Source organism: Gopherus flavomarginatus, chromosome 1, assembly GCF_025201925.1.
Source record: "Gopherus flavomarginatus isolate rGopFla2 chromosome 1, rGopFla2.mat.asm, whole genome shotgun sequence".
NCBI lineage: Eukaryota > Metazoa > Chordata > Testudines > Testudinidae > Gopherus > Gopherus flavomarginatus.
Genome location: NC_066617.1, coordinates 159,889,963 through 160,031,992, shown reverse-complemented (window position 1 = coordinate 160,031,992; position 142,030 = coordinate 159,889,963). Strand labels below are relative to the sequence as shown.

Here is a 142,030-nt window from a genome sequence, read left to right as displayed (position 1 = left end):
CTAGAAGATTCTAGTCAATCAAGAGGCTCAACTTTTAATTAGTTTGCCCTTTTCCCCCCAACAGGTGGCATTAGAATGTAGTAAAGTAAGTGATCAAGACTTTTAAGTAGGCTTGCTAACAGATGGCAATCAAAAAGGTACGTTGGGCCTACATCAGGGCATTCTTTCTGGAATATTTGATCGTGGTCAGATAATAAGTCAGTTGACTGGTCAGTTGATCAGCTTTCTAGCCTGAACCAGCATTAGGAGAGAAATGTTTGCACTGATGTAATGATATTGGTATACTAGTATAAATTACTCTAATGCATTGTTTTCTTACTCCTGTGTTTTTTGTGGGAAATTTTTACCTTTTGGGCTGAAATTCTTGGAAGATTTTTTGTTTGTTTGTTTTTTAATTAAGTTTGAGCAAAATCCCATCCAGTGTTTTGGATTTGGGAGAGGGTAAAAACAAACCATTTTTATGTGAGTGTGTAAAACTCAAAACAGCTGAACTTTGAATCTTCAAACTTGCCCTAAACACTGGACTCCAGTGTCATTCCCGTGCGTGCTGTCTCTGGCCCAATGACTGTTCCACTATGAATGAATACTTAAATAGTCATTGGACTAGACAGAAAGAAAATGGGAATGCGTCTGAAGTCCAGTGGTTAGGGCACGAAGGTGGGAGACTCTGGCTTCAGTGTTCCTGCTCCACTCATTCTTTCATTATTTATCCAGAGTACAGCAGCTCAACAGGAGAGATTGAGGGAGCCTCAGATCAGACTATCTCAGATCCCAGTGGTTAGAGCCCTCTCTTAGGATTTGAAGATGAGTCTTCCCCATCTCTTCTCCCCTGCTGACAGAGAGGGGAGAATTGTACTTGGGTCTTCCATATCCTAGGCAAGTGCTGTAGTGATGGACTAAAAGTTATAAGGTGGTTGCTGCTGCTGCCTCTGCCTCCTCCCGGATTGCGCCCCCATGTAATTTAGTTGGCCAAATGCGTGTCTTCCCCTGATTTGTGAATCACTCTGGGGTTTAGATGGGAGACAGGTGTCTGGAGACCTTGAGGGAGGCAGCAGTGTGCATGCCCAGAGGCAGGCAGGAACGTTCAGCAGCAGTTTTGTGGATCAGAGTATAGCCATAATTAGGATGTGGGCACCCAACCCACAGACTTAAGCACCTAAGTACCTTGTGGTCCAAAGTTCCATGCCCAGAAATCAGGACAGTCTGAAAACTAAGATCGCTCTGGCAGTATTAAATCAGCCAGCATTACTGTTGTGTATTTATGGCCTAAACTCAGTTTAGGCATCTAAATGCACACTAAGGGTATGTCTATTCTACTTGCTGGATCGGCGGGTAGTGATTGATCTATTGGGGATCGATGACATGATAAATCGATCCACGAATGCGCTCCCTGTTGACTCCGGAACTCCACCAGGGTGAGAGTCGGAAGCGGAGTCGACGAGGGAGCAGCGGCCGTCGATCCTGCACCGCGAGGACGCGAAGTAAATCGATCTAAGGTATGTTGACTTCAGCTGCGCTATTCTCGTAGCTGAAATTGTGTATCTTAAATCGATTCTCCCCCCCCCCCCACCCGCAGTGTAGACCAGGCCAAAGGGACTGAAATAAATGTAGCCTGGTATTCAAAGGAGCAGATACTATGAGAAGCTGGGGGAGCTCAGCTCTTCTGGAAATCAAGCCACTTTTACTCAAATCCCTAAATGCAGATTAAGGTGCAAGAACCCAAATTTAAAAAGTTTGGGCAATTCCCGCCCTCTCTCTCTTTCCCTTGTTAAATGTGAACCTTAATGTTATGGAATTAGTGCAGACTATTAATATATGGGAGGGCTGAGTTAAGGTTGCAGGAACTACTTGAATGCTTGGAATCTGACTTTTTATGTCCTGATCTTGCAACCTTAATTCTGCAGTTATGGGTTTTTTTCATTGTACTTGAATATATTTCTTTACACAGGCCTGAGTCCTGCAGCCCTGTTCTGTTCAGTAACAAAGAGGCTGCAAAGCCAACTTAGCTGGCTCCAGAGAAATACCTCCAGACAGTAGCTCTGGGTCCCCCTTCCTGCACAGCCCCACACATAGGGTGGAAGGGACAGCTTGAAGGATAGCTGGAATGCTATGTACTCTGGTCACTCTGGGCTGCAGAGCAACCCATTGAGAGCTGCCTTATGTTGTAGCAGATTCAGCACCACCTATATTTTCGTGAAGTGTCTAGCACGTTTGGGGCCCTACTGTAATATCTATAAAGATTAAATAATATGCCCCATCACCCCCAGTCAAGTAGAGGTTAGTATTTTTTTTAAAGGGGATACTATTATATTTTTAATAAGTGATTAGAAAACTCTGTTCCTAGTACTCTGAAATTCTTTTACGGTTAGTAAGCTGACTGTTGTTGTTTACATGGCACTATGAACTGCTTAGTGCTTAACAGAGACAGACAAGACAGGGATCAAATTCTGCTCTCAGTTACAGCAGAAGTTTGAGCCCCTCAAACCCAACCCATCTCCACAACTTTTGGGAGCTCCTCCATGGGCCATGTGTGTGGTGAGCCTGTCTCTCCACACGTCTCTGTCTCTCTCCCAACTTTCTTCTAGCTCTTCAGAAAGCACTGGTACCGTGGCCTTCTGGGCTACTTTCATGATAAGACGTTGGGCTTCCAGAGCATGACTGGGGAACTGGTACAATTTCATGCTGACTTCCATGGTCTTGACTTGCTCAGAGAGCTCCCACAGGCTAAGGGGGGATGATGATGCCACGTTGAGCAACCTTCCCCCCAATTAGTCCCCTTGGAGAACTTACTCAACCCACAGCACTGGCTTTTCTAAACGATACTACCCACCACCAGATCTGTTGCTCCATGCTCCCCTCTTGGGCTGGGAACAGGGGAGCATATTCCTTCCCCCTCCTCCTTCAACCATTTTACAATGTGAAACTTTTTAACAGGTGCATTTTTTTTAAATAGGTGAATCTTCAGTCATTTGACTTGGCTAAATCATTCATTAGACATCTCAGTGCCTTGTGAAAGGTTTCTGACATCTTTAATGGGGCATGTGCATTCTACTAAGTCATTTCCAGCCCTGTTTGACTTTTTTGACTGAACACTTTGCAAGCGGAAGCAGAGACCTCTGGTGAGAAGTAGACAGTATGCATTATGCAACCTGGCTTGTAAAAGCCAGGCAGGCTGGCTGACTGATAAAATACATGCTACTGCTGCATAACCCGTGTGCCTGTGGGGGCAGGTTCAGAATTGTTGATTTAAAACAAAAGTGTCAATGGACCTCATGGTCTGAGAATGTCTTTAAAGGAGCATGCAGGTAAACTCAGGAGGCCAAATCAGTCCCTGGATATAACTAAACACTTCAGTGGAGTTACACTGAGAATGAGTCAGCTTGGCCTGTTGTATTTTTCTTGGGTGAGATTCCTCCCCCGCCCCCATGTGATTTTTGTAGGCTCTTGAATGCTTATTTCCAACAAGGTCAATGAGAGTTGAAGGCACTTGCAGCTGGCAGGAGGCATTCATAACTTCACAGTATAAGGTGATTAGTTATAGCATCTTACACAGTTCAATATTTGCTATCTAGATACCACAGTAAAATAAATAAATAAATAAGTAAAAAAAGCAATGTATATCTGAGCAATGGCATGTGTGACTGTATATACAGGCTTCCATACACAAATTAAATGTTCAGAACAGTTTTTAAAAATACCTGTCACAATTTCACTGTCTCCATAAGTGTGAATGGACAGTCGCTAGAAGTTGCTATTGCATTGATACTCTACAGCATGAATTCTAGCCTAATGACATGGAATAGGACTCAGGCAATTCACCTCTCATTTCATTGCACAAGAAAGCAGGGACATTCAAAGTTGCTGCAAGGTAAATTCTGATTTTTTTAGATATATTACAGGTAAATTTAACATCACACAGACACACACACTAGAATTTGAAACAGCTTTGAAAGTCTCCAGCTTTCTGATTGGAATGGAATCCCCCAAGTCCTACTGCATGTCATCAAACAGTAAAGGGGACAGATTTCCCATCTGATTAGTAATTATTCTTTAGCCTATTTTGAGCCTATTAAAAAAAATCCTAGTGATTTCTGCTATGTAATATGCGTTGTACTGATTTGAATTACCTTTTATATTAAAAATTCTAGTTGGTAAACAGGCACGGACAGGAGAAATGCTGCTTTTGTTTGTTTAAGAAAATCTTGTAAAAGCGATTAGCAGTTACAGTAAAAGCTTTTTTTATCCAGCATGTTGGGAAATGGGGGGTACCAGTAAGTGAAGAATGCTGGTTAACTAAGAGGGAAGGAGTTTGGGTGTGGGAGGGGGCTTGGGGCAGGGGATTGGGGACAGGTTTCAGGGTGCTGATCTGGGGGGTGTTGGTTCACCTCGAGTGGCTCCCCACAAGTGGCAACCTGTTCCTGCTGTTCCTTGGTGGAGGCATGGCAGTTGGCTCTGTGCGCTGCACCCACCCTGCCCTGAGCGCTGGCTCAGCATCTCCCATTGGCCGGGAACTGCAGCCAATGGGAGCTGCAGGGGAAAAGGCAAAGGCAAAGGCAGCACGCAGAGCCACCTGCTGCACCTCCGCTTAGAAGCAGCTGGGATAGGTTGTTGCTTGCAGGAAGCTGCCCAAGGTGAGCACCTCCCAGATTTGACACCCCAAAACCTGTCCCAAGCCTCAACTCACTTCTCTGAGCCTCCTCCCGCACCCAAATTCCCTCCCAGAGCCTGCGCCGCAGTCCCACGCCCCCTCCCTCACTCCGAACCCATTGTAGCCGTTCCTCTGCCTAGGAGCAGCAGGGACATGCCAGGTAGGGAGCCTGCTGGCCCCGCACCAACCGGACTATAAACCAGACTTTCTGTGAAGATTAGAAATGCTGGTTTATGGAGCTTTCCGGTTGGTACAGGGCCAGATAACACAGCTTTTACTGTATATAGTGCTGTACAAACATTAACTACCCCCCTGCAAGGCAAAAAATAATCCCTGTTTTACACATGAGGAAATTCAGGCCCAGAGAGGTGAAGTGATCTGGTCAGGGTGTCACAGCAAGTCAGTGGAAGAGCTGGAACACTGGAAATTCCTGGCTCCCAGTCCTGTATGTGGGCCACTAGGCAATGTGTCTTTTGTGTGAGAGGCTGGGTAGAATATATGGGGCTTCTCAGAGTTTGCAGTAAACCTTGAATTTTTCAGTAGTTAACTTGACCATAAAAAAATTGCCACTGCTTGAAATTAGCACACAGGATCCTAGGTCAGAATCTTTTGTCATACAAGTGGCTTTAAAAATAACTTTTTTCCCCCTCCACTCACATAACTCACAATATTTAAATCCTTAGTGCTCCTAGCTGAAATTTCCCTCCCCATTGTCATGCAGTGGGCTATCAATAAGAGGGCTGCGTGTCTGCTCTTCAATGGTGGCTGCGTTTTCAGTGATACTGTATGAATGTACAGTTGCTTGTCTTCATTCTGCAGAATTTAGCAATTCAAGAATTGTGTGTTTATACATATACAGTGGCAATAAATTGTCTCATGTGTACTCTGCTTGCTAATCCATTTTCCCTGGGATTTATTCTAACAGTCCAACCTCTGAGCTGCTTCAGAAATGCTGTTTATAAAACTGTTTTTTTTAATTTTCCCCAAAATTATTCTACCTTGAGGCCTAGGGTGGGTAATATTCAACCCTAGACTAGTGGCACATTTGAGGTCTAAGATCTCATAACTCATCAGATATAGCAGCAGTTGTTTTATACCAGTGAGATGAACAGGGGATTACTCATTCCTATTAGTGTATAAGGCTTTTGTTTCTAGCCCTGGTAGGATGTGAGATATCAGACCTTATAACTGTGTCATTATTATGTATAGAAATGCTATTTTGGGTATCAAGCTTAAAACTGTTTCCAGCTCTCGGATGACAAAGCCAAGTGGCTTTTGGGTAACATTCTTAGTTTAGTCATTCCTGCCAGCTTCATTTTAAATCTCACATGCTGGATGAGACGTGAGCATTGCCGTCCCCTTCCCTTTATGATTGAGAAACATCAGAATTGTAAGACCAAAATAGACCCATGATCCAGCTAGTCAGAACTCTTGTTCAAGAACAGACCATCTCTGCAGTTCTTTCTCCTTGTCTTACCAGAACAAACCAATGCTGTCTGTAGTCCAGTATCCTGCCTTTGACAGATACTAATGCCATATTACAAAGGAGACTGAAGAAACCCACTGTGTCGCTGGGTAATTGTGTAACCCTATACTCTTAGTGAGAAATTTCTTCCTGACTGTTGGTTGTTGATCAGTTTACACCCTGAGGCATGAAGGCTGATGGCTCCTGTAATTTTTTCCATCCTTGCTAGCATAACTACAAATGTCCTCATTCATACAATTATTTAATCCTTCATTACAATTTTACTAAGCTGTTTGCTTCAACAGCATCCTGCAGCAGTGAATGCCCTGGGATAATTGTATGCTGCTGAAGTATTTTCTCTTACTGCTTTTGAAGTTTTGCTTTGTTTTTCTATTAAGGGAAGTGTTCAGTAAGAGTGCCTGACTGCCCCCTCCCACTCACATTTTCCCCTGTACCTTAAAGATGGCCATGTCCCGTCCCCACCTCCGAAGGTCTTTTCTTCACACCCCTCCATTAAGGTGGTCTGAGGCAATGGCTGAGGGGTATAAAAATGAGGTGTGTATAGATGTGTCCGAAACTTGCAGTGAGTATGCCCCAAAAATGTAGCTAAATTGAGCCCCATGCACGTTGTTGTGGGTTGTTTTTTCAGGTGAGACTTTTACAGCCAAGCTCCTGTCTCCTGCATGGACACTGAGTGCCATGGAAGTTTTAAAGAGCAGGTGTTTGTCCCATTGTCTTTGACCAATACTTTCCACACCAGTGCCCTTCTTGCCTGCTGTTTTCCTCCGCAGAGATGGATGCATTTCAGTGGTACTGTGTACATATACAGCAAATGAGGCTTTGTCTGCCTTTCGTTATTAATTTCTGCACTTTTCCCAGTTTTGGGTCACACACTGGGATGGGTTGATGACTCCTTCCCATTTGCCAATATTGTGCTTTATGGTGAACCCCGCATTAGTCGGCTTGTTACTTCTGAATTTAAATTCTGAAGGGGAGAGGAATTCTCAGTCACCGATTTAAAAATGAATCCGATCGTACTGATAATGAGTCCCCTGACTCTGGATCTTGGAAGAGATTTGAAGCCTTAACTTTGAATTTGCTGGATCAGTGGCTCTGGAGTGAGACCTTGACTATGCTTTATAATTTTTCTGTCTCTCTGGTGGTTTAATACTCCCTTTATCTGTTGCGTCTGAGTGTTCCATGCAGCGCAGGAACATGGAAAATGTGCTGACTTCAGAGGTCTGCTCACTGGTTATGTCTCCCTGAATGGGGGAGGGGTGCAGGGTTTTGCTTGCAGGTGGCAGGTGTGTTCTTTTATTACCAATGGGTGTTGAAAAGTTCTGTTTCTTGCTGGGGGCTGTGCAAGCCAAATATTTAGTTTGCAGTCTGACAACCTGTCGGTTATTTCTGCATGAAAATGGGTTTGGAATATGTAAGTACAACCTCTGTTTTAGCTCATGTGATGCTAATACAATGCTGTTGTACAAGTACCATGTCAGTTTTAGCTACAGCAATGTGACAAAGCAAGCAGTATTATTAATGGTTAGAGCACAGGACTGGGAGTCCGGACTCTTACCTTCTGTTCCTAGCTCTACGTTATGCTGGGCATGTCTCCTGCTTCCTCTCTCAGTTTTTCCATCTGTAAAATGGGGACAAAGATTCTCTGGTTTAAGAGGGTGTGCAGAGGGTTTAAAGCAAGTCAGAAATTGGCCCTTATGTCAGGGCTTGCTGCAGAAGTTTGTTGAAGAGAGAAAAGCATTTCTTTTTTTCAAGGTGTATGTAATGTAACTTCATTGATCCTTTAGGCATGGGATTAGGTTTATTAGATGAATGGAAGTCTGGGATTAGATTGATCAGAGAATGGAGTTGATTGGGGCAGTTATAGCCAAGATTGTTAGCATTATTTGTTTGGTTTTGGGGGGAAAATGAAATAGGGGAGGAAAAAGAAGAGAGAGAAAGGAATGGAAGGATTGTATATTTTTTGCAGTAAAAGTCATACCTCAACTTTTATTTGTTATACTCCCAAAAGCCAGAGGATTTTGTCCTGCTCTCCTCTATCCCTCCTCTGGGTAGGAAGCTACCTTTGTGGCTCTGTCTGCCCTATGCAAAACAGGTTTCAGAGTAGCAGCCATGTTAGTCTGTATCCGCAAAAAGAACAGGAGTACTTGTGACACCTTAGAGACGAACACATTTATTTCAGCATAAGCTTTCATGAGCTACAGCCCACGATAGCTTATGCTCAAATAAATTTGTTCGTCTCTAAGGTGCCACAAGTACTCCTGTTCTCTATGCAAACCAGGCATTCCAAACAAACCAGTGGTTCGGATACAGTGAACTTCTCTCACCTGTACAGCTACTCGTGTCCACTTGCAGCAGCTGTCCCAAGTGTTCTGCAAGTGGTGGCTGTACCATTCAGTTGCAGCACCTGGGATGAAGTCTGTCATTCAGACTTGGCTAAACTGATGTAGTCTTAAAAGGTCTCTTGCCATGAGAACTGCAACGGCACTTGTTCAGCCAGTCCTCTGAACCTCATCCCTGTGAATTCAGTGCCCCATGTTTGGAAATTACTCAAAAGCCCCTGCTCCCGGAAGCAGGGCAAGACAATATGGGGTAGGTACTGGAAGGGTCCTAGAGTGCACAGGTCCTGGTGTGGTTATAAGATGTGCTATGCCATAGGAATGAATGAGGGGACCTGCCACATCATGTAGTTACCCCAAGCGAGGGAAGTGTCACAGGGACATCAGGACTCCCCCTGGTCTTTCTCCTCTTCCTTCCTTGGTTGTTCCCAGTCTTCTCTCTGCCCATTCCTTTTCCTTGCTCCTTACCTCCCTTCCCCCACCTTCCAGCACTAATGGATTTGGACACTGGCAGCAATTCCAGTTCTGGTGACTAGCATCCGGGTACTGGAAATGCTGATAGTGTTCTGTCAGCTGTTGCTAATAGCTCCTTTTATGGTTACTGCTGGTAGCACTCTTCTTAGTGATTCCACTGGGACAGCTTCTTGTGCTTTCCTGTGGGAGGCAGGGCGAAGGGGCATCAGGTCGGCAATGCACAATTTCATAGGCATGGCAGCACCCTGGTCGTTGTCTCTGCCTAGCCAGAAAGCAAGGGAATGCAAGTGGAGAATCACACTCACCTGTGAGTTGTGTATGTATTGCAACGTACACATGCGCCTGTAGCGCACAAGGAGATGGGATAGAGACAGGAATGTCTATTTAGGGGCTTAGAGGAAGGGTACATTTTCTGTGCATGTGATCATGGTGCAGGCAGATAACAGGTGGCCTGGGAGGGACAATGTGGTATCAAATCTAGGTACTTAGCAGTCTCAACAGAGAGGGCTGATATCTGCCATTTTTGTTCACTTCTTATGACTGAGACTATATACATGAAGCATCCCTGACATGCAGCCACCTGTAGGGTAGAAGGTGGCCGGTCAGAGCAGAGCAACAACAGAAATCAGGGGATCTTCACATTTTTTCAGAACTTCAAGTTCCGGTCTCCCTTCTCACCAGCTAGCAGAAACTGCACAATATTCAATGGATCTACCTTGGAAGGACAAAGAGTTGGTTTGACTCCTACTGGAGTTTAAACCTGTGGCTGTAGGGAGTGCATGGATTTCAGGAATGAGGACTAGACAATCCCAAAGCCATTCTTTTTAGTAATTGTTTTTTAAGCAACATTACAAGATAATTAAAAATTCTCAATATTCTTATTTGAGAGAGTACATCAGCATATTAGACAACTTTTTTATTTAGTTGTGCTTTTAAAAATGCAGTTCTACTCTGAAAAGTGACTGTGAAAATGGCATCTTGGAATGTTATATTTGTCTCTTGCTGACTCCAGATCAAATTACTCTGTTTAAAAGTAAAAGGTTTTTTTTTTTCCTAACTGCCAGCTCTGCAAACTCAAACTAGGATCTGAGAGCTAAGCTGGGTGCTTTTCAGCTTGTACCTCATCACCAGCAACAAAGCCTGTGAATAAATAACAAATACTGCCTTCAGTGCAACACATTTTGCCTTGGGTTTCAGAGCTGCAACTGAAAGAAGGTTTTGGCTGTGCATTTGGAATAATTCTGAGAAACAAATTCTGCTGGTGGTGCACAAGCCAGAATAGCCTCCAGCTCACTCTCCAGTAGTTGTGCTGGCTCTGCAGAGGTAACAAGTAAAGAGAAGAACATACTTATTTTTGTTTCAGATGAGCAGCTTGATACACATACTGGTCAGGTGCGTTGGAATAAGAGATTATGGGCAGTTAGATAGTTGCTTTTCAGAGTTGAACCATACCTTAAATGAAATCATTAAAAACCTTAAAGATACTGTTTTTCTTAAAGGAACTCTGGCTTTAAGGCCCAAAATGTAGGTTTCAGTCCAAATTCATTCCTGTTGTAGCTGCATTGACTTCCCTGGAGTTAAACCAGGGGTGAATCTGGCTGGTTTGTGTGTGTTAAAAAGGTGGGTGGTATGCAAATTTTGCTCTTATTACACCAGGGTACTTTGAGACTGACTTCACTGAAGTCAATAGAGCTATATCCATGTAAATCTTGAATAACAGAGATCAGAGTTTAGCCCTGTATGTGTGTATAGGGATTAGAAAGGCAGATTTTAAAAAACCTATTGTGAGTAGAATATGTATTTAATTTAATTGAAAGGAGTTTTTATATACACTCTTATTTAACAATGGAAACCCTCCAGCATCTGTGCTAAGGCCTAAAACCAGAAGATGAAAGTGGCCACTCTGATTTCAGTGTGCAAGCTAATAAGTAAACAGACTCCATAAAATTGCTAGACAAAAATATGATTTGTTAAATTCTTTTATGAATTATTGACTCTGCAATGGATAACACGGGGAAAGAATTTTTGTAAGTGCCCCTTTAATGCCTATAGTTAAACTACAGGCCCCTGGATATTATGCCCTCTACCATAAGCATTCCTTTAGGGAGAATTAGATTAATAGTTTTCCCAGTTTATAAATTAATCTTGTTTTGCTTAAAATACCTTTTAAAGTTGTTCGTTTAATGTTTGAGTCTTCCATCCTTCCCTCTCTGAGTTTATAAGAAGTCTCAGGAAGCTTCAAGTGAGTTCTACAGTATATATTGCCCCTTCTGTAGGATATATGCAGGTTTGCTATTGTACAGATGCTCATGACTGAAAGTGGCCAATGAGAAGTCCCCTACACGGCCAATACATCAATTGCACAGAACTCCTTTATTAGTGATTTGCCTTACCTAACCTGTCATAAGCACAAGTGCTCCACTGAGAGCTTGGTCCATGGCAAGTTTGAAGTCTAATAATCATTAGTGACTTAAGAAAACACAAAAGACAACATCATTTTCTTTTTAAGGTGACTTCAAAGGACTCTTTTTTTACAGTTGAACTTGTACCCTCTTTTCCTTCATTAGAATAGATTTTTAAAAAAGCCTGTGGTTTCTTTTCTGCTTGTATGTTACCTTAAAATATCAGAAACCTCAAGTCTAGCCTTCCTTAATTTTGCTAGAGAACTTTTAAAAGGTCTAAAGAAACTACTGCAAGTTTTCATGAATGAATTTAAAAAGGCAGAGAGGCTTCCATTCTTCACAGTGTTAATTGGTTATTACAGTTCATTTGATATTAAGCAAAAAAAAAAAAAAGTAAATAAATAACAATTTAAAAAAAGGACTTTCCCTCACAGCCCACATTGCTCAACTTTCACTCTCTTGGCTGTAGCTGTGTCACCATTTTACTAGTTCTCCAGGCACCGTAATTTCTTCCACTCTACACAAAACTTGAAATTCTACTTTATAAACATAAACAGGTTAAAAAAGCGGGGAGGTCTTTAGTCCATTTCCCCCCATTTTCAGGCCACCTTTACAGGGGCACCTGCAAAACAGTCATCTCAAAAACAGCTCAACTGATCTTCTTGAAACTTTATGTAAATGGCCTTCAGCTGGAGACTATGCATAAAACACTTTAGTACAAAATGGATGTTCTTTGAGGACGTGTTTAGGGTAGAATGGCTCTCCCATAAGCTGTGTCCATGATGGCAGTGATATGACTCGCTCAACATACTTCTTGGCATCTCTGCCAGCTATGAGTACTTAGGATTTTAAAGGAGGTGATAATTGGCTTATAATTAGAGATGGGGCCATATGCAAATTTTAAAGCCAGATCCAAATTTGCCTAGAAGTTTGGGGTGTTCGGATGCAGGGCTTTGATTCAAGCTCAGTTCTTGCTCTAACTTTTTGGAAGGTACGCTTTTTTAGAAACTTACAAACAGGTCAGTGTGCTTTTAGTCTGGGTTCCACCTTCAAGGCCATGATCCTGGAAAGTTGGCCAACGTGGAGTGACTTGCAGGACTGAGGCTCCAAATTACAGCTGTCACTTAATTTGTCTGTTAACCATCAAATCCCACTAATCCTGTAAGGCTAAGTCATAGATATATTTTAAAAACAATAATCATGGAATCGTTGACGGCTGCTCCGGAAGATCCAGCTTTGTACTGTTAATCTGAGCTGCACAGTCTCTATGGATCAATTTTTTTAAAAAAAGTAAACACATGCTCATTTTCAGTTTAAAGAAATTAATAAGTTGACATGCATTAAAGTTTGCTTTTATAAAGGATGGAGAGTGATTGTAAGACATTCACATCTCTCTCGGGTTAATACCATTGGACTTTGGTTTCCTACCTCACGATACACTTGACATGTTCAAACACATATATATCTTCTACCTTATGACCCTATCTGTTCTGGAAATCAAACCGTTTTAGTTAGAACCATGTTTTAACATGACTCTTGCTAGCAATGCAGTAATATGGTTTTCTTTTCCAGTGTAGAGTGAGATGCTGTTTTGCTAAAACTAGCTGTAGACTAGTCAATAGCTGACACTGTTTGAAGTCCATTGTACACAGAGCCTCACTATCCACCAACTTCAAAAACTGTTTTCCAACTGTAAATTGTTTTAGAAAATTATGAAGAGCAGCACATCTTCCACAATTTCTTACATTGAAGCAAAGAGAGGTTCATTTCATTCTAGCTGTTACACTAGAGCACATAATTCTTCTTTGCTTAGGCCACGTCCAGACTAGAAATTAAAATCGATTTTAGATACGCAACTTCAGCTACGTGAATAACGTAGCTGAAGTCGAATTTCTAAAATCGAGGTACTCACCAGTCTGGACGGCGCTGCATCGATGTCCGCGGCTCTCCGTGTCGATTCCGGAACTCCGTTCGGATTGATGGAGTTCCGGAATCGATGTAAGCGCGCTCGGGGATCGATACACCGCGTCCAGACTAGACGCGATATATCGATCCCCGAGCAATCGATTTTAACCCGCCGATGCCGCGGGTTAGTCTGGACGAGGGCTTAGTGACTAGAGATCATCTGTCCAGCTTCTCAGCCAGCAGAAGGTTATACTATTCATTTACACAAGGTTATACTACAGAAGGTTATACTATTCATTTACAAAATCACTTCTTAAAGGCTTAGTTCTAATATGTCTGAATGTTTACCTGTAAGCACTGTTCCATCCTATTTATTCAGGCAGACAAGGAACCTAAGATTGTTTTAAAGGGTCAGTGGCCCCAGAGTATTGGTAGGAGTCCCAGGTTTTCCAGAAGTTTCTGTGGAAATAAATGTGGATGGGTTGACCCGGTCTCAACTTTGAGGTGTATCACTGGAAGTTTTCATCTTAATTAATACCACTGTTCTCTTTCCCCTTTCTCCCCCCCTTCTCCCCTGCAGAGCTGGGAAGGCTTTGGGGTTGTTGTCTGGGTCTCAGGGCAGAGCCTGCTGGAGGCACTGGAAGTGGATCGGTTCCTTGTCATGCCCGGTGGAAGGAGGGGACCCAGTCGGCAGCAGCTAAGCCGTTCAGCTTTGCCTTCTCTCCAGACTTTGGTTGGCGGGAGCTGTGGCAACGGCACTGGTCTGAGAAACAGGTGGGACAAGACAGTATGGCCAGCAAGACACACTATGATACAGTGAGGCAGTGTTTTCTAATGGTTAGAGCAGAAGCCTGAAAACCAGGAATCCTGGGTTCTGTTCTAAGCTCTGTGAAGCAGTCTTACCCAATGGCTGAAGCAACAGATTGGCTGACCAGAACCTTGAGTTCTTTTCAGTGGCACTGGGAGGGAGTAGGTCTAGTGGTTAGAGCACAAGCTGGGACCCAGGACTCTTGCATTCTATTCTTGGCTCTCCGAAGACGTGTGGTCTGGTGGTTAGAAGGGAATTCCTAGATTGTCTCCCTGGCTGTGCCACTGACTGACCCATTTCCCTGTACATCTCCTCTCTGTTTTACATTTTAATATCTGTCCCAATGGGAGAACTGTGTCCCTGTTCACAAGCATAGCATTCCCCCTGTGTTACTGGAAAGGACAGAGTGATAGAGACTAGGAAGGCACAATTCCCATCTGTTTCCCCAGCAGCAAGATTTGGGGCCATGAATCCTAGAACTGAGCAATCTTAGCCTGTTCCGCTCTGTTCTCTGCAATGTTACTGAGGAATCACTGTAATGTGTCACAGCATAGGTGTAATTCCCCATCTGCTGTGGGGTGGGAGGAAAGCTAGAGCAGAAGTGTGTGTAAGGGGAGATGCGCTGCCACTAGGGTATGAGGTTGGGAAGTAACTTCTGTTCCTAATGTCTTAGTCCTCCTCTGTGAAATGGTTATAATAATTCTGACCTCCTGGAGAAGTTGAGGCATCTATGGAAGGGTGTCGACTGTGTTAAGATGAGTAGGGAGCATCTACGTGTCCTGTGCTAGATGTGTGAATGATGCAAACTCTGGTCAGCAAGGTTCTGCTTTCCTTAGTCCCATGCCCCTGCACCATTCAGTAATGACCTTTGAAACCTTAGGGAGGCAGCGCAGGATGCTGACCCTACAGTTAATGGCATCTGTCTGTTTCAGGAATGGTAGTGCAATCAGCCTCTCAGCTCCTCCCATAACGGCCTTGATCACCCCAGAGCCTGTACGTCACTGCCGGATCCCTGACTTGCCACTGGACGGCAGCCTTCTCTTTGAATTCCTCTTCTTCATCTACCTGCTAGTGGCCCTCTTTATTCAGTACATCAATATCTACAAGACTGTCTGGTGGTATCCCTACAATCACCCTGCCTCCTGCACCTCTCTGGTGAGTTCCCCATTGTGATGTTCCCTCTGGTGTTTTCTGGACTGGTAATCTGCTAGGTCACACCAATCCTCAACTCTGGGAGCCAGCCTTACCCTGCTCTGCTGAGAGAATCCCCACTCCCTGGCTGTTCACTCACAGCCTCTAGCATGTAAGCTGCTCCCAGCTACATGAGTGAGCACTTTTGGCCAGCTGCTGCTTGGATTGTGCAGCCGAATGACACTAGCCAATATCTTTGGTCCCAGACACAATCCTGGGAACCTCCGTCTTGCAGTGTCCAGTTATGCCTACTGGATGCTGTAAGCTTATATGAGTTCGTCAATTTAATAAAGAAATTGATATGTACCGGGCTTGTTATCCCCAGGGGAGTCTCTGACATGCTTCAAACCAAATACACTGCTTCAGGTAGAATAAACAACAACTTATTAACTACAAAAGAGAGATTTTAAGTGATTATAAGTCAAAGCACAAGAAGTTGGATTTGGTCAAATGAAATAAGAGTAAAACGCATTCTAAGCTGATTTTAACACTTTCAGTGCCCTTACAAATTTAGGTGCTTTTCATCACAGGGTGGCTGGTTGGCCTTCAGCCAGGCTCTCTGCTTTGATCAGCGCTTCAGTCGCTTGGTGAGGGAGTCTGTAGATAGAGGTGGGAAAGAGAGAGCATGGCAAATGTCTCTCCCTTTTATCATGTTGTTTCTTCCCTCTTGGGTCCCCCTCCCCTCCACCTCATTGCAGTCCCAAACTGACCAAGAGAAGGGGGGTGACTACACTCAAGAGTCCAGCAGATCCTTTGTTGCTGCCTAGGCCAGTGTACATTGTTCCAGTGAGGCTGGGCTGGGTTTGTCCCATGCATGGGCTGATGAGGTGTGAACTGCCCCTTTGCTCCTGGAGCGTTTTGCCTGGGCTTGTTTTAAGCCATGAGGACACATTTTCAGCCTTATAACTATATACATGAAATTACAACCTATAACATTACTACAACCACAATGCTCAGTGTATCATGAGCCTTCTGAAGACACTCGACATAACAAACTTTGCATTGGATACCGCACAATCGTATTATAAGGATGAACTTGGGGGTGCGGGGTGTTCCCCTGAGGTACAGAGTGTCTCACTCATCCTCAGAGAGCCCGTGTCTCCTCATTACATAGCTTCTCCTCATGGCTCCTTCAATCCAGAGATCGCTGAGCATTTGACATAAGTGAGCAAAAGAAGCCCCACAATCCACCAATCTGGTAGGGTTATAGAGGTGACCTGCAAGATCCCTTAGCGGAAATTGTAGATGAAAATGTTGATCTGATATTTACCAGTTCTAGTACTCACCTTGGTTTTGCGATGGAGCAAAGGGTCTGTTAGACTCCTGGCTTGTAGGGTGGCTATTCCTGTAGTCAAAAGCAACTGAGGCCAACAGAAACCAATTGAAGAAGATAGCTGGAATTTCCATGAGAATCACAGAGCAAATCAGCAGCAGAATTAAGAATAGATACAGGAGACGGATACACTCATATACAACAGCTGAGGATCTCCACTGAGTTTAATGCAGGCCTTAAGCATCAGCATTGCCCTATTGAGTCAGACTGGGTTGGCCCAGCAAGCTGAGCATCCTGCCTTTGGGTAGTAGCTTTTTCCTGGTGCTTCCAAGGAGGAGAAACCTCCTCAGGATGCAGTTAAGCAGTACTGCACATGGAGCGGGTGGGAATCCTCCTTTGAAGCATGAGATTCTGATTTGACTTCTCAGTATTCGTACCTATAAACATTATTGGCAATGAAATTATTTCGCTCTTTGTTTGAAATTCAGCTACAGTACAGGCCTGATCCCTCTCCTCTGTGAAAAAAGAATGTTTTGTCTTACACCTTCTCGTGAAATCTACCTCCGTTATCTCATCTCTGCCTCTATCAGAAGTCAAATGTTCTCATTCACTCCAGGAACTTCCAGGTGCCAGACAGCAAGTTCAGTGGTACCCAGGCTTAGCCCATTCGACAGCTGTATTGGCAGTTTCCAAGAAGCCCCAGAACTGTATCTAATTTGATACTACTGCAGCTGCTGTTAACTTTCATACAGAGCTAGGGCCTGTGGAGATGACAGTTCTCAAATCAAGCTGGACTATTGCCTGCTGGAACTTGTTGTCTCCACAGCCCATATTGCTGCCTAAAGAACAAGGCAGGCTGCCTTGCGGAATTCTGGGAACGGCATTTTGGGAACCCTGTTTCTGGTTGGTAATCTTACCTTTCCAAGAGAATTTGTGCGCAGTGCTCCTCAAGATGCTACTGACTATAGATCTGTCTTTGGCTCAGGGTTTCCTTTCTAAGCTGTAGTTGTTAAGGGGAGGCAGGACCTGTGTATGGTGACTGTCTTGCTTCCTCACTCCCCAGGGGACTCCAGAATGATGAATTTGCTAGCTTCTCTTCCCCCACAGCTGGCAAACTTGATGCTTGCTCATCAAGCTCTTGGTTCTCCTCTTCCAGCAAGCCGAGCAGCCCCACCCCCGCCAGGTAGGTTTCACTGGTGCCTTCTCCTGGTGAAAACCTTTTCCTTTTTCCTCCTTTAGAATTTTCACCTCATTGATTACCACCTGGCGGCATTCATCACGGTGATGCTGGCGCGGAGGCTGGTGTGGGCCCTCATCTCCGAGGTAACATTCTGCAGTTGCTTCCTCTACCACTTCTAGATACTGGTCTTAGAGAGGTCTTTAGTGAGCTGAGTAAATTCATGTGTGGGGAAGAACAGTTCAAATGTCCAACACCTCACTATGGGTGTGACGGGCTGAGCACGCTGCTTTGATGGTGCCGATGGAACTCCCCCTTTACCTCTGGGCTGTGCTCTGCTCCCTAGCTCCCACCTGCCCTGTAGCATTCAGGAGCATCCTGGTCTTTTTGTTCTCTCTTTGAGAACTGGAAGGAGATGAAATGGTCTCACTTCCTCTGTGGGAGTCGTCTGGCTGCAGGCATTTGGGAGGAGCAGCGAAGGGGATTTCAATAGTTGAGTCAGGAGGCAGTGAAGGAGAGAATAGGTTGTTCAACCAAGGCTAAATTCTGATGATGTTCTAGAGGGGAAAATAGGAGATTTCCAGACAAGGGAAATGTCAGAGATTCGAGCGAGTTCAACCTCATGGCTAACTCCAAGTTGGGTATAAAATAAAGGCTGAGAAGTTAGTGAAATAGGAAACGTGCGTAGCTGGTAGACCTGCTCTTCTTCAGCTCTGGTTGCTTTTCATAAGCCTCCCAGGAGCACAACATTCCTTGATTTCACTGAGAATTGTGTCTGTCTATTTGAGGGCAGCAGTGGTCCAAGTTTGGGCTGGGAAAGATCACTTGGGCCGCCAACAGTTTTACAAGTGAATAGACAAGTGCTGGAGGCTCTAGCCACTGGGATAGTTAAAGCTGGAACAGACAGAGCACTGGAGCACATACGGTAGGGAGCAATCCTGCCCTGCTCAGCAGGTGACTGGATTAAGTAGGACCTCAAAAGCTCTTCTCTGTCTCTGAGTTCTGTCATTTCCACTTACGATATCGTCCTCAGTAATGCCTCCCCTAGACCGTTCTTGGATTTCTATGATGATGGGCCTTGAAACCCCTTGTTGAGGCATCTCTGATATGGCCTGCTCAATTGCTGACTCTTAAGAAATTTTTCTTAATATAATCTGCCCTGACTTCTTCGGAGACCACAAATAATTCCTTTATTGCAACTTTATCTTCTCTGTGCGAGACTGCAGCCTGTAAATTTGCTGGAGTAGGGGGAGAGAGTGTTCAAGACGCAACGTCTCATCATCATGAAGCAATAAGGGGCTAACAGAATATTTGTTTCCTACTTTGCAGTTCAACTTTAGAAGGCCCTATTGTAGGAATAACCTAGCACAGGGATCATCAGCCTCCAGCAAGTGGCCCATCAAGGTAATTCACTGGCGGGCCCCGAGACATTTTGTTTACATTGACCATCCGCAGGCACGGCCCCCTGCAACTCCCAGTGGCTGTGGTTCGTCGTTCCTGGCCAATGGGAGCTGCAGGAGGCTGCAGGCTGCAGGATTGTGCTGGCCTGTCACTTGCAGTGGGTTCAGGCTGAGCTCTAAATAGTCACTAATATTTTAGATTGTCCCAAAGAATGGGATATAAGAGCTACCTTCCAACATCCCTCACCATCACTGAAGTAAGGGGATCTCTGTTCCTGGGGAAGAGGGCAGCAGTCACTTCACCTCCTTCTGGAATCCTGCTAATCTTCTTTCTTCCCCTCAAGTGCCTGCCACACAGACATACCATGGTACTAGGTAATTCTTTCTTCTGGGTTTTGAATTTGCAGGCCTCTCAGGTGGGCGCAACGTCAGTGATTCACTACAAGGCACTGATTATGGCGTGCCTGGTGCTCATGCTGTGCGGTTTGGTACTTTGGACTCTGGTCAATCTCTTCTGCACCCATTCTGTGCTCAACCTCCTCTTCTTGGGCTACCCGTGAGTATTGCTCTTACCTTGGGGAGAGGATGGGGCCATGAGCCCTGGTGGAGGTTGGAGATGGGTGGCCACAGCCGTGTTGGCAATGCTGTACGGAGAAGAGCTGCTGACCTCTGACCCATGTTGGAGGGGTGTGTGGATAGAGGAGCTCCTTGCTTCTGAGCCCCAGTTGAGTAGGAATGTGTGTGTGTGTGTGTGTGTGTGTGGAGGGGGGCGTGTCTGAAGGAGAGGGGAGCCATTAGCCCTGGACCCATGGAGAAAAGTTGTGGATGTACTGTTAGTAATAAGTGGGTTTATTAAATCTCTGAAACCTGTGGGTGGGCTCACGGGTCTCCTAGCCAAGAATTTTAGAGAGAGAACTCTGTGCCACGCAGAGGTTCTGTACCTTACAAGGAGAAGGGAGGAGACCATTGGGCTCTGAGTACCAGACAGTGCTGGCTTCCATGGACTTTCTCCCTGGAGCATATTTGTGTCTGCTCAGTGATGGCATTTGGTCTCGCGTGTGGACAGCAGCCATCTTACCCTCCTTTCCCACAGGTTTGGTGTCTACGTTCCCCTGTGCTGCTTCCATCAAGACAGCAGAGCGCAGCCCCTCCCAACCGACTGCAGCTACATGGTGCAGGATCAGATGGTGGATGACGGGACGTCGGGCATTGGCAGCCTGGTGAAACCCAAAGACTTCCTCTCCCTCCTGTGGGAGTCCCTGAAAGAACAGTTCAATAACCCTATGACCATCCCAACCCACAGTTGCCCCCTCTCCCCAGACCTCATCCGCAATGAGGTGGAGTGCCTAAAAGCGGACTTCAACCGCAGGATCAAGGAGGTTCTCTTCAACTCCCTCTTCAGTGCCTACTACGTGGCCTTCCTGCCGCTGTGCTTCGTGAAGGTAGCTGTTGTCCATCTCCGGTGCTTTCTCCCCCATTTCCCCCCGTCACCGCTGCCTCCTCAGTTTTGCACGACATCGTTGATGTGCCAGATTTCTGGTTAATCCCCTTTTCTCTGTCTCCCCTTTGGCAGCCTGGATGGTGGAGTGTGGCTGCATCTGGAATGCACTAGTACCGCTCCTGGTTGGCGGATAGGTATTGCCATACACGCAGGGCCGTCCTTAGGATTTATGGGGCCCTAGGCAGTATTATTAAACTGGTGCCCCTATGCCGGATGGCAGCCCAAGCTCACAGCCTGGTGGGGGAGGGGGAGGAGGGACTTGACAGCAAAGGATAATGAGATGCCCAGCCTGCCTCATGGTGGCGGAGAGTCACAGTTTCCCGCAGAGACTTCCATGCACTCTCCCTCATGCAGAATGGACATGAAGAAAGTACCTAATTAAAAGCACTAAAATTTGGGAATAAAAAATGTCAGTCACAGGTTTTTTGATATGCTCTGAAGTTTGTCAGAGATTTATTTGCAAAAGCTTCATAGTAAGGGTGAGTCAGCTGTCCCACTGAATACAACATTACATATAATGGAATACATGATGCAGCTCTTCTCTGTTTTACATTTTCTTCATCAGTATTTCTAAGTTGAATTTATATTTTAAATGTACTCAAATCTTAAGCCAGCATTCCAGATTACTACATATTTAACTCACTGAAACAAATCAGAGAGGTTTAGTGTGTTCATAACAATGTTCATTGCTTTTAGAAAAAGGGAACAGTAATTTACTTTGTGTGATCTCCATAACAAGAGACATGGTTATGAAATTTCATCAACTTTAAAAAAATGTTTCCAAAGATTTTAGGTATAACAAGGATTTTGTCTTACTAAGGTACTGATTTTGCTGGAGGGTTCTTTTAAAACTAGTTTGTTGGATAGTCAGAAGTAAAAAAAGGGAACTCTTTGTCCAGCTATCTGGAAGGGAAGGACTGTTGTCCCTTTAAGGGCTCTCTTCAGTGGGGAGTGGGGGGAGAGGTGGTGAAGGGATGGACAGAAAGGACAGGAAGATTTGGAAGCACTTTTTTTTAACTATAGTAATTAAAATGTGTATTTTAGATCAGGGAGGTTTTTTGAAGGATTTATTTAAAAAACTGTGTGTGAAGATCCACACATTTAAGGCTAAAGATGATTGTGCATCTAAAACTCTATACAAGCATTTTTTAGAAATGTGATTTTATAATCTTCACCAGCTCGCTCATGAAATATTTTTAAAGCAAATTTTAAACTAAGGTCCTGTAGACTGACATGTTCTGGGTAAATATTACATTAATGCACAACTGTTTTTGTCAGTAAAGTCAGAAACTGACAATATAAAAATTTATTTGGGCATAAGCTTTCGTGGACATCTGATGAAATGGGTTCTAGTCCACAAAAGCTTATGCCCAAATAATTTGTTAGTCTTTGAGGTGACACAAGGACTCGTCCTTGTTTTTGCTGATACAGACTAACAGGACTACCACTCTGAAACCTGTCAGTATATACCTTGGGGTTGGCAAATGCCTGTTAAATGGCTTTATTACCCCTTGAATGTCTCTTTAACAGTTTCAATGTTGTGCTAATAGGTCTGGCAGGCTGGAGGTTTTTTCACTTTTAACTACTAGATTCCCTCCCAAGGAAGACTCACCAGGCTAGAGCAGCCATCTGTGGGAGCCTGCAGGAAGGGTCAGAACAGGGATAGGAAAACAAGAGGCTGGACACTAAGACCCAGTGGTGCCCCAAATTTTCAGGTGCCCTACGCAGCTGCCTATGTTGCCTGTGCCTAAGGACGGCCCTGCATACACGTGATGCACCTGGTCCCCTCCCCGTTTACTAACCCCCATTCTCTTCCCCAGACTGACAGATAACTGTGGTCGTGCCACAAGTGGGCACCAGCTGCCATGTTCATCTCCCAAGTTTTGCCAAAGGTTAGGGTGTGCGTGTTCAGATCGGGGGGTTTGGTTTGGCCTGTTGTAGAACAGGGCCAGCAGGGAAGTCTGGACCTGAACCAAATGTCTGAAGTGTTGGTGCCCAGGCTGTGTGGTGGTCTCTAAATTGTGCCAGGCTCCTGTCTATTAACTAAGAAATCAGAGACTTCCACAGCCAACCCAGTTTCTGTTGTCCATTGTTGTGTGACAGGAGCTTTTTAAGATTCGCTGATCATTAATCTGCTGCAATGAAGGGAAAGGACTCCACAATCCATGGCGCGACCCTGGTCCATGTACACTCCATGGCTCAGCTACCCTTCTGGTATCAGCTGCTGGGGGAGGAGATGCACAGTACATCTCTGGCTGCATCATCCCCTACCTCTAGGCCCAGGAGAAGGAACTCTGAGGTGTCTCCGAACTCACTGGCCAGGCAGTGCATGCCTGTGAAGTCTGGAGTTGGTCTGCTGGTTGCACACAGCAGCCCCCTGTGCTCTCTGCTGTGATGTGCCAGTGGCGCTAACTTCCCATCCGGTCTCTTGCAGAGCACCCAGTACTATGACATGCGCTGGTCCTGCGAGCACCTCATCATGGTGTGGATCAACGCCTTCGTTATGCTCACCACACAGCTGCTGCCCCCCAAGTACTGCGACCGGCTGCACAGATCGGCCGCCCACCTGGGCAAGTGGCAGAAGCTAGAACATGGCTCATACAGCAACGCCCCACAGCACATGTAAGTGCAGGCTGGGAGGGGTCAGTGCGCTCTCCCCATTAAACAAGGGCATTCTAAGCATCTGTTCTTTGCCTGCTGGATTTTCAGTGAGGAAGCTTCTCTGTTCTTCCTAGTAGTAGATGGAAAGGTCCTGGCTGTTCTGCTCTGTCTGTGCTGCCAAGACCAGCACTGCCCACCCCTGAGTACTGTCAGCTTCCTTGTGGCAGTGCCCTGACAGCGCTGGCTCTTGTTCCCCATGGACTCTCTCTCATGCTCTTGGTTCTTGTGGTGGGAGCCATTTGGGCCTTGTGGTAATGGGTAAGGTTAAGATTTTGTCACGTTTTAGAAAAAGTCGCAGACAGGATGTGGGCAATACATTCATGGAAGCCCATAACCTGTCTGACTTTTATTAAAAATAATGTGTGTGGGGAGGGGAGGGCTGACAGGGAATGACTGAATTCTGGGGAGGAGGATGAGAGCCCAAGCTCTGCTGTGGGGCGGTCCAGCACCTGCTCGCTCGGGGATCCAGGGTCCCCCTGCTGCCTGCAATGGCTTGGAGCTGCAGGGTCGGTGACTGGGAGCTAGTGGGGGTCCCCTGAAGGCTGGGAGCTCTGGCCCTGCTGCCCCAGGGCTGAGGTGGAAAATGTCATGGAGGTCTCTGGAAGTCACAAAATCCATGACCTCTGTGACATCTTATCCTTATTAATGGGGCTCTGACTTATTCCTGACTTCAGCTTAGACTCCCTCTGTGACCTTGTCACCACTCCATGTCTCTGTTTCCCTGAAAGGAATAATGATACTCGCCTGCTTTTGGCAAGTGCACTGAAATTCTCTCATGAGACATGAGCTCTTGAGCTGATCTAGGTAACACACTCACCCCTCTCCTGCCCCCCGTTTCCCCAACCATCTCCACCCGCTGCCTCCTTTAGGCTAATGGCACGTCTCTTTCTTTTTCTCCTCAGCTGGTCAGAAAGTACGATCTGGCCACAGGGTGTGCTGGTGCGACACAGTCGATGCCTGTACAAGGCAGTAGGGCCTTACAATGTAGCAGTGCCTTCAGATGTCTCCCACGCCCGCTTTTATGCAAGTATCTCTTCTCCCAGAATGACACATCAGGAGTGGGAGGGGGGGTTGAGCACTGCAGCAGCACAGGTTGAGATGAGACTGAATTGAAAGACTGGCAGAAGGAATAAACTGGATTCTCTAATCCAGCAAAGCCAGGGCCTGGTCCCACCCTTTTCTTAATTTAAAGCTCTTTCCCTCAGGGCCCTCTAAAGTTTTCTAGTGTGCACTGCAGACTGGCACTAGATACAGAGCTCCACTTCTGCCATAAACAATACTTCATAGATCTGTTGCACTCTTGGTGCTAAACCTCTTACTGAAACAACTGCAGGTTAGTGACTAGCGAAGAACAAGATTTAAGGTGGTTGGATTGCTTTTAGTTGGAGTCCCCAGAAGGCCTGGCTTTCTTTCCTAATTACAGGTCCCCTTTATTTTCTTTTCTCTCGGTTCAAGTAGTTTTGTTTTAAATATATGGCCCCCTGTAGTTTTGCAGATGTTTAATTCTAGATGTGGCCTGGTGCCAGCTGCTGCTGCCCTGACAGCTGAAAATGGCAAAAGAATTGAAATTCAAAAAGTTGCTCTGGTACTTTGAGGGCCTGGCAGTTCAGCAGAGTGGGAGGGAGAGTTGGAGCCCGTATTGTCTGTTGCAGTGTGCACCTAGGTTAGCATGCACCTGTTTGAGGCCTGTGCTTAACACACGGGTGAATCTCAGTTCAGCTCCTAGGGGTGAAGTGGCTGTGTCCCAAATGGGCACTCTTATTGGCAGTCACAGCCAAAAAAGGCCAACGATTGAATGAGCCACACAGAGCGAACTCTCCTGTCAGTCAGGCTTGGAAGGGGAAGGGATTTCAGCCCTGGGTAATCTCCTGCTGGTTCTAGGCAGAGCTGCTTTCTACTCACAGCGCTCAGCGCACTTGAAAGCACTTTCAAGTCCGCAGCAGCAGCATATGCCATAGCCATTCTCCAGCATCCCTGTAGCATTGCTGCCTGGCACAGTAACGCATTACAAAGCAGGGAATCCAGATTGCCAGAGCATTTTTCTTGGCTACTGGGTAGCAGCTGATCTGGACATTACAGAGTATTTACTCCAATGCCCAAGGCCTTAAAACCGCTACAAAAATACTCTGTCAGCTTCTTTACCAGAGCAAACCACAAACATGCAGATCCTTTTTTTCCCCCCTGCAGTTCCTCTTTCACCGTCCATTACGGCTGCTCAACCTGCTTATCCTCATCGAAGGCAGCGTCGTCTGCTACCAGCTGTACTCCCTGCTGCGCTCAGAGAAGTGGAACCACACCCTCTCCATGGCCCTCATCCTCTTCTGCAACTACTATGTCTTATTTAAGCTCCTTCGGGACCGGATAGTATTGGGCAGGGCCTACTCTTACCCCCTCAACAGCTATGGACTCAAGGCACATTAACCTGCCAAATGCTCCAAGGGGTGGGGGTGGGAGGGAATGTCAGAGAAACTATTTTCGTACAGTTCTATTTTTTTCTTGCGCTGTTTATAAATATTTAAGATATTTTATATTTTGTATACTATTGTTTTGTGGGGTGGGAAGGGGGCAAGTGGCAATTAATGTCACTTTATAAACAAGGTGTTATTTTATATATATCTCTCTCTAAAATCAGTGTGTATATACCGTATATCTATATCCATACATACAGTTATGTGAAGCAACAGGCTTGTGCGTGTGGTCACTGTGTCTGCTTTGCTCACACAATTGCACTGCCACTGTGTCTCAAGCCCTCTCTTGGGGGGCAGGAGGAGTCTGTTACAAGGTAGAGAACTTGCCTCCTACCATGGAAGTGTGAACAAACTCAGTAGTGGAGACTAATCAACAAAGGGAACTAAAACCAGGGGGTTTCCAGAGGATTTCCTCTGACAGCTTAGTACCAAGAGCTTTTCGCACAGGCACATACTGCTCTGGGACATGCATGCACCTCTGATGACAGAGTGAGGGAAAGCATTTTGCTGCTCTAGCAGTTCAAGGTCTGTGCCAGGGCTTAGCACAGAAGCTAGGACTAAATCCACAAAGGAACTTAAATTCACCATTGCACTGCCTAACAGGTGCTCGGGTGCCTAAGTAGAATCCACAGCCCTGCGTCAGGTGCCCAAGAATGGGATCCATGAGAGGCAGCTCCTGCTTCACCTTGCTATCAAAAAGGGACATGAGCACCTCCCTCTCATCATGACCCTTCTCCTTTAGTTTGGTGTCTAGCTCATCACAAAAACCAGTGATAGTGGTGCCATCTTAGCCCTGGGTAAGAGCACTCAAAAGGGATGTGGGAGATCCAGGTTGAGGCTCTCTCTCTGCCAAATGGGGAGCAGGGATTTGAACTTACATCTCTCACAAGAATGCTCTGAGCCCTGAGTTCTGGCATATTATGCTGTAGGGCTCTTGCTATGCTCCCTGGGGATGCTACCCCACTTTGTACAAATAATGGAATGGTCATTAAGGCCAGAGACTGAGCGACTCCGGTGCTTAGCAGCATTGGATTTTTCTTTTTACAATTTCACTGGATAAGACTGATGTTTGTTTTTAAGCATTTTTTTCTATTTACATTTACAGAGTTGTGCAAAATGAGGGGAGTGTCAGACAATTATTTAATAAGTTGCTGTTGATTCAGAAAGTCGAAACTTTAGCTGTTCACACAAATTGTCAACAGCACCTTCAAAATAAGAGTAAATAACCTTCAATCAAACTCCAAGTTCAAGAGGTTTTTCTTATTTTGCCTATCTGTAAATTACAGTTTTCACTGGAAGTATTTTTTCCATCAGTCTGTGTGTGTTGGTGAAATCGACATTTAGCAATAAAAGTCTAATCCTCCCAAGCCTATCAGTAAGTTAGAGCACTCCTCTGGGAGACAGGAGGCCCAAGTTCAAGTCCAAGTCCCTGTTCCTGACCACCTACCATTTCAGGCCATGCAATCAAGCCAGGTGCGGTAATGTCTGGTTTGAGGATCCTCCTGGGGCTCTGGTTCCTGGCCTCAGGATGCTGTGCACATGCTCAGCCACAGATTTTTAGATGCTGGGGAATGTGGGCACCTACAAGATTAGGAGGTAGCTGAGTGAGGGTTTTGAGGATCTAAATTTTAAGTACCTAAAGTGGCAGTTAGACATCTAAATCACTTTGTGGATCTAGCCCTCAGTCAGAAATGCTGTTAACTAACATAGGGCTAGCTGGGAGACACCCAGCACATTGATTTTCTTCCAGAGGCTAAGGGGATGTGATTCCCTCCACCTAGAAGGGGTTGAGTCTTCTCTTCAGACCAGAAGAGGAGTTCCCCTGGTTTAGAGAATGGGCCAAACTCAAACCAGGTCTTGCACTCCAATGGCACTGGAGTGGACCAGAAGCCGTTTAGGGTCCTCCCCCACCCCCTGAGTTGCTGCTGGCAGTTTATAACATGGGTAGTAGAAGGTTCTCATCACTGGGGTATCAGGACATACTTTACATGAATTTGAATCAGAGCAAATACATTTCTAGTACCCCCTGGCCCTCTTCACAGCAACCTTTTGAGGTAATCGCTGCAAATAGAGACCCTCAGTCACCTACAAAGAGCAGACTTGGAGAAAGAGAGAACTTGTTTATTTCAGTGAAAATACATCATCCATAACCATCCCAGTGTCTTTAGGCAATACACAGACACTTGTAGCCCCTCCACAGAAATGTACCAAACTAGGATTAAGGTTACAGTGGAGAAAGTATTTATCTATCAGTCATAAGGCTGTTGCTCTTCAGAGGAAGATACCAGAGCCTAGTTCTCATTGCTTAGCTACGTAGTTACAGTAGAAAGGAACTGAAAAACATTAAGACCTCCAGCAGTTTCACTCTCTCTAACTGCCAGTGATGCTAGCAATCAGCAGTGGCTGCTGATGTTTCCCAGCAGGAACTGAAGGTAGATGAGACAGTAGGGTCCAGTGTGGTGCTTTTCCATTTGAAAGCCATGAAACAAGCAGTCTTAATCCTTAATGTAAGGTCAGGTCCATTTAAAAAAATGAAAACAGATTGACAGGGGTATAAAAAACCAACTTCCCTTTGCTTCCTGCAGTGAAAGCTCCACCATTTCCTAGTCAGAGAAATGGGGGTTTGGCTCTTGTCCTACTCTGGCACAGCAGCAGCTTCTGCACCAACTTTATATTTAAAACCTTCTGGAAGTGAGAGTGTAGCAGGAAGAATATACTGAATGAATCCAGGAGCTTCCCTGTTAAGTGCATCTGTGTCAGGTGTGTCACTGAAGAGGACAGGTAAGGAGCCTTGTCTTGTCTCTAGTCTCGCACCTGGAAGCCCTACCACCTACTCAGGTTTAGTGCTAGGCCTTTTCTTGCTCTGATAAAGTGACTAAGCGGAATGCACTAGGGCAGGCAGAAGCCTGAAGCAATCCCAGGGGGTAGAGGAAGGTGCCTATAAGAGCTTAAAGGCAGGAGGTTTTCCTATAGGCTGTGATCTTTAGCCAGGCCTGGCCTCTTCAGGGAAAGAAGAGCAGTGACTGGCTGTGGTAAACAGGGTTCACCCTGTGTGCTTTTTGGATGCATAAGACTGGACCAGTAAAAACCCCTTCTAGGTAGGGACAGCTGCCCGCTCCTTGGTCCACAGTTTAGTCCCCCTTTCAGTGCTTAGACAGCTCCTCCAGCAAATGTCTTAGCAGGAGGTGCTGGCTGTTAGGTCATAAGGGCTGGGTCATTATATCCCTTCTCTTATCTACTGCTGTGCTGTAGTTAGACATGCTTGTTGGTCTTCTGCAGTTCTGTGCACCCCACCCTCAGGCTCCATGAAGGGCTCCATTCATAACATTTCCCCAGTTTCACAGGGAAAACCCACACTAACAAAAAATGCCAAGTTATGCTGCCAGCCGAGGAAGGGAAGGAGAAGTCTAAAAGCAGCTTTAAAAGACTTCGTTTTTCTATGTTCCTGCAGAGTTTTGTTTAGTTTTTCTAGTTCTCATATACACTGCAAGAGAGACTGGTCCTATGACAACATTTTATATGCACCATCTACTTTGCTGCAGGAGCAGTCAGATCCTATTAAATTATCCTGAGTGGAAACACTCTCCTGTTGCAGCAGGGATACTGTCTCCCCTGCCTAAACAAAACAGAAAAAACACAACACCCAGGAAAGTGCAGTGTTTCATTCCCCTTTTCTAGAGTGTAATTAGGGCAAAAGGATTTACTTGAGGACCATGGGCTGCATTGTGCCAGGGATGTCCTCCCACCTCCCGTGGAAGGCTGGAGGAGCTGAGCACCCATAGCTGATTTTTACTAGCACAGCCCACGTATAGGCAGTTGCTCTGAGAGCATCCCTGTCTGGTCCTATTCATGTAACACCTCGAACTGAACCTAACTACAAAAATAAAGTGTGTTTCTGCACCCACCCATTAGCCCCACATCCATGCATAGACTGCTATCCTTTTACAGCCCCTGCACCTGAGGGCAGCATTGACCCTGGATGGGAATAAATATCCTAGAACAAACTACTATTCCACTATGTAAACAGTGCTGCTGCTGCCACCACCCCTTGTTGAGATCCATGTTAAAAGCAGTAACTCCTTTCCCCAATAATGCTCAGTCGGATCAGACTGGAACAATCACAGCATCTCCTTTCTGGGACTCCCGTCATGCGAGGACATCGTAATAAATGGCTGGCTTCCTGGTCGTGTCACGGAACTCCTCCAGCTTCAGGCCAACCCGGAAAAGAACGGCCTCATCCCACCACTTTGCCATGACCTGCAAGTAGAAGATAGAGGCACTGTCACCCGCAGGGCTTTAGGGCACCGCTTGGTAAGAAAGCTCTGAGCAGTGGCTTCACCAGCAGGAATAGCACAGACACAATGAATGATCTTGTAACCCTCTAAGCAACGGGGTCAGGATCATGCTGAAGCCACCCTCGAATCTAGCTAGCACCCAGCTGGATGGCACCTGTGAATCACCAGGCCCAACACTGAAAGGCTACCACCACCAGGGACATTTGGGGAGAGAAATAGGGGCATTGAAATCCAGCAAGGTGGGAGAGCTTTCTGGGGGGACAGGCTGGAACAGACAGGGACCGCTGCCCTCTCCTGGGGGATGACTGGCTTCCTGAGAAACTAGGTGGTCCCTGGAGGAAATAGGCTTGTGGTTGCCAGGCTGGCCCTCAGTGTTGCAGGTCTTCTGGAAGTAAAAATTACAGGGCCCCATCCAGCTCCCTCCCAAAGACTGTCCCTTCCCTAGCCCCAGTTTCTGTGCACCATGTCATCTTCCTAGATGCCTCATGCTTCTGGCCTCCCTTGGGATGCAGGAATTCCCACACCCCCGCACGTGAGAGGCTCTGAAGCCCCTGAGGACCTTATACATGGATGGCTCAGGAAGTGGATTTGCCAAGCAGTGAAGGGCAGGTCAGGAACTCAGTCTGTGCTTGAGGCAGATGGGACTGTGACTGGGGAACTAGGGATGATGCTCTGGCTGGTGAGTCAGGTGTGCGCTTCTGGTGCGAGGCCCCTGAAAGAGCAAGAGCCTGTGGATAGGACATAGGGTCAGGTAGGAACTCCTTGCAGCTAGTCTTGCCTGGGTGCTGTCAACTCCATACCAGGAACCAGCCCTCTCTCTGGCCTGTCCTCCATGTGCCTGCCCATCCTCAGAACGGAAGCAGCACCTTCACAATGCACAGGAGGCCACTGGCACAGGGTTCAGGGAGGCTGGACAGGAACAGGTTTAGATGGGCAAGGAGCTAAGGAGCAGTGGGGGATGGAAGCAACTTAGAGGGAGGAAACACTAACTACTGCAACACGAAGAACCACCACAGGGTAAAAGCCTGCTGTTAACGTGGGGCAGGGATTAGACTGCAGCCCTGGCTGAGAACCCCAGTGGACGCTGCCACCTCACTAGGCTAACAGCGCTGAATACCAGCTAGCCGATGCCATCTACAGCCCGGCACGTCCTCCTGCCACTGCCTTGGAATGGCTTCCCACTGGATACCAAACCCTAGCTTCCTCCTCCTCCCACAAGCACTGTGACGGGTTGTGGGTCTTTGTTTTCTTTTGGGGAGGCGGGGGGGCGGGGAGAGAAGGAGGCCTATAGTCACAGATATCTATCCAGCCAAAGCAGCGGGCTGCCATTGACTGTGATGCTGTAGCCTCCAGCAGTTTCTTGTTTTGAGCAGAATGAGTTGAAAAGATGATCTGTCTGCAGATCCCCATGCTAATGCCAAGGGACACTGGTCCAAGTGGTTTCAGGTGCCCTCCAGTGCAAGACAGTCAGCTCTTTGGGGCAGGGACCATTGTTCTGTTCAGTGTTTGTACAGCACCCTGCACAATGGGGTCCTAGTTCCTAACGGGGGCTCCGAGGTACTACACCAGTATAAATAATAGCGCAGCATAAATTCCAGTTATTCAAATTCCCTTGATCCCAAAATCCCTACTTACCCGAGTGTGCAGACTGTCTCCCAGCTAGCCCTACGTTAGTTAACAGCATTGCTGGTTCTCCCAACACCTGGTTACCTGCAAGTTTTGGACGTCCCCCAGGCCACTCAGAGGACAGGCGTGTACTGTAAATAATATGCAGAGCTGCTCCCAGCTCTGCTAAGGCAAATCCCTAGCGTGTGGAATGGGGAGGCAAACTCTGTACAGTTTCATGCCGAGACTAAAGGTTTCTGTTCGCTCACAACCATCTGTCCCTGTCTTTTCCCCCCTCGCTCCACAGCAGGTCTCTTGGGAGCATGGCCACAAATGCATCTATCAAAGGTACTTATGCAGCCCCAATCACTGCAGTATTTGAGCACCTCACATTCTGTAATATATTTATCCTCCTGACACCCCTGGGAGCTAGGGTGGTGCTATTAACACCAACACCACAGATGGGGACCTGAGGTGTCGAGAGGCTAAAGGACCTTGCCATGGTCACACAGGAAGTCTGTGGCACAGCAGGGAATTAAAGCCTGGTCTTCCAAGTCCTAGGCTAGAGCCCTAATCAATGGGCCACCCTTCCTTGTCAAGTTTTAGAAGGGCCCTCCCCCCCAATATATATCCCCGGACACCTGTCACTCCTTTCAGTGGGAAAGGTGCTAGAGCAGTTATCCACAAACTGTGGGGTGAGAGGAACGTTTGGGGGCCACGTGGTGGGGCCCAGGCCAGCCTCCATGGTGGTGGCAAAGCAGCGCCACGCAGCCCCCCTCTGCCCCCAGCCACAGCTCGACTCCACCCCCTGTTCTGCTTCCAGCCCAGCTCTGCCCTTATTCTCTCTCTGCCCCCAGGCCAGCTCCACCTCTAGCCATAGCTCCTCCCCCATCCCCGCCTTCAGCCCAACCACCTCTGCTGGGCGGACTGTGCAGTAATGGAGGGGGAGCCTGGACAGATCCATTACTGGTAATGGGGGGCACAATAGGAAAAGTTGGGCACCCCAGTGCGCTAGAGACAAAAGGGAGCAATGAAGGTGGGAACGAGAGCGAAGGGAGAGGAAGCAACAGGAATGGAAGAGGGACAGACCCCAGGAGAACAATTGAGGAGGACATGAGGGTAGTGAAGGGGATCCAGTGTTTTCCGTTGGCCCCTGGGCTCATATTCTCCTGGTGACCCGGGGATACATAGTTCTGTATTAGGTCTGTTGACAAGGAAGAGCAGAAGCTTATACACTTTTTAGCATCAAATTCCACCTCCTTCATAAGCTGGCTATGGGGACCCAGCACTAGACACCCTTCTACCTGCAGAGCAGTGTGGTCTGGGCAGTTCTCACACTAGCATTAGCAAGGGGGTAAGTGTTTACCTGAAAGCTGATGGGAAGCCCAGTGGCCGTATACCCGACTGGCACCACCAGACCCGGGATGCCTGTGAAGTTTCCAAGCTGCATGTATCTGCAAGAGAGTGGGGAAAGTCACCTGCACTCTCACTGTTGGACAGTAGTGAAGTCATTTCCACGTGGAGAGAGGCAGAAACTGGAGCAGCTGTGATCTCTCTTGCTCAATAGCCAATGCTCAGGTGGCAGAGGCTGGGACGGAACAGCTGTGAGCATCTCCAGCGTTCTCCATTCAGCCGGACCATAAACACATTTTACTGCTCAGCGCAAACAGCACTGCTCTCACCTCATGCTCTTTAGTGTTGTTAGAACATCATTGTTCCCCGTCAAGAGGTCAGAGTCCTGGATTCTTGGGGCAGTGCAAGCGGTGGCTGCATGAGAGAAACAGGCAATCAACAATCACCATCTCCTGAAGGGACAATTCAGCCCCCCTATGCCTCCTTTAAGGCACACGTTTGCTCTAACTCATCCCTGGAGTCAAGCCAAGTTCTTTTTGATTTGTGCATCATCATCATCAGGAACAACAACTTTCCAACCAGAAAAGGATTTTCTTGATGATGCACAGCAGAGAACAGATTCCCACTCCCTCCCTTGTAGACCGGTAGAGCCAGCACAGCTCAGTTAACAGGAGTGTTACAATTCCTATTTTTTAGTCAGCACAATGAGCAGTTCTCACTGTGAAACATACATGGATCAGGCCTGGGGAACATAGAGGAGCAATTTTAAAGTCACATTTCTTTAGAGCTGGGGCAGAGCAAAGGAAGGACGTTTGACTCACGGCAGTTATAAAAAGGTATAATTTTGCAAGTTCAAATGGATTAAGCATTAACCCTGGAAGCCAAGTGCATCATACATATGTGCACATTTACGCCAAGAGTCTCACTCCAAGCCACAGTAAATCCCATGCTCAGCCCACAGAGCAGAGACCTGGGGTGAGGATACAGTTCACATTGGTGAAGATCTCTCGCAGAAAGCTCATGCTCCGAGTCCTCTGCCGATTTGCCTGCAAAGAGAAAGAGATGGTATCAGCGCAAAGTGGGATGTACCAAGACGACACTAATTTACAGAACGTACAGAGTCCTCTAGCGGTGCCTATCCCCATCACTGGGGGTCACAGCCTCCTTCCCTGATAAAGAGCCAGCACCACCACAGACTCACTGATCAGACTCAGAGTAAGAGCATGAGACCAAATGATTCCTCCCCATCTGGGCCCCTCCAATCTTGCATCGGTTCACAGGCAGAGGGCAGCACTGCTGGGTAACGTCTCTCCATGGCTCTCTACCTGGGTGCAGAGAGCTTCCAAGTGGGCTGTCTCCTCCCTACAACCTCGCCAGGCTGGGAGAAGCCTTCTTTGTCTGCCTCCTCTCTCTCTTCCACAGCATGCTCCTCACCTTAATATAATCCAGAGCTGTGAACTGGGAAGCCAGAGTAAGGTTGAGCCGTGTCTCCAGATTCTGAAACACAAAGGAACTTTGGGTGAGGGCTGCACACTCCAGCTGGTTTCCACTCCCGCTTGGGGCAAAGGCTGAAAAAGCCCCAGGTCCCATACACCATGAGCCTATCCACTCATGTGTCAAGCCATCTGTGTCAGTCACTGCTACACAAGTAAGGCTGATGCTAACAATCCATGCATCTGCCCCTTACCATTTGCTGGAAGTGGGTGTTGAAGTCAGGCTGCAGGAAATCCATCATCTCACTGAGAATGCAGATGACATGCGCCACCCGCACCTCCTCCATCTCTGGCAGGGGCACGTCCATCACAGAGGCACCTAAAGCCTGCAGGTGCTCTACAGCTGAGCACGAAGCAGGAGGAGCAAAAGGAATGTGCTATTTCTTGTGTTCAGAAGGCTACAATGAGATGTCTGAGACTTAATCTCACACGAGGCAGGGGGTCCCACAACCATGTGACAACAGGCTCTTTGCTCATAGGATCACAGCGCATGGGCAACACCACACCTGGCCGCATCTAGTTATAGAAAAAAAACTGCAGGGCTTTAGTTCACTAGATCACAGCTACCCACACGACAGAGCGGACCCAGAGGTGAGGACTCACGGTCTGCTCTCAACTCTGCCACTGGCTTATTACATTGTGGGTAAGTTGCTTGCAGCTCAGTTACCCAGTCTGTAAAAAGGGCATAACAATGCTTCCTTGACTTTGCAAAATGCTTCCAGATGTGCTGACATGAACAATGCTAGACTAGTGTGGTCGCTACCAATGTTACTAGTCTGAGGCTCTCATCCAAGGAACATTCAGAATGAACAATGTGAAATGAAAGTCAAAGACAAAATCAACAAGTTGCTGCAAATTGAGGGAGCACTAAGTGGTTGCATGTCTGTTGGTTAGAGACATGGAATGAGGAGTATAGACTCAAGAACTCTGTCCCTGACCTCCGCAGACTCACTACAGAACCATGACAATTCACTCAACCCATGTGAGCCTCCATTTTGCCATCTGTAAAATGAGAATAAGGCGACTTACCCACCTACTGGCATGCACACATTCAAATATGAATCGGTGTTTGTACAATGCTATACAAGAGCTGAATATTATTAAAACATCTGATCAGCTTTCCAATCTGTAGCAGCGTAGGTGGAGTTTGTGTCTCTCGTGCATTCAGACCACATCAGTGTGCATTTTAATTAACATACTGACAATCTGCCCCCAATGTCTGACAGCGAAAGACATCATGAGGCTACACACAAGGGAGCAGGCTTCAAACTGCTGTGGGAAACAGCTCTGAACTTCCTGATTTCTGGGTAGCTAAAACTCAACCTTGATGTTGCATTTAATTAAGCAAAAACTCTCTGGCATTTTTAAGGAGTCTGTCATCTTGGCATCCAAGTGCTGAATGCCGGTTGTGAGGCAGAGGGGGGCCCTGAAGACTGCAAGGGGGAATCAGAATTAAAAATTCACAGGGAGACACTACAGTAATATTTATATATACACAGTAGTCATACACAGTAGCAGTGATGAGCTGCTAAAATCTTAACAACCGGTTCCCTATAAAAATTTCTGATTTAAGGGATGTGCCACAGTATGTATTTTTTGTACCAATAAGGTTACCATACGTCCGTATTTTCAAGAGAGCGATTTAAGATAGCGATTTAAGAACCTAAAAGCCTGACATCTCCGGGAAAATACAGATGTATGTTAGCCCTACCTAAAGTTTTTTTTAAAAAGATGGGCCAGAACTAGAAATGAGCTCCGTTTCACATGTGTGGGTCAGCGCCACTCCCTTGGGGTGTGGTAGGGTGACCAGATGTCCCAATTTTATTGGGACAGTCTCAATTTTTGGGTTTCTCTCTTATCTAGGCTCCTATTACCCCTCACCTCCTGTCCCGATTTTTCACACTTGCTGTCTGGTCACCCTAGGGTGTGCACATGTGTGGGTCCCAGCTGCTCCCCGCCCCCTCCCCCCATTGAAGGTGTGCAGGGTTACTGCCCTGAGAAGCAGGGCACCAGTGGACATGGGGCTGGCTGCAGACAGGGGCGTGGGGCAGGGCCAGCTGGAGGCAGGGAGTGTGACATGGGCTGGCTGTAACAGGGGCTGGATGCGGGCAGGTGGTGCACACAGGGGGATGGCTGCAGGCAGGGGTGCAGGTACGCACATGGGTAGAGTGGCTGGGAGCAGCACAACACAGCCGGGAACCCACCAGGCAGCAGCAGGAGCCCCAAGCAGCAGCAGCAACAGGGCCAGGAGGCAGCTACATGGCTCCTGCTGCGCAGCGCCCCCCGGTGGCCGGGAGGAGGAATTACACCTTCCCAGCTAGAGCCCATCAAAACTTCCCTCTCAGGGAAGCCAGTTAACAAGCTGTTCTAAAACCGCTTCTAAACTTAACAACCGGTTCCTGCGAACCGGCTCCAGCTCGCCCCGGTCATAGGAGTTGGGAATAGACAGGATAAATGCACTCAGAACAACAACAAAAACTCCAGAGGAGATGGGGCAGCAGCTAAACTCTGATGCGTGGATGACACAAGACACAGGCCACTGTGAGGGCTCTCCTCCAAGTACTGACAAGGTCCATCCTTGCTTAATTTACAAGATCTGACAAGCCTACCCCCCTCCCCCAGGATAGTATCCCTGCAGCACAGCTGATTTGGCTGTAGTCAAGGGAGCCCCAAATAGTGGGTTGATGGGAGCAGGATTCATACCCACATCTCCCACCCAACAAAGCACTAACACTAGGCTAGCAGACAAGGCAAACCCAGAAAGGCTTTCAGAAGACAAGTCTGCACAATTATATTGTAAATATGATGGCGCACTGGCTGGGCTATCCAACAGCAAAGGAACAAGCCTAGAAAGCCAGGTTCAAAGATGGGGGAGTGGGCAAGGCTCCCACTTGAACTAAACAAGCCCAAACCCACTTAGCTTTAAAACTCCAGCAAGATCAGGGTTATTCAGGGCACCATGGCCACTGCGGTCACGCAGCCAGCCAGTGGGAGCTAGGTTAGCCAAGGTTACAATTCCAGAACTCAAACACGAGCTACGCAGAGGAAAGCACCACTCAGGTGAGAGCCAAGAGAACCAACTACAGTTTGAGTTATGGTCAGCTGCCCCTCGATAGACTCAACACATTTCTCCAAAGTGACAAGGCTCCAGCCTGCCACAGGCTGGAGCCTCTGGAGCCTTTACTGCAGCTTTTTATGGGGCCATGGGGGAGCAGACATCAGAAACAGAGAAATGTGTACTCTACCTTTTTGGCAGACTGCCAAAATTTCTGCATCACAAGCCTGAAGGACAAGACAGAAAAATAAATTAACTAACTGAAGGCCTTTATCAATTGTCATCCCCTCTTCCCCCAGGCTTAACCCAACATCAGCCTCCCCACCATCCTGAGCACCAAATTAAAGGCTACACGCTCCTCTCCTCCTTGAAACACAGCCTTGGGCATAAAACCAACACCTCTCACACCGTGGCTATTTTTAGGGCCCCAGCTCCAAGACCACACAGCCCTGTGTTTGCTGCTCTGGAGGAGGGGGAGGAAAACAGAGCCATCGCACAGCTAACACAGCACATGAACCCTCCCTTGCAGCATCAAACCCGGTAGCCGACAGCCCCCCTCCAGCTGGCTTGGGTGGAAAGAATGCGACCCCAGCACAGTCTTCAGGAGACAGGCAGTGGACGCAGGGTAGAGCTGGCTGGAAAATGGAATGTCCATTCTGTGAGAAATCCTGATATTTCAAGACTTGTTTGCGTCCCGAATTGGGGTGAAAAGTTGAAATACTGAAGTTTTTCACAGAATGAAGAGGAGTTCTCACAAATGTCAATTCAGAAGCGTCAATGCAAATCGAAATACTTCCCTTTCCTAATGTGATATTTCCATTTCGCCACGGTATTTTAAACTAAACTGTTTGAAATTTCCTAGAAGAAAACATCACTGCTTCAGAAAAGTACAAAGTTTCATTCTAATCAATGTTTTCTTCTGGAAAATTTCAATTTCAACAGAACCATGGTTTTCCCTCAGAAAAGATTTTCATTGTGAAGTTTCTGACCAGGTTGTAGTGCTAAGGGCAGCGAGGAGAAAGACGTCTGCGATCAATCCTCAGCTGGCAGGCTAGAGGAGGGGACGGCTGCATTGAAGGAATTCCAACAGCTGACACAGTGCACCATAAAGAGAAGAGATAACAGGCACCTTAAAAAAAGTCCAGTTCACACCCAATTTTAAGCCCTTGAGGTCAGGAGTGAGGATTTCAGACAGGGATGGTTTTGGCTGCTGTAGTCCTGCAAGGGACAAAACAAAAAGATCCCATCAGGCAGGGACCTACCCACTGCGAGCTATCAAACAGGTCATTACATGGGGTAACCAAGGGGGGGGAAGTCAGGCAGGGAGAGGGGGGATAATGGAGAGAGAGGGAGCTCACTCACCATATGGGTACAGTGGATCTGGCTCAGCTAGGATGCTGTACGCAATGGCTGCATCTGTCACTGACGTACAAATGGGGCCTGTCCGAAATAAATGAAATGGTTGCAAACATGACAAGGCATGAGCAGGACACACCCACTTCCAGTGACACACACTCTCAAGCAGGGGCTTACACCTGCTGTGTGTCTTCACATGTGGGCAAGCACAGGGAAGTCAGCGCAGCACCACGAGACCCCTCTTACCAAGGCTGACGGTTGAGTAGGAGAGTGGAAGACAGCCGTGACAACTGATGAGCCCAAATGTACCTTCAAGCAAGACACAGACACAGAGATCACATGGAGTAACAAACTGTATTCAGTGGAGACAGACCAGCGCTCGGCAGACTCAGTCTTCCTAAAGATCCTTTTGGCTCAGGCCCATCTCTAGTATTAACCTAGAAGGGGATGAGGCTAAATACCCTCAACCCTCATCCTCTTGTGTGCCTGGAGTGAGATGGCATCAGTCCCACACAGCTAGTGGCTCTAGACTGGGTTCCTTCATCAAACCAATCAGGTTCAGAACACTTCAGAGGAAATTCTAAAGAATGCGAGGAGTGGGGGATGGGGGGGGGAATAAGAGCATCATCGGCTTAGGATTTGGTTCAGCTAAAGCTAGCATTGATTACAGCACAGACATGCAAGAGATGGAAGAAACCTACAGCATGAAGTTCCATCCCGCCACTCCCAGAGGACCCATGGCAGGGCTACTTTCTTACTTTCAAGTCAGGCCTGCAGTCCAATGTAAAGTTAGGGAAGAATTTACTTTAGGGGAGGCACCAGTAGCAAATGTGCTCAGGGAGAAGTAGGACTAACATTTTAGAAACCAGGCTCTAGATCCTTGGGGAGCCTTTACAGAGCAGAAGTGACTAACCCCTGCCTTTACACTAGGAACCAAGCCCTTCTGCAAACACGCACATGCTTAACTTTGAGCACATACGCAGTTTTACCGAGGTCAACAGGACTAATTATGCATGTGCTTAATTTGAACTATGTGCATAGAGGTCAGCAGGATTGAGACCAATAACACAGCCTTCCTACTAGCAAGTATCAGAGTGGTAGCCATGTTAGTCTGGATCTGTAAAAGCAGCAAAGAATCCTGTGGCACCTTATAGACTAACAGACGTATTGGAGCATGAACTTTCGTGGGTGAATCCGACGAAGTGGGTATTCACCCACGAAAGCTCATGCTCCAATACATCCGTTAGTCTATAAGGTGCCACAGACTCTTTGCTGTTCCTACTAGCAGTATTCCCGCCCCACTTCTGAGGTGGCCAGCCATAACCTACTACACATGCCCCTCTAGAAAGGAGTACAAGTTCACTTGGGTTTACTACTCCAGTGGTAACTGGAGCCCTAAACTGAGATACAGGGCTGGGGTGACTGCCTCATTCAAAACTACAGAATTCCTAGGCTGGGGAAGATTTATTTACAGGCTGTAAATCAATCCTGGGGATTTGCAGATCTCCAACAGAGGTACATGGATTTACAGCTGGATGATTCTCTGCCCCTTAGTCCTCTCCTCCCTGGCGGAATATGGGAAAGAAAGGGGAAATTCAACACTTGCTGGATGGAGACAATTTTCATGGTGTGCATTCCAAACCCTTAGCAGCAAGGTCACGTCAGAGATGCCTGTGGACCCTGAACCCAGAGCTAGTGGGGCTCATGCTGTGGCTTCCTTCCCTTATAACCCCTCACCCTCCAAAAAAACAAGTCCTCACACTGCAGCTCAGAATGACATCGACTTATCCCTGCTCCTTCAGCCAGGGCAAGCCACTGTGCCAGGGCTAAAAGACAAGAGGGGCTGGCGTACAGAATGACCCAATTGTCATCTGGAGTCAGGGACGCACTAGCTAACCAGTAAATGTCTCCATGTTTGGCCAAAAATGATTATTTTCATTTTAGTTAAAATCCATAAGATGTATGGACAGACAAACTCTAAGTTCCCTAACAACCATTTAAAGTCCCAAGTCAAATACAGCAGATCTCAGAAGTCAAATCCTTGTCACAGTTAGTTACAGCCACACGCTGAACAGGCACTATCATCCCAACCCTCAGAGGGCTGGGGAACAGTTTCATGCTCAGGAGGGTATTGGCCTTTGTGGGGGTCCCACCATCCCCCAGGAAATGCAGGATCCCCAGCCAGGTAAAGGGGCAATACCTTTCAGACCCACAACACCACAGAAAGAAGCAGGAATCCTCACAGATCCGCCTCCGTCAGTGCCAAGAGCCAATGGGCAAAGACCTACAGAGAAAAGTGTATTTGCATGGGACCATAAAGACTGTATACAGTCCTTCCCACACCATTTTCCCAGAATCTTTAACAGGAAAGAGCAGGCATATGGTACATCTGAAGCGCCCATCTCTACAAAGGGCAATACCCACTGACATCCAAATCCCCATAGAGGCCCAACCACAACCAGCTTTTACACCAGACAAAGCACTGCATGGAAAGCCTATTTACTCCAGCAGGCTTATTCCTGATCCCAGGCCCCTTGCCTTGGATTCTGTTATCTTCTGTTCTCTGCCCCGCTCCTAAAACACCCCTGGTGAATCTATCGCAGGCCTCTCTCCACCCACCCACAAAACTTCTGCCACACCCCAGAATCTTCCCCAAAGGCTCCAGCAACTTCCGAAGCGGCCTTTCCCCCTGGCTGGGTTCAGTTCATCTCACCTGCCGCCACAGCAGCAGCCGATCCACTGGAGCTGCCCCCAGTGAAATGCTGGGGGTTGTATGGGTTCCTAGCGGTGCCATGGAATCTGAAGGAGACAAAATGAGAGTGTGCAGACTTTCAAATGAGAGTGTGTTGGACTCACCTTAGGGTAGGGGAGGAAACAAAATCATGTCTCAGAAGTAACCTAACTTTCACCCCCACAAGCAGGTGCGGGCAAACTTTTTGGCCTGAGGGCCGCATCAGATTTTGTAAATTGTATGAAGGGCTGGTTAGGAGAGGGGGGCATACCCCCCACCCTCGCTTCTCACCCCCGATGGCCCGCCCCCAGGAGCCCTGCCCCATCCATCACCCCCCCGCTCCCTGTCCCCTGATCACACCCAGAACCCTCACCTCCACCCTTCCTGACTGCTCCCCTCCCCCCCCCCAGACCCTTGCCCCCATTCAGCCCCCGTTCTCCACCCTCTGACTGTCCCACCCCCTATCGACCCCCGTACCACCACTCCAAACTCTCCTGCCCGCTACCCAACACCCTCGCTCCCTGTCCCCTTATCACACTGCCTGGAGCACCAGTGGCTGCTGGTGCTACAGCCACACACCGTGCAGCAGACACCAGGTCAGGCCGGGCTCTGCAGCTGCACTGCCCCAGAAGCTTGGAGCCCCATCACCCAGAGCATTGTGCCAGCAGCAGAGAGAACTGAGACTGCAGGGGAGGGGCGGGGGGCCGGGGGCTAATCTCTCATGCCAGGAGCTCAGAGGCCAGGCAGGTGGGTCCCACAGGCTGTAGTTCACCCACCTCTGCCCCCCAGGCACACTGCACTACTCTCTAGGCATCCTGTGCCTCGATTTAGACCCCACCCCTCAGACACTCAATCCCTTCACATGGCTAAGATGCTCTCCTTGCCACCGTGCGGGTGAGATGTGAGAATATTCAACAGCTGAGTTTCATGACTGAGGGTTTTTAAAATGTACCTGAATGACCAAAAAAAAAGGGATGGGGGGGAGCGGGGTGGGTGTGACTTGTTTACCGGTTGGGGTTACAGCCAGTGGTTCCAGTCCCTAGCTCATGCATGTTTGAGACCCCGATAATGATTGCTCCAGCCTCCCGCAGCTTCCTGGTCACTGTAGCATCTTCAGTTTCTGGCTCTGTCCCAAGGTATGCTGTTCCCACTCGGCAGTGATAAGGCACCTCAGTAAGAAACAGAAAAAAGTGTGTTCAGTATACTGAACACACAAGATAAAGCAACTTCTTCTCCACAACAACAGAACAAGATTCTTGGAGGAATCAGCGCCCATCTGGCCTAGATACTCAAGGCATTGTGGTGAAATCAGACCTGGGCAAGTACAATGGCTGCTTTTAGCCTCACTGCTCAGGTGGGGTACTGCCCTCCTTGTGCTGGAGTTCTCTTTGGAGGCTACTTGGAATCAGAAAACCCAAAATCAAACAGTTAATATTCCGCTAACTGCTCTGTTCAGGTGCTAGTTAGATATCAGGCCGGGGAGAGTACTAACACGATGTAGATAGTCAGGTAACAGCGACCCAACTTTGAATAAGGCTTGAGAGATCTCTGGATGGAGAGTGCTATAAAAGTATCAATGATAATTCCAACCTGCTGGCCAGATGGCAAATGATCGCTCTTTCGTGCATCTCCACTCTCCGCATTCATGTATTAGAAGGGGCTGTAAGTTTCAAATTTGGATGCCTAAAGTTAGGCACCTAAATTGGTATTTAAGCACCCAAATACGTGGCCTCATTTTTGGACAATGGAATGAGACCAAACAGAACAGAACACAACATCTGCAGCTCCCACCGATATAGCGATAATTCAGTGATATGTATAGAAGCACCATCTAATTGCTGACGTAACTGTCAGGAGTTACTAATGGTAACTATTACTAGGACACAGGCAAAAAACTGGTGTGTGATTTACAAAAGCATTCACTGTCCTCCTGACAAACTCAGGGCTTCAGTTCACAAGAAATTTCACTATTTTTATTTTGCAAATTTGCTTTTGTTATTTTTCAGAATAAAATCAAATTTTACTCAAGTTTCTTGAATTCCAAAGACCTCTGAAAATTTCATTTCAGCATCAGGGAAACAGGGTGTTCCCCAAAAGAAATGTGAAATTGACATCCTTGTCAGTTTCACAACTGCTATGGAATGCCAGTTTTACTCAGCTGCTGCCTGGGCTGCTGTAGTGAAGCCAGGAGCCTGCAAGTTTCCAGAGCCCTGGCTCCCACTGGGGCTGGCAGACTCCCTATCAGGGCTATGACCTTGGAACATTGGCAGGTTTCCAATGGAAACATACCTGTGTTCTGGCAAAACATTTTGCTTCAGTGAACTAGCATTTTCCAACGAACTCAAGTCCGAACTCCACTCTCCCTTACATCAACGGTAAGATCCCAATTACAAGAGTCTGGCCAACACTGAGAACTTTTGGAAATCCCATCCTCCAACTCTAGGACTAAGTTTACTGACTTCCTGCTTTGTCAGAATAAGTAGTATCTCTTTTCCTCCTCCAACCCTCTCCTGGGTTTCATGGGTTAAATGCTGTTAGAAGTTACGATTTGAATATCAGATATGGAATATGCTTTTTATATGCTCATATTCCAGGGTTGGTCTTACTGTTTTAGTCTAGCTACTGTAACTGCAGATTCTACTCTTATTTCTATAAATGCCTACACTTTTCAAATATCTTATCAAGATGTTTGCCTTAACAACAACCTGCAGCAGTGAGTTACACAGGTTAATCACTTTTTTTTTTTTGGGGAGTGTAACATTTCTTTTTATGCATTTTAAACTGAGCTGCTTTTAAGTGCCTTTGAGTGTCCCTCACTGCAGGATACACAAGTGCTTATAACTTCACACAGCATGAGCTGGCCATGCAACACTCCAACCAGGAAGGGAACTCACAACTTGAATCTCTTCTTTCAAGCAGACTGGGATTCCATCCAGAAGAGAAAGGGGGCATTTATTCCTGTAACGAGTAGTGGCAGCTTCAGCCATCTGGAAAGAGAGAAAGATTTTATCTTAGCTGGACAATGGCATATGTCTAAGAAGACGGACATGAACAATATTACAAACTAAATACAACCCAGAGAGATCTCCGCATGATGCGTCCGAACCCTTTTACCAGGGGTGAGAGGAGAGAAGCTATTGATCCATTATGTTTAGGTCTGGAGGTCATGGAGCAAAAGGAGCCACAGGGTGGGAAGAATAGTATGGAAATCCCAGAGAAACACATCCTGGTTTAAGCAACATTCAGTAGGAACTGCAACTCCTGTAACATTAGTCTCCCTCAGGAGTAAGTGAAATTGAGTCATTTATGGCCCTCAGAGGAGGGAATGAGGAAGACGGGAGAAAGGTGAACTATGCACACTTCATTCCAGCAATCCTATCCCAGGATCTGAGAACATCTATGCAGGAGATCAGAACAAGAGCCTCTTAGTCACTCATATCCCCTTCTGCAGGGAAAGTGCGCCCATTCAGGTGACCACTGGCTGCTATCACTCTAGGGAGGAGGAAGCCCACTCCCAAAAAAGGCAGACATACCTTCAGTATCTGCACCCGGTCCCACTGCACGATTGCTCGGAGAGAGGGGCTGGATTTCTCACAGTCCTCCAGCGAGGAGATAATATTCTGAGCAACCTGTAAAGGTGTCAACTCCCCAGTCCTATAAAAACAGAGGAGAGTTGAGAGAGTGGGATCCTGTTACAATTCCCGCCAGAGGTGCTGACTTTGTGTTCCCAGGTGGTGCTCCACCTCCACTCTGCCCCAGGCCCCACCGTTACTCCACCCCTTCTCCCAAATTCCCCCCCCCGCCCTACTTCTTCCTACCCCATTCCGCACCCTCCAAACAGCTGATTGAAGAAGGCAGGAGGCACTGGGAGGGAGGTACAAGAGCTGATTGGCAGGGCCACTGGCAGATGCTGGGGGGGAGGGGGGAGAGCTGATCTGCAGGGCTGCCGGTGGATGCTGAGCACCCACTGGTTTTTGTTTTGGAGCACTCACAGAGTCAGTGCCTATGATTCCTGGGATGGTTCTCTGCTTCCCAGGCACAGTTCTCAAGGAAACCATCCTCTGGCAGGAAGGTGTCATGCCATCACCCTTTGAGCTGAGAACTAGACAGGAATCAATCAGGAGCTGATCAGTGACACTCTCTAGATAGCTAGTGCTACTGAGCAACATGAAATGCTTCCTTCCCCATGAAAGCTTGTCTCCACAGCACTCCTGGCCCCAGAGAGAGATAGGAGCTGGAAACCCAGTCTGATGCCCGGGAACACTAAAATCAGCCGGAGTGTTGTAGATGATAGAGCTCCGGGTAGAACTATTACACTTTCCTGGCAAAGGGTCCAAGGCTGCTGTCATAACATTTTTTCCCAGATCTGGACCTTAGCGTCCAAAATATGGGTGTTAGCATGAAAACCTCCAAGCTTAGTTACCAGCTTGGACCTGATAATGCTGCTACCAGCCAGGGATTTTTACAGTGCCTAGCTCACTGTGGTCTCCCCAAAAACTTCCCTGGGGGACCCCCAAGACTCAGATTCCTTGAGTCTCACAACAAAGGGGAATAAACCATTTCCCTTCCCCCTCCTCCCCTCCAGGTGTTCCCTCCCTGGGTTCCTGGAGAGATATACAGAAGCAAGCTCTGTTAATCTAAACGGAGGGACTCCACCCTCCCTGTTTCCAGTCCTGGAAAACACAAGTACTGAGAGGGCTAATCTCTCTTCCCCCCTCACCCAGAGGGTATGCAAAGTCAGGCTAGTAAATCTAACACAAAAGAGATTTTTCCCCTGACTTCTTCCTCCCACCAATTCCCTGGTGAGCTGCAGACTCAATTCCCTGGAGTCCCCACTAAAAAAAAAAACTCCAACAGGTCTTAAAAAGAAAGCTTTATATAAAAAGAAAGAAAAGGACATAAAAATGGTCTCTCTGTATTAAGGTGACAATATACAGGGTCATTTGCTTAAAAAAAAATGAATGAACAGCCTTATCCAAAAAAAAAATACAATTTAACACATTCTAGCAACTACACACGTAAATACAAAAGAAAACAATATAAACCTATGGCCTTACTATCTTTGTACTTACAACTTGGAAACAGAAAATTAGAAAGCCAGGAGTTAGAAAAATCACTCTAATAGCCGAGAGGGCACAGACATAAGACAAAGAACAAAGAACTCACACCCAAAACTTCCCTCCACCCAGATTTGAAAAAGTCTTATTTCCTGATTAGTCCTCTGGTCAGGTGTTTCAGGTTACCGGTGTTACCCCTTTACAGGTAAAAGAACATTAACCCTTAGCTATCTGTTTATGACAGCTGCGGAACTCACTTTGGCCAGAGAGAGGGCTGAACTCAGAGCACAACGGAGAAGTCAACTTTTTGCGAGATCTCCCACTGACGATGAGGGCTGCAAACAGCCTCACAACATGGCCTTCATAATCAAGCCCCCCAAAAATGAGCCTTCAGAAAGTCAACGTTCCCTAGGCTGCAGTAACACTTCCAGTAATTCTGGCTCCTAGGTTGATGTGTACACTTGAGAGGCACAGAGAGGTTGCATGAGCTTACAGCATGCATGAGCACAAACAGCTCCCCCACCCCCAAAACCAGGCTTGGGCTGGGCCCCACCTTTTCATTTGTTCTGGCAGTACAATTTGAATTAGCATCAGAAATGGGCCTGAGGCATACAGCTCCAAGAAGTTTGGCCTCAACAAAATCCTCCTCCAGTCTCTGGTCACTGCTTCCTAGAATTGGTTTGAGCTGTTTGTTCCAGTGACCTCTGGTCTGTTCACACCCACTGGGTGGAACAGTGTCAAACTGGAAGGGCAAGCAGCAGGGAGACTTAGTGGAGGTTCTTCAGGATCCTCAAAGGCTCTGCATTGTGGTGACCTTCCATCCACCCGCTCAACAAGTGACATAAGGAATATTCCCCTGCTTTCCTACTTCACTGAGAAGATTATGGATAAGCCCAAGAGCTAGAGACTTGGACGTAGGTCCCCCACCTTGCAGCACTTTGCGAGAGTCTGCAATTACTGGACAAGTGTAAAAACCAACTAGGAAGAGGATTTTTTCAGCAGACTAGAGTGAAGGACTAGAAGTGATGGGATGAAGTTAAGAGGAGGTACATGCAGTAGGCCAAATTTTGGGGGAGAAATTCCTAACAGATCCGTTAGATACAGAGAGCCACATCAAGCCATGGAGGGGAAAAGAGAAGACAAGATGCCCTAATATTGTAGGTCTTTCCACCAATCATTTAATCTCACCTACCGGTAGCAGTTCAGATAGTCCTGGATCCCTTTGAAACTGAACCCAGTGTTGCCAGGATGAGACCTGCAAAGAGAGAAATATAAAAGTGACAGTCAGTCGCCAAAGAACCTTCCGCGAGACTCACAATGCCAACAAGGGTGTGATGAGGTGCTGACTAGGTAAGCGTCACCTAGTACTTCAGATTCCAGTGTAACAACCAGAAAACCTGAAATTCAACTAACTGCTTTGGGCCCCTTTGGAAATCCCAGCTGAGGTCTTTAGCTGTTAAGAAATCCCTCACTATAGAACGGTACAATATTCAAAAGTGCCTATGGAGTCTGAGTCATGGAATTTAGCGTTTCAAATCATTTCGGTACATTTGAATATTTTGCCTGAAGTCTTTTTAAATACAAAACTTAAATACACTGATAGACACACATTAGAGCTACCAGCAACTGAAGTCCAGAGTTTGTGAGAAGGTTTAAGGAATAAACTTGCCACAGAGAAGATATTATTACCTGCATAGCACGAACAGCATGCTAGGCACGTTAGAGACTATACAAAACCCATGTTCCTTCCCCAAAAAGCTTGCGCTCAAAACACAAATAATAATTCAACATGCCAATAAGCCTAACAAGGATCTAATCTATAGCTTTCTGTATTTTCTGGTGTGGAATATGTTAGAACAACAAGACAGACATGTACAAATCAGTTAAAACAGGTTAATTGGTAAGAGACAAATCTGCATTTGACCTGTGTATGTTCTAAACAAACATAAAACTTTCCTAAGTACGTGGGTGATGAAGGCCTTGCCTTTAAACATGTTAGCTAGTAAGTCTGAACTATGTGCTGTTAAAAAAAAAAAAAAAAAAAAAGAAAAAGTATCAGAACCTAATGTTGACCAGTTTCAACACCTTTCAAAAACATGTTTCACTGGTCATAGTCAACACAGCTAACAAATTGGTGGGGGAAAGGCAGCAGCCCAGGGTAGAGCCTAGGATTGACTATGAGCAACTAACATGTTTTTAAAGTTCACAGAATCATAGACTATCCAGGTTGGAAGGGACCTCAGGAGGTCATCTAGTCCAACCCCCTGCTCAAAGCAGGATCAACCCCCAACTGAATCATCCCAGCCAAGGCTTTGTCAAGCCTGACCTTAAAAACCTCTAAGGAAGGAGATTCCACCACCTCCCTAGGTAACCCATTCCAGTGCTTCACCACCTAGTGAAAAGGTTTTTCCTAATATTCAACCTAAACGTCCCCCACTCCAACTTGAGACCATTACTCCTTGTTCTGTCATCTGGTACCACTGAGAACAGTCTAAATCCATCCTATTTTAAACCCCCTTTCAGGTAGTTGAAAGCATCTATCAAATCCCCCCTCATTCTTCTCGTCTGCAGACTAATCAATCCCAGTTCCCTCAGCCTCTCCTCATAAATCATGTGCTCCAGCCCCCTAATCATTTTTGTTGCCCTTCACTGGACTCTTTCCAATTTTTCCACATCCTTCTTTTAGTGTGGGGCCAAAATCTGGACACAATACTCCAGATGAGGCCTCACCAATGCCGAATAGAGGGGAATGATCACGTCCCTCAATCTGCTGGCAATGCCCCTTCTTATACAGCCCAAAATGCCGTTAGCCTTCTTGGCAACAGGGCACACTGTTGATTCATATCCAGCTTCTCGTCCACTATAACCCCTAGGTCTTTCTGCAGAACTGTTGCCTAGCCATTTGGTCCCTACTCTGTAACAGTGCATGGGATTCTTCTATCTTAAGTGCAGGATTCTGCACTTGTCCTTCTTGAACCGCATCAGATTTATTTTGGCCCAATCCTCCAATTTGTTTAGGTCCCTCTGTATCCTATCCCTACCCTCCAGAATATCTACTACTCCTCCCAGTTTAGTGTCATCTGCAAATTTGCTGAGGGTGCAATCCATTCCATCCTCCAGATCATTAATGGAGATATTGAACAAAACTGGCCCCAGGACCAACCCTTGGGGCACTCTGTTTGATAACGGCTGCCAACTAGACAAGGAGCCATTGATCACTACCCGTTGAGCCCGACAATCTAGTCAGCTTTCTATCCACCTTATAATCCATTCATCCAGCCCATACTTTGTTAACTTGCTGGCAAGAATACTGTGGGAGACTGTATTAAAAGCTTTGCTAAAGTCAAGGAATAAACACATCCAGTGCTTTCCCCTCATCCACAGAGCCAGTTATCTCATCATAGAGGGCAATTAGGTTAGTCAGGCATGACTTGCCCCTGGTGAATCCATGCTGACTGTTCCTGATCACTTTCCTCTCCACTAAGTGCTTCGGAATTGATTCCTTGAGGACCCTCTCCATGATTTTTCCAGGGTCTGAGGTGAGGCTCACTGGCCTGGAGTTCCCCGGATCATCCACCTCCCCATTTTTAAAAGATAGGAACTACATTAGCCTTTTTCCAGTCATTGGGACCTCCCCCGATCGCCATGAGTTTTCAAAGATAATGGGCAATGGCTCTGCAATCACATCCGCCAACTCCATTAGCACCTCGGATGCAGTGCATCTGGCCCCATGAACAGTTTACATCCAACCATGACAGTACTTCAGTCATGTGAGTTATCCCACCAAGTCTGTTATTCCAATCACATCATAGTTCCTTGATTGTGCAAGGACTTCCAGTTCTCCCCACTTGTTTCCCAGGCTTCTTCCATTTGTGTATAAGCACTAAGTTGCTAAAACTGGTCTAAAAACATTTAAGTACCTAGCACAAACAGTACATAATTCAAATGCATCTGAATTCAAAACAGATTTCCCCTGCAGTCTAGACAAGGGTTAATGAAGTAAGGGGGGCTTTCGGTATCAGAAGGTGCAGCGATAGCATGGGGAGATACTGAGTAAGGACACAAACTGCAAAGTAAGAGAAAGGAAAGGATGCTGCACATTAGAATTCAGAACGCATCCAGGGGGGGAAAAAATTCCTTATAACTTGGACCACTGTTTAAGACATACAGAAAGTCACTTTGTTTTGGGAAACCTAGTTTTGTCCAGACTACGGACAATGACATAATGACCCAGTACTGCATTAATACACACACACACACACACACACACACACACACACACACACACGCCCCCTACTCCTTAAACATCATGCTGACCTGGTCTCCATCAACTGCTCGAGAATCTCCAATGTGTTTTTAGTCTCAGGCTTTTCCTCTCTTCCCTCAGCAGCAACCTCTGGAATAAACGTGGGGTCTTCATGGATATCAAGATAGTGCATGAGAGTGAAGTTATTCATCCTGCAAGAGAGATGGAGAGTCACTGCTGGAGCTTGTAAGCCCCACCCTAATGTTTTAATTCACAAATATTTTGTTAAAAGGAAAATGCTTCTGGAGAGTTCTCCTTTTGAACAATGTGCGCTGTTTTGCAGAACTACTAGAAAACAATTCTCTGTCATCATGTTCCTCTGCAGAGGTAGAGCAGAAGGATTACTAGGTTATTCATTAATTTGTACATTCCAAGGCCAGTAGGGTTCACTGAGCTGACCTCCTGGAAAACACAGGCCATAAAACTTCCCAAAATAACTCCTAGAGCAGATCCTTTATATATTATGAAGGACAGCACATCACCATGGATCAATGCCCACACAATTCTCTTATTATTGAGAAGGAGGGTCCCAGGAAGAAACCAAGGTCATTTAGAAATGAACATCCTAGGCTGAGGAGCATCCGGATCCACGAGCAATTCCTGGACAGTGTCCATGTGGAGACAGCTGAGGTAGCTGTCCCAGTACACAGGACTGCTGACACACCACTGGTGGAGGAGATGTCTCAGGGTGGACCCTGGCAGCTGGTTACTTCTGGCAGCAGGCAGTGTACAACCCCTGCTCCGAACCCTCCCGCCGTGATAATAGGTAACCATTATGCTCTTCTTGATACAGGAGAGAAGGAATCACCCCCTACAGTAGAGGAGGAGAAGCCTCATACCCCAAAGGCTGGGAGGTCTGCTGCCACCACTGCGAATAGGAAACGTAGGGTAGTGGTAGTCGGAGATTCTCTTGAGGGGGACGAAGGCTCCCATCTGTCGCCCTGACAATTCATCTCAAGAGGTATGCTGCCTGCTGGGGCCCGTATCCAAGACATTACAGAGGCATTGTCAAGGATTATCCAGTTCTCTGACTACTACCCCATGCTACTCATCCATGTGGGCACAAATGATACTGTGAGGTGTGACGCTGAGCGGATCAAGAGTGATTACAGGGCTCTCTGGGAATATGGGTGAAGGAGTTTGGAGCACAGGTGGTATTCTCTTCCATCCTGACTGTCAACGGTAGGGGCCCAGGAAGAGACAAGTGCATTGTGGAGGTGAATGCTTGGCTGCAAAGATGGTGTTGCCAAGAGGGCTTTGGCTTCCTCAACCACGGGATGCTATTTGAGGAAGGACTGCTAGGCAGAGATGGCGTTCACCTTTCGAGGAGGGGAAAGACCCTATTTGGACACAGACTGGCTAACCTAGTGAGGAGGGCTTTAAACTAGGTTCGACGGGGACTGGTGAGCAAAGCCCACAGGAAGTAGAGAACATGGAGTCCTGGGAGATGGTCGGAAATAGGAGGGAGCTTGGGCTATAATGGCAGAGAGAAAGGAGGGTCAGGGCAAAACTGGGAGGCAAGGTCAAATAAGGATCTTAGATGCCTATATACAAATGCGAGAAGTATAGGTAATAAGCAGGAAGAACTGGAAGTACAAATGACATTGCTGGCATCACCGAAACTCGGTGGGATAATACACATGATTGTAATGTTGCTCAGGAAGGACAGACGGGAAAAAGGGAAGAGGTATTGCCTTATATATTAAAAATGTACACACTTGGACTGAAGTGGAGATGGACATAGGAGATGGAAGTGTTGAGAGTCTCTGGGTTAGGCTAAAAGGGGTAAAAAGCAAAGGTGATGTCATGCTAGGGGTCTACTACAGGCCACCTAACCGGGTGGAAGAGGAGGATGAGGCTTTTTTTAAAAAACTAACAAAATCATCCAAAGCCCAAGATCTGGTGATGGGGGACTTCAACTATCCAGATATATGTTGGTAAAACAACACAGCAGGGCACAGACTATCCAATAAATTCTTGGACTGCATTGCAGACAACTTCTTATTTCAGAAGGTTGAAAAAGCTACTGGGGGGAAGCTGTTCTAGATTTCATTTTAATAAATAGGGAGGAACTCGTTGAGAATTTGAAAGTGGAAGGTAGCTTGGGTGTAAGTGACCGTGAAATCATAGCGTTCACAATTCTAAGGAAGGGTAGAAGGGACTACAGCAAAATAGAGACAATGGATTTCAGGAAGGCGGATTATGGTAAGCTCAGAGAGCTGATAAGTCGAGTCCCATGGGAATCAAGACTGAGGGGAAAAATGACTGAGGAGAGTTGGCAGTTTTTCAAAGAGACGCTATTAAGGGCCCAAAAGCAAGCTATTCTGCTGGGTAGGAAAGATAGAAAATGTGGCAGAAGACCACCTTGGCTTAACCATGAGATCTTGCATGATCTAAAAAATAAAAAGGAGTCATATAAAAAATGGAAACTAGGACAAAGTTACAAAGGATGAATACAGGCAAACAGCACAGGAATGCAGGGGCAAGATTAAAAAGGCAAAGGCACAAAATGAGCTCAAACTAGCTACGGGCATAAAGGGAAATAAGATGACTTTATCAATACATTAGAAGTAAGAGGAAGACCAAAGACAGGGTAGGTCCACTGCTCAGTGAGGAGGGAGAAACAGTAACAGGAAACTTGGAAATGGCAGAGAAGCTCAATGACTTCTTTGTTTCGGTCTTCACTGAAAAAAGTCTGAAGGAATGCCTAACATAGTGAATGCTAAAGGGAAGGGGGTAGGTTTAGAAGAGAAAATAAAAAAAGAGCAAGTTAAAAATCTCTTAGAAAAGTTAGATGCCTGCAAGTCACCAGGGCCAGATAAAATGCATCCTAGAATACTCAAGGAGCTAACAGAGGAGATATCGGAGCCTCTAGCTATTATCTTTGGAAAATCATGGAAGACAGGAAAATGGCAAACAGTGCCCATCTATAAAAAGGGAAATAATAACAACCCAGCATACTACAGACCAATTAGTTTAACTTCTGTGCCAGGGAAGATAATGGAGCAAGTAATTAAGGAAATCATCTGCAAAACACTTGGAAGGTGGTAAGGTGATAGGGAATAGCCAGCATGGATTTGTAAAGAACAAATCATGTCAAACTAATCTGATAGCGTTCTTTGATAGGATAACGAGCCTTGTGGATAAGGGAGAAGCGGTGGATGTGGTATGCCTAGATTTTAGTAAGGCATTTGATATGGTCTCGCATGATATTCTTATCAATAAACTAGGCAAATACAACTTAGATGGGGCTATTATAAGGTGGGTGCATAACTGGCTGGATAACCGTACTCAGAGAGTAGTTATTAATGGTTCCCAATCCTGCTGGAAAGGTATAACAAGCGGGGTTCCGCAGGGGTCTGTTTTGGGACCGGCTCTGTTCAGTATCTTCATCAATGACTTAGATATTGGCATAGAAAGCACGCTTATTAAGTTTGCAGACGATACCAAACTGGGAGGGATTGCAACTGCTTTGGAGGACAGGGTCGAAATTCAAAATGATCTGGACAAATTGGAGAAACGGTCTGAGGTAAACAGAATGAAGTTTAACAAAGACAAATGCAAAGTGCTCCACTTAGGAAGGAACAATCAATCAGTTTCACACATACAGAATGGGAAGAGAATGTCTAGGAAGAAGTACGGCAGAAAGGGATCTAGGGGTTATAGTGGACCACAAGCTAAATATGAGTCAGTGTGATGCTGTTGCAAAAATAAAAAAAAAAGAAAAAAGAAAACGTGATTCTGGGATGCATTAACAGGTGTGTTGTGAGCAAGACATGAGAAGTCATTCTTCCGCTCTACTCTGCGCTGGTCAGGCTTCAGCTGGAGTACTGTGTCCAGTTCTGGGCACCACATTTCAAGAAAGGTGTGTGGAAACTGGAGAGGATCCAGAGAAGAGCAACAAGAATGTTTAAAGGTCTTGAGAATATGACCTATGAAGGAAGGCTGAAAAAATTGGGTTTGTTTAGTTTGGAAGAGAGAAGACTGAGAAGGGACATGATAGCAGTTTTCAGGTATCTAAAAGGGTGTCATAAGGAGGTGAGAGAAAACTTGTTCATCTTAGCCTCTAAGAATAGAACAAGAAGCAATGGGCTTAAACTGCAGCAAGGGAGGTTTAGGTTGGACATTAGGAAAAAATTCCTAACTGTCAAGGTGGTTAGACACTGGAATAATCTGCTTAGGGAGGCTGTGGAATCTCCATCTCTGGAGATATTTAAGAGTAGGTTAGATAAATGCCTATCAGGGATGGTCCAGACAGTATTTGGTCCTGCCATGAGGGCAGGGAACTGGAATCGATGACCTCTCGAGGTCCCTTCCAGTCTTAGAGTCTATGAATCTATGAATCCCCAGGGATCAGAGCCTGCTTCTGCACTCACAGTGGAACTCAGTGTGATGACAAAGCAGATCTTCAATAGCTACACCTTTCTGCAACTGGAGACATCAACAAAAGTCGTCAAAGGAGACATCAGCTTTAACTAACGTTGCAAAGTTCTGTCACCTGAGAAGAATAAAATTTTTCCTGCTAGGTTGAATAAAATATTTTTCCTTCCAGTGATCACTGTACTAAGACTGAGGCAGATTTTGTGCCTGCACCGGTAAATATTCATGACAATTTGGCAGAGGCAGGTTAGAGCCGAAGATCAAGTCATGAATGACCACTCAGCCATTTTGTCACCAAATGGGTTGCAGACTGCAATGCCCTCGCACCATCTTGTGATGTCCACATGATATACACCAGTTATTCTACAGAACTCTTCCTCTTTTACAACTTATTTCCAAATGTTGGGATCCCAGCTACCCTAGTCTGCTTGTTTTGCAATTCCTCCTACTTCCTAGAATATGTCAAGTCCTTATCTGTCAACCTGCAGACACCCAAATTGTAACACAAGGAAAAATCCTGGCCCCATTAAAGTTAATGGGAGTTGTGTCCAGTCCAGTCCAGCCAGGATTTCATCCCCAAGACAAAAATGAGAGTTAAAAAGAAAAAAAGTAAAAGCAACTTTAAGTGATGTGGAGTTAATTTTTTAAACATATATACCATGGCCTACATCCTCAAGCAACATGGGAAATGGGGAATCCTGATGATAATATACAGTAGTGAAAATGAGAGATATATCAAGATCAGCATCAAAAGAAGATGTGTGTGGCTAAAACGCAAGACAGTTCAGTGATCTGGCAAACGTAGGGAGCCCTTCTGCAATTGGTGCTCCATTTTTTTATGCCTGAGAATAAGCAGAAGAGGGATTATAATCAAAACCAAAGTCTCTGCATGGCAAAGAAAAGGTAACTATATAGCTGAAGACAGACCACCACCAGGTTAAGAAGATTCTTTATATTATACTTCTTTAGAATTTATAAAAAGCCTCTTGTCCTATGCATTTTGTACTTTTTCATTTGGCAGAAAAGGAATAAGCGAGAAGTGGGGATCTTATCATCCTGGCTCTGCTTTGTTTACTTCTTTGTTAATCAAAGTTGTCCAACTCTATTTCTAGAGTCTCTCACTTAAGAATCCTGATAGTCTGTGAAGCTGCTCCTGTCTCAAAAATGCCAAAGCATCGGTCAAGCTCCAAGTAATGATACTACTTGCTTTCTACAGTCCAGTACAGGACTCCTTTTTTAGGATCTGAAGAGGCTTCTTTTCCACCAGCTAAGCTCGAACACTCCATGTCCTTCTTTGCTAGGTACTTCTGCAGATTTAATCCTTATTTGAATTCATATCACAGATGACACTGAAATTGGAGTGGGAGCAAAACATGCATGGAGAGCAGACCCAAACTGCAGAGTGACACTGGACAGATTATTAGAACTGGAGACTTGCAGGCAGGCAGAGGAGATTTGGTCCTAGAAAGCCCTGCACTCCCAGAGAGAAAATAAGCAGCACAGATACAAAACGAGGGCATGTATTCATATGCAAGCAATTGCACTAATCCTATAAAAGAAAGGATATTTTCGTCTTGTCTCCATAACAGCACCCTAATACGACTTTTGTGCAATCAAGTACTGTAGATGCCACAGGGAAGGTGTGAGGACTGGGAATCAGGAGGCAAATTAGGAGCTGCAGCGGCACAGGAGCCAGCAAACAGAGCTGTAAATAGGGGAGTTTGAGTGGAAGTTCTCAAGGGGAGTTTGAAGGGAAGAGTAAGAGAGCCAGGCAAGTGAAGGCAGTGTGGGGTCTGGCAATGTTTTGGTGCTCATTGGGGTTTGTGTTGCAGTGGTGTTTCGGTTTAGTGTGTGTTTCCCAGACTAATAGGACTTAGGTGAGAAGGCTACGACAGATACAGAGGCAGCAGTTGTAGTGACCCAAGTAGTGGAAGACACAATGAGGATGGCTGGATGTGGAAGCTGCAGCATGTACATGATCCTGGAGGGGGTACCCGAAAAAAGAGTTTCATCTGCATGAAGAGCCGCCTGATAGAGCTGGTGGAAGAAAAGATTTGAGGATTGGAGAAGCAGGTGGAAACGCTGGCTGAGTTTAGAAAGGGGTTGAAGCAGATGATGGAGCAAAGACATGAGGCGGCTGAAGGGAAAAGCTCAGACTTGCAGATGGAAGCAGGACCAAAGAATTCTGAGGGGAGACTGCTGGGTGAGGAAAGTGGACATTGGAAGCATATGACTAAGAGAACCAGAGAGAGGAAAAGATTGGTCCAGTGATGGAGCAATAGAGCTCAGGAACAGGTTTGCGGAGTTGGAAAATGAAGAAGGGGCACAGCAGGTGGTCACTGAAGGTGAGAGGGCAAGGAAGAAGAGAAGAGCAGCTAGTTCTATAGGAAGAGGGGAAGCGTCAATGGAGATGACGACACCAAATATGAGCCCCAGGAGGATATGGGATGGGTTGTGGAGGATTGCAAGGGAGAATAGGAATCAAGAGGACTTGCAGCCAGAGGGAACAGGGGATAGACCGGAGAATTGTACCATCACCAGGAAAAGGCAGGTTTATGTGATTGGGGAACTCCTTACTGAGAAGAACAGACAGGCCTGTAACCAGAGCTGATCCAGAGAACAGAAGGGTGTGCTGCCTGCCGAGTGCTAAGATACGGGATGTGGACGAGGCTGAAGAGGATTCTAATGGGAGCGGGAACGAATCTGCTGATTGTCTTTCATGTGAGAACGAATGATATGGCTAGATTCTCGCTGGAACGTATCAAGGGAGACTATGCCAGACTGAGGAAGACACTTAAGGAAATCGAGGCTCAGGTGATCTTCAGTTGGATTCTGCCTGTTCCTACAGAGGGGCAACAAAGGTTTGACAAGATTATGACGATCAACAGATTGCTCAGGCAGTGGTGCCATAAGGAGGGCTTTGGGATGTATGGCCACTAGGAGGCATTCATGGACAGAAGACTGTTCTCTCAGGATGGACTTCACCTGAGTAGGGAGGGAAATAGACTTTAGGATGGAGGCTGGCACAACTGATTAAGAGAGCTTTAAACTAGGAACTGGGAGGAGATGTCCAGGTAATCGCCCCGCTGGATTTTAACACTGAGAGGGAAGAAAATGAAGAAAGAAAGGATACAGCTATGGGTAGGAGAATGGACATAAGGAGGAAGGGTAGTGTAGATTGTCTAGTAGGTGATACTGGCAGTAGAACGTCTGGGCCTAGTCGGGTGAAGAATGTGAGCGAAGCCAAATCAGCAAAAATTAAGATGTTTGTACACTAATGCGAGAAGCCTAGGTAACAAAATGGAGGAACTAGAGTTACTGGTTCAGGAAGTGAAGCCAGCTATTATAGGGATAATGGAAACATGATGGAATAGAAGTCATGACTGGAGTACAGGTATTGAAGGGTATGTGCTGTTTAGGAAAGACAGAAATAAAGGCAAAGGCAGTGGCGTAGCATTGTATATCAATGATGAAACAGACTGTAAAGAAATTAGTGATAGAATGGGTAAGAGAGTCTGTCTGGGCAAAAATCACATTGGGGAAGAAAGCTACTAGAGCCTCCCCTGGGATAGTGCTTGAGGTGTGCTATAGACCGCCAGGATCTGGTTTGGCTATGGATAGACACCTTTTTAATGAAGTAAATACTAATGGGAATTGTCTGACCATGGGAGACTAACTTTCCAGATATAGACTGGAGGACAAATTCTAGTACTAATAATAGGGTTCAGATTTTCCTGGATGTGATAGCTGATGGATTCCTTCACCAAGTAGTTGCTGAACCAACAAGAGGGGATGCCATTTTAGATTTGTTTTTGGTGAGTAGTGAGGACCTCATAGAAGAAATGGTTGTAGGGGACAACCTTGGTTTGAGTGATCATGAGCTAATTCAGTTCAAACTAAATGGAAGGATAAACAAAAATAGATCTGGGACTAGGGTTTTTTATTTCAAAAGGGCTAACTTTAAAGAATTAAGGAAATTAGTTAGAGAAGTGGATTGGACTGAAGAACTTGGGGATCTAAAGGTGGAGGAAGCCTGGAATTACTTCAAGTCAAAGTTGCAGAGACTATCAGAAGCCTGTATCCCAAGAAAGGGGAAAAAACTCAGGCAGGAGTTGTAGGCCAGGCATCTCAGAGAGGTGATTAAGAAAAAGCAGAAAGCCTACAAGAAGTGGAAGATGGGAGAGATCAGCAAGGAAAGCTACCTTATCGAGGTCAGAACATGTAAGAATAAAGTGAGAAAGGCCAAAGGCCATGTAGAGTTGGATTTTGCAAAGGGAATTAAAACAGTAAAAGGATCTATAACCATATAAATAAGAAGAAAACAAAGAAAGAAGAAGTGGGACTGCTAAACACTGAGGATGGAGTGGGGTGGATATTCTAGGCATGGCCCAATATCTAAACACATATTTTGCCTCAGTCTTTAATGAAGCTAATAAGGAGCTTAGGGATAATGGTAGGATGACAAATGGGAATGAGGATCTGGAGGTAGGTATTACCACATCTGAGATAGAAGCCAAACTCGAACAGCTTTAATGGGATGAAATCAGGGGGCCCAGATAATCTTCATCCAAGAATATTAAAGGAATTGGCACATGAAATTGCAAGCCCATTAGCAAGAATTTTTAATGAATCTGTAAACTCAGGGGTTGTATCGTACGGAGAATTGCTAACATAGATCCCGTTTTTAAGAAAGGAAAAAAAAGTGATCCAAGTAACTCTAGGCCTCTTAGTTTGACATCCCTAGTATGTACGGTCTTGGACAAAATTTTGAAGGAGAAAGTAGTTAAGGACACCGAGGTCAATGGTAATTGGGACAAAATACAACATGGTTTTACAAAAGGTAGATCGTGCCAAACCAACCTGATCTCCTTCTTTGAGAAGGTAGCAGATTTTTTAGACAAAGGAAAACGCAGTGGATCTAATTTACCTCAATTTCAGTAAGGCATTTGATACAGTTCCACATGGGGAATTATTAGTTTAATTGGAAAAGGTGGTGACCAATATGAAAATTGAAAGGTGGATAAGGAACTGGTTAAAGGGGAGACTACAACAGGTTATACTGAAAGGTGAACTGTCAGGCTGGAAGGCGGTTACTAGTGGAGTTCCTCAGAGATTGGCTTTGGAACCAATCTTTTTATTACTGACCTTGGCACAAAAAGTGGGAATGTGCTATAAAGTTTGCAGATGACATGAAGCTGGGAGGTATTGCCAATATGGAGAGGGTTCGGGATATCGTACAGGAAGATCTGGATGAATGTATAAACTGGAGTAATAGTAACAGGATGAAATTTAAAAGTAAAAAGTGCAAAGTCATGCATTTAGGGATTAATAAAAAGAATTTTTGTTATAAACTGGGGATGCATCACTTAGAAGTAACAGAGGAGGATGACCTCGAAGTATTGGTTGATCACAGGATGACTATGAGCTGCCAACGTGATATGGCCATGAAAAAAGCTAATGTGGTCTTGGGATGCATCAGGTGAGGTATTTCCAGTAGAGATAAGGAGGTGTTAGTACCGTTACACAAGGCACTGATGAGACCTCATCTGGAATACTGTGTGCAGTTCTGGTCTCCCCTGTTTAAGGGGGATGAATTCAAACTAGAAGTTTCAGAGAAGGGTTACTAGGATGATCCGAGGAATGGAAAACCTGTCTTATGAAGAGCTTGGCTTTTTTAGCCTAACCAAAAGGAGGCTGAGGGGAGATATGATTGCTCTCTATAAATATATCAGAGGAATAAATACCAGGGAGGGAGAGGAATTATTTAAGCTTAGTACCAATGTGGACACAAGAACACATGGATATAAACTGGCCATCAGGAAGTTTAGACTTGAAATTTGACTAAGGTTTCTAACCATCAGAAGAGTGAAGTTCTGGAACAGCCTTCCAAGGGGAGCAGTGGAGGTGAGACACATATCTGGTGTCAAGACTAAGCTTGATAAGTGTATGGAGGGGATGGTATGATGGGATAGCCTAATTGTGTCAATTAATGCATCTTTGACTATTAGCGGTAAATGTGCCCAATGGCCTGTGATGGGATGGGATCTGAGTTACTACAGAGAATTCTTTCCTCGGTTCCTGGTTGCAGAGTCTTGCTCACATGCTCAGGGTTTAGCTGATCACCATATTTGTGGTCGGGAAGGAATTTTCCTCCAGGGCAGATTGGCAGAGGCCCTGACGGTTTTTCACCTTCCTTTGCAGCGTGGGGCACAGGTCACTTGCTGGAGGATTCTCTGCACCTTGAAGTCTTTAAACCACACTTTGAGGACTTCAATAGCTCAAACATAGGTCAGGAGTTTGTTACAGGAGTGGGTGAGATTGTGTGGCCTGTGTTCTGCAGTTCAGACTAGAAGATCATAATGGTCCCTTCTGACCTTAAAGTCGATGAGTCTACGAGAAATGTCCATGAGGGTCCTGATTTTAAGGAGTGCTCCATTGTACAAGAGTGTGACAGTTAGTCCTTAATTTGCATTTCTTTTGGAGGTATTCAGTATCTCTAGAACACACTGTAGATCCTACCTAAAACCAGGCATTTTAAAGTGTGCTTAGCACTACAGGGAAGAACTTTAAAATGTGTTGGGATCCCCAAGATATTGCCCACCAAATTATAAGCAATACTTGTGGGCTGCATTGCAAGCTTGAATTATTAGTGCCTTTTCAGATCAAAGTGCACACAATTAAGGGCATGTTCATGACTGCATACACTGAAGAGGCAACTGGGAGGCCTGGAATAAACTAAACCAAAACCTTCGATCTGAACACTTCAAAGAGAATTGTCAATTTGGCTCTGACTCTCATGTGACCCATGACACATTGTACCTCAAAGGAGCACCCTGTAATTCCCATATTCATCATCTGTGTATGGTTATGAGATTTCATACAAAGCATGTATATGGAAGGTCACGATCTGCTGAAAAATTATTTTGTCAAAATATGTATATCATCATTGTGTACAGAGTTATAAGATTTTGTTATATGGATGTTACTGAAATATGTTGTGAGTCTGGGAGTCACCCACTGTGTGTTCTTTAGTGGCACCAAAGGAGATGACCCACACCCAGGCAAGTGTTAAATGACCATCACCACCCATTGACCAGCAGGGGAATTGTAAACAAGAGATTTACAAATTAATGAGACAGATGCGCAAGCACCACACACTGGGGATTGCTCCACTCTGTGACTCAGCAAGGTCCACTCAGACATGTTTGGGCTAGTATTTTCCCAGGGACATTAATTGACAGTATAAAATAAATGGCAGTGGCCTCATGAGACTATCCTTCTCCTTCCCCACCTACTTGGAAGTCAACAAGAATGTTTGGAAGAAGAGACTTCGAACTGGAGAGACTGGCCCCAGGCTGAGAAAAGAGAATTCAGCCTGTGTATTAGGAACTATAACCTGCCAGTGACACCCAGTGGGGTAAGAAAAGCTGTTTGATTCAAATCTTACTGAGAGTGAAAGTTTAGTGTTTAGAATGTGTTTACTTTTATTTCTTACATAGGCATAAAAGGTCAGTGGCAGTTATTTATAATCACTTAATCTATCTTTCTGTAACCAATAAACTTATTTTAATGTTTAATCTTAACCAGTGAGTTTATCTAGAACGCTTGGGGAATCTGCTCAGATTACAAAGATTGGTGCATGTCCATTTCCTTTGATGAAGTGTCAAACTAATTAACGAGCTTGCATTGTTCAAGAGAAGGTCTTGAGCAGTGTAAAAAGGTACATTTCTAGGGGTGCAAACCTAAGGAGATTTGCTGGTGTCTCCCTCTACATAGTTCATGAATGGCTGAGAGAGCATTCATGCAGTTTAGTTAGGTGTGCATCTATATGCTGTCGACTGAGTGATCACAGCATCTGGAGGGGTTTGCTGCTTGCCACTGGCAAAGCAGCATGAGAGACAACCCAGGCTGGAGAGTTAAGGGGGCACACCAGTCCCAGAGTTTCAGGTTGTACCTCAGAAATCTGTCATAGACCCTTATTGCTCTCCTGGCCCTACTACAGGTGAACGAAAACATCGGATCAGTATGCTCCTGAACTTTGAGAAAGATGAGATTGCTCATTAGTAACACAGGAGATGACAGAGAGGCAATGCAAAGGACGTTTCCAAGCACAAGGTTGGCTGTGAAAAGAAAGGATTAAATCTTCCCTGATAAAAAAAATCTGAATGTCATCAAATTAGAAAAATTAAAGAAAAAGCCAGCGAACACCAGGGCTTCTGCTCAATAGTTCTGCACACTCTCTTCAGGGCCTAGGAAAATCCCAAATTACACAGAGTCCCCCTTTAAAGAGGTCATTGCAGATATCCCAGACTTGCTAACAATGCAAAACCTCAGAGTGCAGATATGGAACATACTCTTACCTCAATAAAAGCGGCATTACACAAAACTGCCCGAAAGCCTAGAAGAGAAGAGAAGATGAAAAACAGGTAGAATTAAGTGACAGCTAATTCTACCTTAGCCCCTCTCTCCTGCAACTGGGAGCGCTGTCTGTGAGGAGCTCTATGCTATATAGGGAAATTATAATACAAACCAAAGATATGGGAATTCCATTCATGCAGTCCTTAAAGGGAAACTGTCAAACCATTTCAGACTATAGATTTGGTCCACGTTTACAGAATTCTGAACATTCCTGATATACATTCCTTCCATTCACTAGCCAAAATACATCAATACCCATCCCTCAGAGAGGCAATCCAAAAAGCCATGTGCTCACAGACTGGAACCAAAAAAGTTAAGACAGCCACAAGAAAACTGTAAGTTCCATCCACAATCCTTGTAGCTTTCTGTAAAACATACACTCTTTTATTCAGACTTATGAAGTTTCTAGCTTATTTAATCCATTGCAAGGAGCTTTCACAATGCCCTTAATACTCTGTTGCCTTGATACACCAGTGAACCTGCTGCCCTTCCTCAACCTAGTCATCTCAGTAAAGCATTAGAAATGTCAATGTTCCACACTAGGAACAAAGGCATTTGAACTCTATCTTTATGCCTTTGCTAATGTGGCAATATTAACAATTCCAGAGATCAGTCATGTTCTGCTCTGATTTAACAGTACAAGATTGTGCTTAAAAAATTAATTATTAACAGAATTCAGGGTAGGGAAAAATATGCTGAAATTTTCTGCAAGCATTTCTTATTCTTATTTTATTTAAGTAAAAAGGTAGAAAAGATCAGACGAAATTATTCATTTGTATTTAGAACAGCTCCTTACTTCTGAGATCTCAACATGTGTTACAAACGTAAACAAAGATTAAACCCCTAAGACACCCCTGTGAGGTTTGGAAATATTTTCATTCCCTTTTTACATATGGGGAAACTGAAACACAGAGAGGCAACGTGACTAGCCCAAGGGCACACAGCAAGTCAGTGGCAGAACTGGAAAGAGAATCCTGGCTCCTCATCCTGTGCTTTAGCCATAAAGACAGCTCCATTAAGCAAGATTCCCTGTAGCCAGTTCCCCCTCCCTGCAGTTGGCAAGCTCAGGAACAAGCCACACAATTAAACGGGAGGGAAGGGAGATGTAATTTATGTAGCTCTGGCAATAGCTCTTTGTACATAGCTTTAAGAAGAAAGCTGCTGCACCAATATGTTGTAAAGGTAAAACATTTTACAAAAACCTATTCTGGAGCTGAGGGCACTGCAAATACGTGTTCTGCCTGCTCACGTACCAAGATCACCTTCAACTGGGGGTCAGTCACTTATCCCCATCAGCACTCTGCTGCGCACGAATCACATGGTTCTGCCAGGATCAGATAACAGATCAGGAGCAGCCAGGGCAGTAGGAATAAATCAATGGACCAAGAACTTAAAAATTCTCAGGAAACTGCTGAGATGAGATTCCACAGTTTGGATGGTGGATTCTCTGTCATCTGCTGACAGTAAAATCACAAGCAGCTGGAATGTAATGATTTTTTCCAGGTGGAAAGGGTTTTTATACTTGGCCTCAGCTGCAGGATTTCCCCAATGAGTTCAGAACATATTGTAAACAAATATTTACCAGTCACGGGGCCTTAGAGAATGCCTGTCTCCACACTGAGCTTTCCTCTTTTTCTTTTTTAAAAAGCGCCCCCCATTGTAGTAGTACAGAGCAGCCACTGGTGTTTTAAATAACCATGTCCTCTAAACCTGCTCAGAGCAGGGAAATGACCATTCTAAAGGAGTGAAGTTTGTTTTATTCCAAAATGTTTTCACTGACAAAGCTTAGCTAATTAGACTGGTGAATTTCCTGGTGCAAATTGGTACTGTTCACTGCTTTGTTTACCTAACTGCATCTGCGCTGATAAAGCTTGATGATAGAGTACTTCTCAGACAGTCAACCTGTTAAACTGGCCATTCTTCTTACAGGAGCCAAGCCTGTGCAATCTCTCAAAAAATCACAGTGCATGAGTTGCAGAAAAGGACAAACCTGATCACTTTACTCATGGGAATAGCCCCTCTGGCTTCAACATGATTACTTGTGTGAGTGAAGCTAGCTGGATTTGGTCCCACTGAGAGATCCGTGTTTTCTTCTTCCAAGCAGCAAAATTATGAATAGCGAGGGGAAAATATTGGATTTTTAAATTGTAAAACACACCTCAGTGTCCTCCCACTGACTAACTTTAGGACTAAAATGTAGAAGTTGTTTTAAAAAGAAGGGACATGCAAGAGTTTACACAAATTTAAGAAATGGCTTTTCCATAAGGAGATTTTTATTCTTATTCCAATGAAAAAAACAAATAAATAAATAAAATTTCCCTGGCTGTGCTGGAAACCCAATTTGTTTGCTAGGCATTTCAGATGGCTGGTGCTATATAATCAATCAACAATAGGACATGAAAATCAGAAATTGCAACTGTCAAATGCAGAAAGTAAATTATTAAATGCTTTGAGGGCACTGACCATCTTTTAAGTGTGTGTGTGCATGCGTGTACAGCACTTAAAACGATGGGGGACTGATCCCAGACTAGGGCTTCTAGATGTACTGCAATGCAAATTATAAACGATATCTACAACACTCTTACGGTTTTAATGGTTTATCCACGTTGTTGGTAACTTAGAGAAAGGATTTAGGTAAGTTCGATGTATTCAAGTCAGCAAGATCTGATTAAATTCATCCTAGGGTACTTAAGGAACTAGCTGAAGCCGTCTGAAACTGTTAGCTGTTCAATGCTTTTGCTGGTAAAGGGTGGTCCACCATCTGCTTGGACTTCAGTGGGAGTTCCCCAGGCAGCTGCTGTTTGCTTAAGAGCTACAGCGACAGAAGCAGCATTGGTTTTATTAAGAGGAACACAAAAGGTTTGTCGAGACCCCAGATCGACAGTAACTAAGGCTTTTGGAAAACGACGAGTACCTGGCAAGGGTCCTATTAAGTCAATTTGCCATGTACTACCTGGGGCAAAGTGTTCTGCAGCATATGCAGAGCGCTCATATCGGGGAAGATTCATAGTTTTTACCTGCACACACTGCAAGCAGGACTGAACAATGAGCTCACACTGACTACGGCTAACGTCAGGCTTTTGGTTAGAAAAGCTAGATAACAGGCTGTACAATTTTGTGGGTGGTAAGTGTCCCCATTCTTCGTGGAGCCAGCGCAACAGCGGGTCTGCCTGTACGGCGGGATTTGCCATCTGAACTTGGGAGACCTCTCTCATTCTTTGATCAAGACTGGAATGCAGGGGGTTAGAGTCTGGTCGATGGGAGGGACAGTGCGTAACGAACCAAGGGTGAGAATTTACGAATTAGGGCAAAAATTTGGTCCCACAATTTAACAAAAGCTGAGGGAGAGGCTTGCTCAATTAAAATGTCTAAACAAAATTGAGAATCGATACCTAAAACATCTTGCTTGTTGGCAGAGTGGGCATTAGCAACATGTTGGGCAGCTAAAAGAACGCCCTGCACCTCGCATTCTTGTGCAGAGCAGGAGGGGGGCAGCAACTGCACATTAAAGTGATTACATGTGGAACAAAGAACTCCTGCCCTAGGGGATGGTGAGGTGCCCCCGTCAGACACAACCCAGGGATCATATTTTACTTCAATGCATAACGGTTGGTGAAGAGGGGGGGCTAAGATGTTATCGCTGGGAGTTAGGGTCCATGCCTGCCAAGCTACCTCAACCTGGAAACATAGAAGCTGCCAGGTGCGAGTAGTGCCATGAAACTCGGGTGGAGGGGTACTTGTAAGCCACGGGATTAAATGAACACATGGTCCAGACAGGGTACCTGGGATAGGGAGTGGGGACCAGTGACGCGCACTGGACGCAGCCAGTAGCATTTTTCCTACTAGACCATAGTTGTACTGGGGTCCAGACAGGCGATGGGCCCAATTGTAAATAGCATTACCATGTTGCAGTACAGTGAACCCTACATGGTGTTTTGTAATAAACAAATTAATGTTGAGGGGTTCTTGGGAATTAAAACAGGCGAGGTGGGGGTTAGAGGCGAACCAGCCAGCTAGTTTCTCTAAGCTTCGTTGTGCTGATGCGTTCCATACTTCTCGGGAGCGTTTAGAAGAGAGAGAGAGCTTTGTAGGATTTCTAGGTTAAAAATTAGCTGTGCCGGAATATATTGGCGGTGATAATTAAGGAGATCTAATAGCTGCTGAAGCTCTCGTTTATTTTGTGGAGGGGCTTCAGTCCAAGGGTCTAATACACTGGCTGGGGCTTGGGTGTGAGTGAACTGGAGTCCCAAGAATGAAAATTGCTGGCTGGCCTGCAGGTGGCTCTTTGTTTTGTTAAATTGCCACCCATCTGTTTCTAATGCATCAATCATCATTTGGGTGGTACTTTGAACGGTTTGTGGATTGGGCCCACAAATGACAATGTCATCTACATAGGTTAGCACATACACATCCTGTAGGGGTTTTACCTTTTGTAATGTGATATTGAGATGGGACGATGCAAGTGCAGGAGAATTACAGAACCCCTGTGGGCAAACTTTCCATTTATATTGGACGCCCTTAAAAGCAAAGTTTAAGATTCCTTGTGTGTCCTGGAGTGGGATTTGGTAAAACATATCTTTTAAATCAAGAGTACATGCCCACTGATTACTTGCATCGCTTAGTTGCCGCTGTATTTCGGGAATGGTGGCAGAGCTGGAAAATGAGATAGGCTTTACACGGCTGTTAGCTTGTCTGTAATCAATGACAAGGCGATATTTAGAGGGATCGCCGGGTTTGGGAATACCCCAACCCGCGGACAGAAAGGTGGATGCAGTGACCCTTTCCATTTTTTTTTCTTCTAGAAGCTGAGTAAGAAAAGCTTCAATAAGGGGAAGCCCTTCGGATTTTGTGGGAATAGGGGAAGTTTCCATGGCTGGGAGTTAACTACTTCAGGGGTATAGGGGGAATGATCGCCTACAGTTATTGGGAGGGCTTGCAGAATTTGATCATGCAGTTTAAATTTTTTAATATCTGAGACACCTAGCAGATTTTTTGATCCCAACAAGGCTTTTATTTTTCTTAGGTATTTTCCGTGGGCAATTTTAAACCCAAACCACGGGTTTTTCTTGTACTGCATTGAGACCTTGAACAAACATAAAGGAGCCAGTAGGACAGTGGGGAATGTTGGGCTCAATAATGCTAATTTGAGCTCCAATGTTTAATAAAAAGGAAGTGGGGGTGTCACCGTTAACTAATAGGGTGGCATATGGGCGTTCATCGGTGGGATCTTTAATTTGGGCCGGGCAGCATCCGGCCCCTATTCGTTTTTTGTCCTAACATAGTCTTCTCAATTTTTCCAGCCTAGCTGTTCGGCTACATTTTGCTGCTCTTGGTTTGATATTTTACGCAGGGCTTCTTTGGGGATCCCTTTGTTAAGAAGGAAGCCGAATAGTGCCCGTTCAGCTTTAGTTTTAATGGTTTATCCATGTTGTTGGTAACTTAGAGAAAGGATTTAGGTAAGTTCGATGTATTCGAGTCAGCAAGGTCTGATTAAATTCATCCTAGGGTACTTAAGGAACTAGCTGAAGCCGTCTGAAACTGTTAGCAATTATCTTTGAGAACTCGAAGAGGACAGGCGAGGTCCCTGAAAACTGGAGAAGGTTAAATACAGTACCTATCTTTGAGAAAGGGGAACACAAAGGACGCAGGGAATTAAGAGACTGATATGCCTAACTTCAATAGCTGGGAAGATATTGGAATAAATGATTAACAACAGTTTGTAACCATTTAGAGGATAACAGGGTTATAAAGAATAACTAGCATCAATTTGTCAAAACAAATCATGCCAAAGCAACTTAATTTCCTTCTTTGAAAGGGTTACTGGCCAAGTGGCTATGGGGCCCCAATAGATGCGATAGATCTTCACTTTAGTGAGGCTTTTGATACAGTCCCACATCATGTTCTTATAAGAAAACCGGGGAAACACTGTCTAGACTAAGTTACTATAAAGTGGGTGCACAACGGATTGAAAAATTTTACTCAAAAGAGTAGTTATCAATTGTTTGGGGTCAGTCCTCAGTCCCAGTGCCACTTAATATTTTCATTAACGATTTGGATAATGGAATGGAGAGTATGCTTATAAAGCCTGCAGATGACACCAAGGTGGGCGGGGTTGCTAGCACGTTGGAGGACAGGATTAGAAACAACCTTGACAAATTGGAGAATTGGTCTGAAATCAACAAGATAAAATTCAGCAAAGATAAGTACAAAGCACTAAAGAAGGAAAAAAAAATCAAATGTACAATAAGACAGGGTAGATGGTAACAGTGCTGAAAAAAACCTGTGGGTTAGAATGGATGACAAATTGAGTATGAGTCAATAATGTGATGAAGTTGCAAAAAGGACTAATATCATTCTGGGGTGATTAAAAGAAATGTTGTATATTAGACCCAGGAGGTAATTGTCCTGTTCTGTTAGGCAGTGATGAGACCTCAGCTGGACTAATGTATCCAGTTCTGGGCACCACACTTTAGGAAAAAGACAAGGATTAATTGGAGACAGTATAGAGGAGAGCAACAAAAGTTATAAAAGGTTTAAAAAACCTGACCTAGGAGGAAAGGTTTAAAAAACAACTAGGCATGTTAAGTCTTGAGAAAAGAAAACTGAGGGGGACCCAGTAACAATCTTCAAATATGTTAAGGGCTGCCATAAAGAGGATGGGGATCAATTACTTTCTCCACTGAAACTAGGACAAGTAGTAATGGGCTTAATCTTCAGTAATGGAAATGTAGGTCAGGTATCAGGAAAAGCTTTCTAACTGTATGGATACTGTAGTTAAGGACTGGAACAGGCTTCCAAGGAAGGCTATGGAATCCACATCATTGGAGGTTTTTAAGAACAGGTTGGACAAACACCTCTCAGGGATGGTCTAGATCAGGGGTTGGCAGCCTTTCAGAAGTGCTGTGCTGAGTCTTCATTTATTCACTCTAATGTATAGTTTCGCGTGCCAGTAATGCATTTTAACATTTTTAGAAGATCTCTTTCTCTGAGTCTATAATATATAACTATTGTTGTATGTAAAGTAAATAAGGTTTTTAAAATGTTTAAAAAGCTTCTTTTAAAAATTAAATTAAAATGCAGAGCTTCCCTGACTGGTGGCCAGGACCTAGGCAGTGTGAGTGCTGCTGAAAATCAGCTCGCATGCCGCCTTCGGTATGCATGCCAGAGGTTGCCTACCCCGGTCTAGGTTTAATTAGTCCTACCTCAGTGCAGAGGGCTGGACTAGAGGTCCTCTTGAGGTCCCTGTCAGGCATACATTTCTATGATTTCATTATTTAATTCCAATGAGTTTCATGCCAATGTCATCCCTTATCCCCTCGAGCCATAGCATTAGAGAAGTGGTGTTATGTGGTCTGAGCACAGCACTAGAAGTCAAGAATTTCTCAATTTCTAATCCTGAGTCTATCACAAATTAAGAACTAAGCATTTAGGCTGTGTCTTCAAGAGGCAAAAAAGATGTATTTTTAGCATGTCTAAACTAAGGTCTGGTCTACACTACAGACCTACATTGGTATAACTATATTGTTCAGGGGTGTGAAAAATCCATACTCATGAGCAACATATTTATCCTTGCCTAACCGCACCTATATAGATAACACTATGTCAGCTAGAGAGCTTTTCCTGCCAACATAGCTACCACTGGGGAAGATGGATTAACTACATCGAGGGGAGAGCTTTCTCCCATCCTGCATAGTAGCATCTTCACTCCAGACCTACAGCCATCCACTGCAGTGTTTTAGGTGTTGACCTGCCTGACGTAGTTCTACAGCTGACTTGTCCTCACTAGAATATTGACAGAGATTAGCTTAATAAAGGTTGAAAAAATTGTCTGCACCCTCGTGAACACAAAGCTTTAACGTCTCCTTATTAACAGGGTTAATTCAGATCTGCCCCCCTGGAGAAGGGGAGACTGTCAGCAATAACAGCGGGAAAGCAGCTGGCGAATGACACAGGTGCCAAATCCCATTATTACAGAGCGGGGCGGGCTCCTGGCCGGCACAGGGCAGGTACTCACCGTGTTAGCCACATGCACGAAGAGGCGCAGCGGGAAGCCGGACAGCCGGGGACCCCACTGGGGAGAGACAGAGAGAGAGCAAAGTGCTGCGGGCGGGGCCGGGTGGCTGGACCCTCCCCGCCCCATCGCCCCCGGGGGAGACACCCCCCCACTGCCCCCTTTACTCGCCCCCACCCCCGCCCCCATGCCGGGGAGCAGCCCCCCAGCCCGGCCCGGCGCTCACTGCTCGCGGGGGTTGGCGGCCGCTGTCCCCGGCCCGGCCAGGCTCCCGGCGGTGGAAGGCGGCGCGGGGGATCCCGGGGCGGCGCCGCACGAAGCCCAGATAGAAGAGCAGGAGCGCGACGGCCAGCGAGAGCAGCAGCGGCGCCATGGCGATCCGGCAAAGCGCGTGCACGGGGAAAAGGAGACGCGCTGCGCAGGGCGCTTTGCAGCGCATGGAGGGGATGAAAAGCCTTGCGGGGGGGTGGGGAGGCGAATGCAATGGGGGCGTGGCACTGGGCGGGGCGATTGGAGGAGGAGGGGGAAGAGAAGGTTCTGTGCAGCTGGGAGGTTGCACAATGCAGAAGGAAGGGGTGAGGAAATGGAAAGGGCGGGTTGCACACGGAAGGGCTAAGGAAATGCAGCGGAGTGGGGATTGCACAGAGGGGATATAAGAGCGAAGTGCCCGCGGCAGGGTTGCACAGAGGCGGTTGAAGGGGGAGTGACCACAGGAGAGTTGGGTGTATATTGCACAGAGATGGGGAAAGTGTAGCGGGACGCTGCCCATACGAGGTTAAAGGAGATGCGTGGTGGTGGATTGCATTGACTGCTTGCAGGGGAAGTGAACGCAGTTTGTAGGGGTAAATGAGGCAGAACATCCCCTCCCCCCAGTTCTCTCCTTCCTGCAGCAGGCAGCACTTAGTACACAGTCGATTTCACTGTTTCCCCTGTATAATCAATTACGCCCCAACTCTTTTAAGATATACTTGTGTGCTAAACTTTGTATAGTCCTAATCCTTTGATTAACCACCTGATTACCTTTATAATGTGAAGACCAATTGATCTCAGTGGGACAATTCACATGTATAAAGTTAAGCAGGTGCACAACTGTTAGTAGGCTTAAGGCCCAATCACTTTTCTCCATTATGTGTTTTTCCCATAGTAACGAGGGAGAGAAAAAACTACAAAAACAGAAAAAAGGATAGTAAATACAGTTGTCATAAAGATTAATGTTTTAAACGTTTTTCCTTTTGACTTTTTAATGACGGTTTTTAGTTGATACATTTCGGGATGCTCTGATAGAAAGTGCTAGAGAAATGCAGTGTGCTATAAAGCGAGTTTTCATCTCTTTATTTCAAACGTCAGACAAGAAACCTGGAGTGGGTAAGAAAGTAGAGAACCCTGTGGCTTTGCAAATTCCCCTCCTAAACAGCAATGTTGTGAGTTGAAGCCCTTATGCAGCTATGCACAGAGGTGGTGAGAGCCGTCTGAACGAAACTTTAAAACTCTGTATGATGGAAACCACTTTAAGCCAGGGAGTGCGGTAACACCCCGAGTTCCAGTACCTGTGGTTTTGCACACTAGCAAAGCTAGCTTGCATGGAAATAGCATCCCAGGCGCTGTGCCAAGAAAAATGCTACAGCTGTCCAGCCATTCTTCCAAACAACAGCGGTGAGCTGTGTCTACCCAATGAGGGAAGTCGTCTGGTGAAACCAGCCAATCCAGGACTGCAGGGTGGAGCTGCATAAAGGCGGCGCGTCAATCAGCCAATGACGTAATTACTCGCATCCTTCCGGGACAATTCTGCTGGGCCAGAGGGGGTTTCCTGTGACTGGTGCTGGCCTGGGTGGGCAGAGCAGCTCTGCGGGGAGCCAGTGGGGTAGCACTCTAAGGCAGGAGTATTTGCAAAGCGCGATGTCTCACTTCTTCCAGACCGTGTGCAGTAAACTCACAGCAAGGACGGGCGGGCCAGGCGTTAAAGAGAAGGACTTGCACCAATGGGGTCTGACAGGTTAGTGGGGATGATTTGAGCTGCCAGAAGTTACTTGTTTGTAGGGTAAAGTAAGTTAAGGGTTTGCTGATCCCGAGGGTGTCAGTGTTCCGGGCACATAGTGTATGAAGTGGGGTGAGACTGCAGGCAGTTCTTCTCCCTACAGCAGTGAGAGGTGGCTTTGAACTTGGTACTAGTAGTACATTACCTGGGGCACGGTCTGCTGTCAGTTATGTTGTTGGAAATCTAAATAAACTCCACTCCAGTGAATGCAGTTCTCTCGCTAACCTGGTCAGGCAGTGCTGTAATTAAGAGCAAAATTCGGTTCTGTGGAGTTATTCTGGGATTACATTGGTGTAAACTAGAATTTGGTTTACTCTGCCCATTTTTATGGTTAAGATTTTTTTAAAAAGTCAAATAAACTGTTCTCTTTATCTTTTCCCATGGAAACTGTCCAGCTCTCTTGAGCTTGGAGAATGTAGCTGTACACACAAAAAAGTTTGAAATGTTACATAAATCACTGAAACACACATGGCAAAATCCTTCCTCTCACATGGAAGTAAATTTAAAAAGGGGGGACACTCCTTCACTTTGGCAGAGTGACAGGCTCTAAGAATAACAACCACATGGTTTTGTCTTCTAAAACAATATCCTAGAAAGCAAGAACTATTTTTCTGCCATCAGCATTTCCAAAACAAAGATTATTGTAATGTTAGGAAATTGCAGAAATGAAATAAATCAACATTTAACATTCCAGTTCTCTTAGTGTGCCTAACAGTCACTCTCTCTGAAAAAAATGCCATCTGCCACAATGCTATGTTTATTTTTGTCTTGGTCCAGATCAACAGCAATCAGTTAACACTTTTATACTAAAGTCTTACAATAATATAGAGACTTTCTAGAGGGAGGCTGGCTTGGGTATGAGACTTTACGTTCTCTGTTCCCTACTGTAGAGAATGGTTCCCTAACCCACTTGCTACATCTCTAACCCTCCCAGGTTGTAGTTCTTCAAACTGATTTTTGACTTTTCTAGTTAGAGCTCAGGAGCTGGAAATTCCTGGACTCCACTCCCGACTCTTCTACAACACGTCCTGTGGACAAGTCCCTTCATTTGTTGGAGCCTAGGTTTCCTTGTCTGTGAAATGAGGATCATTCTCACCTACCTCAAAGTAGGCTCGGAAGCTTGTTCAACATGTGTAAGGTGCTTTCTGCTCCTTTGATGGCAGGTGCTAGTGAAGGGAAAATATTATAATCCACTGCAGAGCAATTCTCCAGTCTGTTTGCGCACTCTACATCACAGCTGGGAGCTATATTTCAATCCAGTCTCTGGGTCTTCACGGAGACAGTGGGAGAGGTTTCACACTTTAAAGCAAGGAATTAAGGTGTGGGTCATAGTATCGAAGCCAAGGTATTGAAGAAAAGAATACAGGAGTCTTTAATTAATTTTTGTTTTTATGTTGTGAATATAAATATACGTTGCTTTGCAGTGGTGGCTACAATACAATACTTGGCTTTACTGTGCCCTACCTTGTTTTAAATATAGCAAATCCGGCAAATAGCTTGTTTAGAAATGATTACCACGCTGTGAAAGTAGAATAAATTATATTGTAAAAATAAGAATGGATTAAAGAAATGTTGTATGTACCTGTAAGCAGAAATAAGAAAGGTGCCAGAAAAGAAACATTAGGCATAAACAAGGGTGCTAATGGCAAAACATTAACAGAAGATCGGTAATAATTAAGTAAGGAAATAAGATATGCATGCCTAGCCCAGGTAAACTTATCAGATTCTGCTTCCTTTGTTATCTTGCTAAGTGCTCGCCCTTTTATCTGTATAAATAAGATAGTTTGTGTCTTGCATGGTGCTCACATTATCTGGGTGTTATTAGGAGAGCGCTGTGCTAATAAAACAGAGTGGTCTGACAAACTGTGAATCCTGAGTCTAACTTTGACAACGCCATAGTAAATGCTGAGACCAAGACTTCCAAGAGTGGGAGCCTGATGTTAGGTGCTCAAATACGGATTTAAGTGTCTAAATAAATGGCCTGAGTTGAAAATGAGGCTGCATTTTAAGGTGTCTGACTATATATTTGATTTCCACAGAGGTGCCAAAATCCACCTTTAGGTACTTAAATACGTGGCCTGACTTTAGGCACCGACTTTTGAAAATCTTGACCTAGATGTCTCAATCTGGGTAACAAATCAGTTGACGTTCCTGAAAATTGTGTTCTAAGTGACTTTGGCCTGTACTATGTGGGGAGTTTCTGGCAGAGTTTAGAATTGAACCCAGCTCTTCTGTCCCGCCCTCCCCCCCAGTCCTGTGCTTTAACCACAAAATCATCCTCCATCCCCAATGCAGGCAGGCAGAAAGATAGTTCACCTTACAATCACCTTATCAAGAGTCTGTTATATTGATGTCTTCAGTGAATATGAACAGAGCTACATGTAGCACAATGGATGACTACAGAGGAGGATGCTAAAGAAATCTGGGAGTGTGGGGATTTATTTATTACTATTTTGGTTAAAACTCATATAGCAAGAAGTATCCACACAGAAAGCTCCAGGTGCTTTTTACAATGCATAAAATTCACAATAACAAAGCATCAGTAATAGTAAACTTATTAGACCAGAGGTTCTCCACCTTTTTCTTTCTGAGCTCCCCCTCCCCCCAAACATACTATAAAAACTCCATGGCCCACCTGTGCCATAATAACTGGTTTTCTGAATATAAAAGCCGGTCAGCCTTAGGGGTAGCAAGCAGGGCAATTGCCTGGGGCCCCATGCTGCTACGTAGCTCAGGCTTCAGCCCCGAGTGGAAGGGTCAGGGACCTGGGCTTCAGCCCCATGCAGTGGGGATTCAGGTTTCTGCCTTGGGCCCCAGCAAGTCTAATGCTGGTCCTGCTTGGAGGCTCCCCTGAAACCTGCTCGAGGCCCCCTGGGGGACCCGTGGCCTCTGGTTGAGAACTACTATACTAGACTACCTGATTCCTCAATTTGCTGCCAATAATTATAGTAACCTAAAATACTCCACCTTCACTATTCCCTCAGAAAACTTCAATGTGTTCCATCCCCAAGCAGCAGCCAGAAAAGATGATCTTTGTCGTAGGTTAACAAAACTGCACCCTGGCAGACCGGGGTGTGGGGTGTGTAAGTTCCAAAGTTGAGGACCCCTCATGGAAAATTCCACTCAAGAATTTCGCTCCTGTTTAATTTGAGGAGATGCACCAGTTCAGGCATCTCCTCCACTGATCTCAGCTGCAGCAGTTTGACATTTGTAGAGAAGTCATCTACCAAGCAGGCAGGTCCCAAATCATTTAGGGATTTCTTCGTGAAAACCAGGACCTTAAACTCCACCTGAAAACTTATTTGCAGCCAGTGCCATCGGTGAAGTACCAGTGCTGTGTACTCCAGGTTGGCGGATGGGCAGGCAGGCTGGCAGGCATATTCTGCACAGTCTCTGGATGTAATGCCATGTAAATTGCATTGCAGTAGCATGTAGCTTTACACTATTTACCTTTATTTCTAGGTATCCAGCTCCGGTTTTACCAAATGGAAGGAGTAAAGTGGCTAGTACAGTGCTATGACATTCAGCACGGCTGCATCCTGGGTGACGAGATGGGTCTCGGAAAGACTTGTCAGGTGCATTTTTTCATTACTACGTGGAAAAACAACTTGGCCAAATTTCTGTTTTCCCAGTCATTCCTACAAGGGGCAGAAAAATACTAAGGATCAAATTCTGTAGTGCATGTTCAAGGATTAAAGCCTAAATCTTGATTCCTTTAGTGCAGTGGTCCCCAACCATTTCCGTGGGGCAGGCACCTGAATGACTAGCTGCCGAGGACCGTTGCCGCCAGACAAGCAGCTGCCGAAATGCCTCCATGAAGCAATGTCATCAAGAGGCAGCATTTTGGCGGTAGCACTTCTTGACGTTGCTGCTTCTCAGCAGCATTTCGGCAGCTGCTTTTCCGGCAGCCGGTAGGCAGGCGCACATGGATGCCCCGGCAAGCACCATGGCGCCTGTGGGCACCACGTTGGGGACCCCTGCTTTAGTGGTTACTCAGGCGAAACTCCCTTTGACCTCAGTAAAGGTTTTGGCTGAGAAACACTCAATAAGGAATTTATTTATTTAATTTTTATTTTAAGGCAAAATGATCTTCTATCAAGAGCATTACATTGAACATTGTGGATAAAAGTAATGATGGCAAAACATGAGACACCCCTCTTAAATTGTAGAAACAACATACTGTCAGTGTAATGGTAATGTCATTTTGATGCAAGTCTGGGTAGATCGTTTTATTAAGTTCAGTTCTAGGGTCAGAGATGGGTAAAACTTGTAGATTTTTCATATTGATTTTTTGTGACAACATTTTTTCAAAATACTGAATATATTCATTCATAAGCTGAATATTTTTAGTAAAAAAGTGATGCATCAAAGAGTGGGGGTCGGCTTATAAATGCATAATTTTAAACTCTTTGGAATCATTGACTTTGTCATTTTGTTTACCTGGAGCATCTGCAGGCATGGAGCCCCTCAGCTCTCAGTGTCCACAGTTTGCCATTCCCAGCCAATGGGAGCTGCAAGAAATGATGCCACTTCCCACAGCTCCCATTGCTTGGGAACGGCAAACCGTGGACACTGGGAGCTGAGAGGCTCCGTGCCTGCAGATGCTCCAGGTAAACAAAATGTCCCGACCCACCAGCGGCTTACCCTGACAGGCTGGAAGCCAGAGTTTTCCAACCCCTGAAATATAGGGTCGGCTTATGAAAGGGTCATACAGTTTTTACTATTTTTACCTAACCATCTTGGGGGGGTCGGCTTATAAACGAATGGGCTAATGAACGAGTATATACGATAAGTCTTGGAGAATGAGTCTGATATGCGTGTTCAACTGAGAATATTCCGTGCATCTTAAAATAACAAGTGAATAGTTTTAAACATTGACATAGAGTAGATACTCTTCTATCCTTGTGAGAAAGAAGATTCTTGTGCGAGGAGATTATTGGGTCTGAGTTGCGGCATTCAGACCTAAACTTTTCCATAGTCTGGAGTTCTTTTGATTTTGGATTTTTTATTTAGTTATTTATGGCCCTGTTTTGCTGCAGGGGCCAGCTGGGAGGCTGTGGGTGTGTTTAGATACAGTGCTGTGGTTTGTGTCCATTTCTAGTTATTGGAAAATAATCTTCTCTTTGTCTGTCCATGTATGTTCTAGACTATTGCTCTGCTTGTTTATATGACTGGAAAGTTAAACAAAAGGCCATTTCTGATTCTTTGTCCTCTATCTGTGTTGAGCAACTGGAAGGAGGAGCTGGAGAGGTAAGCCTCAGCAATTATATCATCATCTTATATCTGTTATTTGCAGATAGGGATGCCAATTATGGCTGGACGTTTTCCTGGAGGTTTCACCACGTGACAATTTTTAATTCCTGGAGACTCCAGGACAATCCTGGAGGCTGGCAAGCATAGTTGCGAAGGTCCTCTTAAAATATACTCAGTCACCCACGTGTGGGGTTTTGTTTTGTTTTTATGGAAATGCAGCCACTGAAACTTCCAAGTTGGTTGACTGGATGTTTTTCTTAAAGAAAAGCAATTTAAAACTCCGATTTTAATCATGATTTAAATCAGCAAGCAGGGAATCTTTATTTAAATCAACTATTTTAATCTTGTTTTATGTTTGTACTTTTTACTTATTTCCCTAAAGAGAGCTTCATTCCCACTGGTTGGCATACATTAAAACATATTGACTTTCAATTAAATATATGGTAGTTTCTGTACTAAATTTGGTACTCCTTTTTGCTAACCAGAAGGATACGTTATATCTATACATATTTATTTAAGCAATTATATGGTTTACCATAGATTTATTCAGCTTCTTAATATTTACATTTTTATTATGTGAGAACATAGTGAATGATAAAGTTTTTATTTACTAGATGCTAATTAATCTATTTCTTATGATTTGTGTCAAGGTCTATATGGATGGAAATTGGAATTCAATTAAAAATCTATGAAAACAGCATATTACATTTGTTTTTATTAGCTAGATAAAAATACCTTAAATATGCTGGCTACATAAGGAAAAAAAATTATCAAAACACATTTTGCAATTAATAGATGATTAAAAAAACAAAATATTATTCACCAGCTGTGGCGAAGTGCTACAGTAATACAAATAATAATCATCGGTAGTGAGTGACTTTAAGTGATTGTTTCTGGTCTCCATGTTCTTCAATATTTTTGAACTAGTAGGTCTCACCCTCTCACACCTCATTTTGATTCATAGATTGGAAGGCAAAAACCAGTTTTCCTGCTTTTTCAACTCCCAATCAGCTTTTTAACTTTGAATGAGCTAATCATTGAAATAAACTGATTGAATAAACTGAAAGGAAGAAAATATTCTCTCTGTACTTACAGAAGAGACTACAGCTGTCAAAAGCGCTTCAACAATTTCTGGTTCCAGGTGCTTAGCCAGTGACTTCTACCATTTCAGTGGTTTGACTTAAAACTTCAGCAGCGAATATGTATGTACTACACCTCTACCTCAATATAACGCTGTCCTCGGGAGCCAAAAAAATCTTACTACGTTATAGGTGAAACTGCGTTATAGCGAACTTACTTTGATCCACCGGCGTGCGCAACCCTGCACCCCCCCAGAGCACTGCTTTACCGTGTTATATCCGAATTCGTGTTATATTGGGTCACGTTATGTCGGGATAGAGGTGTACTTAATATTTTTTATGTAATTTAAATGATTTTAGTAGATCATAGTAAGTTTAGACCTTAACATATATTGCCATAATTTCAAATTTAACTGTAAATAGGTTTATTCTTTAAAAAATGTATTTAAGTTAAAAAAATCCTTTTTTTTTTTCAAAATTATTGGTGTTTATCCACCCTGTCTCTTTCTAAAAGATATGCTCTAGTTCAAACAGGAATTATTTCAAAGAAGCCCTACATTCTGCATTATGCAAGTCAGCCTAGATTTTTGTAGTAGTCCCTTCTAGCTTTAGAATTTATCAGTCTGTGAAAGCTATGGCACAAAACAGCACCATTCACAATGAGCAGACAGTATTCCTTACACCGCTATGGTGCATTGGATTGTCCCCTATTTAAATGTTACCAATGATGATGATATTGGGTGATCTATGGCCCAACTCCAGTGTGCACTTGCCTGCTCTTATTGTTTTGGGCTGTAATCACCATGCTCAACATCCCTTAGGCAGAACCTCATTGAAGGTCATGAGAGCTTTTCTTGAGTGAAGGATAAGGCCCACACTGTTAAGTCGGCACACAAAAGCGTGCACTTCTATGCATGCACAAATTGGGCATGACAAACACCCTTACAGCTGCTCACATAACGGAGACTTTTCATGTGCATTTGATGTACTGAATGTGCAGGGCCCAAAGGTCTGACCCTGAGGGGAGGGTCAGAGGATTAGGATCAGAAGAGGAGGAGAGGACTTCAGAGGGTTTGCAGAAGCATTATGAGTGAAGTTATGAGTCAGGAGAGTGAATAGATGCAGTTTAGACAGAATTTCTTTACCTAGGGGATGGCTGGGGAAATATGGATCAATATGCTTAAATTAGTGATATAGACAAGTAGTGACTATCTGCCCAAGAGGGGAACTAAGCAAATGGTTTTGGTGGGAAGTGAGAGAGAATTCCATTATCATGACACCTCTAACTCTGCTTTCACAGTATTTCTTACCTCCTTCTCTCTTCAGCTTATAAAGACTATGGGGATAGTTGTGCCCTGTGCAGAGCTGGGTACTGCTGGGTCTTCTGGATAGGGGAGTTTTGGGCTCATACCCGAACTATTTGCTGAGGGAAAAATTCTCATTGACTTCAGTGACAGTAAAGAGCTATGGACTGGGTGCTATGAACTTGACTTCAGTGGGATATGAGAAGGGGTGTGGTGCATTGCAGGATTGTTCTCTGCAGCTAATCAGGAGATAGAGCCAGCCTCCTGCTGACACCCATGGGAACCTACTGCATTAAAGGAGCTCTACGTTGCAGATGGAACGGGGGGACTTTGGATCTTAGCACTAGATTTGATCTCGAGGGGCAGGTTGGAGGCTGAATCATGGCTGAGGCTCAGGTTTGGCAAAACCAAAATCTTGCTTTTTTATCAGATTTTTCAGCTCAATATGGTGGAAATCCCATAAGTCTGGTAGCTATCAAAAGGTTTTCCATCTTGAGCATCAGGAGCCATGAGAGAGTAGCCATTCTCATAAGATTTATGGACTCCTCCAATCAGAACCACAAAATAGGATCCAGCCTGGTTCCAAACCCATCTGGGTAGATTTAGCATCAAAGACTTGAATCCAAACCCCATCCTCCAAAACCTCAAGGTATTTGGATCTGAGTTTGCAGTTTTGGCCTTTCTCTGGTTTATACACTGTTTGATAGTCTGGGTTCAAAGCAGACTACGTCCTTTATTTACATGAAAGCCTGGCCTAGCTCACTACTTTGTTTTTTTTTTTTTATAATGAAAACAGATTTGCTCCAGGTCTTTCCTATGTGGCATATGCAGGAGACAAGGAGGAAAGGACCAAGCTGCAGTGGGACCTGAAAGCCCATTCTCATTTCCATGTGCTGCTCACTACATATGAGGTACTTGTCAGCAGGCAGGAGCATTACTTGTGTGCGGGACACAGCTTCATTTCTAGCCGGAGCCTCTGAACAGTCACATTTAGTGGAAGTTTCTGCTTGTATTTACGCTTCCCTTCATCCTATTCAATGGCTGCTGTAGGATCCTATTCCACATTCCTTGCTCAGCTAGAAACCCGTTCTCAGGCCTTTCTCCAGTGAAACTCCCATTGAAGGTAATAGGAGTCTGAGCTGAATAAGGAGTGCTGAACAGAGTCCAGGATTACGACCAGTCTTGTCTTACTGGTGCCAATGGAAGCAGGATTGGAGCCAGCCGGAACAGGATTGGGCCCTTAGTCGCTGCTTTGGACTCTCCTGCAGTTATTAAAACAATGTTCTGTTGCTTAATTATTCTTGAGGGGAAAATAAAAATCTTCTCCATTATAAATCGCTCCTCACGGGAGTGATTTAGCACCATTCATTCAATCCATTTTTAAAAATAAACAAACTCCTCTACATCAGTCTAGTAGTGGTGAAAGGTCTCCCTCTTAGCTCCCAGTTAGCTCCCGCCGTCTGATTTCTCTGACCTTTCTTCATTGCTTCTGCCCCTTTGCTTCCCCTGTTCTGAGGTCTCTCGCTTTCTCTTCCCTCTTAGATGGTTTCTGTTTGTCCCATGCTGTCCCCTCTGACCTTGGCCGCCTTTCCACTCTCGCTCGTCCTTGATCCTGTCTGTGCTCTGAGAATACTTATCCTGAGGACACTAAAGGGAGGGGGACTTTCACACTGGAGGAAGCTTGAGAAAGTCCTACCTATCCATGCATAAATTCCCTTGACTAGTATTTCTCTTCGCTTGCTGTTGCCAGTGTTGAGGTCTGTGCTTTTAATTAGGTCTTTCTTCTTGACACAGCCTAGCTTCTTCTCCTTTTTCAGAGTAGACAGTGTGTGTGTTTGTGACGTTAGCAAGTAGTTATGATGCCACAAATTCATTGTGATCATTTATTTTAATGCAGGTCAATGAAGAGGGAAAATGGGACATGGAGGGGACATAGATAACGTCACTAGTTCTCAAATGTAGGAAGAAACATTGCGTGAGAAAGCATGACAGAGGTGAAAAGATTTGGCTGAGAGAGCTGAACATTTTCCCCAGCTAGAGAGTCTCTTTTAATAATATTTCTTGGTTGAGCTTTTCTGCTTGTGTTTTGTATTGTATTTCCGATGAGACCCAAAACTAAGTTCCTGGCAACTTGTGGTCATTATAGATCCCAGGGCTCTTTCCATAAGAGCAGTTTGAGTGTCTAGGCCGAATTGGAACTCCATTAATTATGTTCCATCCTCTAAATTCTTCCTGCAATTTCAATTTTCTTTCACTTTCTCTCCTATTCTGTTGTGTAGTCTTGTTATGTGCTGTTAAGTAGCTGCCATATTCCACTCAAGAAGCAGCTGTAGTTCAAGGATTGGTGAAGTGATCCTTGTCTGTGAACTGTTTATATATCAGTTTGTTATATTAGTAAATAACTTCAGGATATGTCCTGTTCAGAGGTGCTATATAACTATAAGGCATTGTGTGTAACACTGATTGTGTTTGATTACAGATTTGCCTGAAAGATGGAGCGTTTCTAAAATTGTGAGTTTATTTTTATTTTATTAGGGTTTATACAATAAGTCTGTCAACAGTTTGTGTAGGCGCATTGATATGAGGTCACATCTCTGTTGTTTCACATGAGCCATTGACACTCTTCTTTGATTATTAGAATTTTTCTTCTAGAAACTTTTAGTGAAGGATCTTTTTATGTTCAGGCACATTGTACATGAGCAGATTTCCCCCCTCCCCCCGCCCCCTCGCCTGTAAAAGAACAATTTTCAAGCAGATGAAATAGGAAATATTGTACACTGGTCACACATAACCGGTGTAAAAGGAGTGAATGGATTTTTGCTCCCAGGTTATTTTAGTACATAGATTAACAGTCTGGTAAAAGTGGATTCATTGGTTTAGATCAGTGGTTCTCAACCTATTTATCATTGTGGGCCGCATATGTCCCCTATGCCTAGTGTCCCCAGCCCAGAGACCCCTCCACAGAGTGGAGCCAGGAGCAGAGCCCCAGGTGCTGGAGTGGGCAGCAGGGACCTTGGACTCTGCTGTGTGGGGCCGGGCGGCAGCCCTGACCCCTGACCCCGCTGTGCAGGCCAGGCAGCCTTTAGCACACAGCTGGGCCACAGCTGTGTGCTAATTGGGCCGCATGTGGGTTGAGAACTGCTGGTTTAGATTATAGGTACAAACTTTGACAAAAGTGAATTGCATTATCATACGGTGGACACATGACAGGACCATAACCTAAACTGTATCACATCACATGCCAGTCCAGCAGATCCTGCTCTTTGAGTAGTTATCTCACCTTCTGGTGAGATCTGTATTTTATTAGTGTAACCAATCAGTGGCAGATATTTCTGTCATGATCACAGAAGATTTTACATAAGGCTGTACTTGTACTGGGAAGGGGTTTGGCTATCTTATAATAATAATGCTGATGCCTTATAATACAAACACTTAGTTATGAATTCTGGAGGCAATCCAATCTGATGAATGCTTCAGGGACTCAGTAGGACACAAAAAACAACTGCCCAACCCCATTCCTTCAACCTCAATTCACAACCAGTCAGGTGTACGATGGGGCTCCTCTGGAACACCAAGTATTAGCCACTGCTAGAGACAAGATACAAGCTTCATGAACACATCATGGTAGAATCCATGTCTTGAGCTGGTAGTTAACACACCGTGAAACATTTTGTGTATATTGTAAAAAAAATAAAACCGCGGAGAATGCATTCAGTCCTCTTAGTTCCAAATGACTTTCTGCTTAATTCCATATTGTTTTGTGTACTTTACACCATCAGCACAGTATGTAGAGTAAAGACTGTCAGGGGGGTTAAGTGATTTGCCTGTTATCACATAAATGTCAGCCTCAGGACCAGTCTCTTGATTCTGAAGCCAGTGCTTAACCCATGAGTCCTCAGTGCCTCCAAGAAATGTCACTCAGATTCTTTGAGCCTGAATTGTTCCGTCTGAAAAATATGGCTAATAATAATAATACTTCACGCGTTTTCATCTGTAGATCTCGGAGCACTTTATAAAGGTGGGTAGGAATGCAGTGCACCCTGCCTTAAGAGTGTGCTTTACAAGCTTAGCAAAACAAATGATATACTGCATATCTTCAGCACATGATTTTCAAAGGCTCACTTGGCCAAGTGGAAAGCCACCTTCCTCCATAACAAGGCTGTGATGTACATCTCAGTCAAGTCTGTTTCCCTGTGAAATGTCCGGCCTCTCCCCCAGCTGTTCAAAAATAACTCACAGGAATATTTGTTTGTAATGGAAAAAAGTGTAATTTTTTTTTTATTCCTTCAAAAGCAGCTGAACTGTTTCCACATGTCCCCACCTTCATTTTGTCCCCAAAAGTTAATCTTTGGGCAGACACACAGTCCTGGGAAGTTTCAGGCTTGAAAGGTGACTGTTGCAGAAAGTTATGAGTGATGGAAAACGAGAGGGGTGAATGGAAAAGGTTTTACAACTTGAAATATAGATTGCTATGAGGCATCTATGACACCAAGAAACGCACGAGTGGCAAATGTTAGATGAAGATCTGATTTCCCCCTCTCCCTCAATATTCAGGGGATTTTAGATCCTGGGTCTTGGTTGAGGGCCATCTCCAGTACAGATGTAGAGAGACACAGCTGAGATAGACCTTTTCACATTGACAAGAATTATTTGAATTTTAAATGAAACCGTGTGACGAGTTGGATCACAGAACCCCCCTTGGGAACTGCCACCTGATGTGCCAAGACTGCTTCTGCCCCTGCTTTCCTGCTCTGTCAGCTTAGGACTTCAGTGCCCTCCCTGCTTTAAGCCAGACTCACCAGCCTGCTGCAAACTCAGACCCAGGTCTGAATCACGTCCCCTAACAGCTATAGGCTTAACTGAAAGCAGCTAACAGAGGTGTTCTTGTCTTTAACACTCAGATGCCCAACTTCCAATGGGGTCTAAACCCAAATAAATCCGTTTTACCCTGTATAAAGCTTATACAGAGTAAACTCATAAATTGTTCACCCTCTGTAACACTGATAGAGAGATATGCACAGCTGTTTGCCCTTCCCCCCGATACATACGCTGGGTTAATTAATAAGTAAAAAGTGATTTTATTAAATACAGAAAGTAAGATTTAAGTGGTTTCAAGTAGTAAGAGACAGAACAAAGTGAATTACCAAGCAAAATAAAATAAAACACCCAAGTCTATGTCTAATACAGTAAGAAACTGAATACAGATAAGATCTCATCCTCAGAGATGTTTCAGTACGTTTCTTTCGCAGACTAGATGCCTTCCTAATCTGGGCACAGTCCATCCCCCTGGTACAGCTCTTGTTCCAGCTCAGGTGGTAGCTAGGGGATTCCTCGTGATGGCTCCCCTCTGTTCTGTTCCACCCACTTATCTATCTTTTGCATAAGGCAGGAATCCTTTGTTCCTCTGGGTTCCCACGCCCTCCTCACTGGAGAAGCACCAGGTTAAAGAACAATTCCAGTTCAGGTGACATGATCACATGTCACTGTAAGGCCTTGGCTGCACTTGAGAGTTACAGCTTAATAAAGCTGCCCACAGTGCTGTAACTCACTCCCCATCCACACTGGCAAGGCACATACAGCTCTGTATCTCCGTGGCTACAGCGCTGCAGGTACTCTACCTCCCCAAGAGGATTAACAGCTGCTGCGGAGTGGCTGAGATGCTGGTGCTCCAGTGTAAACGGGGAGTAACCTTATGTCATAAACAGATAGTTAAGGGTTAATGTCTCTTTTACCTGTAAAGAGTTAACAAACAGGGACCCAAACACCTGACCAGAGGACCAATCAGGAAACAAGATACTTTCAAATCTGGGTGGAGGGAAGCTTTTGTTTATGGGTTTTGGGTTTGTGTGTTGTTCTCTCGGGGTCCTGGACGGTACTAGAGGTGCAGCCAGATTTCTGCCAATCTCCCTGCTACAGTCTCTTATCTATTCAGAATAGTTAGTAAGTAAAAAAGGCGGTTATAGTCTTTTAACTTGTTTTCTTATTTGCAGATGTGTACTTGCTGGAAGTAGCTTAAATTGTGTTTCTGCTGGAGAAAGCTTCTTTCTATTGTCTATAAGCTAGAAAAACCTTGTATATTTACCATCTTGATTACAGAGACAGTTTTTATGTTTTTCCTTCTTTATTGAAGTTTTCCTCTTTTTTTTTTAGAATCTAATTGATTTTTTTTGGTTATCTTTTGTAAGACTCCAGGGAAGGGAGTCTGCACTCACCAGGGAATTGGTGGGAGGAGGGAAGAAAAACCTGCTCTCGGCATTTATCTCTGTACCTCTCTCCTGGGAAGAAGGGAGGGGGAAGGGGTGATTCAAGGAATTGAATCACGGTGGTCTCCTAGGGTACCCAGAGCGGGAAAGAGCTGGGAGAAAGAAAGGAGGGGGAAGGAAAATGGTTTATTCCCCTTTGTTTTGAGACTCAAGGAATCTGGGTCTTGGGGGTCCCCAGGAAAGGGTTTGGGGAGATCAGAGTCTATCAGGCGCTCTACCTAAGTCCTGACTGGTGGCAGCCTATCAGATCTAAGCTGGTAATTAAGCTTAGAGGGATTCATGCTAGTACCCATATTTTGGACGCTAAGGTTCAGATTTGGGAATTATACTATGACACCTTATTACGCAGTGATTGACCTCCGGAAACTCCCCATAATCCTTTTAAGGGAAGATTCCTCTCCTTTTGTTGTGATGCCTGTCTTTGTTTTGTTGTGAACTCCGGGCTCCGGGAGCTACTTATCAAAAAAAACAAACACAGCTAGTGTTTGCTGTGAATGAGTAGAGGCAGGGGGGGTCCCTTTGGAACGCCCACAGCTAATGTTTGCTTGAAGAGAGAGTCGGCCCGGGTCCGTTTCCGGGATGGGTTGCTTATCTGGTCTGTGAGGAAAAAAACAAACAGCTGCTGTTTGCTTTCAGTGAGTTAGAGAGAGGTGGAGGAGGGAGAGGGGTCGGAACTTGCAAGGCAGGGTGCTGACATTGGGTATGGCTACACTTACAGTTGTACAGCGCTGGGAGTTACAGCTGTCTTCTTACAGCTGTGTAGGGAAAGCACTGCAGTGTGGCCACACTGACAGTTACCAGCGCTGCAGTGTGGCCGCATTTGCAGCATTTGCAGCGCTGTTGGGAGTGGTGCATTGTGGGCAGCTATCCCATAGAGCACCTCATCCCATTTTGGCGCTGTGGGTTGTGGGAAGGGGACGGAAGGGTGCGGGTCATTCCGCTTCCTGTCCCAACGCCCCGTGGTGCATCGCTACACATCCCAGCAGTTTGGCGCCATTGAGAGTCTGCAGCACGATTTCTGTTAGAAATGGAGCCTGAGCTGCTGAGGACTTTGCTGATGAATGTCACCAGCACATCACGTTTGGTAGTTGAGCTATTCCTTCAGTTCCAAAGTGACAGTGAAGAGTCCGACGATATCGATTCGCCTGATGTGCGTGACAATAAATTGCTTGTGGCAGTAACGAACATGCTGAGCACCGTGGAATGCCACCTTTGGGCTCGGGAAACAAGCACTGAGTGGTGGGATCACATCGTCCTGCAAGTCTGGGATGACGAACAGTGGCTGCAGAACTTTCGGATGAGAAAAGCCACTTTCATGGGACTGTGTGCTGAGCTCGCCCCCACCCTGTGGTGCAAGGACACGAGATTGAGAGCTGCCCTGTCAGTGGAGAAGCGGGTGGCTATTGCAATCTGGAAGCTGGCAACTCCAGACAGCTACTGATCGGTCACGAACCAGTTTGGAGTGGGAAAGTCGACCGTTGGAATCGTGTTGATGCAAGTTTGCAGGGCCATTAATCACATCCTGCTAAGTAGAACCGTGACTCTGGGGAACGTGCAGGACATTCTGGATGGCTTTGCACAAATGAGTTTCCCTAACTGTGGAGGGGCAATAGATGGGATGCATATTCCTATTCTGGCACCACCCCACCTAGCATCCGAGTACATTAATCGGAAGGGGTATTTCTCTGTGGTTCTCCAAGTGCTTGTGGATCACCGTGGGCGTTTCATTGACATTTACACAGGATGGCCTGGAAAAGTGCATGATGCACGCATCTTTCGGAACAGTGGCCTGTTCAGGAAGCTGCAGGCCGGGACTTTTTTCCCAGACTGCAAGATCACAGTAGGGGACGTCGAAATGCCCGTTGTGATCCTTGGAGACCCCGCTTACCCGTTAATGCCATGGCTCATGAAACCGTATACGGGGAAGCTTGACAGGAGCAAGGACCGGTTCAACTACAGGCTGAGCCAGTGCCGAATGACTGTGGAGTGTGCTTTTGGCCGTTTAAAAGGGCGCTGGAGATGTCTTTATGGGAAGCTAGACTTGGGGGAAAGCAGCATCCCTGCGGTTATATCCGCATGCTGTACCCTCCATAATATTTGTGAAGGGAAGGGTGAAACATTCAGTGAGGAATGGACCTCCAAGGTTCAACACCTGGAGGCTGAATTTGCACCGCCAGAGAGCAGGGCTACTGGAGAGGCCCAGCACAGGGCTGCAAGGATTAGGGATGCCTTAAGGGAGCAATTTGAGGCTGAAAGCCTACAGTAATGTTTGGTGCCTTGCATGGGAGTGAAGTGCAGTGGTTACAATGATTTGCAGTGCCTGTTTTTCCCTTGGGGTACAGTATATTTCACTTTCTGCAATAATAAAAACTGTTTTAAAAGCCAAGAAATCATTTATTAATAATACAGTACATAAAAGGGCAGCGGGGTAGGGTGGTGAACTGTACAGTCAGAGGTTTGAATATGTCCTGCCTGGAGTGCTGTGCAATGTCTGCTGCACTTCAGGATTAATATGCTGCATGGTGATGAGGGTTGAGTGCATTAGGGTAAGGGTCGTAGTTCTCAGGGCTGGTAGGTGAACGTACAGGTGTTGGGGGCAGCTGGTGGTGGTAAGAACCAGGATGCTGGAGAAGGGGGTTTTGAGCAAACAGTGGGGTACAAGGGAGAGAGCTTTGGGATGTGGGGGGAGGTTAGCACGGTAGTGATCTGCCTGCATGGCTACGAGTGACTGCGTACAGTCCGTTTGGCACGCCAGGAGGCTTATCAGCCGCTTTGTGCTTTTCTTGGTAGCCAATTCCTTTCTCCTGCTTTGTGTTTCCCTCCACTGATGCATTTTCTCTCTCCAGTCCTGCAGCCTCTTATTCTCTCTGGCATACTGATTCATAACTGCTTTCACCAAATCTTCTTTGCTTTTTCTTGGTTTCCTCCTCAAGTTATGTAGCCTTTCAGCAAGCTGTGATGGGGCTGGAGGATTCAAGGACACTTAAAAGAAACAGAAATAGAAACATTTATTGCAGAGGCTACATTGTTTATAATCACAGTGAAGGAGTTTGTAGACTATTTGTAGCATCATTTACACATAGCAAACATAGCACAGAGAGGCCACAGCAGCGAAGACATGGTGAGTAATGGGGAATGAGTGATTAATGAAGCCATGTTGCTGCCGCAGCTCACCTGGGAAGGGGAGCTGCTTGAGTCAGGGCTCACTGGGATTTCTGTGCATTGGGGAAAGCAGAGAGCAGCTGGGGGGGGGGGACCTGCACTGAACACTATCCCTACATTTTCCACGGGATTTTATCCTGCCAGATATTTCGCTGCTGCGGGTTACCTGGGAAGAGTGGGAGGGTCTTCTACAGCAGTGTGGATTCCGCCCTGGTCCCTATGCAGCTTGCCTGTGTGCAGCAATGGTCCCCCCACCTCTCACGGCACAGTGACGTGGATGCGTTAGCCTGACTGGGACAAGGACCACAGTGGCTCTCCCTATAAACTTGTGCAAGCGCATTGCCCACGCTCTGCCTGAAACTTTTGAAGAGATTACCGAGGCCGATTACCGCGATGTGATAGACTACATCAATGGGCTATTCCACATCTAGGCATGCATGCAGACAGCCATAACCCCCACCCTCCTCTCCCAAAACAGTTCCATCCTAAAAATAAAATCTGCTTACCGGGAACCCGCTCCTCTGCTGCTTCTTCACCAACAAGTTCCAGCTGCTGCGACTGGCTAGCTTCCTCCTGGCTTGAGAAGAGCTCCTGGCTGCATGCCTCCTGGGACTCCGGGGTGTCTCCCACCACCTCAGTAGCCTCACTCTCAGTTTCCTCTACACCCTCCCCCTCCCCCTCCTCTCCCTGCTCTGAACTGTCCATCGTGGTCCTCGGATTAGCAGTGGGGTCACCCCCAAGTATCGCATCCAGCTCCTTGTAAAAACGGCAGGTCATGGGGGCAGCACCTGAGCGGCGGTTTCCCTCACGGGCTTTGCAATAGGCACTCCGCGGCTCCTTTACTTTAACCCTGAACTGCACCACGTCCCATTCATGGCCCCTTTGCAGCATGGACTTTGATATCTGCCCATAGGTATCATAATTTCTCCGGCTGGAGCGCAGCTGTGACTGCACAGCTTCCTCACCCCAAACACTGATGAGGTCCTGCAGCTCAGAAGTGTTCCATGCTGGGGCTCGTTTGGGGCGTGGAGGCATGGTCAGTGATTGATTGATTGATTGCACTCCACACCTGGCTGAGCAAACAGGAAGGGGATTTTTAAAATTCCCGGGGCATTTAAAGGGCGGGTCACCTGAGCCCAGGGCAGTGGCGTGCGAAACAATGAGCAGAGTGGCTGAACAGGCATTCTGGGATACCTCCTAATACCCTGGAGGCCAATAAAAGCGCTTTTGCTGGCCACACTTGATGAGCAGCGCTGCATCACCAGCGCTGGAATTGTTACACCCCAAGCAGACCAGGTGTACAGCCAGTGCTGCAGCCAGAGAGTTGCTGCACTGGCCGTGCTTTGCAAGTGTGGACACAGAGTAAGTTGCAGCGCTGTAACCCCATCACCAGCGCTGCAACTCTCCAGTGTAGCCGAGCCCATAGAGTGGATTTTTGGAGCCGACACTTTCTCCCACCACTCTCCCTGTCATACTCCACCCCACCCCCCTTTTTGAAAAACACATTGCAGCCACTTGAACACTGGGATAGCTGCCCATAATGCACCACTCCCAACAGCGCTGCAATGCTGCAAATATGACCACGACAGTGTGCTGGCAGCTGTCACTGTGGACAGACTGCAGCGCTTTCCCTACTCAGCTGTATGAAGAAGGTTTAACTCCCAGCATTGTACAGCTGCAAGTGTAGCCATACCCTCACAGACCCCAAGCCTTCATTCCTCCCAGCCTAACTCACAGGAAGGCTTGCCTCCAAACACAGACATTCAGTCTATTGTCCTGGTTGATGGGAGCCATCAAGATTCCAAACCACCATTAATGGCCCACACTTTGCATAATTACAAGAGGCCCTCAGAGTTATATTTCATATTTCTAGTTTTAGATACAAAAGTGATACATTTATAAAAATAGGGTGAACACACTCAGTAGATTGTAAATTTTGTAATGATACCTTACAGGAGACCTTTTGCATGAAGCATATTCCAGTTACATTATATTCACTCATTAGCACGTTTTTATAAAATCATATAGACTGTAACATCACAAACAGTATTTTCTATTAATTTATTTTACAGTTTTAACTGGGCTGCTCTGGTTGTGGATGAAGCCCAGAGACTGAAAAACCAGAACTCACTGCTGCACAAGACCCTTTCTGAGGTAAAAAAGAGCCCAACGGCCTTTTAGCAATTAAAGGACTTTTCTCCCCTTTAAAGGATACAAGTTCATTATTTATGTCATCACTATCCCTCATGTTTGTTCATCTGTGGGCCTGATCCAATTCCTCTAAAAGTCAGTATATAGGCTCCCACTGTCTTCAGTAGCAGATGAATTGGGCCCTATGTTGAACAGGGAATCCTTAGTCTGGAACGTGTCTCACATTATGACTCACATTTGGGCTTCAGAAGTTTGAGGAATGTGAGAAAAGGATTAATGTAAAGAAGCTGTAAATGACGTGGAGCTAAATCACAACCAGGTGACAATCTGCATCAGGAGTCTGTATTTCTGATATAAATGATTAAAAACAGCAAAGTGAAGTAGCTGTGAATTTAGAAGTCTTGTCCAGTGGTGAGTGCAGGGGGCCATGAGTCATGACTCCTCAGATCTATTTCTGTGGTCTTCCTATGTGACCTTGGTTAAGTCACTTCTCTTCATTGAAGTCAGTGGAGTTCTTGACTTACCCAGGTGTCCCAGATCCAAATCTGCCCTAGTAGGAGCACATTCAAGTACAGAATATACCCAGGGAAATATTTTCTGTTATTTCTGAGTTGTTTTGTTTCTAGTTCCAGAATGGTGGTTGTTAATGCTAAAAGATAACTCCAATCCCACTTCCATTCTGCTCACCTAGGTCCCATTTTTGAACTCGGCGGGAATTTAATGTAGTATTAAACTTGCCATAGTGGTAGCCGTGTTCCCCAGTCTAAGTACGGGGAATGCTGCAAATAGCACAGTGCAGATAAATATCAACATTATTAGAGCTGGCCTGAAAACAGGAGAGCAGTGTGTGGATTTTGTGTAATTTCATTTTGATGTTTTGATTTTGTAGAAATTTTCCAACCAGCTCTAGTTATTTAACACAGTGCACATGGTTTGTGCATATCGTGCGGCAGAGATCAAGGGTATAATGGCATCATTCTTCCCTTGCTCATACATGTTTTGTGCTCTGGTGTAACTCAATTAACTTCAGAGGAGTTGCACCTGATTTACACCAGGGTGTTTGAGAGGAGAGTTAGGCCCTGTAAGTCTATTTATTACTCCAGATCTTGAGTCTGCTGGTTTCCACTGAAGTTGCAGAGGTCTGCAAGTGCCTCTCTACTAACTGTCAGATTTTGGTTGTGAGAGAGAGTAGTGAAGGGGTTTGTGTGGCAAGTGACTTTTCATTCCAATTGCATGTTGCAGTTCATTTTACTTTGCCTTTGCTTATTTCAGTTTTCAGTGGGCTTCAGTCTCCTCCTCACCGGCACTCCTGTTCAGAACAATCTCCAGGAGCTGTACTCCCTACTCAGTTTTATTGAGCCTGACGTCTTTCCTAAAGAGCAAGTGGAAGAGTTTGTTCAGTGTTACCATGGGATTGAAAAGGAGAGCAAATCAGGCAAGTAATGAGTCATAAAATGTACTTGAGGGTCAGTGCTGTCAGCTGGTTAGAGCAGGGGATTGGGTGCTGGGACTTTGGGGTTTGCTTTCTCTGAAACTGATTAGCTATGAAAAAATGCCACCTACATCAGCGTGTCGGTGCCTTCATGTGTGTTTAGGTACCTACCTTTAGGCAGCCAAGTTTGCTTCAGTTTCCCCTTCTATAAAATAGGGAAAATACTTAAAACTTCACACCATCTTGTGAGATGTATTAATGTTTGTATAAAAAAATAAAGTGCTGAAGACATTCCTTTACGCTTAATTCACTTACTGCAACATTTTTTTTTTCAAACAGCCAAGGAATTGCACAGTCTTCTGCAGCCCTTCTTGCTTAGGAGGGTGAAGGCTGAGGTCGCGGCAGAGCTGCCTAAGAAGGTGGAAGTGGTTCTGTATCATGGGATGTCAGCCCTGCAGAGAAAATACTACAAGGCTATTTTGATGAAAGATCTAGGTAAGCAGGGCATGTGGAGGGTTGGACCTAATTAGTTTATTTAAAAGCAGAATTAGTTCCCTTTTGTTAATCCATGCCCTCTTGTGGGGAAATAGGAGATGCATTAGCATTCAGAACATGCTCTGAATGATTGTGCAGAGTTCAGTATTCTGAATGATCATTTGAATAGCAAGTAATATTAAAATTGGGGATCAGTCTGAGCCTGAAAATGTAGAGCCTGATGCAAACTTTCCTACGGTTCATGGTTATTTGATTCTGGGCTTTTGGTTTGGTCCACTGGCATTTGGATCTGCAGTTTCCCAAAGTGTGGAAGTAAGTCAGTCTCAGGAGTCTGGTTTGGGCCAACCTCTAATTAAAATGCAATTTAAAGATCTTCAGAAATATCTTCAGTATCACCAGTTAAACCATCCTTCAGTCACATGTGTTAACGCCCTCATAGATTCTTCACCTTCATAGTGAACTCCCTTGTGTGTCTAGTATATAACCAATCAAAATGAACATACCATTTCTGCTGAATTACACTCAGCTGTTCATTCCTTGTTCCGACCTTGTACTCTTTCCTGTGTGAATGCTACATTATACCGTAAGGGACCAAGGCATAGGAGATCTGGCCTAGCAGTTACAGCTGGGCTGAGGTCTGCCCACCAAGGATGGTAGTTGCCACACAGGAGGTAGGGGGATCTCAAGAGCTAGGTTCCATAAACAAGAATCAGAGTCAGGCTGGAGTCAGAGGCCAGAGATCAGAGGCGTTACCAGGTTAGAATCGAGAGGCAGGAATCTGGGTCAGAGTTGGCTGGAGTCAAAGGCTGGAGACCAGGAGATCAAGCGAAGTCTGGCATTGCAGCAGGGCAAAGTCTGTGTGGTTGCCCAGACAACTTGCCAGGGCAACCCCGGGTTAAATAGGGTGCTGGGCCAATCAGAGGGCTGCAGGGTACCATCACCCTGGATCTCTTGGGCAGCACTTCCTGCGGTGGCTACTCTCCATAGTATTCCCTGGGTGTGCCTCTGTATGGCCTCACAGTGGCACTGTGGGAATATCAGCTCTGCAGACCTAGTTTCTAGTTCAGGGGTTGGCAGCCTTTCAGAAGTGCTGTGCCAAGTCTTCATTTATTCACTCTAATTTAAGGTTTCGCGTGCCGATAATACATTTTAACCTTTTTAGAAGGTCTCTTTTTGTAAGTCTATAATATATAACTAAACTATTGTTGTATGTAAAGTAAATAAGGTTTCAGAATGTTTAAGAAGCTTCATTTAAAATTAAATTAAAATGCAGAGCCCCGGACTGGTGGCCAGGACCCGGGCAGTGTGAGTGCCACTGAAAATCAGCTCACATGCTGCCTTTGGCACCCGTGCCATACGTTGTCTACCTCTGGTCTAGTCCCTGGGTCCTTAACTACCAGCATGCACGTCTGCGTGTCTATTATGTAGCACTGTAGAGGCCTTGCTTGTCCTAATGACCTTGCAGAGACTCTGCTCACCTGGTGCTACTGCTCAGTGCACCAGAGAGCTGAGGCCACAGTGCCAAGGGAGCCTTTCAAATGCTGGTATAGAGGGAATGTGATTGCCCAAGGCCACCCCTGCAACAGACATGCACAATCTTCTTCCTCTTCCACTCTCAGCCTCCTCCTACACATCCCCTTGTAACCTCTGCACAGCTTCCCCAAAGCCCTGCTGAGCATCATTCTCCCTACAGGCCCACTCGCTCTTCTGGCCCTCATCATCATAGTCTCCCTATGATTCTGCTGTCAAGAGTCGAGGCAGCAGCACCAAGCTTCTTATGGACAGCTCAACATCCCATACCCTCTCAGAGCCTCGCCTCTTTCCCCTCCTCCAACCAGCCTGTCTCACTGGCCCTTCACAGACTCCGAGCAGAGCTGGGAAGTAAGGTTGGCAGCGCCAAAGAACACAGGTGGTGGCTGATCATATCTTGACGTTGCCGCCAGCTTTTTCTCCAGTACCCACATGTGTTATACCAAGTAACCTAATTTGTTAATTTGGAAAATGTTAGATCCCTGAGCTGTCTGAAGTGGCAGGGACTGTGGCTCTCTGACTAGGGTCTCAGGGAAAAATTTCCAACAAGGTATCACTTTTCAGTGTTTCCTCTGCCAAAGTGGGTAAATATTTGACCAAGAAAATATGCAAGAGAACTCAGATGATGCACAAAGAGGGAGTGTGTTAAATTTGGAACCTAAATTTGAACAGTAAAGTATACCACTGTGAGATTTCCCTTCTCTGTTATAAACCCTATAGAGCTATGCTCAGTGTCCAGATAATTCCAGTCACTACATTTACAAGTGTATCCCCAGAGCTCTTGTTGAATGGGTTTGTTGTTTCATTTTTGTGTTTCAGATGCATTTGAAAATGAAGCAGGGAAGAAGGTCAAACTTCAGAATATCTTAATTCAGCTTCGAAAGTGTGTCGCCCATCCATACCTGTTCAGTGGTGAGAAAGAACTCTTCTCTGTTTGAAAGTAACCAAAAATCATGATAGGATATGAGCCAGTTTTCTTCAAACATGGCTTGTTTTGTAGATTTCATTGACACTTAACAACTGAGTCAAGCCTGAAGACTGTATGTAAGGTTGTATGAAAAATTCCAATCCATATTAACTGACTAATAGTGATACGTAAAGGGGACTGTGTTTCAAGGATAAGCCTATGTCAAGGCTGAGCTTTCAGCCTTAACTCTTCACTTGTTTTCTCTTGAGTGCTTGATTTCTTAGTCTAAGCAATGCATTCACACTAGTTTGTTGACATGGAATCATTACTATAGTGTTCCTATTGGATAACAAAGCACTGTCAACTTCGAAGCCGGAAGCCAGGTTATTACCTAATTCTGTTTAGCCACAGCTGTGCAAATTATGAATTACCATACATGACACTGGGGTAACTTGGGATGACCCTGGAGGCTCTCGCTATCGTTGGTCTACCAGTAGTACTGCTTCTGAGACTTTCTTCCCTTCCAGGTGTCGAACCAGAGCCCTTTGAAATTGGAGACCACCTCATCGAAGCCAGTGGGAAGCTGTGCTTGTTAGACAAACTCCTTTCTTTCTTATATGCTGGGTATGTGCAGTCTCTGAGCTTTACTTGTGGGGGTCTAGATAAGCCTGGCTGGGAAAAGCAAACTAATTTATGCATGACTGTTACCCACATACACCAAGAAACGAACACTGTAGTGGTCCAGTTAACTGATGCTGAATTACTGACAGCTCTACAGAAATAGTTACAATGTTGCAGCTACTTTAGGGATGACGAAGGAACCTTAAAAGTTTTGATGCTTCCTTTTAAAGAGCCCAGAATACTGGCTGCTTCTCTGTATTTATTCAAACCTCTTCTGCCTTCCAAATTTGGGCTGAAAGTCCTGGAAGAACATGTTGTCTTACGTGATGTCTGATGCTTCTGGTTTGGCCACAGATTCTAAGAGAACAGACTTCCACGCTGTGCTTCAGTTCCTCTGGGCTGGGGAAACACAAATCTGCAGTCAAAATGAAAAATAGTCATACGCTGAGAAAAAACAAACAAACCTAAGAATTGGGACAAATCAAAGCCTGGAACACCCGCCCCCTCCGCAAAGATGGGAGATGTGAGATCTGGACCCAGATTCTGGAACTTGACTTTGGTAGCTTCAGAATTTGGAATTGAAGTCTTAGATACTCGGACCATCTCCTGGGAGAGAGCTAACCAAACCAGGACACACTTCAGATCAACTTTTGGTGCAGGATGTGGAACAGCTCCTCCTCCGTGATGCAGGGTGATAACGAACAAGAGAATCTTAACTGGCATGCAGTTCCCTTCTGACAGCTTCCTCGGAAGTCCTTAAACAGACATTTTAAAGCAAAAATGAAACTTTTAAAGTATCTGGAATGATTTTGCTTCTCTGCTGTACAGCAGTGTTGCAGAGAGAGCCTGTGTGTGTGTGCGCACGCCCGTGCATGCCTATTTGTCCCTGGGTCCTGTGCCACAAAAACTCTCAGGACCCATGGGTCTGCTGCACCAAAAAATGATGCTGGTCGTTATCAATTGGCTTGAATAGAGTGTTGTCACAGTGTAAGGCATACAGCACAGGTCTGGAAGTCAGGAGACCTGAGCTCTAACTCCAGTTCTGCCACTAACTCACTCTGTGATCTTGGAGACTAACAAATTTATTTGGCATTTGTTAGTCTCTAAGGTGCCATAAGGACTCCTCGTTGTTTTTGCTGATACAGACTAACACGGCTACCACTCTGAAATCTATGATCTTGGCAAGTCATTTTATATTTGAGGAAACTGAAATCACACAATGTTTTGATTAAATATACTCCTGTATATCAAACTAAGCTAACCTTATCTATCTCTCTGCCATACGCTACAAAAGGTACATTGAGCTTACGGGATTTCACTTTATTTCTGCAGCGGTCATCGGGTCTTGTTGTTTTCTCAGATGACTCGGATGCTGGATATTCTGCAAGACTACATGGACTATAGAGGTGAAATACTTATACTCTTGGAGCAGCTGTCTTGTCATATTTGTCTTTTGTCAGCTACAGTGATGCTGTACCCGACTGATCGTTGCATGACAGAGAAGGGACCATAATACTGGGGACTTATTTCTAGTAGACAAAAGGAGTTTTCTTGCTGTTTCTGACTGCTTGTGTGACGTTGGGCAAGTTTCTTCAGTTCTCTCTGCCTCAGTATTGCCATCTGTGAAAGTAGGAGAATAAAGATGTTATGAGGTTCAATGAGATCAGAGAGCTTTGAAATCCTTGCATGAAAGACAAGTGAAGGCCAAACCCTCTCTCTCACTCCCTCATCCTCTTTGCTGTATGATTTGTGTAAGAATCTGCTTTCTAATACCTTAAACTACACGAATGCAGGTTTAGTGGTCATAGGATATATTCAGTCCTTGTGTCAGTGAGCGCAACACTATTAATTTCAGTGGAGTTACAGCTAATTACCCAAGGGCCTGAACTTGGTTTATAACGCCCTGACATTTCATGGTGATACAATGCTATTTGCTTTACATTATGCTGTGATGCAAAAGTCATCCTGTAAAGGTGCTGGCTCCAGAGTCTGTGTTTCAGAATTCTCCCATAGGTTCTGATCTTAGCTGCAGAGCTATAAGTTCCAGTGAAACCAATAGATGAATTCCCGATTTACACCTCTGTGAATTAAATAAAAATCAGGCCGTGTAGCCTACACCCAGAAAATGAACTTATTGCTGAAAACCGTTGTTAGCAATATATCCCCTTGAAAATCATGTAAGTGGAAGAGTAGGCAGGATCCCATCATTTCTGGCAGCGTTACCAGACACGTTCTTGAGACATGAGATACTGTCTTTCATTTCAATCCGTGAGGCTTTATGCCAATTATTTCTACTGAGAGAGGCTTTTATTTAGTGTTTATTGCCGTAGACAACTAATAACATAGTCTAAAGCTGAACATGAGGCCAGAAAAGTCCTGACTCAGAAAAGCTGACATTGAAGTCAATGAGAAAGAACTGTATGCTTTGGCCCATAATGCAGGGCCAGTTGCCAAAGTGGCCTGATCTAAAACAGGCCATAGTACCAGCACTCTTCTGCTTTGGCTCCGAATTTTTCAACTCTGTTTCCAAGCAGCAAACTAAAACACAGGAGTTTCAGCTGCACATTCAGTTTTGGTAGCCCCTGGAATCAGTGAGTCTGGAGGAACTCCATTGCAGTCAGTCTAATTACTTGGATTTACATCAACTGGGACAGAATCTGGCCCTCCATTTCTGTAGTGCTGGTGGAGCATGAGGGAGCAACAAAGTTACAAACCCTAGAGTAGACTAGCAAGGAGCAAAAATAGGAGACTGTAGATGAAGGAGAGAAAGCCAAAGAGAGTCTGTGGAGAATGGGGAGAGCCTGGAGAATCTGAGGTGTGGGGTGTTGATGGAGGAAGACTAAACACGGAAAGCAGCTTGTAGAGCAGGGGGCAGAAAAGGATGGTTGGGAAAGGAGAAACCAGTCTGGAGAGGAATAGGGTCAGAATAGTGGTTTCTTGACCCGATACTGTTTTTGTCTCTTTGGAAAGGCTACAGCTATGAGCGGCTGGATGGATCTGTCAGAGGGGAAGAGAGGCACCTTGCCATTAAGAATTTTGGTCAGCAGCCCATTTTTATTTTCCTGCTGAGCACCAGGGCAGGTAAGGCAACTGTGGGAGAGACAAAACTAGAACTAAGAACAACCCATTCCACAATCTCCTGGCCGTTTGCTGTCTTCAGGGATTGACTGGACTTTGGGAAGGTCTGAATTCTTTAGAGAATCCCAGTTTTAATATTCAAATAGGATTTCATAAGGGAAAGGAAACAAAGCTTTTAAATAACATCAGTTAAAAACAAGTTAGTGGTAGAATTCGTATGGAGATTAATTTTAATTATAGTTTTAGATGATGTCTTTGAATATCAGCAACTCTTTTATGTTCTGGCTGAGACCCAAGTTCAGGATCCTGAGGCCAACACGCAGTTTACAGCGCAGCCCATTGAGTGACATATTTAAACTAAGTTTAAAATGATGGGGTCTAAATTAGCTGTTACCACTCAAGAGAGTGTTCTTGGAGTCACTGTGGATAGTTCTCTGAAAACGTCCACTCAGTGTGTAGCTGCAGTCGAAAATGTTGGGAATCATTCAGAAAAGGATAGATAATAAGACAGAAAATACCGTAATGCCACTATCTAAATCCATGAAATGCCCACACCTTGAATACTGCATGCAGTTCTGTTCACCCCATCTTAAAAGAGCTATATTAAAAATGGAAACGTAACAGAGAAGGGCAACAAAAATAATTCAAGGTTTCATAGGAGGAGTGATTTAAGAGATGGACTGTTCAGCTTGGAAAAGAGACGACTGAGAGGGAATATGATGGAGGTCTATAAAATTATGAATGGTGTGCAGGAAGAAGTGAACAAGCGTTACTTGCGCCTTCACATAACAAGAACTAGGGGTCACCCAATGAAATTAATAGGCAGCAGGTTTAAAATAAAATGAAATTCGTCCTCACACAACTCACAGTCAACCTGTGGAACTCATTGCCGTGGGACGTCGTGTAGGCCAAAATATAACTTTATTCAAAAAAGAACTAGACACATTCCTGGAGTATAGGTCCATCAATGGCTATTAGCTAAGATGGGCAGGGACGCAACCCCATGCTCTGAGTGTCCCTAGCCTCTGACTGCCAGAAGCTGGGACTGGACAACAGAGGATGGATCACTTGACAATTGCCCATTCTATTCATTCCCTCTGATGCACCTGGCATTGGCCACTATTGGAAGATCGTATATTGGGCTAGATGGACCTTTGGTCTGACCCAGCATGGCCGTTCTTATGCTCTATAATGCCAGTCCCTGTGACAGCTTCGCCTTAGGAATGACACTGACATTAATTTGTGCAAATACTGGCCTTGTGTCAGTAACAGTCTTTGTTTAAGTAAAGTATCGAAACCTTCCGATCCTCACCACCATAAAGGCTGTACAGTGCATTCTGGGGCCACCCTCTCAACTCCTCCCCCTCTCACCTGCTTGATTGGATCCGTCATATGCCCACTGCCCAGTTCCAAACCCACCCTCTATCCCAGCTCTCCTCTTCCTCCCACTGTGCATGTAAGCTTTTCTCACTCTGCCTCCCCCATGCCTGGACTCTCCCAGTCAACACTAGACAGGTGGTCAGAGCCAGTAATCAGTGAAGACCAACAATTGTATCTAGCCCAACATGAAGACGGTGGCTTCATCGTCACCCCTCCTCAGATACCAGTACAGATTTTCAGGGGTATGGCTGTCTCAGCATTTGCAGGGAGGGTAGGGGTACTAGGAAGAAAGTTGTGTCTCCTGCATAGGGGCAAATGCCCCTCAGCATGTACCTCCTTTTTAGTGGCAGTATATATTCTGGTTTAACTTGTCTTTTCAGCTCACGAGAGCTATCACTTCAGAAACTAGTGACAGGCAAATCTCTGACGTTTTAGTTTGGATAAAAACCCAGACTGTCCACCATCTTCGGACTTGTATTATTGTACTTGATGTTTCCAGTTTCTGTGGCAGAGACACTGGTCTCTGCCAGGACTTAGGGAGATCCTTTGTATTGACACGAGGCAGGCCAGTGTGTTAGTTGGTCTGCCAGCTAGAGAGCACCATCTGTGTCCAGCAGCCTCAGCAAACGATCCCCTTTAAATTGATTACACCTGAATCCAGATTGCTTTTTAGTGCACTAGACAACGCGTCTGTTATGAGGCCTGGTGGAAAGCTGGAAGCATAGAAGTGCAAGAAAATGAAATTCAGAAGGTTAACCAAACTTTTCTGAGCCTCATAAACAATGTTGGTTTGAGGGATGGAACAAAGTTGGGTTTATTTTTATTTTATCTGAACCGATCCACCCTTTTGTAGGCTAAACACCCTTTCTGCCTTTATTTCATGTTGCTAATGTGTGTTACTGACCATCCCCTTTGTTTAAAACTTGTTTTTAGGTGGAGTCGGCATGAATCTAACTGCAGCAGATACAGTTATTTTTGTTGACAGTGATTTTAACCCACAAAATGACTTGCAAGCCACAGCGAGAGCTCACAGGATTGGCCAGAACAAGTGAGAAATAGGAACAGAACTGTTTCTTGTGGTTCATTTTGCATCTGATTGCTCACTCTCTCTTTAAATGCCGCCCTAATGCTTCCCTTAATCCCCACTCCCCACCCCCAAGTTCTGCCAGCAGAGGAGACCTAAGCAGAGCGGTTCAGATAATGCGGGGGCAAAGAAAGAGAAGTGATGGGTCCTCGGCATAATTCCACCTCATCTCTTCCTTGATCCCATGCAGTTCTGGCCTCCCCAAGTCTCCAGAATCTGGAACTCTGTCGTTATGGAGGGGGAACAGAATGGGAGGCTGGCTGCTTTCTGCAGTATCCCCTTCCCTTTTTGGTCGGGTCAGCATCACCTTCTGCAGTTCTACGTGTGCTTTCTCTTCGCTAACTGGGCAGGACTGACTACAGGGTTTGGTCCCTGATTCAGGGAACCTGTTCTAATGCAATATAAATTATTAAATTGACTCTCTTAAATTTTGAAAGGCCTGTAAAAATTATCCGCTTGATTGGACGGGACACCGTAGAAGAAATAATCTACCGTCGAGCTGCATCGAAGCTCCAGTTTACAAACACCGTTATCGAAGGGGGGCAGTTTGCTCTGGGAGTACCCAAGTGCCAGGATGCAGCAGACATGCAGGTAAGATGATCACTGGGCATGACTTTAACAGCATCATCCCTTAGAAATGTAAGCGAGTCCCATTCTGTGTGTGTATTCGAGATGGGCCTGATCCAAACACCATTGTCTTTGGGGAAGATTGGAGAAGAACATGGCATCTGACTGCCTCTCTTTTGTGGAGCAAGCCAAAATCCCAGATCCAAACCACTGAACTTTGGGGACAATCAGATGCTAATTTTGAGGGGGTTTCTTTCCTTGTTTTTGACTATAATAGCTATTTACATGAAAATTGCATCATATCTCCTAAGAGTTCATCTGTTTTGCCTCCTTCTCTCGCACAAACAGAACTATACCATCAACACTATGGTAGCTTTTTGTTACTAACCCACAACTTGTCCTAGGCTTGCAAAACTTTCAGATGAAATTTACACTGAGCTCTAGGCAAATTGGAATCCCAGGGGGATTTGTCATTAGGAACCAAAAGCTGAGTTTTGCTTTGAGATTTTGGGACTTAAGAACCATAGCTAGGGCCATACCAAATTCATGGCCATGAAAAATGCATCACAGACCGTGAAATCTGGTCTCCTCCTGTGCAATCTGGTCATTCGTGTGCTTTTACCCTGTGCTATACAGATTTCATGGGGGAGACCAGGGTTTCTCAAATTGGGGGTCTTGAGCCAAAAGGGAGTTGCAGAGGGTGAGGGTCACAAAATTATTTTAGGGGCATTGCAGTATTGCCACCCTTACTTGGGTGCTGCCTTCAGAGCTGCGCGGCTAGAGAGCTGCCCAGCAACACCATAAAAGTAAGGGTAGCAGTACCACAAACCCTTCTACAGTATCCTCGTGACCCCCACCCCCACCCCCAACTCCTTTTTGGGTCAGGACCTCTACAGTTACAACACAGTGAAATTTCAGATTTAAATAGCTGAAATAATGAAATTTACTATTTTTTAAATCCTATGAGTGTAAAATTGACCAAAGTGGATGTGAATTTGGTAGAGTATAAGACCAGAAGGGACAACCAGATCATCTAGTCAAACTCTAAACTAAGTGAAATTTAGGGGGACATGAACCCCATGTAAAGTGAAACAGTGAAAAACTGTGGCACAGCCCCTCTCCTTCCCTCTTCCCCACAAACTTGTCTGAGCAATGATGGCTTCCAGTTTGAGAAATTGGACTGAGCCTGTGCACGGTGATATGCCATGCTGCCACTTTTCACCCCATTGATTTCTGCAGACATTTAAGCATTCATGTAAAAGGAAAAAAAAGTTTCTGGCATTTCTGATTGTGAAGAAAACCTCATGAATGTGACCCAATGCAGAGCTGTCTGCCTGAGTCTGCATGTAGTCTGAGTAACTGTCTGTGCAGCTACTAGTGACCTATGGCTGTCAAGATGGATATTGCTGAGTATGATTTGTTACATGGGTCTTGTTAGGTGGTGCATAACTGGTGAGGGCAGAGTGAGAATAACAGCTGTCAAAGCATGAGTGTTTTGCTGAGTGAAAAAGTGTCTGATTTCCCTCTTCACAAACTATTTTCATTTCAACCTAGAGGCTCAGTAGGCTAGGAGAAGCATGAAATATTATGGTGATGTTAAACGTCATCCTTTTGTTCATTAAAGCTGAGTGAAATTCTGAAGTTTGGTTTGGATAAGCTGCTCTCATCAGAGGGGAGCACCATCCAGGATGCGGAGCTGGAAAATATTCTTGGAGAGACAAAAGAAGGAATGTGGCTAATGGATGTTGTGCTACCAAGTGAAGAAGAAAGCAGAGAGCAAGATACAGAAAGTAAGTTCGAGGATCCTAAATGCGCACAAAACACACTCAAATCTTGATGCTATTAGAGGAGATTTCAAGGGTTATACTATGTTTTTCAGCTAACTTTGGAATGAAGAAAAATGGGTTTGTGCTTAGAGTAGGGGACTTGAAATCAGGAGAAATGAGTTTTGTACCTGGCTCTGCCACAGACTTGATTTGTAACTGTTGAACACTCCCCTCCTCCTTTTGTGCCTCAATTTCCCCATCTGTAAAATGGGGATAATAATAACTGATTTGCCTTTAAGGGGGTTGCGAGGCTAAATTCATTAATGTCTATGAAATGTTTTGATGTACTTGGATGTAAGACTCTAGGGAACAGTCAAGTTTGTATTATAATTGACTTTATTCACAGGAAAACATATTTTAAGATGGAGTTACAAATCAGTAACTTAAGGGTAAAAGACATCATAGGGATGTTGTAATTATCCCAAAACCAAGTGTTACAAACCCTGGAATTTCAGAGGTAAGGTTACACTTTAAAAAATCCGAGCATTAGGGAAAGAAATGCATAGTTAGAGCACCCAATTAACCTTAACTCTGTCCTGTGGCAATAGCGTGCAATAACCATATGATTAGGATTAAGACAAGTTAGTGTGTGCAGTCCCAGACTGGATTAAACTGACTTTTGAAGATTTTTTTCACATATTTTCCCCTTGTAGTGTCACTCTATGCACTGTGATCCATAATCTCTGTTTTAAGTGCAAAATGGAACTCATCCTTAACTACGGAGTTGTGACTGGGGCTTCCATAATATTACAGAAATGGGATCCTATAAAATGGGCCTTCTGTCCCATCCAGTGGCTGCTGATAATAAGTCACCATTTGCGAATGGTTACCACACAGTGGTATTTCCTATTGCAGACAGAGAGAAGAACTGTGGTGTCTCAGATCCCAATGTGTGGTAGCTGTTGAAGAAATTTCTGACCTTAGGAACCAGGATTCCATCTGTATTGGATAGCACCAAACAAATTCCACTTGCAACTTCAGACTTGCCATGCGTGTAATCCTCGGTGAGGATTAATGCCTTGACAGAAATTTGGTTTAGTTGTCTCAATCAGATGCTTATGTTTTCCTCACAAAACTATCCCAACAGCCATCCCTGTTAGAACGGGCAATGGTGTTACAAAGAGGGTGTGAATTCAAATTAATTACTTACTGTAACTTTAATTATTACTTGTTACTTATTGTAATTTTAGCAGATACCACTGGCCCATTGGGAGACCTTTATATGTTTTAATTTTTTTTTTAAAGATCATATGTACCTATATGAAGGCAAAGATTATTCGAAAGACCCAAGCAGAGAAGACAGAAGAGCATTTGACCAGCTTTTGGATCTTCAGAAAGTCCTTGAAGAGACCAGTCAAGAAGGAAGAGCCCTCCGAAATAAAGCAAATGTAAAATGAAAGAAATTACTCCATATGATGTAGTCAATGAGTCACTGAAAATGAGTCAGATTTTAATCTCCAGTTTGTGGAGGAAAAACTTAGACTCAATTACAAATGTGCTGAAATTAACAGTAGACTCTGAGGACTGGATGACTCAGGGGGATGGGAATGGATCAGAGACGAGCATTAAGAGGTTCAAATACAGGTCAGAGCAGCACAGGTCACTGTCGTTAGCTAATGGTTTGGTGGCCTACTTGGAATGAGTTGGGGAATATGAGTCAATGCAGACAAAGCCCTTGAGGAACAGACTGTGGGGAACAGAAATGGGACATTGGATAAGGTGGGATCTGATAGGAATTTGAGATGAGAAATGTCTGTATATCTGCAAGTCCCCTTCCTTTTTCAGGTACTTGTCACGGGTCTTCAGGAGGTGCCTACAAGGAGAAAGCATGCACTGAGCCCAGAAGAGCTGGAGGCCAGGAGAAGGAAACGACAGGAGGCAGCAGCAAAGAGAGCACGGCTCATGGAAGAAAAGAAACAGAAGAAAGCAGAAGCTGAACACAAGAAAAAGTAGGATAGTGCTTTGCCTGCTACTAAGCAGTGTGGTGTCTGTTACAGTTAGCAGGGAAACTGGCTATGTCAGACTGATAAAAACAAGTCAGGAAACTGCAAATTCTGATAACTCTTGCAATAACCAGGCATTTGGGACATGGGGTGGGGTAGAGGAGGATACGTTGGCTGCAGGTCATGTTTAAAAGGAGCCACAGCTGTACATTATTTTTTCAAGTGTATGATGTAGAGGTGTTGATGTAGAAATGGCTTTTGACACAACGGTAGCATCAATTTTTGCTAACTTTCATGATGGGCTTGAATCCTACACGACGTGGAAATGTGTTTGCTAAGGATGTGTACAAGAGAATAGCACAAGCATATGGGGACAAAATCAGAAAGATTAAGGTACAAAATGAGTTACACTTAGCAAGGGGCATAAAAGGCAATAATAAGAGGTTCTGTAACTACATTGGGAGCAAGAGAAAGATGAAGGAAAGTGTAAGTCCTCTACTTGGTGGGGAAGGAAAGCTAATAACTGATGACATAAGAAGGTTGAGGTGTTTAATGCCTGTTTTGCTTCAGTCTTCACTCAGAAGGTAAATTGTGCCCAAATACTTAACACAATAAATATTAACAACAAGGGAGAAGGAATGCAAGCGAAAATAGAAAAAGAATAGGCTAAAGAATATTTAAATAAGTTAGATGTTATCAGGTTGGTAGTGCCTGATGAAATTCATCTTACAGTGCTTAAGGAACTAGCTGAAGCAATATTGGGATGATTAGCATCTATCTCTTAGAAGTCATGGAGGACGGGTGGGATCCCAGAGGACTGGAGAAGGGAAAACATAGTACCTATCTTTTTATGGGAAACAAAGTGGTCTTGGGGAATTATAGACCACTCAGCCTAACTTCAGTACCTGGAAGGATACTGAAATGAATTATTAAACAAATCAATTGTAAGCTCTTAGAGGATAATAGGGTTATAAGGAATAACCATCATGGATTTGTCCAGAACAGATCATTCCAAACCAACCTTATTTCCTTCTCTGAGAGGGATATTGGCCTAGTGGATGGGGGGAATCTGTAGATGTTGTATGTCTAGATTATGGTAATGTGTTTGGTACAGTCCCACATGACATTCTCATGAGCAAACTAGGGAAATTTTGTCTAGATGAAATTACTATAAGGTATGTTTAGGACTGATTGAAAGACCATACTCAAAGGGTAGTTATCTATGGCTTGCTGTCAAACTCGGAGGGTGTATCTAGTGGGGTCCCGCAGGAGTCTGTTCTGAGTCCAGAACATTAATGACTTGGAATACGCTTTTAAAATTTGAAGAAGACACCAAGCTGGAAGGGTTTGCAAGCACTTTGGAGGACAGGATTAGAATTCAAAATAACTGTGACAAATTGAAGAACTGATTTGAAATCAATAGGATAAAATTCTATAAAGACAAGTGTAAAGTACTACGCTTAGGAAGAAAAAAAAATCAAATGCACAGCTACAAAATGGGAAATAAAAGGTTAATTTTGTGGGGTGTATTAATAGGAGAGTTGTATATCAGATACAGAAGGTCCCGCTGTACTCAGCACTGGTGAGGCCTCAGCTGGAGTACTGTGTCCAATTCTGGGTGCCATGCTTCAGGAATCATGTGGACCAATTGGAGAGAGTCAAGACGAGAGTAATAAAAATGATTAAATGTTTAGGAAAACCTGACCTCTGAGGAAAGGTTAAAAAAACAGGATATGTTTAGTCTTGAAAATAGAAGACAGAGGAGGCACCTGATAAGTCTTCACGTACGTTAAGCTTTTTTATTAAGAGGATGGTGATCAGCTGTTCTCCATGTCCAGTTGAAGACAGGACAAGGAGTAATGGATTTAATCTGCAGAAAGAGAGATTTGGGTTAGATATTAGGAAAAACTTTGTAAGGATAGTTAAGCTCTGGAACAGGGATCAAAGAGAGGTTGTGGAATCCCCATCACTGGAGGTTGTTAAGAACATTTTGGACAAACGCCTGCCAGGGATGGTCTAGGTTTACTTGGTTCTGCCTCAGCACAGGAGGATGGAGCAGAGGACCCCTCAGAGTCCCTCCCAGCCCTACATTTCTATGAACAAGAACCCCGTTGCTGACCCTGCTCAGATTTTGGGCAGCTCACATTCAGATCCAGATTTGACACTTGGCCCTTTACCTGTACAATGGAATTTGGATTTGAACTATGTGGTTGAGCCTATGTTTAAATTTCATCTCATTAGTTCTAGTTGTACTGCTTCATGCCACCTTGGGCAACTCTTCCCCCTCCTCTGTAGTCATATCCTTTATGTTTCTATAAATGGTTATCACAAAGCTCCTTTCCCCTTCTTACCACCACAAACCCACCTGTCATACTAGTATTTGAAACAAGGCAGGGCTTCTCCCCGGGTTCTAAAGGATCTACTGCGACAGCCACAGTCTCTCCAAGGCAGTTTTTTGTCCAAACGTGTACAAAACCAGTTCCTCCCGTCACCCTTTGCATCTTAGGCTTCTTACTGCCTCCCCTCCTTGGAGATTTGGGCAGTCCTGCTGCTTCCAGTAGCTGCTGAGCCCTCTCTCACTGGAACTCCCTCTGACCCTGTGTAGCCCCAGGTGCAGCCATAGACACTTCATTGGCCCAGCTGGGAGCACCTGCTCTGGCACAGGGGAGTTGGATTTTAGTCACCCTGTGATACACCTCCCCCACTTTTCAGAAAACAACTGCCTCTTTCACAGGCACGTCTTCCCCCTCCTTCCCCGCCCCCCACCAGCCTGTAAAGCCCCATCTGGACGGCTCTCACCCTTAAAAATACAAACATTTCCATACAGGTTCATACACATCAGTATTCCCCAAGTCCCCAGAGTCTTTAATACCAGCCATACAATTTACATCTTCACCAGGCACGCTGTCATGAGCCTCATCTCACTTCTCTGCCCATTGGTTTTTCAGTCTGTAGTTGCACCGGTTCTCCCTATGGTTGGGTGACTTTAAAGAGTAACTCAGCTCTCCCTTGGGGTTCCTTTTGCATGCCCTGGATTTATGTTTCAAATCCCACTGGCTCCTCCTGCAGGAGCTCAGTCTGGCACTCCAGCTCTTGCTGGTCATTCAGCAACTCCTCCTCCTCTCTCTGGGCTTTCTGTCATGTCTCTTCTGAGGCAGCAAGCTCCACCAAGCTCTTTTCTGCCAAGGAGAGCGGTCCTCTCCTCTCAGTGCTGTAACGGTGGCTTTAGTAGCTGTAAGTGGTGATTCCACTTTTTTTCCTGCAGCCTCTGTGCCTGTACCCTTCTCTCACTTTTCCTCTGAGGCCCTGTCTGGGTCCCTGATACAGTGTTTTGTCTCTACTGGCAGCTTCTGCTTCCCAGTACCCGCCTCTGCCTGTGGAATTATTTCCCTCCCCCTGCAGAGCTCTTCTCCTTTTCTTCCCAAGTTCACTCTTCCCAGTGGGTGCCAGAGATGTGTCCCATTTCCCCACACCTGAAACATTCTGGCTGCCTCCTACCAAACCTCCCATTGATTACACTGTCACTTCGGGCACCCAAATCTTTGGCATCCAGGTTTTCTAGTTTCGATTTTTAGTGGGGCAGTACCTTCTAATGTGCTTCAGCCCCCCACAACCCCTGAAACCCTCCTGTCCCGGCCCCTTTTTGAGCTACAGTAACAAGGCAGGATTCCACCCAGAGTCTCACGCGTTTGTTCTGTGCTCTGTGCAGCTGAGCCAGTCTTAAAAGCACAGTTCACATAAGGTCCGTCACTTTTTTTATGCGGCACTCGCCCATAGGCAGAACATTCCCTCTGTTGGCCCTCACAGCCCTTGAACCCCTCTTTCCTGCTTTGTACCTGTGCCAACCAATCCCTTCCCTCTGCAGAATCTCTAGGAGAGTTGCTGCTGCTCCTCGAACCTGGTTAGTCACTTCTGTAGCTCCAGTTGCACCTCTGGCTGCCTCTTTCATCTGACTGCCTGCGGAAACTGGAGCGGGAACTCCTGCCACTGCTGTCATCCTCCATGCACCTGCAGAGCTTCCGTAAGCAAAGCAGGCTGCCACATAATCCTGCTCCATTAATTCCGGGTCACCCCTACAAAGTGGGGCCTGTCAATGATAGGGGCTTGCCCTCTTTCATTTCCTTTTGCACCAATGATATTCCTTACTCTACTCTTGTATCGGGAGCTGACCAAAGTGCCTACCTGAATCAAGGCAGGGCTTCTCCACAGCCTCTGAAGCACCCACTGCCAGACCCACAGGCTCTCTGAGCAGGTTTATTGTCCAAATTTAAACAAAACCAACTCCTCTTTACATCTCAGGCTTCTTCTCGCTGCCTTCCCTCCCAGGGGACTTTGGCAACCGTGCTGCTCCTGCTTCCTAGCCCTGTCTCAGCCAGTTCTCTCTCTCACTGGCACTTCCTCTGACCCTTTTTAGCCTCAGGTGCAGCCATAGACCCTTCACTGGCCCGCCTGGGAGCACTCCCAGGGCAGTGTGGCAGAGTGGTTTCTGAACTTGGGGGCGAAATTGTGGTTCTGGATCTGGAGCTGAGCTTGGTCCCTCGAAATCGCATCTCCAGCTATTCATGACAAGGATTTAACGCAGCAGACATTTGGCTTCCCAGTTTTCATTTGGCCTATTCTTCTTTTGCCTCGTTCATTGCAGGATGGCCTGGTGGGAAGCAAATCACTACAGATCCCCCTGTCTGCCCTCAGAGGAGAGCGACGCAGAGGATGCCTTGGAGGAGGAGGAAGACAGGCTGGTTGTGGAGTTAGATGAGACAGACCCAGAGCTGAACTCCATCAAGTATGTGATGGGTGACGTTACCCACCCCAGAGCCAAAGAGGAGGATGCGATCATCGTCCATTGCATAGGTAGGACTGGCAAGAGCAAAAACTCTTCCTTGGGATAGTGCTGAATTGTGCCTTGGAGCCCAACGGCTGAGCAGTAGTAACAGCGGAGTGGCCCTGGCTGAAGGCATTCTGCCTGCATGGTGCAGGTGTAGTTAAAATGCCACAAGGAAGGAGTGGGGGTAGCATGCTCCCTAGCATGCAGCCCCCCCCCTTCAGAAGGTGAAGCGTGAACTCCCTCCATCCAGTGGGCCCAGTAAGTGGGCGGACCCTGGTCCTGTGCATGTGCAGACTCAGTGAGGCCATTCGGCCTGGAGTCCCATTCAGAAGGTTTACTTCCCATCCAGATGAGCTGGAAATATAACTTAACCAAAAGGTGACATTTTGCAGAACGCGTTGAAATCTGCAGACACTCGCACCCTGACCCCACCCTAAATCTGTGCTGAAGTGCGGAATTTCTGCAGGGTGTGTTAACTCTAAAAAGGTCCATTGCCTATCAAGGAAGATGTGTGTAAGCCCACCCGGATGGCCTGGCAGTGATGGGGCAGGCCCTGTGGGACGGCAGCAGAAAGTAGTGTCCGGTTTGCACCAGAGACAGCAGAAAGTGGGCATCTGCTTGGTCTAGCTGGGCAAGGGCATCCGCAGAGTGTTTTAGCTGAACTCAGCATCTGGACATTCAGTGTCTTAGCTGCTGGGGAATAGGGGACAGTCATGGTGCTTCAGTGTTGCTTTGTGCAGCAAGAGCTGAGGCCCTCTGGGAAGTGAAAACACAAAGAGGTGATGGTCCTAGAAGGACTGCCTGGCACTACACAGTATGTTGTGCTGTATGCCTAGGGACAAAGCTGCCACAACACTCAGTTTCATGGGATGCCCATGAAGGAATTAATTGGTACAGGGCTCCAGCTCTCCTGGTCTGCCACTGTCATGCCCCTCGGTCATGGTTAGGCTAAGGCAGTGTCTCTGACATGATGTCCTGCTGGAGAGGACAGTGGGGACTAGAACGAGGATTCCCCTGCCTGTGTGGTTTGCAGTCAGCTCCTCTGAACTAATCTCTTACTCTGAGCAAAGTTATTTTTCTAATTCTCCTTCGTACTCGGAAAAGCTATGGGCCAGCCCATGCTGGGCCTTGGATGGAGGAGAGGGAGGGAGCCTAGCGCTAGGAACAGTTGCAGTCCCTGGATTCCATCCTGTCTCCTATGTGAATTCCAAGGGGAGCATTTAACTCAACCCTGGGAGGAGCGGGGGAGGCAGACACATGCACCTGGAAGGAGGACACATTCCTCCTGTGCTTCGTGTAGCTCGGGGGTGGGGCAGTGGATTGTGCCTCCTGAGACAAAATCCCTGTTGGAGCTTCTCCTCTGTGGGTGTTAAAGCCGCAAAGCAATGGCTGATTGGCTAAATTGTGGCATTTATTTCAAACTCATCCAACATGCTCTGTTTAAAAACAAAAACACACTAGGGATGGGGGGGAATCCTCTGCCTTCTGAAAGTGTAGGCAGCATCTGAAGGGAAGTAATGGATGACTGCAGTACCAGGTTACCAGGTTGCACATAGGATTTGATGACTGATTGCACATGGGTTGGGGAGGAATTTCCCCTGGGATGGCTTGGCAAGGATCATGTGGGAAATTTACTTTCCTGAAGTGCTGACCAGGGATCCTCTCTTAGGATCATGTGATCTGTTTCCCGCACAGAATGAAGGAGCTGGAACATTGAGGGATTTTGTTTCATCTCATCTTCCATGTCTGTTTCTAATAAGTCCTATGATGTGCAGTGAGAACATGTCTATTCCCTGCAGAGGGCATTATTAGCGCAGATACACTTGGAAGCTCATCTCTTTGGACACAGATCTCAATTGAAAAAAAAGAATCTAATTTGTAATTTTGCTTTAGATGATTCCGGCCGGTGGGGAAGGGGAGGATTATTTACAGCTCTGGAAGTTCGTTCTGATCAGCCCAGGAAAATATACGAGCTGGCAGGAAGGATGAAAGGTAAAAGAGAAAAATATAATCTTAGTGCTTGAAGTTGATGGTCTTTCCTTTTAGTCTGGCACTTCCTATGTGTGGTGTTGGAAGTGACAAATACAGGAAGACATTTTGACCCTGACCTCTGCTCTGGAGTGAGAAGATTCTTCATAGAACTCAGTTGTTTTGATTTTTTCCTGGGGAAAAAGATCTTGTTCTTTAATCACAGTATTTCTTCTCTCTACAAGGCAATGCTAAACCTGCAGTTCAAATGTCAAAATCATTTTAAGAGGAGGAGGTGGGTTGGAGCAACTTCAATGTGTGTCTAGCCAGGCCATGGGCTCTCTCCGGTCCCCATTGTTCTCCTCTGTGCACATACACACTAGTGATCTTACACCATTACGGAGCTAATGAAGAACAGATTAGACCTCACTGTAGACTGGAATTTTATTCTCTCAGTCTCTCTGTCCTCTCATGTCTTCCAATCACTTTCTTTCTCCATTTTCTCACCTCCCTCCTCTGAAGAAAATGTCTGTGTGGTGCACAGTGTTGAGAACTAGAAAGGATGGTGTAGAAGCCTATAACAGTTAGCATTGCATTGACTCACCTTTGTTCTTCATGGGATTGAATGTTTTTTTATGTTTTTGGTTTTCGGACAGACGTGGCATTGGGAAGAACCCTCTTATTCCCCGTTGACGATAAAGAATCCAGAAATAAAGGCCAGGACTTGGTAACTATAAGAAGCCCCTTTGATGTTCTCTCTACTGAAGTACTGAAACAACATGAAGTGAATGTTACATGTTACACCAAATAACAGTGACCCTAATAGAGCTCAGGACTGGCTTGAAATAAGTGTTAACAAAGACAAGACAAGGGAAAGCTTTTTTTTCCAGCCTATAAAGTGTGTGTTTAATGTTATTTTCTAGCAGCCATCGCCACGACTGCCAGTGTACAGACATCCTGTGTTTTTCTTCCTAGTTGGCCCTGATTGTAGCACAGCACCGGGATCGGTCCAACAACTTGTCTGGCATTAAGCTATCTGCTTTGGAAGAGGGCTTAAAGAAGATTTATTTAGCAGCCAAGAAAAGGAATGGTAAGTGTGCATCTGTGTGCCTTTGAAATGGGAAGAATGATGTACCCCAGAGCTGTGCATGAAATTCCACTTAAAGATTCTGGCAGGGTCATGGATTGGGATGATCTAATTCTAATGGGTCTTTTCCATCTCTTCTGTGATTGTCTTCTGAAATGGAAGGGGGGACACACCCACTACAGCTAGAATATTATGACACAGGCATTTGTTCTGCCATTGAGTGGGGCTTTTTGGTTTTTTTTTTAATGCATCAGGCCCTAAAGAGCTTTTCTGCTCTCTCTTCCAGCAAGTGTCCATCTTCCACGTATTGGACATGCAACTAAGGGATTTAACTGGTATGGTACTGAGCGGCTTATCCGAAAATATTTAGCAACAAGAGGAATCCCCACATCTATGTATCCTTTGAAGCATGGTTATTTTATTTTGTTCAAATCAAAATGACCTGTCATATCTGCAAATACCAAAATGTTCACTTTAAGATCTAGATCCGCTGTGGGCTACGGATATCATACTAGAACAATGCAACTAAAAACTGTGTTGAACAGATGTCTAAATCTCACTCATATCTATGTACCCATTACATAGTGGATACTAAGCATGCTAGATGATGGTATTTGTTTGTATGATGGGAGGGAGACTATACGCTGGTCCTCTACTGACAGCCGTTGGGCTTCTTGTAATGTCCCAAGTTTGTAGTGATGTGACTGAAGTTATAGAAACAATTTATCAAACTGACCCAGACACAAACACAATGAACAGATTAGGAAAAGCACATTCTAAAGATGAGTGTGTGTGTGTAAGAGAGAGATGGGGTTTACTCAGCACTGGGACACTCCTTTATGGCTGTATCTGGGGACTAGCTCTGCTGGTCTGATGCCCCCTTCCTTCGATTGCTTGTGCCATGGTCCCTCCTGCTCTCTAGCAATTGCAGTGCTTCCTCTTCATGGCTTGGCCTTCTGGCCTGGTCACTATAGAGGTTTCCCAGGATAACAAATCTCACCAGACCAGCTGTCCAGATGCCATTCCAGGCTGTTTTCCCATGACTGTGCCACTTTCCTAGTGGCTAGGAGGAGAACCCAGTCCCACGTGCTACTCCGGATTCCAGCCCAGGGACCCTACAGTCAGCAGCCAAGTCTGCATCATCTCAGCGCTTGTTGCTGTTTCCCTGGGCATCATCCTACTCTACCCTGGGCATCTTCCTACTCTGTGTGAGCCCCTGCCCTCAGAGTCCAGATCCCAAGGCTTTTGCTCCCCAGGTTTCCTCTTCCTCTCCTCACTAGGCCCGGAGAGTGACTGCAGCCCCCTTCTTCTCTCACTTCCTGGCTTTATACAAGCCCCTTCCTACTCCTGTGCAGCTGGACTCCATCTTTAATAAATGCTTGTCAGTCAAGCCGAAGTCTCCCCCCAGGTACAACCTCCCAGGTTAATTAGCCCCTTCTGAGCCACCTTCACCCCTTCAGGGGCCGTGTGGAGTGAACACCCATCACAGTGTGGGGTGTGTGTGTGAGAGAGAATACACGTATGTAACAAAATAGCATAGCACTTACATAGAAAGTGAACAGCTTTTGTGGGAAAAAAGTCACATTAAGGGTTTTATGGTCATATAACTTTACTTTATATCAAAATGTAAAAGGTACTGCTTTGCTTACCACTCTGTCATTGCATTGAAGTAGCTCACCAGCACATGCAATTATGTGTTGTACCATCACAGATCATGCAAGATAGAACGATAAGTGAGTCAGTAAACATCAACTAAAGGATTGTCTTTGAGGGAGATGGGAACTGGGGGAAGGGGAGGGGAAGGGAAGGACCACTAGCACCAGGATAGTTCACTTTATAAAATATTGGTCAGGTGAAAAGAAAAGGGACACTTACCAATTTCAAATTAATATATTTTAAGCCAATGTCTTTATCTACATAGCTACTGACAACTTTTGTTTATTAAAACTGGGAAGGAATCCTACAAATCCAATTGGATTTTCATTGTGTATGCTGTTTGTTCAGTTTCTCTCTGTCTTGATATGCAAAGCAGAATAGAATTCAGCTGAGTCTTCCATAGGTGAGTAAGTTCTGCAGGGCTGGCAGGAGTAAGAAGTGTTACAACTATATTCTTGTCACTTCTTGGGGGAAATGCAGCTGCTGTATAATGCCATGTTCAGCAACGCTGTGAGAGAGAGAAATTTAAGAACAAAGGTGTAGAGTATAGTCTACCTCCTTACCTCTTTAAGTTGATGCCATTAGTACATATTTGGTTTGAAATTTTAGAGTGTTTCCTTGACCCTTCTCCTTAGATACTACTTCCCTAGGAATAAAGCCTCTTCCTCTTCTTCACAACCATCCACAACTTCAATGACAACCTCAAACCCTTGAAGATCCAGTGATTTAACTCAGAAGTGTACTGATCTCTAAAAGTCCATGAGCTCTTCATCATGACATCTACAGCCAGCCTGTATTTATGTCACTTCTCTGAAGCAGATCCAAAGTCATTGTTGTCTGGTTCTAGACCTCTATAGTTCAGAGTGGTTTTTATATTAGTTATGGAACTGACCTGTGTTAAAACTTCTTCAAACTTCAGGAGCTACATGCATCTGGGGTGTTTGTTTGGGCCCATGTCTAGTTTTTAAGATGGAAAATGAAACCTTCACTAAAGACCAATCATAAGCCCTCATCTTAAACCACTATCTTAAATTATTCTCAGGGTTTCAGTACAGTTTTGTTTGACTTTTGCTTCAAAACCTTATCTCTTGTTTACAACACTGATTTTTCTGCTGGTTGTTTGGTGGCTGCTTGAGACAGTTTGAGTGGATGGGGCTGTAGCTATCCCTAACAAATATATACAGAGAGAGAGAGAGAAAGAGAGAGGATTGTCTCAAGCAACCGCCAAAGGGCCAGCAAAAAAAATTCAGTCATGTAAACGAGATATAAGGTCTAATGAAAAAACTTCTTTCTTTGGTGAGGGAGGTGTCTGCAGCAAAAACTCAACATAACACACACTTAATGTAAACAGCCCCAACTCCAAAGAAACCCATTTTAATGATGTTTCTTCAAACAGAAAATTCTAAGTTCTAAATTAGAACTAGTTGCACAGTCACATGTTTGCAACTAAGCAGTGTCCATATAACCAGTATCCTTTGCCAAGACACACAAGTCTGACAAAATCTGAGGTGGTCTTTATAAGAGACACCTTTCTTCCTCCCACTACTGCTCTTTATTATAGAATGCTTGGATTGTTGCTGCTATCAGGCAAAGCTGGTTTCCTTATGCTGTTCTAAAGGTTTTGTGATCCTTTGGTCCAATTACAGAAAAAAAAGTAATGGAAAATGTTATTTTCTTACTGGCTTTGCTCTGTATGGCACAGTAAAACCTTTGTGACTATAACGTTTTTGGCGCCATATAATGTGGTTGCTGGGTATTGCCTGTCAGCGGTGGTGTCCCTAACAAATGATTCAGTCAGAGAGGCTGTGAACAGCAAACAGACATCACTGGTGATCTGTTCGGCTTCTCAAAGAAAGTGCACTGCAGCCAACGGAAAGCATGTGCTTAAGTATGTTATTGCATGTATATGCTCTGCTGAATGTAACACTGTAATAGCACCATCTGGTGACTCCCAATAATGTTACTGAGCCTGATTCTGGCACCCTTCTTCCCATTAACGAGTACTTTCCTTCACAAGCAGTCTCACTGAGATTTTACATATGTGCATACACATACACATGGTATTGCCAGACACACACTCCCACGCACAGGTTCTGATCACTCAACTCCTGTTAAAACCAATGGGAGTTGCAGGAGCTCAGCTCCTCTCAGGATCAGGCCTTTAGGAACCAACCCTATAAGCTCTTATGTGAACAGCCCTTACTTACTTGGGTAAGAGTTTGCACGATCAGGGCCTTACTTTGTAAAGTTCTTGGAGATGAAAGGTGCCATTTAAATAAATGTATGTTACCTTATTTTCATTGATATGAACAACTGGCATTTTCTGAACTGGCCAGCTGGTGGCGCTGTTATCTATCTCAAGCAACACATGTTGCTGTTAGGCTGGTTTCAAAAAGCAGGGAAATGTTCTGCTACAGCATAGAAAAATGTTCTGTTTTGCCCAAATTAAAATATAAATCTTGTTTTTCATTTTTCTTTACCTATTTTACTCAACATTTAAAGTGAAATTGCAGTTTAATGGCACAGGACTTTGTTTCTCCACCCCTCCTTCCCCCTTACTTTTGTCGTCATCTTTTAATTGGTTGAACTTCCAATTGTTTCTCCTTTCAGCGTGTGCCAACGTTCTTCACAGCCTCACAAACACCTACACCCAAATCCCTCCCAGCTGTAAGTCTTCTGGCTTCAGTGCAGCTACATTGAGGATAAATTTGCTCTGTCAGGTAGGTTACTAGAGTGCTCCAAAATAGACTTAAGTTTATTTACCAATATTGAGTCAGCCACTGGTGGCCAGACATGGGACTCAACTTCAGACACATGAGGCCAAATGCTGAAGTACTTACTTGGGGCCTCATATACTCTTCTCTGCTTCTGTGAGCAAAGGGGAGCATGCACCCATGGGTCTGATGGGGCAGGGGAAGCTACCTCCATACCATGGTTCTACCTCCCCCAAACCTCCAGGAGCTCCTTCATGAGATCTCTGCAAGGATCCAGATATGCGGTTTGGAAATAAGAGGGGCGGCCATTGCTTAGACTATATTCCAGACCTCTGGGCAAAGCAGGCCAGCTTCTGATCTCAGTTCCTCTTCCACTCGGTAGACCTCTTACCCTATGGAGGTAGCACCTACCTTAACTTTGCTCCTTCAAACTTTACAGGAGAAATGGTTACATAGCTTGTTTTAAAAATATTACTTAAATCCATTAGAGATGGACCAAAACCAGGCATTTATCTAAAACATATACCTCCCACCTCCAAATTTTAGGAAGTTAGGCGAAATGGAAATCAGATCCCAACTAAACCCAGGTTTGGTTTTGCAAAACCCAGCCAATGAGCTTGTGCAAACCCAGAGCCCCCACTCCTCATCGCATAGAATTCTTTATTAGTTTATTTAACTCAATAAAGGGCTTGGGGAGATATTTTGGATGTAAGTTATGTGTTGTGCTGCTCGTACTAGTACATGCTGCTCCACTTTACCCCTTTTCAAATAGCAGTCAAGCCAGAAGGGAAGGAATTCCCTATATTCATATCCCTCCAGCCCCATCTTCCTCAAAACAAGACCTCCTGCAGTGTGTAAGCTAAACCAAGGTTCTTCTTCAAGTGCTTGTTCATGTCAATTCCAATCAGGTGTGTGTGCGCATGCACAGCAGCCAGAAGATTTTTCCCCTAGCAGCATCTGTTGGGTTGGCCTGGGCGCCCCCTGGAGCTGCGCCTTCATGGTGCTCAATATAGAGCTCTGCTGACCCTCCACCCACTCAGTTCTTTCTTACTAGCTGTGATGGTTAGCTGGAATGTCCTGGAGCTCTTGCTTTGGCATGCGCCATTAGCAGTGTCCATTGTACATAGTTCTCATGAGTTAGTAGTAACTTTAGTACCAGGGTTCCGGAGGGATTGGGCAGGGAGGGGTATGCCGTGGTTCTTGGCTTTAAGACTTGCGAGGCCTGTGGCAAGTGTATGCCTAAAAGTGACCCGCACACCTCGTGTTTAAGGTGCCTAAGGGACAGTCACCAGAAAGACAGGCACAAGATCTGTCTTAGGTTTCACCCTGGGACTTTGAAGGACAGATCATTGTCTCACAGTCCTTCTTATGGAGGCTGCACTCCAGCCCCAGTCAGACCCCAGATCAGGGACCCTGTGCCAAGCACCACCTCTTCGGTGTGGACCCAGCGCTGTCGGCATGGGAACCGAGGAAAGACTCTTATTAAGAATCCGAGCACCACCATGGCTCCACTCATGGCTCACAATCACCAGTGCCACAAAAGAAAAGAGACCGGAAAGGGGCTGCTGTCCGCTGGCCAAGACCAAGGAACTGGCCACTGTGAGACCCCACTCGGGCCACACCACCTTGGCCCCTTCACCTGCTAGGGTCATGCCAAGTCCGGACCCTCCCCATTCGCTGGTCCCATGAAGCTAACAGCTACAGCTCCCATCAACTCCTGAGGCATTTGTGGTGTCCCAGGACTTATTGTACCATGAGGCATCATCAAGAGGAAAGCCGGCGATGTTGTCGCGGCTCTCACCATCCCCGGCACCAATGGCCCAGGTGCGGGAGCCACGTCGGTTCTCTAGCCCATGCCGCGAACTATCGTTCCCTCAGAGTGCAGCTCCTCCATGGTCCTCCTGAGAGACCTCGGAGTCGGACTCCATGCGCTCAGACAGGAATAGGAGCAGGAGATCAAGGTTACGGTGGGATTGTCATGCTTACCTGGTACCGTGGCCTGCTCAGTAGCAACACTTAATGTAGTGGCCATTCGGGACACCCTGGGCCTTCCACCAAAGCCAAGGGCAAAGTCAGAGGCCCCGGTCTAGAATGACATCGGTAGCTTCGACTACCTTTATACCGCCTTTGGCTCCAAGAGTACCAGGAGTGGCTACAGCACCTCCCGTTACTGGGTTACCACCACCCATGGCACCGACGTCAGCTTCTACGGTACTGCCACTGTTCACATCATTGACACCGACAGCTCCAGTACCAGTGGTCCTGACGTCAGCACTGACTCTTCCTCTGTAGTCCCGGCACCGAGAATCACAGCCCTGTCGGGGTTGACATCAGCATCCCGGGAACCCCCGGCTCCATGGGACCCGCTGGGCATGGAGGGAAGGCAACAGCCAATTCTTCCGGGGCTTTCATCCTCTTCCTAACCAGGTGAGGCAGTGGCCGGCACTGCTGTAGCCCCAGCCCTAGAGGACAGCAGAGTTCTGCAGCAGCTGCAGCAGCAGTGGGCTGCCTAGGGCCTGGGCATCCAGGCAGAGGAGGTTGTGGAGGACGCCGATCCCATGGTGGATATCCTCGCCCCCTCTGGGCCTGCTTGCATTGCCCTGCCCCTCATAAAAACCATCTCTGACACCACAAAGACTTCGTGGCAGACCCCGGCCTCATTTCCCCCTACGCCTAAGCGCAATAAGAGACACTATTTTGTGCCATCCAGGGTCTACAAGCACTTATAAACCCACCTTCCACCAGATTCCCTGATAGTGGACACTGCTAATCAACGTGAGCACCAGAGCTACCAGGAACCCTCCTCAAAGAATTGGGAGGTGAAAAGACTTTACCTCTTTGGGAGAAAGGTCTACTCAACTGGTGACTTGCAGCTTCATATTTCTAACGAGCAGGGCACTGTTAGCAGGTACTGCTATATTATGTGCAGAGCAATGGCTAAGTTTATGGAGCTGCTCCCGCAGGATTCACATGCCAAAGTTGCAGCTCTGGTGGAGGAGGGGAAGCTTATCTCCTGGGCGTCACTGCAGGCCGCTCTGGATGGGGCGCATGTGGCCACTTGGGCTTTTCCTGAAACTCCTGGGACACATGGCCACTTGTACCTATGTAGTGCAACATGTCGGGCTCAGACTCTGGCCACTCCAGTCATTTTTAGACTTAGTGTATTGGCCAGGTCAGGACAGTTTGGACAGGGTCATGACTCTGTCTTGCCTGGTCCTCGACTCCTGTGGTGGCTGAACCCATAGGTAATGTGTGCAGGGGTCCCCTTCACCAGCTCCCAGCCATCCCTTTCACTAGTGACAGAGGCGTCCGCCTTGGGTTGGGGGGCACACCTGGGAGACCACAGGACACAATGCCTCTGGTCTCAGGTGGAACTCTCTTTCCACACCAATGTCAGAGAGCTGAGAGCAATCTGCTTAGCATGCCAGACTTTCCGAGCCCACTTGGCAGGGAGATGTGTATCAGTTATTACAAACAACACCATGGCAATGTTTGATATCAACAAACGGAGGTGCACATTCCTCTCCCCTGTGCCAGGAAGCCCTTAGGTTGTGGGAGTTTTGTGTGGAACATTCGATACACTTGCAAGCTTTGTTCCTCCCTGGAGTACAGAACGAGTTGGCGGACTACCTCAGTAGGTTGTTCCATGGCCACAAGTGGTACCTACACCCACATGTCGCAAACTCTATTTTCCAACAGTGGGGCTTTTCCCGAATAGACCTGTTCACCATGCGATGCAACAGGAAGTGCCAGCAGTTTTGCTCCTTCCTGAATCACAGCCCAGGCTCCATCACGGACATGTTCCTCATCCCATGGGGAGGCTGTCTCCTGTATGCATTCCTACCCATCCCTCTCTTTCACCAGGTGCTCCTCAAGATACGGAGGGAAGAAGCTTTGGTGATATTGATATCTCCAGCCTGGCCACCCCAGCCCTGGTACACATCTTTCCTGAAAATGTCTGTGGAAGCCCCAGTGACCTGCCGCTCTTCCTAGACTTGATAACTCAGGATCATGGCCGTCCCCAGCACCCGAACCTTGGGTTGTTGCACCTCACAGTGTGGAAGCTCCATGGCTGAATCTGATGGAGCTCTCCTGCTCGGATCCGGTTACACAAGTCCTCTAGGCAGTAGGAAGCTTTCCACCAGGGCTATCTACCTACCTGGCCAAGTGGAAGAGATTTTCAATCTGGTCGGCGCATCACTGTCCATCTCTGATGCTTGCTTCTATACCACTTATACTGGACTACCTGCTCCATCTTAAGCAGCAGTGGCTGTCTATGTCGTAAATAAAGGTTCACTTGGCCGCCATTTCTGCCTTCCAGCCAGGTTCAGAGGGCTGGTCAGTCTTTGCCAGCAATATGGTCAGCCGTTTCCTGAAAGGTCTCAACAGGCTTTACCCTCACGTCTGACAACCGGTCCCAGCCTGGGACCTTAATCTGGGCCTTTCCAAACTGATGGGGCTGCCCTTCAAACCACTGGTGACTTGCTCCCTGCTCTACCTCTCATACAAGATGGCATTTCTGGTAGTGATAACCTCAGCCAGGAGGGCGTCTGAGCTCAAGGCCCTAACATCAGACCCTCCCTACACCGTGTTCTATAAGGACAAGGTTCAGCTCGGGCCACATCCAGCATTCCTCCTGAAAGTTGTCTCCCAGTTTCACATCAACCAGGACATCTTCCTCCAGTGTTCTATCCTAAGCCGTACGCAAGCGGCAGGAAGCAGAAGCTTCACTCATTGGATGTCCACAGAGCGCTAGCCTTTTACATTGAAAGAACAAAGCCATTCTGGAAGTCCATTCAGCTGTTTGTAGCCATGGCAGACAGGATGAAGGGTCTTCCAGTCTCCTCTCAATGAATTTCGTTGTGGATCATGTCCTGCATCTGGGCCCTGGTCTACACTACAACCTTAGGTCGAATTTAGCAGCGTTAGATTGATTTAACCCTGCACAACAAAGCTATTTTTGTTGACTAAAAGAGGTCTTAAAATCAATTTCTGTACTCCTTCAGACAAGGGGATTAGCGCTGAAATCAACATCACCCGGTCAAATTTGGGGGTAGTGTGGATGCAATTCGATGGTATTGGCCTCTGGGAGCTATCCCAGAGTGCTCCATTGTGACCGCTCTGGACAGCATTCTCAACTCAGATGCACTGGCCAGGTAGACAGGAAAAGCCCCGCGAACTTTTGAATTTTATTTCCTATTTGGCCAGCGTGGCAGGCTGATCAGCACAGGTGATGAGCCAGGAACTGTTTATCACCTGGAAACATTACCCTCCCAACCCGGGCTCCCAGACCTTGAAGGCAGAGAAGACCCCTCTGGTGAGTGTACCTTTGTAAATATAATACATGGTTTAAATGCAAGTGTGTTTAATGATTAATTTGCCCTGAAGACTTGGGATGTATTCGCAGCCAGTAAAGCTACTGGAATGCAGTCAAGCAACATCCGTTCTTTATCTCTCTCTGTTATTCTCAGGCTGGCTGAAATAAGGGAATTTTATTAAAGAGACGTTCAGAGGTGGCTATTCCTGCTGGGCTGTGTGCCTGTGGCTGAAAAGAAATCCCCGCTGTTAGCCACGCAGTGGGGGGAGGGGTGAAGCGACCATCCCACAGAATTGGGTGTGGTGGGGGGGTGTTAGTTGGGTTTGTGCTGCACATTAACCCGAAAACCTTAGCCCTTCCTTTTAAATGGCCATCCCATTTTAAATGGTCAATCCAACTCTCCCTTTTTATTCTCCTGCAGCTGCAAATGTTTCAACACTACCCCTATCATCTCCATCCCAGAGTCTAGCGCAGATAAGAAGGTGAAAAAAACACACTCACAATGAAATGTTCTCTGAGCTCATGCAGTCCTCTCGCACTGAAAGAGCCCAGAAAAATGTGTGGAAGCAAACAATGTCAGAGTCCAGGAAAGAACAAAATGAACGCGAGGACAGGAGGGATGCACAAGATGAGAGGTGGTGGGAGCAAGAGGAGCAGTGGCTGCAGCGTAAGGCAGGAGGCAATGCTGAGGTTACTGGAGGATCAAACTGATACTCTCTACTCTATGGTTAAGGTGCAGGAAAGGCAGCAGGAGCACAGACTGCCGCTGCAGCCCCTGTGTAACCAACATCCCTCTTCTCCAAGTTCCATAGCCCCCTCTCCCAGACGCCCAAGAACTTGGGCGGAGGGAGCTCCGGGCATCCAACCACTCCACCCCAGAGAACTGCCCAAGCAACAGAAGACTGGCATTCAATAAGTTTTGAAGTGCAGTGTGGCCTTGTCCTTCCCTCCTCCACCACCCCACCCGGTGCTTCCCTGCTCCATCACCCCTCCCGGGCTACCTTGGCAATTATCCCCCTATTTCTGTGACTAATTAACAAAGAATCCATGAATTTGAAACAACAACTTTATTGCCTCTGCAAATGGTGATCAAAGGTGAGAGGGGAGGGCCATTGGCTTACAGGGAAGTAGAGTGAACCAAGAGGATGGGTTTTCATCGAGGAGAAGCAAACAGAACATTCACACCATAGCCTGGCCAGTCATGAAACTGATTTTCAAAGCTTCTCTGATGCGCAGCGCGCCCTGCTGTGCTCTTCCAATCGCCCTGGTGTTGGACTGCGCATAATCAGCGGCCAGGCGATTTGCCTCAACCTCCCACCCTGCCATAAACGTCTCCCCCTTACTCTCACAGATATTGTGGAGCACACAGCAAGCAGTAATAACAATTGGAATATTGATTTCGCCGAGGTCTAACTGTGTCAGTAAACTGCGCCAGCGTGCTTTTAAACATCTAAATGCACATTCTACCACCTTTCTGCACTTGCTCAGCCTAGAAAGCTCCTGGCTACTGTCCAGGCTGCCTGTGTATGGCTTCATGACCTATGGTATTAAGGGGTACACTGGGTCCTCAAGGATAACTAGGCATTTCAACATCCCCAATGGTTATTTTCTTGTCTGGAAAGTAAGTCCCTTGCTGCAGTCATTCAGATAGACCAGAGTTCCCGAAGATACGAGCATCATGTATCTTTCCCGGCCATCCCACGTTGATGTTGGTGAAATGTCCCTTGTGATCCACCAGTGCTTGCAGCACCATGGAAAAGTATCCCTTTCGGTTTATGTACTGACTGCCTTGGTGGTCTGGTCCAAGATAGGGATATGCGTTCTGTCTATCGCTCCACCACAGTTAGGGAATCCCATTGCAGCAAAGCCATCCACAATGACCTGCACATTTCCCAAAGTTACGACCCTTGATAGCAGCAGCTCAGTGATTGCATTGGCTACTTGGATCACAGCAGCCTCCACAGTAGATTTGCCCACTTCAAATTGATTCCCGACTGACTGGTAGCTGTCTGGCATTGCAAGCTTCCACAGGGCTATCGCCACTCGCTTGTGAACTGTGAGGGCTGCTCTCATCTTGGTATTCTTGCGCTTCAGGGCAGGGGAAAGCAAGTCACAAAGTTCCATGAAAGTGCCCTTACACGTGAAAGTTTTGCAGCCACTGGGAATCATTCCAGACCCACAACACTGTGCAGTCCCACCAGTCTGTGCTTGTTTCTCGGGCCCAGAATCTTCATTCCACGGCATGAACCTGCCCCATTACCAGCATGATGTCCAAATTGCCAGGGCCCGTGCTTTGAGAAATCTGTGTCTGTGTCCTCATCACTCTTGTCACTGTGCTGCCGTTGCCTCCTCACCTGTGTTGTGTATTTGGTTGTCATAGTTTTTGTTCCTGTGAGAACTGAGTTAGATTATTAGGGGATAGCCCAGCCAGCTTCGGCCAGTTAGGCGAGCTCTGTGTCTAAATAAATGGTAGTTTTGTTAGCTGTCTGCTGTCTGGCCTCAAGTGATTTCTTCCTAAACCAGCTGCCCTCAAGGATATAGCAAGTGGCGACGATGGATGGGATCCCGGTGCTGCTCCAATAACAGAAGGAAGTAGAAGTCAAGGTAAAGAACAAACAAACAAAAAAACTGCTTGTTTGCACTGACTGTGAAAGTGAAACTAAAAATCATGGCTACTCTGACCGGGCCACTGGAACCTTTTGATGAGAATATAGTACAGTGGCATGTGTATACTGAGCGTTTTGAGCTTTTTGTTATTGCAAATGACATTACAGGAGCGAAGAAGGTGCCAATATTCTTAAGTGTTGTAGGGGCTAAAACCTACTCCCTGATACGCAGCTTACTACACCCTGTTAAGCCTGAGACTAAATCTTACAGTGACATTGTGGAAATCCTGGGGTCCCATTTTTCCCCAAAACCACTGGTAATTGCTGAAAGATATCTGTTCCACAAAAGAGACCAAAAAGAAGATGAAACAGTTGTACAGTTTGTAGCAACTTTGAGAAAGCTTGCACAACACTGTGAATTTAAGGAGATGTTAAATGAGGCCCTACGTGACAGGTTAGTGTGTGGCCTGTACAGTGAAGCTATACGGAAGCGCCTACTGACAGAGGCTCAGCTTACATTACAGAAGGCCATTGATATTGCTGTCTCCACGGAACTGGCTACAAGGGAGGCGCAATACATCGGTGCATCCCCTAGGGTGCAAAAAGTGTCACAAGAACCTACCCACAAAACTGAGCAGAGTCAGGAATGTTACTGCTGTGGTAAGCCAGGTAACCAGGCATCAGAATGCTGGTGTAAGGACCTGGTGTGTCAACACTGTGGCAAAAAGGGACACATTGAGTGTGCCTGTAAACAAAAGAAAAAGAGGCTTGTGGTCTGGCCGACAAAAAGAGGAACCCTGCATACTCTAGAGCAGACCCAGAATGATCAAGGTGACACCTCATCGCAAGAGGAAGTGCCACTGCATGTTTTGTCTTTGGCAGTTGGCTCACAAGAATGCTGAGTAACCCCGTTGTTGGATGGCAAACCTATACGCATGGAACTGGACACCGATGCAGCCGTCTCGTTGGTCTCCGAGACTGTGTATAAAGAAAAGCTGCAGCATCTTCCGCTTAAGGCAACAAAAACTGTTCTGAAGACATATACGGGAGAAGCTGTGCCCATGTTGGGCACTATTGATGTTAAGATGGAGCTCAATGGACAGGCTGCTAAATTGCCACTGTTTGTGATGAGAGGTAACCACCCAGCCTTAATGGGTAGGTCTTGGCTTAGGAAGATTCAGCTGAACTGGGCAGAAGTGCACTGGATGACTAAAGAAGAAACCAGTCTAACCCCTATACTAAGGAAACATGCTGCTGTTTTTGGAGATGATTTGGGAAGTATGAAGGGAATCACTGTGACATTGAACATTAAACCTGACAGTCTACCAAAATATCTGAAAGCCCGAAGTGTGCCATATGCCATCAGGCCAAAAGTTGAAGCAGACCTGGAGCGCCTGGTCACCAATGGAGTCCTAATACCAGTTACCCATAGCTCATGGGCCATTCCTATCGTTCCAATAGTGAAGAAAGATAGCTCTCTCCGGATTTGCGGTGATTTTAAAGTCACTGTCAACCCAGTGTTGTGTGCAGAGCAATACCCGCTTCCCCGCATCGATGACCTCTTCGCAGGCCTGGCTGGGGGACAAAAGTTCAGTAAGATTGATCTGAGTCAAGCATATTTACAGATGCACGTCGATGAAAAGTCCCAGGAGCTGTTGACTATTGTGACTTATAAGGGGCTTTATCGATACTGTCGCCTACCCTTCAGAATAACGTCTGCTCCCGCCCTGTTCCAGAGGGCTATGGACCAGATCTTGTGTGGCTTGTCACGAGTTCAGTGCTATCTGGATGATATCCTGGTCACTGAAAGGAATGAAGAGGATCATTTAAAGAATTTAGATGATACCCTACAAAGACTGGAAGAGTATGGCGTACGAGTTCGCAAAGACAGGTGTGAATTCTTCAAGCCCTCTGTTGAATATTTGGGACACATTATTGATTCTGCAGGTCTTCATAAGGCCCCTGCAAAAGTTAAAGTTATTGTGGAGGCTCCCCCACCTCGAATTGTAAGCCAGCTGCGCTCGTTTCTAGGACTGTTGAACTATTATGGAAAGTTCATCTCACAGTTAGCCACACTGCTAAAACCACTTCATGAGCTCCTAGGGCAGAACAAGGCCTGGAAGTGGACTGAAGCTGTGTTGTTGCATTTAACAAAGCTAAGGATGCATTGCTAAATTCTGAAGTTCTAACGCACTTTGATCCATCCTTACCCCTACAGTTGGCCTGCGATGCCTCCCCTTATGGAGGGAGAGCAGTCGTGTCACACATTATGCCTTCGGGAGAAGAGAGAGCTATTGCTTTTGCTTCACGCACTCTAAGCAAAGCAGAAACTAACTACGCCCAAATCGAACGTGAGGCATTAGGAATTGTTTTTGGAATTCGGAAGTTTCATCAGTACCTGTTTGGGTGGAAGTTTACTCTTCTCACAGACCATTGACCTCTGACATCAATTTTTGGACCCTACACAGGCATTCCCCCATTAGCTGCTAGTCGTATGCAACGCTGGGCATTGTTACTTTCAGCACACACACATGAAATCAGATATCGGAAATCCACTCTGCACGGCAATGCAGATGGCCTCTCAAGGTTGCCTTTGCCGGTCAAACATCAAGATAGTGCCCAAAAGGAAATCTACTTTGAACAGGTAGAGAATACACCCATCACTGCTACTCAGATAAAGAAGGCAACTCGCATTGACCCAGTATTGTCCCAAGTTATGGACCTGGTGATGCATGGAAAATCTCGACAAACCTCTCCGGTCTCACCCGACCTTGTTACCTACATGTCCAGGAGGACGGAATTATCGGTCCAATCTGGTTGGTTGTTGTGGAGGAGATGTGTCATTATTCCACCACCACTGAGATCACAGATGTTAGAACAGCTACATTCCGGTCACTGTGGAATAGTGCGCATGAAGGAAATTGCACGAAGCTATTTTTGGTGGCCTGGATTGGACAGTGCTATTGAAGAGAAGGCAAAAGCTTGTATGTCATGTCAGGGTGTGAGGAATGCACCCCAGTAGGCACCCCTACACCCATGGGACTGGCCTGAAAACCTGTGGCGACGTATTCACATTGACTTCACTGGCCCCCTTGAAGGAAGCATGTTCTTGATGGCAGTAGATGCCCATTCTAAATGGCCAGAAGTCTCTATAATGCAGTCCACTACTGCAGAGATTACTATCCAAAAACTATGGGGACTCTTTAGTCGTTTCGGTCTGCCAGAACAACTTGTGAGTGACAACGGACCGCAGTTTGTCTCTCAGGAGTTTCAAAATTTTATGAAGGCAAATGGGATACATCACATCACGTCAGCACCATATCATCCATCCACCAATGGATTAGCTGAAAGATTTGTGCAGACAATGAAACACGCTTTGAAATCAGCAAAGGGACAACACTCCATTCAAAAGCGTCTGGATACCTTCTTACTTTCCTACAGAAACACACCTCATGCTACAACCCAGGCATCCCCAGCCTTTCTAATGATGGGACGACAGCTGTGCACTTGCTTTGATCTGCTGAAACCTTCTGAACCCCGACAAATTGTGCAACATCAGCAGCAATATCAAGTCATCAGACGGGCACCAAGAGCAGAAGACCGAACCTTTAGCCCGGGACAGCCAATTTTGGCTCGTAATTATACTTCCAGAGCTAAATGGGTCCCTGCCACGATCATCACTCAAACAGGACCTGTTTGCTACACAGTCCGGACTGCAGAGAATCTTACCTGGCGGCGACATGTAGATCAGCTGTTGCCAGGTCATGCCAGTCCTCAGAACACATCTGCAGTTGAGTGGTCTGACTTCACCTCTTCTGGTGAGACACTGAATCACCTGTTCCTGACTGTTCTCCTCCATTACTGCCAGCAGCTGAGGTACCCCTTTGCCCAGCACGAGCTGATACCACCTCCTCACCTGTTCGTGCTGCGGACCCTGAGCCCATGGTACTTTCGGGTGCAACAACACCAGAAGTTCGCCGTAATCCACCTAGAGACAGAAGGCCTCCTCATCGGTTGGATCTTTAGCTAGGGCGAACCCACGGTTATGGGGCAAAATAATCCCCAGGGTTCAGCCGGGAATGGAGGCAGTCTACCCTCCTCCTCTAGTCTAATGTGTGTTTTATTTAGGGGATGTTCTTATTAGGGGGGGAGGAATATGTTGTGTATTTGGTTGTCATGGTTTTTGTTCCTATGGCAACTGAGTTAGATTATTAGAGGATAGCCCAGCCAGCTTCAGCCGGTTAGGTGAGCCCTGTGTCTGTAAATAAATGGTAGTTTTGTTAGCTGTCTGCTGTCTGGCCTCAAGTGATTTCTTCCTAAACCGGCTGCCCCCAAGGATATAACAGCCTGCTTTTGCAGATTCTGGTGCTGCATATGCTACAGGATAATGCGCGAGGTTTTACAGTGCTCATAACTGCCACGGTGATCTGAGCGGGCTCCATGCTTGCCATCATATGGTGTCTGCAGGAGAGCAGAGTGCCAGCGGAAACGTAATGTTTGTTTGCAGCCCTCTTGCACCGTCTGCTGCCAGAGCAGGAGAGCAGAGTGGCAGCAGAAGCGGTCGTTCGGTGGCAATGGTTTTCCGCCCTATTGTACCATCAGCTGCCAGAGCAGGAGAGCAGAGTGCCAGCGGAAACGTGATGATTGTTTGCAGCCCTATTGTACCGTCAGCTGCCAGAGCAGGAGAGCAGAGTGGCAGCGGAAGTGTGACGATGATTTGCAGCCCTATTGTACCGCCTGCTGCCAGCAGCACCCAGGACACAACAGCGGTGGCTGAGCTGAGCGGGCTGCACTCTTGCTGTGGTATGGCGTCTGCGTGGGAAAAAGGCGCAAAACGAGTGTCTGCCATTGCTCTCACGGAGGGAGGGGCGACTGATGATATGTACCCAAAACCACCCGCAACAAAGTTTTTGCCCCATCAGGCAGTGGGAGCTCAACCCAGAATTCCAATGGATGGCGGAGACTGCGGGAACTGTGGGTTAGCTACTACGCTGCAACGAAAAGTTGATGCTAGCCTCGGTACTGTGGATGCACTCCACTGACTTAATGTCACTTAATGCGTTTAGTGGGCACACACACAATCGACTGTATAAAATCACTTCCTAAAAAATTGACTTCTATAAATTCAACCTAATTTTGTAGTATAGACATACCCTCAGAGCCCTACTACCTGGCAGAAGTGCCTGCCCCTCCGCTCACTGCAGGCTTCCAAAACAGTGTTTCTGATGGATGTTCCCACCCAGGAAATATGCAGAGTAGTGACATGGTCACATACTTTTACATTGCATTATTCTATCACTCAGCAGGCCAGAGACGACATGGCCTTTGGTAGAGCAGTGCTCCAGTCACTGGACATCTGAACTCCGACCCCATCTCCGGAACTTGGGCTTGGGAGTCACCTGATTGGAATGGACATGAACAAGCACTAGAAGAAAACATGGTTACTCACTTCTCGTGACTGTTGTTCTTCGAGAGGTGTTGTTCATGTCCATTCCAATACCCACCCTCCAACCCCTCTGTTGGAGTAGCCGGTAAGAAGGAACTGAGGGGGTGGCGGGTTGGCAGGGCCCTATATTGAGCGTCATGAAGACGTGACTCCAGGGGGTGCCCAGAATGCTGCTAGGGGAAAAATCTTCCAGTTGTCATGCACGCAGAAGTTCAAGTTGATGGCATCAACAAATGTTTTTGAAGCATTGGGTTTCAGTCTCCAAGCTTTGAAATATGCCTCAAGCATCCAGAGATTTTTGTTCACAACCTTTTCTGTGGCCTTCAGAGAGGATGCTTGCATTGTTCACGCAGTAATCATCTGCATAGATGAATTTCCAGGATGATGTGAGTGACCAGAATGTTGCTGGTATGGAGACTGAACAGTGCAGATGCTAAAATGGATCCCTGTGGGAGGCCATTGTTCAGTCTCCATGATTTGCTAGCAGATTCACCAAGGTGTAGGGTAAATCTTCTATTACTCAACATCTCAGTGATGAGTTTGATAGCTGACTGACATGGGAAAGCTAATGATAATTTCAACAGGGGACCTTTGTGCCATAGAGTATCATATGTGGAAGAAATGTCAATTAACACTGACACCGTTTTTAATTTTTGCTGGTAGCCGGATTTTGTGTAGCTGGTGAATTACAGCACCTGGTCACAACAGTTGCGACTGGTCCCAAATCCAGCCTGCTCTTTGGAAACCAGTTGCTCTAGTATCATTTGTAAACTTTGAAGTAGGAGCCACTCCAACTGTTTATAGCAATAGCTCAGGAGGCAGATGGGCCGGTAGCTTTTTGGGTCAGTAGTCTCTTTTCCGGGTTTCCAAATGCTATGATCTTAACTACCATCCACTCTTGGTGTTATTCCAGACAAGTGGATGTTGATAAAGAAGTCTGCCAGTCACCTTCTTTTCTTCGGGCCAAGGTTCTTCAGGAATTCTGGATATATTCTGTCCATTCCTGCTACTTTCCTGGATTTAGTGTTGGAGAGACCCTTGTCCACTTTACGTGCTGTGTAGAGGGCAGAAAGGCGTGAAGACAACTGGTACTGGTTAGTGTGCAGTAAAGTTGATTGTGGACTTACTGCCTTATGTTTTATCCACCAGCACACGAGAGTTGGCAATTAACTGTCACAGAGATGGCATCTGCACTTACTTGAAGTGGTTTGTAGGCTTCTGGAGTCACACTATCTAAAAGACAGAGGAGAATCCAGGCTTTGTGGCTTGACCTTGGGAAGTCAAGAGCCGTCAGGGTTTCATAACAACTTTCATAACAACTTTTTCATCTTGCTGAGTTCAGAGGCTCATCCAATGCTGTTGTGGTTTTGGGGCATTTGTTGGCTTGATATTGCTGGAAGAGTGCCTCAATCTCTTCTGTCCAGCAAGGAGTGAAGAATGCTTTGCTGAGGCCCCTCGCAAGGCTTGATTTGGTGGCCAATAGTAGGCCTACAATGCAGTGGTAATGAGCCGGTTATGGTGGGATCTGGCTTATTGTGCTCTCTATGTTCGCCACATAGCAGGGCCAGTAAACAGACTGTAAATTCCAGCACAGTTTCAAAAGAGATCAAATGGGTGGAACTTCTAGGCCTACACAAATTGCGACCGGGCAGAGATGGCTTTTGGGAATGTCATCAAGAACTGACCTTGTAGACGGTATTGGATGGCTGGTAATATTGCACAACACCAAGCAAAGGTCAAGAGTTTGGCATTTCTTCCATTGGGCCAACCTGAACGTGCCAGGCTATTTGGCATTGTAAAGCAGATGCTGATCTTTGGTGAAAGACCAAGATGTCAGATGCTCTATAGCATAGTCATTCTTGTTATAGCCCCATAGGCTATGGTGGCTATTGAAATCACCAGTGTGGATGGTAGGATGGCATGGCGTTGGTAACACTGGACATGGCCATTCCGTTGACGGTGGCTTGTATATGTTTATGACTGTCAGACTGCTGATCTCGATGGCAATTTAGTAAAGGTTGGGGATTGGCATTACCTGAACAGAATCCTTAAGGTCATGTTTTACATATGTCATGAGTCCAAATTTGGGGTGATGGCTTGCAGATACGAGGACGCATCCATTGATCTTTGATCAGTGGCCTTCACTCTCCAAGTGTGTTTCTTATAGCACAGATACACTGATGTTTTGAGTCCCCAGAATCATTGTGATATAATTGCACTTTGCATCGCATAGGCCTTCAATGTTGAGCTGCTTAATCGGAACGATGGGCCTATTGGAAGGAAGGTTTGGCCCTGACATTGCTTTTCTGATCGGGAGGTCTTTTAAGGTTATTTGGCACTCTGCAACCAATTGTCCAGCAGTATAATAAGGAAAAAGAAAATGGGAAATCAATCTTGCTTACAGGCCCACAAAGACCTTTGATTTAGTCAGCTGGGAATGCTCTTCCATGGTGCTGGGAGAGATGGAGCCTGGGGTCAACTTTATTAACTGAATGAAAATCCCAGAAAGATTTTTGGGAGAGGGAAAGCAGGACCAACATACAGCAGCTCCCAACTTAATATCTGACAAAAGTAACCCAGGGATTCCCATGTATGTCTCTTATTTTACCAGGATGGCAGAGAATCCAAAATCTGCCATGAAAATATAATAGGAAAAAAGTAAAGAGAAGAAGTTGGGCTTCTTTAAAACAAATCAATAGCTTAGATGCTGCTGGGAAAATAAGAGTAAACTTCAAAGCAACGAGACTACTTAGAAGGAAGTTTAAATCTCTAAAGTTCATGAAAAATCTTAGCCACCACTAAACAATCTATGTCCTAGAGGAGAACATTTAAAAAGTCTATTTAGCAAGCTTAATAAGCTGGCAAGTGTGTCACCTGCCATGAGCAGCTGATCAAAATGCTGGCACAATGACTGAAAACACGAGTTCAGTACAGGAAGAAGAAATATGCATGCTTCTCACATGCCCCTCATTCTAGGTCCAGATTATCTAAATTCCACACACACTTTTCACACTGCAAAATATTTACAACAGAAATGCAGAATCATTTTAGACAGTTGTTTACACCAAAGGAATGTATGCCCACAGCATTTCCAGTTGCCTGCATGAATCATTCTTGGTGTCCCTCATTCTGGGACTTTGTCACATATTATATCCCATATTTGGGCCTTGGCAGATTGCGAGGCATGGGGATATGTACAAACACCGATCTGAACCTGTGGAAAGACACCTAGAGCAACCCGCACAAAAATTGGGTGCAACTCCATTGCCCTTCACATTGATCTTGATCTCCTTTTCTTGCAGGCATCAGTGGGGCACTTTTTTTTTTTTTTTTTTTTTTTTGCTGACCCTTATGCTTGAAATGCCCTCCCTGAATACAGTCTCCCAAGCCAGCTATTTCACCACAATCAATCCCTGCTTAAAACTCACTTCTGCCATCTTGTTTATGAGAAGTGAAAAGGAAGATATGTTAAAACGGAAAGGAACTGGCCTATTGAGATTTTTTCTCACGTGCCATGGAGCGTGCACACTCCTTGGGGCACAGACTGCCTTCACTTGTTTGGGGAAGTACAGTTAGGGGGTCACATTAAGAAATAAGGATTTTCTCTCATTATTCAGTGCTATAAATATGCACAGCACTTTACAATCATCCAAGCCATGCTCCTAACCAAAGAGCTCAACTAGTGCCAAACATTTCATCATGCCCCTGTGCAGGAATGGATTAACGCAGGGGCTTTAGGGGCTGCAGCCCAGGGTCACGGGCTAAGGGGTCCCTGGTGCAGCAGGGCTTAGGCAGGCTGCCTGTATGCCATGGCCCCATGCCACTCCCAGAAGTGACCGGCTGCCGACACGCCTCCATGGCCCTGGGGGGGCAAGGGGCACTATGTGCTGCCCTTGCCCTCAGCACCATCCCTGCAGCTTCCATTGGCCAAAAACTGGCCAATGGGAGCTGCGGTGGTGGCACTTGCATGGCAGTGCTTGCAGGTGCAGGCAGCGCACAGAGACATGCTGTCCCCCTCCCCACAGGGGCACGCAGAGACGTGTCAGCAGCCGACCACTTCTGGGAGCAGTGTGGGGCCACGGCATGCAGGCAGGCAGCCTGCCTGAGCCCTGCTGCACCGCGAGCCGGGAGCCACCTATGGTAAGTGCCTCCCAGCCGGAACCTGCACCTCACACCCTCTCCTGCACCCCTGCTCCAGGTCAAAATCCCCTCCTGCACCCAAACTCCCTCTCAGACCCCACACTCCCTCCTGCACTCCAACCCCCTACCCACGTCAGAATCTCCTCCTGCACCAAACTCCCTTCCAGAACTCACACCCATCATTGTCTCCTGCACCCCACAACACTCTGCCCCAGCCTGGAGCCCCCTCCTGCACCCATACTCCCTCCCAGAAAGAAACTAATATATCAGCTGTTCTAAGGTAAGAAGAAGGCTATTTTAATTTAACTTAACTATATTTTACATGTTTTAAGACTAAAATGTACCCACAGAACAGCTTTATGTTAATTGAAAGGCAAGTTTAGTATAGCTTTAATAGCCTTGATGCCATATTTGTGATCATTTTATTTTAAATTAGGAAAAAGACTTGTATACAGGGATCCCAGGTCCCACAGGAGAGCCCTCTCTAATAGCCCCGGGCTTACAGGAGAGTGAATCAGCCCTGCCCCTGTGCTTTAAACAGACAATGAACGGTAAGTATATAACCAAACCTTGGTCAGCACGTAACTATGAACACATCACACATTCCATCTACTAGGGTACATCCAGACTACCCGCTGTATCGGCAGGTAGCGATCAATTTATCAGGGATCGATATAATGCACTCCCCGTCGACTCCGGAACTCCACCGGAGCGAGCGGCGGTAGCGGAGTCGGCGGGGGAGCCGCGGACGTCGATCCCGCGTCGTAAGGACGGGAGGTAAGTTGGAATAAGATACTTTGACTTCAGCTATGGTATTTCCGTAGCTGAAATTGCGTATCTTACATCGATACCCCCCTCTAGTGTAAACCAGGCCCTAAAATCTGCCTGGGAAGAGTGGACTCAAATTACCATTGCCCTGTGTTACAAGTCACCAATCTGTTGCGAGTCCACCCAGCTGCTGGGTCCCACAGGCTTCCAAGTCAACTGAGTCTGGGTAGAGCCTAGTCACTGTGTCTAGTTCTGGGACTTCAGGACACACTCCCAGGTTCAGAGCTCATGAGCCATCCTTCCTTGATGGGACACTGCCATCCAGCTGTCCTACACCCCCAACCAGTGTCAGACCTCCCAAGACCTCCAGTAGCTTACATACACTCCCCCAGAGTTCCACCTGGGCTATGGGTACTCTGGGCTTCGTGTTTAACCCCTCTGGGGGAATGTGGCAGGAAAGCAAGGAACATGGGCTTAGCAAAGGAATCAGCCAAGAAATCTTGCTGTTAGAGCACTGAGTGTTACAGGACTTTGAAAGCAAACGAAGTTCTGAGACCTACTGTCAAAAGTTCTGCGTGCAGATTTGTTTGGGTGGGCCACTTCTGCCAAACTGGCTTTCCTCTATTTAACTCAGATTGGGCCAATCTATCAACCTGACATAAAATAAATCAAGCAGCCTTAAACTCTCAAGCTTGCAGTCTGTCGGTCCCCTGAAGGCAATTTGGTGTAAGGCTGTTGTCCCTTTGCCTTCCCTTTCTCTGTCTGCTCTCCTTCCTTTATAGCTGGGCTTGTTTTCCTTGTTAGTCCCAGCTGTAGGTGCTTGTCTCCATTGTTGGCAGTTCTGGTAGCTGTAGTGGGGTACGGTCAACTTGGTTCTGTGAGCAGGGGAAGGCTCTCTTCTGCCTATGTTCTGTATGGGGTTTGTAAACCTTTTTACATCTTCCTTACCCTAGTCTGAGCTCGCTCCTTCTGTAAGGCCATGGCCCATCAGCATTGCAGGCTGGGCAGAGTCCTCCCTGTCATCTCTCTCCTGTAAGTCCTTTCAGAGATTCCAAGGCCAGAAGGGACCGTTGTGGTCATCTAGTCTGACCCCCTGTATAACACAGGCCACAGAACTACCCCCAAATAATTCCTAGGGAAGATCTTTTAGAAAAACATCCAATCTTGATTTAAAAGTAGTCAGTGATAGAGAATCCAACAGGACCCTTGGTAAATTGTTCCAACCATTAATTACCCTCATTGTCAAAAATTTACACCTTATTTCCAGTTTGAATTTGTCTAGCTTCAGCTTCCTTTCCCTGTTAGACTGAAGAGTCCATTATTAAATATTTGTTCCTTGTGTAGCCACAGACTAGTCAAGTCACCTCTTAACTTTCTCATTGTTAAGCTAAATAGACTGAGCCCTTTGAGTCTGTGACATTACCCAGGGTACAATCTGGACGTTTCCCCTCAATTCTCCAGCCTGAGATGCCTTTTACATTTCTTCACTGAGAGTTACCATTCCTGGTCTGCTCACACACAATCTCCAGCATGTAAATTACTCCCAGTTATATGAGTGCTACAGCTAGCCACTCCTGAACTACACTGCAGAGCAACCCAGCAAATTCCCAGTCCCAGACCTTCCCTCAAAAATGTGCATCTTGTACTGCCCTGCTTTCTCCTGGACAACACAAGCTCATATAAAGTCTTTCATTTATTAATAAAAAATGATGTGCACTAATCCTGTTATCCCAAATGGAGTTCCCCCAAACACTTCAATCTAAGCACACTGGTTTAGATAAAAAAATAAAAGAAATGTATTAGCTACAGAAGATAGATTTTAAGTGATTACAAGTAATTGGTTACAAGAAAATAAAAGTAAAATGCCACTAATGCCTAACTGAACAAGCTAAGTGAATTCAAAGCAAAGTCTCTCTCACCACATATTTCAGTAGTTTTACTGGCTGAATGCCTTTCAGTCAGGATTTCTCCCCAGTCCAATGCTGCTTCCTTTGTTCTTCAGATATTGTTTACACTGTGGAAGATTTAGGGTGTTTGCTGTCACCTCTTATAATTTTTCCTCTTTTTTGAGAATCATCTCCAGCTGAGGTTCAGGAAACAGAAAGTCTGAGTGAATGGGAATCACAAGCTGTTTCTTTGTCAAGATGTAGCTTTTCACCCGCACCCTCTTTCTTGCCAAAGAACGATCATTTAACTAAGTGATGGTCCCTTTGATTGTGTTCACACCTGGCAGAGGGGTTGGCGGCTTCTCTTTTGTCTCTGAGGAACTGATTTGTGCCTGTTCCCCAGATTTTGAACATGTTGTTGTAATATCATATAGTAGACTCTTATAACTTTACATACAATGTTGCCACATACATTTTACCAGGACAATAATGATCAGCAAATTATGAGTTTTCAAATGATACCTCACAAGGCATACTTTGTATGAAATTTATCGTAGTCCTATAAAAGAGATGAACATAAGAGTACAGACTGTCATAGAGTCTATCATTATAAGATGTTTTCTAATCATTTAATAATTCTTGTGGCTCTTCTCTGAACCCTCTCCAATTTATCAACATCCTTCTTAAATTGTGGGCACCAGAACTGGACACAGTATTTCAGCAGCTACCACACCAGTGCCAAATACAGAGGTATAATAACCTCTCTACTCCTACTCAAGATTTCACTGTTTATAAATTCCAGGATCACATTAGCTCTTTTGGCCACAGCATTGCACTGAGGCTCATGTTCAGCTGATAATCCACCATGACCCACAAATCTTTTTCAGACTCACTGCTTCCCAGGATGGAGTGCCCCATCCTGTGAGTATGGCTACATTTTTGGTTCCTAGATGAATATATTTACATGTAGTGGTATTAGAAACACATATTGTTTGCTTGTGCCCAGTTTACCAGGCAATCCAGATTGGTCAATCAGTGACCTCTCCTTTTCATCGTTACTACCCCCTCAATTTCTGTGTCATCTGCAAATTTTAACAGTGATGATTTTATGTTTTCTTCTAGGTCATTAATAAAAATATTAAATAGCTTAGGGACAAGACCCAATTCCTGGGGGACCCCACTGGAAACAGACCCACCCTATGATGATTCTTCATTTATAATTATAGTAAGACCTATCAGTTAGCCAGTTTTTAATCTATGTAATATGTGCTATGTTAATCTGATATTGTTCTAACTTTTTAATCAAAACATATGGTACCAAGACAAACATCTGACAGAAGTCTAAGTATATTACATCAACACTATTAACTTTATCAGTCAAACTTGTAATCTCATAAAAAATGATTCAAGTTAGTTTGGCAGGATCTATTTTCCATACACCCATGTTGATTTGGATTAATTGTGTTACCCTCCTTTAATTCTTTATTAAACAAGTCCTGAATCAGACACTCTATTACCTTGCCCAGAATCAATGTAAGGCTGACAGACGTATAATTACCCAGGTCATCCTGTTTACCTGTTTTAAATATTGGTACAACATTAGCTTTCTTCCAGTGCTCCAAAACTTATTAAAAATCAACATTAACAGTCCAGTGAGCCTCTCCGCCAGTTCTGTTAAAACTCTTGGAAGCAAGCTATCTCGACTTGCTGATTTAAA

General features: G+C 45.6%; 4 protein-coding genes across 12 annotated transcripts in view; 2 read left to right on the top strand and 2 right to left on the bottom strand.

The window, feature by feature from the left end:
- The window catches only part of TMEM39A (transmembrane protein 39A), a 30,697-nt gene extending 4,750 nt beyond the window's left edge, over positions 1–25,947 (top strand). Inside the window, exons 2-11 of one of the 5 annotated variants that reach the window (XM_050958976.1) lie at positions 6,129–6,248; positions 13,832–14,025; positions 14,992–15,214; positions 17,763–17,846; positions 19,030–19,104; positions 19,508–19,656; positions 20,194–20,542; positions 23,036–23,223; positions 24,165–24,285; positions 25,450–25,947. In XM_050958976.1, coding sequence (XP_050814933.1) covers positions 13,913–14,025; positions 14,992–15,214; positions 17,763–17,846; positions 19,030–19,104; positions 19,508–19,656; positions 20,194–20,542; positions 23,036–23,223; positions 24,165–24,285; positions 25,450–25,683 — 1,536 coding nt within the window. In that variant the 5' untranslated portion in view covers positions 6,129–6,248; positions 13,832–13,912 and the 3' untranslated portion in view covers positions 25,684–25,947. Of the gene's footprint in view, positions 1–118; positions 138–6,128; positions 6,249–13,831; positions 14,026–14,991; positions 15,215–17,762; positions 17,847–19,029; positions 19,105–19,507; positions 19,657–20,193; positions 20,543–23,035; positions 23,224–23,990; positions 24,067–24,164; positions 24,286–25,449 lie in introns of those variants that run through there. The other 4 variants (XM_050958945.1, XM_050958985.1, XM_050958966.1 and 1 more) reach the window with 4 other exon arrangements.
- A 1,889-nt stretch (positions 25,948–27,836) lies between these two features.
- Positions 27,837–72,175, bottom strand: LOC127053644 (uncharacterized). Its single transcript, XM_050958720.1, has 20 exons — positions 72,017–72,175; positions 71,794–71,850; positions 63,722–63,759; positions 50,993–51,133; positions 47,868–47,930; positions 45,152–45,272; positions 44,513–44,605; positions 42,627–42,787; positions 41,601–41,686; positions 41,088–41,171; positions 39,134–39,196; positions 38,894–38,971; positions 38,661–38,749; positions 37,722–37,758; positions 34,671–34,819; positions 34,418–34,480; positions 33,954–34,029; positions 33,313–33,397; positions 32,997–33,084; positions 27,837–29,987 (listed from the first exon to the last, which is right to left on the bottom strand). The coding sequence occupies exons 1-20, from the start codon at positions 72,161–72,163 to the stop codon at positions 29,877–29,879; spliced, it is 1,830 nt and encodes a 609-aa protein (XP_050814677.1). The 5' UTR covers positions 72,164–72,175; the 3' UTR covers positions 27,837–29,876.
- Positions 72,176–72,363: 188 nt separating this feature from the next.
- Positions 72,364–119,905, top strand: CHD1L (chromodomain helicase DNA binding protein 1 like). Of its 5 annotated transcripts, none has more exons than XM_050957486.1 (23): positions 72,366–73,546; positions 77,288–77,400; positions 78,972–79,075; positions 82,258–82,372; positions 83,941–83,972; positions 92,959–93,040; positions 94,310–94,472; positions 94,809–94,964; positions 97,314–97,406; positions 97,929–98,025; positions 99,355–99,428; positions 100,993–101,103; positions 103,414–103,528; positions 104,002–104,155; positions 105,756–105,921; positions 107,203–107,345; positions 107,743–107,906; positions 112,543–112,751; positions 114,619–114,717; positions 115,350–115,420; positions 115,669–115,783; positions 116,067–116,175; positions 118,072–119,905. In XM_050957486.1, exons 2-23 carry the CDS (start codon positions 77,311–77,313, stop codon positions 118,148–118,150), a joined length of 2,541 nt encoding a protein of 846 aa, XP_050813443.1. In that variant the 5' UTR covers positions 72,366–73,546; positions 77,288–77,310; the 3' UTR covers positions 118,151–119,905. The 5 variants fall into 5 exon arrangements, with proteins under 5 accessions (XP_050813463.1, XP_050813443.1, XP_050813434.1 ...); XM_050957477.1 differs by lacking the exon at positions 72,366–73,546 and adding an exon at positions 73,555–73,783; XM_050957506.1 differs by lacking the exon at positions 78,972–79,075 and having other exon boundaries at positions 72,364–73,546.
- Positions 90,166–92,175, bottom strand: LOC127054551 (zinc finger and SCAN domain-containing protein 29-like). The gene is made up of 2 exons (XM_050960794.1): positions 91,393–92,175; positions 90,166–90,706 (listed from the first exon to the last, which is right to left on the bottom strand). The coding sequence occupies exons 1-2, from the start codon at positions 91,919–91,921 to the stop codon at positions 90,174–90,176; spliced, it is 1,062 nt and encodes a 353-aa protein (XP_050816751.1). The 5' UTR covers positions 91,922–92,175; the 3' UTR covers positions 90,166–90,173.
- Positions 119,906–142,030: the final 22,125 nt, after the last annotated feature.

Bases quoted from the DNA above. Each gene is read 5' to 3' on its own strand.
- LOC127053644 (XM_050958720.1), bottom strand. From the start codon at position 72,163: ATGGCGCCGCTGCTGCTCTCGCTGGCCGTCGCGCTCCTGCTCTTCTAT. The intron at 71,851-72,016 runs GTGAGCGCCGGG...GTCTCTCCCCAG, and splicing joins GCCGCCAACCCCCGCGAGCA to TGGGGTCCCCGGCTGTCCGG. The intron at 47,931-50,992 runs GTCAGCATGATG...CTCTCTTTGCAG, and splicing joins GAGCAGTTGATGGAGACCAG to GTCTCATCCTGGCAACACTG.
- CHD1L (XM_050957477.1), top strand. From the start codon at position 73,687: ATGTCTCACTTCTTCCAGACCGTGTGCAGTAAACTCACAGCAAGGACG. The intron at 99,429-100,992 runs GTGAAATACTTA...CTCTTTGGAAAG, and splicing joins AGACTACATGGACTATAGAG to GCTACAGCTATGAGCGGCTG. The intron at 104,156-105,755 runs GTAAGATGATCA...TGTTCATTAAAG, and splicing joins AGGATGCAGCAGACATGCAG to CTGAGTGAAATTCTGAAGTT.
- LOC127054551 (XM_050960794.1), bottom strand. From the start codon at position 91,921: ATGCCTCCACGCCCCAAACGAGCCCCAGCATGGAACACTTCTGAGCTG. The intron at 90,707-91,392 runs GTAAGCAGATTT...GTTTCTTTTAAG, and splicing joins AGCAGAGGAGCGGGTTCCCG to TGTCCTTGAATCCTCCAGCC.